The sequence below is a fragment of the Elgaria multicarinata genome, chromosome 7 (assembly GCF_023053635.1).
Source record: "Elgaria multicarinata webbii isolate HBS135686 ecotype San Diego chromosome 7, rElgMul1.1.pri, whole genome shotgun sequence".
Taxonomy (NCBI): Eukaryota; Metazoa; Chordata; class Lepidosauria; order Squamata; family Anguidae; genus Elgaria; species Elgaria multicarinata.
This window is the reverse complement of record NC_086177.1, coordinates 16912579-17056757: the sequence shown is the minus strand read 5'-3', so window position 1 is coordinate 17056757 and position 144179 is coordinate 16912579. Positions and strand designations below refer to the sequence as shown.

General features: G+C 43.3%; 1 protein-coding gene across 2 annotated transcripts; it reads right to left on the bottom strand.

Annotated features, from left to right (window-relative positions):
* Window positions 1–34923: 34923 nt before the first annotated feature.
* Window positions 34924–119457, bottom strand: BASP1 (brain abundant membrane attached signal protein 1). 2 transcript variants are annotated; one of them, XM_063129745.1, is made up of 2 exons: window positions 119240–119457; window positions 34924–35716 (listed from the first exon to the last, which is right to left on the bottom strand). In XM_063129745.1, exon 2 carries the CDS (start codon window positions 35705–35707, stop codon window positions 34967–34969), a length of 741 nt encoding a protein of 246 aa, XP_062985815.1. In that variant the 5' UTR covers window positions 35708–35716; window positions 119240–119457; the 3' UTR covers window positions 34924–34966. The 2 variants fall into 2 exon arrangements, with proteins under 2 accessions (XP_062985815.1, XP_062985816.1); XM_063129746.1 differs by lacking the exon at window positions 119240–119457 and adding an exon at window positions 42671–42854.
* Window positions 119458–144179: the final 24722 nt, after the last annotated feature.

Below are 144179 nucleotides of genomic sequence, written 5' to 3'. Positions count from 1 at the left end.
CAACACTCTAACCACTATACCACACTGGTAAATATGCACAGGATTACATTCATGCTGATCCTAATAGATTGGGTATGTACTGCCTTTGAGTTCGGGCAGGCGGTGGGGGGGGCGTACATACTGCCATGAGGTCAGGTCTGTGGCTCAGTGATAAAGCATCTGTTTTTCACGCGGAAGGTCCAGGTTCAATTCTGAGCATCTCCAGGTAGCAGCGGAGGCTGGTGGCTTCTATGTCAGTGGGGTGGATCCCACTCCGGGTTTCAGTCAGAACCAGTCAGGGCTCTGAAGGAGCTATCCCCAACATGGGACCAGCACCTTGGATAGCTCCTTTTAGAGCTCTGACTGTTTCCGACTAAAACCCAGAGCGGATTCACTGCCCCACTGACATAGGAGCCTCCAGCCTGAAAGCCCAGAGAACCAGTGCAAAGAACACTGGGCTAGATCGGCCAAGGACCACGGCAGCTTCCTTTGCTCCTGTGAGGAGCTCCGGCAGTTCAAACCTTAATTATACACCATTTCATTTAGTATTAGAGTGAATTAATTCAGAGTGCAGGTGACTGAGTCTCTGTATCTGGAGCATTTTTATTTTATTTTATTCATTTTTTGACTGTGAGGAAAAACTGTTCATTGTGACAGTTTTGCACTGCTAAAACCTGTTCCCCTATTGGACAGCAATAAATTCTTTGAAGCAATAAACTCACAGCCTTTTCTACACTGACCAATAATCTAATAATAGGAAATGCTGATGTGCCCTTTTATTTCTGCTCGTTTCAGCTCTTGCTCAACTGGATGGAAAATACTCCCATGCTTTAACATATTACAAAACGTGTAGCTATTTAAGTGCCAGAGTCTCAACTGCTGATGTGTCGATGTGAACTGACTGGAGCAAATCCAGCTTGATCGCAATACTACTACCTACTGCAATGGACTCAACTGTCTGATGTTACAAGTAGTTTGACTCACATAGTATCATACTTTTCTGGCTTTTTTGTGGCTGACCGGGAAAGCTGGGTGTGAGTCAGGCTGGGAGCTTCATCCCACATACCTGCTTCACTCAGATTATCCCTGTAGGGCTGACCTTTCGCCGTTTTTTTATTTTTTATTTTTGCTACCGGGCGACAGCGATCCTTTGCATATCAGGAAGTTAGTTTAAGGGGGGAAATGTAAAAATAATCATAAAAAAATCAACGGATGACCCGATTCAATTCAAATTGGGTATGCTTAAAGCTCTTCCTAATATCTATTACTGTGCCAATTTTGGTGTCTTTATCTTTAAAGCTTACACAGATGTAAGCATTTCTTTAAAATCCTGCTCCTGAGCCCCAGCGGCGGCTCGGAAGATACGCTTAAAAAGTAGGGGCTAAATACGGCGAATCTTTTGGCTTTAGAGCACAATTAAGGCAGGATGCATGGGAGTACTTCACAATCAAAGCAGATTATAAGGTGGAAAACTTCTGCACAGTATAACGCTGGTGTGATAAAGGTCAAAGAGTCCATTGGACTCTCCCCCTTCCAGCCACACCTCCTGCTCCCTTCCAGCTGCTCCTCCCTGCTCGCCTGCTCACCAACCCACAGAACTTACCTGAGTCCTCCACACACACCACCAAGCCACCTGCCCTCTTCTCTGGGTTCCCCCCTTACCAGCCACTCCCCCTGCTCACCCCCCCCCACTCGCCTGCCCACTGACCTGCAGGACTTACCTGAGGCCTCCACATGAACAGCTTTAGCAATGATATATTTCAATGCCACCAATCCCCCCTTGCTCATTCCCAGCTGCTGCCCCCTGCTTGCCTGCCTGCCTGCCTGCCTGCTACACCACACGACTTACCAGAGGCCTCCTCCTTGGACTCCCTCCACCCTGCTCTGAGCTGTGTTTATATATCTGTTGCATTTCTTCTCATAGCTCAGAACCTCCAGCATGTCATAGGTCAGAAGCTGCAGTCGTATTAAATCCATGTATCATACTCCTGACAAAGCCATACCCCTCACAACAGGTAGCATTCTTTTTAAAGAAAAACATATTGTTGGTTGCACAGTATTTATTATGATCCCAATATTAAAAGTAGGACGGAACTCAACAGTTTGGGGGAAGGAATTGCTGGGTTGTTCTGTTTCGTTTCTGGCAGATGCAAAGACAGATGCTTTTTTTTTCTGACACGGCATTTTCTTTTTAGATGCATTATTATGCTGTCAACCTGGGCAGGCATTGGCAGGCATCCTTAAACAAAAATCCATACCCAACACTCTCTAGCTTCCAATTAAAGTTGAAACGTCAGCCAACTTCAAAGAGAACGTTTTTGCCATCAGTACCGCAATACCCAGGCATGGCTCCACATTGGAATGCTGACATTATGCAAAGAAATGAAGATTGACCCGTATTCGACTTCCATCTACTATGACAGATACATTTTTTCATTAACTTCCCAAATCTCATGAAATTCCTTACACTTCACTTCTGATAATTGCCTACACGCGTGCATTCGTTCCGTATTTGACTGTAAGCCATTCTCAAAGTTGTACAATATAGTTTTGGGTAAGTGTGGGGGAGGGGTTGTCAAAGGTCACTTCCCCCAATTCTTCAGTGGCGAGTAAGAATGACCTGCAGGTGACAGACAGAAGCATTGTTGTTTTTCTAAATTGCAAAGTTGCTTTGGCAGTAGAGTTGGTAAGTTTTGATTTCAAAAATATTGCCCCCTTGTGTGGAGAATAGGGGGCAGAGTTTGTGGCTGGTCTGAAGAAACAGACCAGCCAGAAGCAAAACCAAAGCAGGATTTAATTGATCAAGGACAGAGTCCGGTAGGATATGGGTGAAACCTGAGAGAATGTGGAATTTGTCATCGGTTTTGCCCTGATACTGATTTCCTAGCACTCTCCAAGCAAGGAAAAATGCTATTACCTGCTAGTTTACTCCCTGTACAGAAGTACCTTTCTTTTCTCTCAAGGAAGAACATGAAAATCACTACTCAGCTGCTCTTACCTGAAGTTGCAAAGAGCAAGAAAAACAAGAGACAATAAGGAAGGAAACAATTGGGGCAGTGAGTTCCTGGCGTTGCTTAGCAAGGCCTTTGCTAGACCAAGCTATATCCCAGGGTGATCCCCGGGAACGTCCCAGTGCGCAGGGGATCCCGGGCTCAGGCAGGGATCCTTCCCTGGCCCCGGGATATAGCCCTACCCTTTGGCCCCGCTTTTTCCCATGGTCTTGGGCCCGAGACCGCAAGCGTGTGGCCCATTTCCACAGCTTTTCCCAGCTCTGCGCGATTACTCACGCAGAGCCAGGAGCTGCACCCATTGGGGGCAGCAGGGGAGCAGGCAAATCAATTTTTTAAACAAACAAACAAAAACCCTTACTGTTTGTCACTCGTCCGCTCGTGTGCAGCCAGCTCTTTAAAGGTTTTTTTTAAATGGCGGGTGCGACAGCTCTCTTGTTGAGGTCGCCTCGCCTGACATGTAAACGAGGGCGGGATCTCGTGTTATTCACAATGCGAGATCACCCTTCCTCCATCCTGGAATATGCAGTAGGTCTAGCAAAGGCCCAAGATCAAACAAGGCTGCCATCTTCATAAGGAGCAAAAAGTAGTGGCTCTCTCATTGCCCAGAACATGCAGTAAAGAGATGGCTGGAAGTTGGCTCTCCAGTCACAGATGTTTGCAGTGGCTGCCAGAAAGTCTGGCCACTAAAAACTCGCAGAGGCTTCTGCATATGTGATGCCTCTTTCTCCCATATGAACCTTCCCACCAGTTACAATTAAGAGGCACTTCCCTGGGTGCTCCCACCACCTGGGCTTATGTGAATGGCAACCAAAGACAGGACTTTTTCAGTGGTGGCACCCAAATTGTGAAATTCCTTTTCTAGACCCTTCCATCAAGTGCCTACTCTATTATCTGTCCTGTGCCAGGCAATGCCCTCCTGTTCTTCCACACCTTGAATGACTTTGAATAAGATTCAAGAGCCCTTTTAATCACCTGCTGCTGTTTTGATGTTTCAGTTGTGGTTATATTTTCCCCCAGCTGGTCTTCTTGTCCTGTATTGCTGATTTTATTATGGTAGTTTTATGATTCTTGCATTTAACTTTGTTAGCTTTTGATACTGTATTTTGTATTTGTGTTTTTAACCTGTTGGTAGTTTTATTATGGTTTTAATGTTTGTGAACCGCCCGGAGAGCTTCGGCTATCGCGTGGTATAAAAATGTAATTAATAAATAAATTTATTGTAAATCATCTTCAAGCTATATGCAATAAAAGATATAAATCTTATCAATGAATGAAAGAGGCTTCGATCCTATACGCACTCACATGAGAGTAAGCCCCACTTACTCCTGGGAGTGACTTCTGAGAAGACATGTCTAGGCTTGTGCCATTAGAATTGCTTAAAGCCATTTCTACACCTGCCTTTTCCCCCAGGATCATCCCAGAATCTTTCCTGTGCATGCAAATCATAGAATCATAGAATAGCAGAGTTGGAAGGGGCCTACAAGGCCATCAAGTCTAACCCCCTGCTCAATGCAGGAATCCGCCCTAAAGCATCCCTGTCCAGCTGCCTCTTGAATGCGTCTAGTGTGGGAGAGCCCACAACCTCCCTAGGTAACAGATTCCATTGTCGTACTGCTCTAACAGTCAGGACATTTTTCCTGATGTCCAGCTGGAATCTGGCTTCCTGTAACTTGAGCCCATTATTCCTTGTCCTGCTACTCTGGGAGGATCGAGAAGAGATCCTGGCCCTCCTCTGGGTGACAACCTTTTAAGTATTTGAAGAGTGCTATCATGTCTCCCCTCAATCTTCTCTTCTCCAGGCTAAACATGCCCAGTTCTTTCAGTCTCTCTTCATAGGGCTTTGTTTCCAGACCCCTGATCATCTTGGTTGCCCTCCTCTGAACACGCTCCAGCTTGTCTGCATCCTTCTTGAATTGTGGAGCCCAGAACCGGACGCAATACTCTAGATGAGGCCTAACCAGGGCCGAATAGAGAGGAACCAGTACCTCACGTGATTTGGAAGCTATACTTCTAATAATGCAGCCCAAAATAGCATTTGCCTTTCTTGCAGCCATATCACACTGTTGGCTCATATTCAGCTTGCAATCTACAACAATTCCAAGATCCTTCTCATTTGTAGTATTGCTGAGCCAAGTATCCCCCATCTTGTAACTGTGCATTTGGTTTCTATTTCCTAAATGTAGAACTTGGCATTTAGGAAATGACACACACGGGATCCCTGGAGCAGGGAGGGATGATCCCTCCATTTTCCTAGGATAACCCTTAGGTGTAGAAAGAGCCTAAGTCTAACCAAGAAATCTTGATAGCCAGACATCATCACCAGTTTGTGAGGAAAATGAAATATTTCTAGTGAATTGTTCCCTGTGAAGAAACCAAATGCGTTTGTTCAGTGAATCTGTTCAGCTAAGGACTAGCTGTGATTTGGGTGCCCAGATAAAATGTAGTGCTCCAAAGGCTGGAACTGGAAACGTTCGCAGTGGTGAGGAATAACTGAATGACTCTAACCCCCACTTGGGAACGGTAGCAAATGCTCAGAAGCTGAGCCACAGAAAAATGTGCCTCATGACTGGATTGGGCTGCTGTGACGTGTCACCTGACCTCACATGAGAGCCTGCCAAGGCTGGATTATTTTTTAAACAAAAAAGAGAGAAATCTGGCTTTATTGTTCCTCAGGTTTTACATTGCTGAGCTGCCATTCTAGAAAAGGACTATGTGACTGACAAACATTATCTTGGAGGGACATTGCCAATGGGCTCGTTCTGGGCACGGAGATAACATGGCACAAATGCTTTCTGTGGCTAAATAAGCAAGGCACCAATATGGTAACCATTGACAGAGCTTTTGTAACCAGCCGTTAGATGAATTGACAGCCTTTGTTTTCACACTTAATCCCTGAAACCACTTATTTTATCACGCACAGCAACTCGGTGGAAACCAGAGCGAATGAATCAATAACACGGAGCTGAATTATGACAGTAAAAATTCCATTGCTATCAGGATATGGCTTTGCTCCAGCCCAGCAGGTTATTAGCGGCAATGGATCACTTGCGTTAATGGGGCACTGTGCTATGGCACAACCTGGATGTTTCCCAAAGCTGTTTGAATTATGAGGAAGGCTCGGTTTGTCTTCCAGGAAAGGGACATGTTGGGGCACTGTCTGTCTATTGACACTAACTGAGACCTGCCATATGTTAAACAGGGGGCCACAAGTCTTCCAGAAGATCTTGAGATGGGAGCAGAGATATTATTTAAAGAGAGAGACAGAGAGAATCCTAACATATGAGGAAAACACATCATCTATTTACAGCAGTCTCATTTTGCTGAAGAATTCTCTACTCTTGAGCCAAATATCTGAACTATTAGGAAATTATTTCTTCAGTGCTATCACCAATATTATGAATATTGGAATTTGGAGCAAGTGTAGAGATGTCTAGTCACAGAGGCCTCTTGGGCATGCTGCAATTTGCATGAGGAATGATGCATAGGGTGGCCACATGTCCTCTTTTTCAGAGCGCAGTCCTCTGAAGCACTGTCAGAGGGTTGTCCCATTTTGAAGCATTTGAAGAGCTGTCTAATCCAAATCTGGTTTAAAGATAAAGAGCCATCAAAAGGATTTGCTGGGCCTTGAAGTTGCCCATCATCAGCACTTGGAAAGCAGATTGAACAAGGCAAACAAAGTCACCTGAGCAGAGTCTTCAACATTATGGATGATCTACGCTTGAGTATTGACAGGGGGAGTGTGGCTCTGCTGGTGCTTTTGGACCTCTCATCGGCTTTCGATACCATCGACCATGGTATCCTTCTGAAACACCTGGGAGAATTGGTAGAGCACATGCTTTGCATGCAGAAGATCCCAGGTTCAAGCCCTGGCATCAAGCCCAGCCCAAGGCAGGTTACTGCCTAAAGAGGGATCCGCCACACTGGTCCCTCCCCAGCTTCCTGTTTCTTCTTCTCCCCACCCCAACCATTGCCACCTCTTCTTCCCCCCTTCCTCAGCCTTCTAGTCTTCCTTCCCCCACCTCAGCCTCCTAATCCAGGCAGTGCGCTGGCCCGTACTAGGGAAAGTAAGTCAGCAGGCCAGCAGGGCTAGGAAGTGAGGTGGGGAGGGGAGGGGCAAGGCAGTGTGGTGTAGTGGCTAAGGTGTTGGCCTGGGAGTTGGGAGATCTGGGTTCTAGTCCCCACTTGGCCATGGAAACCCACTGGGTGACTCTCAGCCCAACCTACCTCACAGGGTTGCTGTTGTGAGGATAACATGGAGAGGAGGATTATGTATGCCACCTTGGGTTCCTTGGAGGAAAAAAGGCAGAATATAAATGAAATAAATAAATAAATAAATAAATAAATAAATAAGGTGGGGGTGAGTGGTTGGGTGAGTGATTGAGTGGCTGCTGCTTCTTGGTCTTGCCAGCTGCATGCAAGCAGCCATCAGGACCAAGTAGTGGCAGACCCTTTGGAGGGAGAGAACACCACTCTTCCCATCCTCCACCATCTGCTGTGCCTACTTCCTACGCTTCATGGTAGGGCTGGCCCTGCCTGGCATAGGATTTTCAGGTAGGGCTGGAAAATTTCCTGTCTGAAATCCTAGCCAGTACTGTCTTACAATGCTAAACTCACATAGATTCTGTTTGATGTCATTTTTAAGACCTCTTCCCCACTCCCCCTACAGACATGAGAGATGCTGAAGGACAAGGGAAGAGGGGGGAAATCCTGAATTTAATGCAGTTGTGATTTGGCAGCAATAACATACCAACTACAACACCCCCCAAAAAATTAATGAAGACAGCGGGGAAAAACATGAGTTCCTGCTATTTCTAACTCAGGTCTTTTTTTCACATGAGATCTGGGTTTGGGTTGAGCTTTCAGCTATTTAAACATGCAACGTGCCTGGGAAATTAAACAAGATTGAATTTTACTCCAGCCTAAGGGGTATTTCTGACTGGAAATCCAAACCTGTCTCAATCCTACCTCTAAGTAGCAGCAATATTAAGAGCAGGTTACATTGCCGCTCTGTCAGAAAGTTCTGTTTTCCTATCTCTATGAAGGAATGCAGACTTTAGAGCCGCAGCCATTTTAAAGAGGCTGTATTAAAGGAATTACAAAGTGTTAAGTAAAATCCCATTGTTAAATGCTCCAGCTGTTTGCTTGCCTCATTTATAAAGTTTGCAGCAGCGTGTATTTATAAAGCAACATAGACCATTTGCAGGCTTCACACATGTAAGAAAGCAAATCAAATTAAATGCAAGTTGTGGCTTCCCCATAAAACCAAGAATAAACCCTTTAGACTGTTGGGTGGTGTGTTTTTCCCCCCAGTCTTTTAAAATAGCCATCTTAACAACAAAGCAAATTTGAATATCCTCATATGGCATCTGGGGGCAGCCCCTTTGTTCACTGCATCACAAATCGCTTTTCTGTTCTTCTTGAATTTGATACCAAGCGCATTAACTGATGACATAGCCCGAAGGTGTTGCTCAATAGAGCTTAGATTAAGCAAGCTATTAATGTTTCTTGTTTGGAAAAGATAAAGTTTGTATGCTTTAGCCGAAGAGAGGCACAGCTACAATTACTCTTTTCTTATGCGCCCTACACAAATAACACAGCATTACAGATACCGTTTTTCAAATACCAGAAGGACTATCTTGTTCAGTCTTTGTAAAAATTTGTTTATCAGAATGGGCCAACACATACTATCAAAAATCCACCCTCAGCACACAGTGGCCTGAAGAGAACGTGGTGTGTATTGCAGTTAGCCATGCGCCAAAGAAAACATCTCATCACTCAAGTCATTTGAAGAAGTCTAAAACGCACGCACATGGGCACACACACACACACGGGCACACACCACTCCATCTGAGATCAGATCAGACTTGCCAGAGGCCAAAGGGGGCTGGTGACTCCAATGTCCCTGGACAGTGAATCCACTCTGGGTTTCAGTCATAACTCTAAAGGAATTATCCAAGGTGCTTCAGCAGATTCACCACCTTACTTATATCAGAGCCACCAGCCACCACTGCCAGAGACCCAATGAATGACTGCCCAAGGCCCTTGCATAACATTCCAGAGGTCCTCTCTGTCATTCCCTCTCATTGAGCCAAGTTGGTTTCAAGGAGGACTCCCAGGTGTACCACAGCAGGGACTGAGCACCCTCAAACCTGACATTTATCAATGCTTGGGGGATGGGGGGTACTTGGCTCAACAATACTACTAATGAGAAGGATCTTGGAATTTTTGTAGATCGCAAGCTGAATATGAGCCAACAGTGCGATATGGCTGCAAGAAAGGCCAATGCTATTTTGGGCTGCATTAATAGAAGTATAGCTTCCAAATCGCGTGAGGTACTGGTTCCTCTCTATTCGGCCCTGGTTAGGCCTCATCTAGAGTATTGCGTCCAGTTCTGGGCTCCACAATACAAGAAGGACGCAGACAAGCTGGAGCGTGTTCAGAGGAGGACAACCAGGATGATCAGGGGTCTGGAAACAAAGCCCTATGAAGAGAGACTGAAAGAACTGGGCATGTTTTGCCTTGAGAAGAGAAGACTGAGGGGAGACATGATAGCACTCTTCAAATACTTAAAAGGTTGTCACACAGAGGAGGGCCAGGATCTCTTCTCGATCCTCCCAGAGTGCAGGACACGGAACAATGGGCTCAAATTAAAGGAAGCCAGATTCCAGCTGGACATTAGGAAAAACGTCCTGACTGTTAGAGCAGTTTGGCTGCTTCATCGTCATTTGAAACTTAATATGGCAAAGACTGAACTGCTTGTTTTTCCTCCTAAACCTTCTCCTCATCTCTCATTCTCTCTTACTGTCAATGATATTACGCTTACTCCGGTCAAGGAAGCTCGTAGTCTCAGCTTTATATTTGATTCCTCACTCTCCTTTATTCCTCATATTGAGGCAGTAGCTAAATCCTGTCGTTTTTTCCTGTATAATATTGCCAGGATTCGATCATTTTTGTCTGTCTCTTCTGCCAAAATGCTTGTTCATGCATTGGTTATTTCTCGGTTGGACTACTGCAACCTTCTTCTCTCTGGCCTTCCTTCTTCTCACATCAGTCCGTTGGTTTCTGTCCACCACTCTGCCACTAAAATCATCTTCTTGGCTCGCCGCTCTGACCATGTTACTCCACTTCTGAAATCTCTTCATTGGCTTCCAATTCACTTCAGAATCCAATATAAACTTCTCCTGTTAACCTTCAAAGCTTTTCACGGTCTAGCTCCTTCCTATCTCTCCTCTCTCATCTCACACTATTGCCCCGCTCGTGCTCTTCGCTCCTCTGATGCCATGCTTCTCGCCTGCCCAAGGGTCTCTACTTCCCTTGCTCGGCTTCGCCCATTTTCTTCTGCTGCCCCTTACGCCTGGAACGCTCTTCCAGAACATCTGAGATCCACAAGTTCAATCGCAGCTTTTAAAGCTCAGCTAAAAACTTTTCTTTTTCCTAAAGCTTTCACTACTTGATGCTATTTGGACTTTATACTGTTATACTGTTAATTTTACCCTACCCTGCACCTGTTTACCCTACCCAGTGCCTGTTTGCATTCTCTTCCCCTCCTTATCGCTCTTCTATGATTTTAATAGAATGTAAGCCTATGCGGCAGGGTCTTGCTATTTACTGTTTTACACTGTACAGCACCATGTACATAGATGGTGCTATATAAATAAATAATAATAATAATAATAGCAGTACGACAATGGAATCCATTACCTAGGGAGGTTGTGGGGTCTCCCACACTAGACGCATTCAAGAGGCAGCTGGACAACCATCTGTGAGGGATGCTTTAGGGTGGATTCCTGCATTGAGCAGGGGGTTGGACTCGATGGCCTTGTAGGCCCCTTCCAACTCTGCTATTCTATGATTCTATGGCATCATTCCCACCCCAAACTCAATCTGGAGTTTTAATCAATTTTTACGATTTCCAGAAATATCTCAGAAATTAATCCTGTTGCAATTCTGATTGAGGCAGGGAACAACGGTAAGTATAAAATACATAAACTGAATTAAAACATAATAAACATTGTTGAAACATCCTAAAATCATTTTTAAAATATCCTAAAATTCCACTGGATAGGCCTACCAGCAGAGATCAGTCGTAATAGTTTTCTTAAATGCTGATAGACTGTTAAGTTGATGAGTCTCCTCTGGCAGGCCATTCCACAGTCTGGGAGCAGCAGAAGAGAAGGTCCTCTGGGTAATGGTTGTTAGCCTAGTTTTTACTGACTGAAGTAGATTCTTCCCAGAGAACCTGAGTGAACGGGGAGGATTGTAAAACAAATTTTACAAAGGCTGAACAAGATAGCCCTTTTGGTATTTGGGTTAATTATGGTGCAGATTGTTAGCCATGAGGCTAATAACTGTAACCCACAGCCCTCCTCATATGTTAAGAAAGGTTCAGGCCAGGATCAGACAGACAGGAAATTATCAGACACCACACCACAAAAACTGTGACCCCTTGTGCGAGTATCCTAACTTCTGCTAGAACGGACTTTCTGGTGCCACTGAGATGTTGTGTTCATCATAAAACAAAACAGGAAGAGGAAGCTGGCAGTTGGTTAAGGCTGATGACTCTTCCTCACTTGCCTAACATAAATTATTGTTTAACAACGAAAAATAGGTTGCCAAAGCCTGTGGGCCATATAAAATCACTTATGGATTGCCAACAGGGTTTTTTTGACAATTGAATTATACACTAAAATTTGCTTTAAAAAGCCTTAGATGGGGTGGGAGAGGAGCAATAAAGAGAAAAAAATATGCCTTTTGCCAAGAGGATTTTCACCTTCCAGAAGTTCCTCCAGCTGTTTCTTAAGCCATTCTTAAGCCCTGTAGTTTTCCTAACAAAAGATGTGCCAAGCACACTTTGTCACTGGCTATCAAGGAGGTTTCCAGGAGCCCAGATCTACACCCAGCAGGATATAACACTTTGAAAATGGTATATGGAGTGTGTCCTGGGCCTACACAGTTGTCAAAACCATTATAAACTGTTACAAAGCAGTAGCGTAGATCCTCCCTGGTCCCATGTAGAAATCCCCAGTCTTGCAACATTTCCCTTTCAGCCATGAGTAGAATTCCTTGGATGAAAGAACACGGAGACTTATGGTATGTTTATAATATTTGGTTTATATAGAAGCAGAGCATAAGTGGAAGCCAATAAGCACAACCACAAGGCAGATCCCTAGAGAGCAACTTGGGTCACTGCCAAAAGCTGCACCCAGTGCTGGCCCCAGGTTTTTGAGGGCCCCTGGGCAAGACGCCTTCAATGGGCCCTTTCCCTCAGTGAGCCTGCCTTCTCACCGCCATGGTCACCAGCTGCTGTTGCCCCTCCTCCTCCTCTTTTTCACAATTGCTACCACTTGCTTGCTTGCCGGGCAGAGAGCCAGTGAGCAAGTAGGCAGCGGCATCTTCTGCTGATCCTTCTCACCACCACATTGCCACCACCGTTGGCTGAGCCAGAGTGAGACGCAGGTGAACAAGCAGACTCAATGGTGAAGGAGGATGAGCAAGTCCAGGGGTCTCTTATCAGTGAACCCCTGCAAGGTTCTGTCTTTCTCTCACACACATACTCCATGTGTGTGTGCGTGCGTGTAATCTCAAGCATATCACACACACACACACACATACACACACATGTTTTTAAAATGCCAGTAGTTATTTCTCTCCCAGCCCCACAATTAAATTATGGAAGCCAAGTTTCTGTACCAAGCACCTACCTTAGACCCCACCCCTGAAGGGGGTCTTTGTCAAATCCCAGACTATAATCAGATGTCATTGTAAAGCAAAACCATGGTGAGAGACTGTGGCCATAGCTAGAACTAAGGTTTATCCCTGGATCGTCCAGGGGTCAAACCTGTTCATCTAGGTGACACACAGGGGATCCAGTGCTCAGGCAGGGGCGAACCCTGGAGGATCCCAGGATAAACCTTAGGTCTAGCTGTGGCCCCATTCACAGTAATTGGGCAGCTAACCCACAGCAGTGCACTTAACAGAAACTGACCTGGTTTGCCCATCAAACTAAGCTATGGTGAGTGATTATTGTGGGTGGTTCCAGGGTGGCTTAGCGTGACGTCCAAATCTCGATTTCTTATAGGATCCTCAAAAGAAAAGGCACCCATATTTAGGTTTAGCAAAATGAACATGTGTTTACTTTGAAACAATTAATAATTAAATCAGTTGAAAGCCAACTAATTGGCTAAACCTTTCTAATTCACTAATGGCTTCAGTTCAAAGCAGGGCCTGAAATGTGTGTGTGTGAGTGTGTGTAAGTTCTTATATACTGCAAATTAGAGTAGATAGGTTGCAGAGAAATAGCCAAACTAGACCAGTTCATGCAAGCAAGATTCATAACACCAGTGTAATACCATCAATGATAGCAGTAATAATCACAAGAAGACAGCACACATCATCCAAATAATCCTTAGCATATTCAGCTTCGGTTCTGTCGTTTGATCATGTTTGTATATGGTGGTCAGGTTCACCATTTCTAAAAGCCACCATTTCCAAGTCAGCTAATATTTTGGTGAATGCCCATAGCTCAGTCGAGCGCGCCCCAGGACTTGGGTTCAATCTCCAGCATTTCCAGCTGAAAAAAGAATCGCAGCTAGCAGGGCTAAGAAAGACCTCTGCCTGAGACCTCAAACACCAACTGCCAATCAATATTGTGGACCAATAAGTGAACCAATGGCAGTTTCATATGCTCATTTGGGTGGGGGGGATATCATTTCAAATGCCCCATGCATCCCTTCCATCCCTTCCCACTCCAATTGCCTTTTCTTCCCTCTGTCCTGCCATCTTGATATTTTGCATGTCAATAGTTCAATCCCGGGCTTCTCCGGGTAGGGCTGGAAAACCTCCTTCCTGAAAACCTGTACAGGACCTACACTACTGCTTTAAAACGGTTTATAAGAGTAGTGACAACTGTTAGGGCCCAGGACACACTCTGTATACAGTCCTCAAACTGTTTTCAAAGTGTCATATCCTACTTGGTGTAAAACTGGCCTTGGAGAGCTGTTGCCAGAGTCAACAATACTGGGCTAGATGGACCAATGGTTGGCTCCATATAAGGCAGCTTCCTATGTTCCTAGGATGTGATGGCAACTTGAGGGTGTGAATCACAAGCTTCCTCTCCTGATTCATTCTGTTCTTTCCCTTCCCTTTCATTTTCCAGGAAGTTGAGTGGGACAGGTGAGAGGGAATTGGGACACATTCATCTTCATGAAGGAAGACTCCTCCTCCTCTGTGTTTGCCCAACTCCTGTACAAGTATGGATGAAAGAACACCTTGCAGAGCTGATGACGTCTGTCCAGGAAGGAAATCTCTCAGGAGGGTAAGTATACAACAGTCTACTGTGAAGACAAGCTGTGTGGCTCTCAGTTTGTCTTTGTGTCGAGCATCTGTTGATGGAACGCTTATGTTGGGCACAGCATGAGGTTTGTGTGGCAGGCTGTACAACAACCTCAGAGAGAGGGAGGCTAAACAGCATGGCGTACATCGAGTTCAACTCTGTAAGACACAAATGCACCCTAGATTCTGTGATGCAGCCTTCCTTAACCTTTAAGGGGATGATGGGAGTTGGAGGGCACCAGGTTGTGGAAGGCAGATCTAATATAAAAGAGGAGGGGGAGGTTACATCCAGTCTACCAAAACTTTCCATCTAGCTCCTGAAGAAGAGTCTGCTTTTGTTCTCCACCATCTTGCAAGCTCTAAGGAATCAGGTAGGAGAAGGCTATCAATGGCAACTAGTCCTAATAGCTATGAGTTACCTCCAGTAGCAGGGCCAGAAAGCCTATGTACACCAGTTGCTGGGGAACATGGGTAAGAGGATTCTATTAAATTTGTGTCCTGGTTGTGGGTTCCTGGTCAACAGCTGGTTGGCCACTGTGTGAACAGAGTACTGGGCTAGATGGATCCTTGGTCTAATCCAGCATGGCACCTCTTCTGTTGTTTTGACTTAAAAATTGACCAGATGCCATCTGGTCTAATCCCAGAGATTATTTGTGTTGGTTTCTTCTGAAGGTCTTCTGGTTATTTAGGGATTTCCCCCTTACTTAATAAATCTATTCCTCTTTAAAATACAGAAATAGATTTGTGGTTATGGATGGTTCACTGCACACATAACGCTCAGAGAGAATGCCTGGACACCCAGTTTACATGTTCTTTAGTGAGTGTGGTGAGGCCAGCTGGCTGGAAGAAATCACCAAGAAGCATAAAGCATGTCCTAGGGAGCTAGCAAACCATAGAATCATAGAATAGTAGAGTTGGAAGGGACCTATAAGGCCATCGAGTCCAACACCCTGCTCAATGCAGGAATCCACCATAAAGCATACCTGACAAATAGCTGTCCAGCTGCCTCTTGAATGCTTCTAGTGTGGGAGAACCCACAACCTCCCTAGGTAACTGGTTCCACTTTGAGAACCACATATTTCAAATAAATTCCTCAATATAAAGAAGTCTCTGGTGACGGCAGTTGATTATCAGGGTGGATAAGTCACACCTGCAGTGTTGCCAGATTATTAGTTTGGAATTATTAGTTTGGAAGAGCCTCATCTTGAAGTTTGTTCAGGTCACTTGCATTGTGGGAAGAGAACAGTTGTCCTTAGCTTCACCTTACACCTCTCCTCTTTCTCTCCCACCAATTCCATAAGCCGCTTCACCTCAGGAAAGTGCCTAGGAGACACATGGCTGCCATCCATCTCCCATATGTCCCTTTCCAATGGCAAGGATCTTCTCTTTGTGCCACCACCGACAATGGGACAATGGGAGAGAGCCTTCTCTGTAGAGCTCCAAACCTATGGATTGCCTTCCCAGGGAGGTCTGCCTGGCATCTTCACAGAATACATTTAGACCTTCTTCTTCCAACAGGCTTTTATTCTTTTCTTAGTTGCTTTATTAACTTTACTGCTGGTTCTTTATTATAGTTTTTGGTGCCAGTCACAGACTCCTGTATTCCCAGGTGTTTGATGGCATGCCGCGGGCTGTTTAGTACATCAGTTGAATGGTTTATGGTTGTCACTGATGTTTTGACTTCATCTAGTTTTGAAGTGACCTCATCTTCAAATACTTTCAAAACTTCATTAAATATTTTTAAATTCAACAGCAAAGATTTTCTTAATATGTTCTACATTTAGAATCATATTCTCCATTTCCACAGCCTTTCTTTTATGCTGTCTTGTGGGCACACTTGAGATTATCTGTATTCTCTTAAGAGACCAACAAGTAGGTAATATTGAAGCGTTGGTCAAATCAAAAACAAGATAATTCATTCAAAGTTCATTAGAAATATGGGTTTCAGATTCAAAAAATTATGTAACAATTCATTAGACAGTTCTGAATTGTTAATGGGTATGCTCAGATTTCAGCTGGAATTCAAAACTCCCAAGTTCATTAGGGAAGGAGGGAAGGAAGACACTGCAACAGTCCAAATGAATTACAGGTTGATTGATTCTAAAGTGTGACAAATACTTAAAGAAAAGGGATACCTATAATTCAAGTAAATCTACTAGATTTCTCCAAGTTCTGAAAGAGAGAGAAAGAAAAATATTAAATCATCAGTTCATCAAAAAAATGCTAATGAGTATTTTCTGGCCTCAGGTGTTATTCAAGCTTAAGTGCATTAGCAGTATATCTGCAAAATCACAACTGTCATCCAGATTTACTTGAGATCTCAAATGCTGTGGGTTCTCCTGCTCAAGTTAAGTTTGTAGCTCTAAAGGAGAAGAGGGGGGAAAATGGGAAACAAAGAGAAAAAGGGGAAGGTAAAGGAAGAGGGGGGGGATGAGAAAGCCTAGCACTAGCCCAGTGCTTGCTTACCCAGTGCTTTCACAAATGCATTGCCAAGTGCCCACTTGATGTCACACTTGGCACGATGCCGTGGTTGTCACTGATGTTTTAGTTGTTTTATGGGATGGTTGCATTTTAATGGATAGTTGTTATAGCAGCTGTTTTAAATGTTGTATGTTTTAATTCTGTTGTAAATTACCATGAGTCATTTTGTAAAGAAGAAAAAAATGCCTAAGAAATTTAATTAACAACAACACCCACCCCCTGCTCAAGACTTGCTTGCCCCCACTTGAAATAGCTACTGCCCAAATTACTGTTGCACTGAGAAAACGTATTTGCATGAGACAGAGGCCAGCAACTTGTGGCTGTCTGGGTGTTTTTAGACTGCAACTGCCATCAGCCCTAGTCAGCATAGCCAGTGGTGAGGGATTATGGGAGTTGCGGTCCAACAACACCTAGAAGACCACCAGTTGTCCACCTCCAGCATAGGGAAATGCAAATGGTCTCATATCGAGTGCAGAGATTCTGATATATATTGATTCTCACATATATATCAGAATTCTTGTGAGCCAGGCAGCACTGAACACCTGCAGCCCAGGCAGCATAACCATGACAACACCTCATTTCCTACAACAACCCTGGCACTCCTGTCTCACTGGGCGAGTTGTCTCCACTTTTGTTATTTTTATCCTCAGACTTGGTCAGCTAACATCTCTTAGGGCTACCAATTGGAAAAGTAGAAATACGTGGTGCAAAATGTTCAACAAAAGGGAAAATGAACTGTGCACATCAATGTTTCCATTTACCACACACTGTTTCCTTTTACTACATTTACGTTGCGTGTCTTCTTCAGCTGGGGGTGGGGGGAGTTGCCACATCTCTGAGGGCAGGGGGGAGGCTATGATCATGTAAATATGCTGATTCAATTTTAAAATATAGATTGAGTGGCACTGAGGAGAAGCTTGTAGAAAGCCTTTCTCACATGCACATACTTCAAATACACAGCGCTGGCCCAAGACATTTTGCTGCCTAGAGCGGAGGCCAAATGGAACACCCCATCTTCTCTAGGGCCAACAGTTTATTCCATCAGTTCTGTCTGAAGCACGCCACTTCACTTTGGTGCCTGACTGGGGAATGCTGGAAGTTGTAGGACTTTTTTCCTGTGTAAACATGCAAAGGGTTATGCCTTAAAGTCAATTAAAACTGATTATGTGGCACCCTGCAAGTCAAAAGGCATACACTTTTTTTTCTGAACGACACTACAGGAAATGCCCCCCAAACCCATGGAGGAGAAGGCACAATGATTTGAAGAAATCAGGCCAGAGGTTGCCTTCCTCAACCTGGTGCCATCCAGATGTCTTGGAGTACAACTCCCAGCATCCCCTTGTCAGAATCTGGAGGGCACCAAGTCGGGGAAAGCTGTTCTAGAGACAAGTGAGAATGTTACCAAACCCTTGCCAGTCTACATAGGAACATAAGAAGAGCCATGCTGGATCAGACCAAGGGTCAATCTAGACTAGCATTCTATTCACACAGTGGCCAACCAGCTGCCCACAGGAAACCCACAAGCAGGACATTGTGCTACAGCAAACTGAGATGGGGAAGAGCAGAGCACAAGAACGTGAGCACGATTTGAGAGAACAGCCTTTGCTCCTATAGAGATAAAGGAACAGGAAGTATAGCTATCTTGGAACGGGTAAATCCAGCTGTGGACTGCTTGTTATTTCCTGAGATAATCCCCTTTTTCTTTTCTTTTTGAGAAATTCCCTTCTCACATAATTCCTCTATGCTGAGAAAAAATTACCTCAGTCTACAAACACTGATATGACAAAGCAAATACTTATTCGACCACCATACCATGGGGATTTTATATCCCTCCCACTTCCCCTCACTTATCTGCTGACACAATGGGGCTAAATCTGGTGTAAAAGGGGGGGGGAGAACCCTAGTCCTGCACTTCCTATCAGTCCTGATAGATTGACCATTACTACTTTGATTATGTCCATTTAGCACCACCTCTCAGATGTAACAAGATGTTACAGAAAGCAGGTTTGCCTCCAGACCCCCAATTCCCCCCTTCCTTTTGGGACTCTGAACATGCAGACATTGTGTCTTCATGGCCATTTTTTTCTCCCCATTCCCCACCCCACCCCAATCCTGCTTTTTGTAACATGTTACTTGAAGAAGAGATCTGGAGGTCTCAAAAACTTGCACAACTTTTGCGATCTTTTGGCTGGCTTAATAAAGTTATTACATTAATATCGATTTGAGGTTTTTCCTTACAGTCAACAAAGAGAGCTTTGTTTGAGTTCTGCATTCAAACACACATTGGAATGTGCATCCTATTTTAATAATACAATGTTTATGAACTACGTGTTCACACAGATTTTGAGCCTGTTCACACATAACGACAAACCATTGGTTAAACAACCCATGGGTTGTCATGCATGAGCAAGAGAGAGTAAGCATGCTGCCTCCCATGTGCCCACTACTTCCACTTTTACTCCACAACCCATGATTAGCTCCTTCATGGGTTGTTGAATGTGACACCCAAACCCATGGTTCATTGTTGGGCTAACAGCCTATGAAGAATTCCAATCATGGGTTGTGGTGTAAAAGCAGTGAACCTGATCATGAATGACAACCCATGGGTTGTTTAACCAATGGGTTGTTGTTACATGCAAACAAGGTCCTTCATTCAGATATGCCTCTGAATGTGTATCCAATTTATACCAGCAGGTCCGAATTCAGTAAGTGATACACTCAAGCGAACCTGTTCGTCTGCATGGATTTCTTAGCTGGATCACAGTGATCGGCTTTAGATGAGGATTTCAGTTTAAATGTTTGGTTTTTTCCCAAAGGAATTTTTTTAAAGAAGCTAAAGCTTTCACTATACTGCTGGAATTGCAGGGCTTCACCAACCCTTCATATATTCAATAATGTGGTGGTGAAATATATGACACTGATTGACCCTGTTCAGATGACACGCTAAGCCAGAGCTGATGTGATGACATGGAATGTTCTGTTGCTGAGGGAGCTAAACAATTTGAAGTCCAGCTTCTGTGTGAGAGAAAAAGCTGTCAGTTTGACAGGGATGAAATCCCACACAGGGGCAGGATGAAAGAAGATGTTCTGGACAAAACTACACATAGGACCAGAGACAGGAAGACTGTGTACTATTGGCAGGATGAAACTAGTCAAGGAAGTTAGGTTTGCAGGCTGTGGACTGTTGGCCAAAAAGCTAAAGGAGCATGGGGTTGTGTGAGCTCTTGAGCCTAGACCATGACAGGGGAATTTTGCCAGTTGTGGTTCTTATTCTCATGGCAGCGTTGTGATCTTGCAGTCCTAAGGCGATAGCAAGGGCAATGTGAAAAAGGCTGAATATCAGTTATTGATCTGAAGTTGCTAACCCCAGCAAATTCTTTGACTGCAGGCTTCTAGTCGGAGTTTATTTGGGCATTTTGTACATGTCTGTTATCACCAACTCAGCTAAACTACTTTAGGGTGAAATCCTATGCATGTTTAGATCGATTTCTCTCTCTCTCTCTCTCTCTCTCTCTCTCTCTCTCTCTCTCTCTCTCTCTCTCTCTCAACAAGTCTAGGACTGCACTCTTAATGATTTCTTGATTTAGTTATTTTTTTTTGCCTATAATGTCCTTTTACTCTCTAGAAAGTAATGATTGTTTACACATTTGTATTAAATATTGAACTGAATACATAACATGTAGGGCTTAGTCTATTTTTATATTTTTATATTTTTTTAAATGTGGGAATTTGAACTGTGTGCAGGGCATTTCTTTTCTGTGTGTCAACTCCTTTGCCCAGAAGAGCACAAAACAAATTGCACACGCAGCACAGATTGCTCAGTGGTCAGCAGTGTCCAGAAGATAGGGATTTTCTGGGGCATTTTTGCACAGTTCATCATGGCAAAGTTGGCAAGGGGCTGCCTGAGTCCTGTCCAATCAGCACATGCACGTCTTTTTTAAAAAAAGAGTCTCCCCCATTATTGCACAGGCTAGCATTGTAAAAGTTCACAGCTCCGTGCCAATGCGCATTATCCCGACGCTTGCTTTCTCCCTAGCAACTACTAATGGGTAAGTTAAAAATTGCCAATGGTAATTTAAAACAGTAATTATTCTGGGAAGACATGAAGGCAACTGCAGCAGCAAATGTGTTTTCTATACATGGCAGATGATCAGTGCAGGGTGCAAAGCCAAAATGTGGCGTTTTGATTCATGTAGTGTAAAGAAGAGAGGCAGCCCTTGAGATTTGCACTTTTTTCCCCTCATGTTTTGGATAATTTGGGAAACGATGTGGGGAAAGACTTCATTGGCAAGGAAGGGACTAAAGCGAGGGTGGGCAACTTGTGGCCCTCCAGATGTTTTGGCCCACAACTCCCATGAGCCCTCATAAATGGCTATGCTGGCTAGGGCTCATGGGAGTTGTGGGCCAAAACATCTGGAGTGCCACAAGTTGCCAACGCCCGGACAAAAGGAAACCGTTGCACACATTGCACATCCCTCTCTTGAGCGCTCAGCACTTGAGGCCTTTCAACTGGACATGTGAACTCTCTGCCCTGAAAAGTCTTGTGTTTGATTTGGCACCAAGGGATTTTATTTTTCGCATTTGAAACATCCTCCAACAAGCAGTGCATAGGGTAAGTGCATAGGGTAAGTTCCCAACAGCCTCTTAAAGGGCTTTTAGGGAGAGCCATTGGCTCAAGGCTGCCCATGCAGCTTGATCGCTGAGCAAAGACATGTAGCCAAGTCTCCCTGGTGTGAGTTCTACATTCGGTCAAAGGCACTGCATCGTTTTGTTATGAAAGTTTTGTCTGTAGGAATTAACCTTAGATGACGGCATGTCATCCCTTGATGCTAAACTCAGTGAATTATGATCGTGTATAAGTGAACCAGTCTAAAGAAATGGGGCCATACACAGCAATGAGGATTGGAGAAGGAAACTTTAGACCTGGGGAGTCATATGCAGCGATACAAGTGAAGCCATATCCAGGGACATCATGTCCAAGAATGCAAAGTCTGCTACCCTTTTCCGTTACCTGTTGCCTTTCATCCAAGCTCCTTATCCCATCTTGAACCACATCACAAGCCCTGTGCCCAGCTCATTGCTTTCTACTGGTGCCCAGAGCTCTTCAGATTTCACTTTGGCCATTTCTACGCCAGCCCGAAAATGTGGGTGTGGCCGCCCATCCCAGCTTCTTCCTTCCTCCCCGTGAGTAGAGGGAAGGAAGCAGGCCAGGAGGAAGCGGGGGAGTGGGAGCAGAGCTTTTATTTTTACTTATGTTTGAATTGGAACGCATGTGCACTCAGCACCTTTAAAAAAAATGGTGGGTGCGACACCCTCCTTCCTCCCAGGGTGTCACGCCCGCATGTGGACTAAGGGGAGGATCTTGCGATCAGGATATTGTGAGATCCTTTCCCCTCCCTCCCTCTACACCGGGCTGCTGCAGAAATGGCCTTTGTCAATACTGCTTCTGTTTTCTGACTTACCACCACTTGAAATGTACTGAGGATGTATGTATGATTAATTCTCTGACACAGGCTTTGCATACATGCGGCACTGACCTAGGGCTTTTCTACATGAGGCTTTATCCTGCACGTTTACTGAGGCTTCTGCTTCTGGATTCTTTGTGTGGTTAAGATTGGCTCCTTTAGATGTGTTTTTTTCCTTGGGTTTTCTTTCTCTACCTTTCTATATGTTCCATAATACAACCTCTAGATGGTGCTGTGGTATAGCAGAATTGTGGAAATATGCAGGGTTTCATGCCACCATTCACAGATATACCAGACTTTCTTGGTTAGGAGAGAGAGAGAAAATATGCTAAAATAGTTGCAAGCACAGAAGAGGTCATGAAGGAGGATGTTGTATAAAGCACCCATAAACTACCATGGGTGAGGTGTGTTTTCAAGATTTGATGTGATACAGATGTAAGAAAGCAATTAGTGCGATGCGAAGGGCAGAAAAGGAACGCTCTGATGATCAGCGGGCCATTTTTTGAGTCAGATACTGAGAGGTTTTAGCTAATGTGGAGGACGTATTTCCATGGGTTCAGGACTCTGTTTGTGGTGGCAGGATCATGAGAGTGAAGATGCCCACATGTTCTAAGACAGCCATTTTGCCCAGGATGTTCAGGCTTATGTGGGCTAGAGGAAGAGGCTTGTGCATCCAACAACTGGTCCATGATGGCAGCATAAAATTTAAGTTCTGAGAACTTATTTTTAATATTATGGCTGGTGGCAACTAGCTACTGTCAAACCCCTTCTACTCGGGCGGAGGTGGACTTGGCCCTAGCAAAGGAGACAGGCCTCTGACAACACAATTCTATCAGTGTCTGCTCAGAAGTCCAACTGAGTTCAATGGGACTTTGACCCAGGTATACATAGGATTGCAACCTGAATGTTGCAGCTGACAGGCAAAGACATGTCTTTGAGAGTTAGGAGGGATGCTAAGGTATATAGTTTCCTTCGGGGGGGGCACTGCTTTTTCATTAAAGACTCAACTGAACTGTCTATGGAGAGGCCACCAGCGAGGGAGGAAGCAGCAGCCAGGCACCTCTCCACCGTGCCTGGGTCCAGCTCCAGCTCAGAGCCCCCTCCCTCCTGCTGTCAACCGCAACTGCTGAACTTTCAACTAAGATTGTAGTGCCTGAGTTTGCTTTCCTTTCCCCCCTCCTCCTCCTCCCTCCCAATCCCCTTTCCTTTTGTGTCATGTCTTTTAGATTGTAAGCCTGTGGACAGGGACTGTCAAGAAATACTTTTGTAAGCCGCCGTGAGAGCCTTTTTTGGCTGAATGGCGGCATAAAAATCCTTAAATAAATAAATAAATAAATAAATAAACCCATCTGGGTACTTGCCTGATTACCCACGCTCAACATTGTAAATAGACTACCAACACCCCAAGTCTCCTCAAAAGGAAACAGACCCTATCAAAGGCTGCCCCCAACCCTTCCTAGAGTTCCAGAATATGGGGAACCAGAAAGCCTACTTTTCCATGCTCTACAAATTTGGTTTAAAATCCAATTGAGAAGCAGAAAGATCCTCAAACAAGTAGAGAATGGGTGCAGAACCTCTGGCCCATGGACTGGATCTAGTCCACTGGGCACCCTGATCTGGCCCATGGAGCCTTCTGGGCTTTCTCCAGGAGGCGGGGCTTAGCCTACAAGGCCCTCCCCCTGGAGGGCTTCCGCTGTGAAACACCCCCACTCTTATCTCAGGTCTATAGAGCATCCTCATTTTTATATAAAAAAAATGCCTTATCTGCATATTGATAATTTCCCATCAATGAACAATAATGATAAAATATTGAAATGGCCGGATTAGAATTCAAAATGCCATGAAAGGTTATTTGGGTTTCATGAGTGCTTAAATTGCTCTTTTATATTGACTGAGAGCTACTGTAGTTCATTTTTTTTCCAAACACGGGAATGCTAGCTTAGTAATATATCCTTTTATTTTAGAAAGAAAAAATGACACGCAGCTGACCAAGTTGGGATAATCCGATAGAGCAGCAGGGCTTAAAACAACAATGTGTTTAGCTCATAGACATGTGATATCTTTTGAAATCTCTTCTGTGACTTGTCAGTTTGTTATATGCTGTTTTGGAATCCAGGGTTCTCAGAAAATAAAAGCATCGCTCTTTTAAGCTCGTGCTGATATGCATCAGCAAAAGAGTCTTTAACCTCTGCCCCCAGGCACTGCAGTAATATTGGACTAGTGAGCAAAATATCTGTGGATCTTCTCCACAGCTGCTCTGAAGCTCAACCATATTGCAAAGGTAGGAAAGCAAGATCTAAATAATAGGAAGAGTCCACCCACTTTAGTGTTTTTCTTCCTTTGGAGCAACTTTTCCACATCATCAAGTCTGCTGAGGAACCTCTGCATGTTTCAGAAGATGGTCCTAGGCTGCATGTTGGCCAGGCCTGTTAGACCTCATAGTCACTGTGTATATGGACTGATGTGGCCTCCTAGAACGTAAATATCACTCCTATGCATTCCAGGGGAAGATTAACAGTGGTGGATAAGCGATCTTTCAGCTAAACTTGTGTGCCATTGCTGTTATTTTCACCGAGGAACCCCCTGTTTCCCAGGATCCTAGAGTTCCTTGGAAGTCAGTTTGAAAACAACATACATAGTTCAAAACCTTCCTTGTTATATTTTAATCAACTAGCTGGTCCATTAAAAGAAATAATTATATTTGTTGTATATGCTCAGTCTCTCAATGTAATTGTTCCATCGTTAAAATATCGCTTGTTCTGTATATTTTGATGCACTTGTAATGTATATGTGTCTTTTGCATGCTTCCTTCCCAACCCCCATTATTTTAGGAACCATTCGTACATGGGAGATGGCTGTGGCCATTGATGTGCTGTGGAAGAAGGAGGAGTAGATGATGGAGGAGGAGGAGGAGGAGGAGGAGGAGGAGGAGGAGAGAGAGAGAGAGAGAGAGAGAGGGAAATATATATATATATATATATATATATATATATATATATATATATATAGACAAAGAGAAACACACATACATATGCAAGTTTATATTATACTTCTGGTAATATTTCAGTTTTCTTTGTGTAATGCGGTAAGAACCTTGTCCCTGGAATCTGATGCTGAGAAATATATAGCCACTGAATATAGAGGTTCCATTTACTTTCATAGCTAAGAGCTCTACATTGTTATTAGAATGATGCACACCATCACCATGACCCCTGTAATTGGAAGGGGGCGAGGTGTCGATTGATTCTCATCTACCGAAATTAAAAGAGCTAAAAAAAATCATCTCAACTGTAGACTATCCTCACACTGGGCAGCATCCAACCGTATCATTTCGCTAGCGCAAATGAAGTTGCACTAATGAAAACACGGTTTTGAACTATGTGCAAGATGAGAATTGAATTAAAGTTAAGTTTACAAAAGTATGGTTACACAGGCGGTTGCACACCCTGTTGTGCCAGTGGTTGTGCATTGTGATTGTGCAACCGGTCGTACAAGCTGTTGTAGAAGTGGTTGCACAATGGGCTGCACAAGCATAATGCTCAACTGCCTGTTCAACAGAAGGATTCAGTGGCACTCCATTAGCACTATTTGAGTTTGCGGAATGACACCGTTGGATACTGCCCACTGTTACACACACACCAAGAAAAAACTCCCCAAAAATGTTACTATTACAATTCAGATGGTAAAAGTGTTGATATTACGAACCATTAATGTAGTACAGATGTAGCCTCAGATAAGATGGTCTGAGAGGCAGGGCCTACATTTTGAGGCACCTTAAGCATCCATGTTACAAGGTCATGGGAGCTATATTCATCCATTTAGGGAACTTGCCATGCATGGATGGCATATACTGTCAAGGAAATGCTGTAATGTTCCCTTTGCTATACTTTCACTGTGTCTGCAAGGCAGCAGTGTCTAGACTTATCAGTTTAGCACCTTTCAAATTACTAACTTCATATGAAGCAAGCCTTTAAAAAAAGAAGCTGATGATTCTAGATTGAGTAGCAGAACACTAACAGAATTAGTCCAAGTCCCCTAATTCTTCTTTCATTCTTTGTCGAAACTTTCTGGAACTCATCCCTTATGGTCCATTCTTGGTAAGCATGAACAATCATTTGGGGTGTTTCTGGATAGCTTAACATCCCACTTTTGAAGAAAGTAATGTATATTCAGGAAAACAAAATTGTATAGTAATTGAGCATCTGAACGAGCTTCCAAACTGGAATTTCCTGTCTTCCACCTTCATTGCTAGGTGTATTGGACCCAAAGGAGAGTTTTGTTCCCCCTTCCACAATTGAGAATGTTGCACACTGAGTGATTTCCCAGACAGTCATGTTGTCTGGAGGACCATGATGTCTGGAGCAATTAAATGCTCTTTCCTCAGTCAGGGGAAAATCTTGGTTAACCAGCAACCATACCTTTCAGTGTAGTTTCTGATAGCAATTCCTGGTCATAAATAAGAAGCTGCCTTATATTGAGTCAGGCCATTGGTCCATCTAGCCCAGTATTGTCAACGCAGATTGCCAACAGCTCTCCTGGGGGTTTCAGGCTTATTTTTTCCTGCCCTAGCTGGAGCTGTTGAGGATCAAACCCAAGACCTTCTGCAGGTGTTCTGTCACTGAGCTATGGCCCTTCCTTGCTCCAACCAGCACAACTGTCGCAGGTCCTTTAGTATGAGGGTGGTGGCTTTGCTAGGCTCATGGAACCTTAGTAGATGGTGTCCACATGACTATTAACACATTCCTCACTCTCTTACTCTCACCATTTTGTCCCATCCTACACCACCACCCCAAGCCTGACTTAAAGTGCTCCTAGTTCAAGCTATACAATCCCTCATATTCTCTGATCCTATCCCATGACACCTACAGTACATTATACTCTTTCTGACACCAGGTGAAGACCTTTTTATTTTCTCAGTATTTTTACATTTTACTATTTTAACTTGATGTTTTAAATCTGTATTTTAAATCTCTGCATTGCTGCTCAGTTTTATTCTGGTTGTACTTTTATGTTGTGGTTTTATATTGTGGTTTAAATTTGACACTTAAGTTGTATTTTATCGTTTTAATTTTTGTGACCCATCCAGAGAGCTTTGACTGTTGAGTGGTATAGGAATGCAGTAAATAAACAAATAAATGAATTAGTTGTTGTTGAATTTATAACAGTTCTACAACTGCTTCAGGCATGGCAACACTGAATATGTTCTTCATCTGAGACACTATCCAATATGTCAGAGGTTGCTTCCATTGAATCCCTGGGCACCTCTTCTGGCACCCACCAAGATGCCCAGTTCCTCTCAAGTCGTTTTGTTTTAAATTCTTACCGGCAGCTTTCTTTCTTACTAGCAGCTGGGATTGTTGTGTTATAGGTTTTTGTTAGTGCTGAAAACTGGGTTCAAAGAAATTTGTTCAGTGTGTTGGGGCTCAGTCCCCACCTCTGCTCTGTCTTTTGGGCAGGTTACTTGTCCTATACCACACCTCTCATAGCAGCCATTTTTTAATGGTGCTTAGGACAGTTGCTCAAATTATCAAATGGTGCCTATGTCTGTAATAGGGGTTTGTCACAGTCACACTGAAATAAACACTCACATCTATGCTGCAGTAGCAATGGTTCTGTATGTGTAGATTAGTTTGGCTTTTTGAGGATACTGCTTGAAATACTATGAACCCCCTCAACACTGTGTTGACCAGAGAGCTTTGTCTATTTGTTGGTTTAGAAATGCAATAAAATAAATAAATAAATAAATAAATAGGGCAATGGTAGTTCTTCAGTACCACATTCAAGTATCTGAAAAGCTATGGTTGGGACATAGGCCTAATCTACACCAAGCAGGTTATAGCACTATGAAAGTGGTATGAAAGCGGTATATAAAAGGCAGGAGCCACACTACTGCTTTATAGCAGTATTGAAGTGCACTGACAACTGTTTGGGCCCATTGACACATACCATATACTGCTTTCATAGTGCTATATCCTGCTTGGTGTGGCTCCTACCTCTTATATACCACTTTCATAACACTTTCATGGTGCAATATCCTGCTTGGTGTAGATTAGGCCCCAGTCACAGTATGTATCTTGTGAGGCAGCCTCCCAAAATCCACCCAACCCAGCAAGGTAGGGGTTAAAGCCATGACCCAAGCTCCAGGCAGGGGAGCCCAACACCCAGGTGCTAGAAAGAAAGTCACTTGACAAGCATCACCTGGCAGTTCCAGCAGAGAACGGAGCAGTCCGTGCTTGCCTGTGGTTTTTTCCATGATGTAAAGCCTGAGCCCCACTGACATGGAGTTTCCTGTGTGTTACACATTGATAAGGGTTTGCCAGTGGCAGCTGCTGGGCCAAATTCAACCCCTGGAGATATGCCATCTGGCCGTACAACTGCTAATCCCAGAGACAAAAGAGGGGTGCGGATGACTAGCACCTATACAACAGGAGTAACAGCAACAGGAGTAGCAACATGATTAGTTCCTACAGCAACAGGGTTTTGCCGTGGGCAAGAGATGGGATCACCACTCATTTCTCAAAGTGAGCTTCCACCAAAACTAGTTACTGTTCGGGGGTTCAAAACCTAACTTTGGTGAAAGCATATGTGGTCTCCGGGGATGTTCCAAGCTCGAACAAACAGAGCTGTTAAAAAGAATGTTACAGCACTTCATGCCCTGCTACATCCGACTCATTGTAACAAAAGCATGAACAGATCCAGTGCCAGCAACACAGGCCCGTGACATTCTCCAGAAGGTTGTTTAAAGAATTACATTGCGGCTGATCAGTGAAATACTCTTGGCAACTGCTTTAAACAAAACCCAAAGGAATAACAATTGATTCCCATTATTTAACCCCTTTCTACTTCTTTTGTGGGATGCTTCCTTAAAAGGTGTGGATTGTTCCCTGGGTGTTTATTCAAAAGGGTCATTGATGAATGAGTACCATGCTTGATAATTCTGTGCCATATTACTTTTCACGTCATCGCTGCAAATTGTTAGTGTTGAGCCTACCATTGCTACAGTGGTGAGCTTAGGAACAAGACACTGTAATATTTTAGCAACTGTAAATAGGCAGACTTCAGGCTTGCAGGATCTATTTTTTCCCTAGAACTTTATCAACCAGAGCCAAGTGCAAAATAGTGGCTCAGGGGCAAACACACCCTTGAAATTAAAGAACAGGGTGTTGCTGAGCACCTGCTCAGCCCAGAAATTTGTTTCCAGTACCTGAAGTGAGCTGACCGTCCCTTCAAACGAATTCCACCCAGTTATGGATCCAGTGATCAGCTAGGTCAATTATTAGCTCATGGGTGTTTTTTCCTGTCATCATGAAAGATGTGTCCCTTATTTGTCATGCATGAAGCCAGGGTGAGGCTATGCCAAAGACGTGGTGGGGCTAACGCAGAAAAGAGGGCTCCGTTCCCATGGATCTCATTACATTTGATGGGACAACTTAAATAAGCTGTAATCAGCACAACTATTGAGGGAAGGCTAAAATAATTTCCTAGAATGAAACTGCTATGATTCACAGGACTTCACAGGGTCATATTACCAGGATCAGGAAGTCTTGATGGGCTTTTATTTAGGATGGAACTCAGTAGTTCCCTGCCTTCCTATTCTCATCAGTTAGCTTGAGTGTGACTTACAAAGATCAAGTGAGTTCTGGAGCCATGCCAGATCTGGGCAACACAGAGAACTCAACATGTGGCTGGTTCCATCATTCACATTACTTGAACAAATAACAACTTTAACTATGAACTCCCACACCTTTTAAGGCAAACAGTGTACTGCATTGACTAGAACAGAACTACAAGTAAGCATTCTGTTGACAGGAGGGTCATATGTGTCCTTCATTTTAAATAAATCTCTTCTAAATTTACAGGTGCTGTGCTTGGGTATTCAGAGGTTGCACCCACCATCTTCCTCATCATGCAATTGATGAGTAAAGAGGCTGCTCAGTTAAACAGAGAAGGATCTGTAGAATCCCAGGTGGTGCAATCTGATATAATCTGGTGTAACGGTAGGTTATTCTTTCCATCATTAGATTTCAGGCTACCATGGGCCTTAAAACAAAATTTGGGTGGATTACCTCTTAGATCTTGCCAACAGATTCGGACCTTGTGCTGGTATGGACTTGGTATGTTTACTCCCAAGAGTGGTTCTTGCATCATTTGTAAACCAGCTTTCCACCACATGCAGCCATTCACTTGGATCATTGCTATGCATCTGTGCACAGAGTAGGTACGAATCTTGGAGACATTTGAGCCACCACAGATCTACTCAGCCCTTGTCCCTCCTGTCTAGTAACAGGTAGTCAGGATGGGCTGGCTTGGTTGGACAGCAGAATAGTCAGCACTTATTTGGGGGTTGGGTCAATATTCAGGGCCAGCCCTAAAATAGGCAGAGTGCTACCTCAGGCAGCAAATGCTGGGGGGCAGCTCCCAAGCCATTTCTCCTGAGCCTTCCCAACCATTCCTCTCTGTCAGGAGGAAGATCTGCATGTCCGGCCTCTCCTACACCCCCTAAACTACCCTGCTGCCTTCATGTGGTAGTTGCTGTCCCATTGCCGGTGTTGGTTCCATCATTCACATTACTTGAGCAAATTCAACTGCTGGTCCAGTCAGCTTCCATATGTGGGATTGGGGTGGGGGGTGGGCAACATCTCATCCTTTGCCTCAGGCAGCAAATGTCTTGGGCCAGCCCTGTCTACACCTGCCACCTAGAAAGAGGCAGTGATTCAGCCCCTATTAAAGAATTCAACTTTAGATCCTGCTGACATCAACATAGATCAGTCTCAAATTTACCATTAGTAGGCAACGGCCTCAAGGGAGCAGTGGCTGGATAATTCCAGATATTGTTGGATGCTGCTGTGTATCTAGATCCCTTTCAGTCTGGTTTTAGGGCTAGTTTGGGGACAGAGATTGTGTTGGTCACCCCGGTTGATGACCTAAGCTAGGAAAGAAACAGGGGGAGTGTGACACTTTGCTTCTCTTGGATTTATCAACTCCTCTCCACACCATCAACCACAGTATCTTTCTGGGCTACCTTTTTGGGTTCCGAGTTACACTCTTAGTAGCAGGCCCATTCCTGCCAGAAGAGTTCAGGTACCAGAAGATTCTGCTGGGAGACAGTTGTTAACTCTCCATGAGAATTATAATATGGGGGTCCATCAAGTTCAGTTTTCTCTCCCATGCTCTTGAACATCTATCTGAAATCAGTGAGAGAGGTCACCTGACCACTCAGAGTGACGTGTCAACGGTATATTGATGAACTTCTCCACTTCATCAGAGCCAGATATGGCAGTCTCTACCCTGGAGAGTTTGTGGAGACAGTAATGGGATAAATGGTGTGTGTGTGTGAAGAAACTGAAGTTCAGTCCAGAGAAGTCTGAGGGATGATACAGGAGGACTCATTGGCCTAGCTGGTTGGAGAAGTACCTGTTTTGGATGTGATCACCTGAAGGCCCATCATCTGCAGAAGCTCTTGGACTCAGCCTTGCTGCTAGATTCTCAGGTGGCAGCTGTGGCCCAGAGTGCCTTTGATAAGCTTCAGATGATTTTCAGAGACCTAGCAACTATCAGTCGTGTCCTTGCAACCTCTAGATTGGACTGCTGTAATCCACCCTATGTAGGACTGCCTTTGAAAATGATTCAGAATTTTCAACAGATATAGAATGCTGCAGCTGCTTGTTTAGGTGTATGCTGGAGAGAACGTATCTCCCCAGGTCTGAAACAAATGCACTGGTGACTTGTTTTTCTGAGCCCAGTAGAAAGTGCTGGTTTTGATCTTTTAAAGCCCTACATGGCCTGTGTCCATTATTTCAGGAAATTGCTTCTCTGATATGAGCCCTGCAGGGTTTAAGACAGTGGTGGGCTACTTGTGGCTCCCAGATGTTTTGGCTAAAGCTTCCATCATCCCTAGACAGCATAGCTAATGGGGAGGGAAAATGGGAGCTGTAGGACAAAACATCTGGAGGAACACAACTTGCACACCTCTGGTTTAAAGTCTGCTGATGAAGCTCTGCTCCAAAAGCAATCTTACCAAAAGCTGAGATTAGCTTCTACTAGGAGAAGTTCCTTTTTTGTCATGGCTCTGGAGCTGTGGGACACATCTCCTTCAAAAGGCCTGTGTTTTTTTGTTGGTCTCATTCTGGAGATGAATGAAAACACACTCACTCCATTAAGCATTTGAGGTTTAACTAAATGCCTTTGGATTGTTTTATTAAATGATCCTGTAGTTTTACGTAACACATCTTCCATTATATGAAAAGCATTTTGGGAGCATTTATGTTAAAAGACAGAGTAGAAATGTAGTAAATAATTAAAAATAAATGAATGAAAATACTTTGTCATTTTTAACTACGGGGAAAGATGAAAGGAAACTAGCATTTGTGTATTACACTTGATGCCCCCTTTATTTAACTATAAGGCTCACTTCCCCGTTGCTCCCTAAAAATCTAAGGACACACAGCAGTGAGTGATTATATCCAAAATCCATGACATTCCATAATGCATCTGCACAATGAGGAAACCGACTCCCTTATGCAATGACTCAGGAAAGCAGCTGGATTCATTTGTTTTGCCTCCAAGTTCTACACACAATCTCCTGGATGAGTTGGGTACTTTCAGGAAGTGACCTGGAGATAATCCAGGTAGAGCCCATCCATCAACACCCTATTCTCCACACCATGAAGGGAAGAGCTGGCAATGTGGGTCAGAGAAGCGGCCAACCTGAATACATATGCCATCTCACGACAGCAACCGTAGCTGGAATTGAAAGGTGGTCCTTTGCGGACCTGGGCTGGAGTACAGCTGCTAGAGCCATTGCATCTCCATGGAAAACCATAGGCCTCCTTGGGCAAATGTAGCTTCATGGAGCTCTTTGCCTTGCTCATGGTCGCTGCCTATTTTTCCTTTCCTAATAGTATTTTTCCTTTCCTCTTAGGCCTTAGCTAGACCTAAGGATTATCCCAGGCAAATGGAGGGGTCGTCCCTGCCTGCTCCCAGGATCCCCTGTGTGTCATTTGGATGCCCAGGGATGATCCCGGGATGATCTCGGGATATAGGCCTGGTCTAGCCATGGCCTCAGTAGACTGTGGCCATAGCTAGACCTAAGGTTTATCCCAGGATTTTCTTGGGGTCAAACCTGTTCATCTAAGTGCCACACAGGGCATCCAGCGCTCAGGCAGGGATGAACCCGGGATGATCCTGGGATAAACCTTAGGTCTAGCTACGGCCTGTGTCTGTGCAACAAAGCATCTACCAGGTGCAACTCAAACACAGCTCCTCAGCCTGCCCTGCCTGTTCTTGCTTTGCTTCCTGACTCTGCAAGTCTTTCCCAGTTTCCATGGCCCCACCAGTCCTATTGCCAACCTCTCTCCATGCCCATCTGGGGTTGCCTTTGGGGAACTGACCTCAGCTTGTCCCTTTGATTTTGCCTCGCCCCTTGTTAAGGAGACTCAGCCTGACAACATTCTGGAGGAAAGGCCTAAAACTGGGCAGGTCCAAATCCTTCTATTTTTCCTCTGAGAGGTTCTGTCCCTATAGAGGAACACCAAGCCCCTCTGGTTTATTATCTCCGGGGTGGGGGGTGGAGGGAAGGGACCACTAACAAATATTTTGCACTACACAAAAGCAAGAAGAGTTAATCTAAATAAATTTGTCACCACTAACACCTTAGATGTTTTTAAATTATTTAATTTTTATTACTGTTGCACCATTTATACAATTACATATAATTTCAATGCATCCATTGTACATTTTGCTTTTTCGTTTGTTTGATAGTTTGTTTGTTTTCCAATGAGTGGTGTATTGGTGTCTGTGACACAGAATGGAAGAGAATCTGGAACTGCAATGAACGCAGACTTTTTTTTTTTTTTCATTTTCACTGACCAATAAACAGAACTACAGGTGCACCCAACCACGGACATGCATTAAACTCGTCATGAGAAATCTAGGTAGGCTAAGTAGGATGAGAATGCTTTTTTAATTTTTTTTTTAACTCCCAAAAATATTTGGGGAGGAAGAAGAATCGGAGGATTGGCATTGAGAAAAAATGTGGACAGCTACGTGAGTTTTGTCTGAAAGTTGCCATTCATCCACTGCATAAAAAATACAAAATGATAAAGGCTGTAAATTAAAAAAAAAAAAAAGAGGAAATACTGCTTTCGTAAAGATCTGATTGGTGTGGCACTGGCCCAGAGGGCAGAATCAATTACATCATAACTCCCAAACCCCCATTAGAGAAAAAGAAGAAAGGAAAAGATCAAAAGATCAGTGGAGTGCATTTACAGCAGTTCAGGTACAAAAAAGAGGTACTGCACTTTCAGATGTCTGTGTTGTTTTCTTATTTTAATTACTGATTGAAATACAGGATTTTGCTTGTAAAGTTGGCAGAAAGTATATTAGAGATATTTCCCCCACAAAAATACTATTTGGATTTTCCCGCCAGAACAATCCCGCCCCCCCCAGGCCCCTCCCACCCCGCCCCCTCCCTCCCTCCCAAACTTAATGGGACAATCCATTTTTGTTTTTGTTTTAATTTCTTTCCTTTTTTTTATTTTTCCTGGGCAATACATATTGTTATTTCAGATCTGAAACGAGTTAGTAGAGCCGAAAAAAAGATAATTAAAAAAGAAAAAGAAAAAAAAGAAAGACACAGGTTGTTTTAAGTGGTTAATTTTTGTTTTGTTTTCTGTTTTGTTTCCCAACAGGCTGTCCAATTTAATCTTTCACTGCTATGGTTTGATCCGAATTCGCCGCCGGAGCTTCGGATGGTTTCGCTTCCTCTGGCGGGGCTGCAGGCTCTGAAGCCTTCGGAGTAGAACTAGGTGCTTCTGTTGTTGCCGGGGTCTCCTTGGAAGAAGGCGCAGCCTCGCTGCTGCTAGGTTTTGAGTCTGAAGCTGGGGCCACTTCGCTTTTAGTTTCTTGGGCTGCAGGTACTGCAGGAGCCTCAGTCTTTTTGGCCTCCCCTTCCTCTTTGCCCTTGTCATCCACTTTACTAGTAGCTGTGACTTCTGAAGGCTGGGAAGCTTTTGCATCGCTGCTGGGCTCACAGGGTTTAGGCGCGTCGCTGCCGGCTGGCGGAGGAGCGGCTGAGCTGGGCTCCTCCGGCTTGGCCGCCTGCTGCTCATTGTTCTTCGGAGGCTCCGCCTTTGCGTCGACGACGGCCTCCGGCTTCTCTGGGTCAGCTTTCTTGGGCTCTTCCTGGCTCCCGGCTTTCTCTTTCTCCCCTTCTTTTTCTTCGCCCTTGCTGGCATCTGCCGGGGCCTCCTTGTCGCCCGCCTCCTCTTTGTTGTTCTCCTTCACTTCCGTGGTCTCCGTTGTGGTCTGCTGGGTCTGCTCGTTCTCCGTCGGAGCCTCCCCCTCCTCTGCGCCTGCTCCCTCAGCCTTCTTGTCCTTGTCTTTCGCCTTTTCATCATTCACATTGTAGCCCTTCTTCTTCTTGCTCAGCTTGCCTCCCATGTTGGAGCCCTGGAAACAAGAAAGGAGAGAGGGTTACCCCCCAAAATAATGCCACCATGTATCAGCTAGGAAAACAAGCACTTCCGTGAGGCTGCTCTCCTCACACAACAGGAAGAGCAGTCCTGGAATAGTGAGGGGAACAGTGGGTTGGAACCAAGCAAACTTAGCCATGACTAAAGCATGACTAACTTAGTCTAGAGCCAACCCAGTGATTTCACAGTTGTAGACTGAGGATGTATCAACACTACAAGCATCAAGAGTTTTTTTGTACTTGTTTCTCCATCATAGCTTCCCTTAAAGAAGTTTGTATTTTAATGAGGGTGCGGAGACTTCTCTGTTAGAGATCCCTACTCACACACACCCTTAGGGGACTACAAGTTCCTTTGAAGAGAGGAACTCGGGGTTAAACCAGTTTAAATCATTATTTATTTATTTATTTATTACATTTATATCCCACCTATTTTCCCCCCCAAAGGAACCCAAGACGGCATACATAATCCTCCTCTTCTCTATTTTATCTTCACAACAACCTTGTGAGGTAGGTTAGGCTGAGAGTCTGTGACTAGCCCAAATGTCATCCAATGAGCTTCAGGGCCAAGTGGGGACTAGAACCCGGATCTCCTGACTCCCAGTCCAACACTAACCACTACACCGCACTGTCTCTTGAAATCTATAGGATACATGTCCATAACAAACTTGCACTATCTACTTGAAAGACAACAATCTGTCAGGAAGCCTACTCTGTTCAATACTGCTCTTTGCATGAGCTTCCTGTACATCTTCTTCCACATGCCATTCTAACCAACACTGTAACACTCGGGGAAACTGAGATTCCGCTTCAGAGTCCAGCAGGAGTAGTAAGAGGAAATACTTCCCCCTTCCACCAAGAATAATTGTATACAATTGGCATTTGGATAGAAATGGGCAACCTCCCCATTCCTGAGAAATTTAACTAATCTTATCCCCCTTCTTTTTAACTTCCCTCAAAATTCCTACGGGTGAGTAGAACCCTCCACATGCATCACAAAGTTCACTCCCGGGCAAACAAATTGCCTTCCCTTATTTCAGACATCACAACCTTCATTTTGAAAAGTCTAACCTGGTAAGCTTATGACCGCATTTGGACAATCAATGAAGGCATAAACATGCTTTATAAACCCATAGCTGAGTGCTGTGGGCTGTACATTCTTAGCACAGTGGTAGATCACATGCTTTTCATGTAAAAGATCCCAGGTGCAATCCACCAGCATCTCCAGAAAGGATTCCTGCCTGAAACCTGGGAGAGCCACTGTTGATCCGTATCAGCAATAAGTTCCCTTCCTCCCACCGCACGCCGGCTTGGGCACAAAGATCCTGAATTGCATTATGTTAGAGTCCCTTGTGGCATCTGAACCGGGGAACATTTACCTGATGTCCATTAACCAGCCAAGTATCAGTATCCAGGGTCAGAGGCAGTATACCTCTGTATGCCAGTTGCTGGGGAACATGAGAAGGAGAGTGCTGTTGTGTTCAAGTCCTGCTTGTGGGTTTCCTGTGGGCATATGGCTGACCATTATGTAAAGAGAATGCTGGACTAGATGGGCCTTTGGTCTGATCCAGCCAGGCTCTTCTAATATCCTTATGCAATTAAGCCAGGATGTGATGGAGAGAAGGGAGAGGGAATGACTTAACCTAACTTCTACTGTGAACCTGCTGCAACTGTAGACCTTGGGTGATCATCGCATCGTGGCCTGTGTATTCACCAGTGTGAGGGCTGGTTCATAGATACTTATTCTTCCCCACATACCCTGTAATATTAGAAAAGGAATTTGGAGGGTGGGATGTTAATAGGTTTTATTCAATCTTTAAGTTTTATATGGGCAACAGAACAAAGGGTGGGTGGGGTGGAGATGAGGTTTGAACTCAACAACGATACACATACATATTAGCATATGCAGCCCAAATATGTAGGTGACTGAGAGAAGTCAGGGCTGGTAAGATGCACACTGTAACATGGAAAGAGCAGCAAAGTCTTCATTCTGCTGGGAAATAGATGGTGGACATTTGTCTTTTCAGTGTTGAACAGTAGAAGAGGCACTGGACGCGCTCACCTGCGGTCAGATTTGTGAGCCCCAGTTGAGTTCAGGAGCTCACAGTTCTCACTGCAGGTACAAGGACGTGCATCCCTTTATTAAGCAGTAGATATTTTGATCAACGGCTCAATGTGGTGACCCTTCAATCCACTTAGGCCCACAACCATTCGTAGGCAGCCGCTTGGCTCCTCCGGAGAAAACGTTATGAGGGTAACGGCTTCCACAAAGGTTTCTGAACAGTGCTCCGCGCAAGCCACAAGAAAGGACACCAACCCCAGTTGGGTCAGGAGCACACAGTCGCTGACGCCTAATAACATTAGAGCCACCCCATTTCTCACAACCTGCCCATGTAGGTCACTGTGCGCTTATTATATAAAGAAAAGCAACGTTTCATTCATGCCCATCCAGTCACATCGCACTTCAGAGCAGTTTTGCAAATCAGCAGGAACAAAGATTTTAAACAATAGTGAGAGCTATATTTGCTTCCAGATAGCCAATCCCCAATTAAGCCTCTATTTGTTTGCCTGGCAATGCTTGGATAACACAAGCATGCTTTTGTTTAATGTTCCCCTTGCATTTTCCCAAGTTTTTTGCTTTTGACATGACCAGCAAAATGCCCGTCATTATGATTTGTGGGGGGAGGGAGAGAAAGGCCAAGTGTATCTTTCTCTGTTTCAAGAGGAAGGGACCCCCCAAAATATGTACTCTGCACACAAGAGTCCATATTATATTATGCCACCCCCATAAGGCCATAATTCAGTGAAGTCTGTCAGGTTGCCTAATGTCAGGGGAGAAGGCTTTACACCCAGTGGTGTGCCCCATAAAGTGTAGCCCTTTATTCTTGCCCATGTGTTTGATTAGGATAAAGTAAATGGGCAAGATGGGGAATAGCTGGAATGAGAGCGAAACCTGTCCCTGCTATTTTGGGGAGGGGGGGACGTTGTGTGGCCACAATGTTTAGGGTGAGGTTTTGCCTCCACCTGAACTTGTCCCTATTCTAGCCAATTTAACTTTTTGGATTTTATGCATTTATTCTCAAAATTATATCCTGCTAATCAGGACAGATGTAATTCTCATTGCTAGCAGCAGTTCCCCATGGAACTCAAAGGCTCTCTTTGAGAAAGCTGCATTTCAGAATCCATCGGAGGAAAAGGCCTTTAGCCTTCCCTAGCCTGGCACCCACCAGATGCTTTCGAGACCCCAACTGCTTGCCATGCTGGTTGGGGCTGATGGGAGTTGTAGTACAAAACATCTGGGAGGCACCAGGTTGGGGAAGGCTGACCCAAAGCCATTTCATGCCAGTAAGTGGGGAGGGAGAAATACTGATTCCTCTTTATTAGATTGTAAGCCTATGCGGCAGGGTCTTGCTATTTACTGTGTTATCTGTACAGCACCATGTACATTGATGGTGCTATATAAATAAATAATAATAATATAATAATAATAAATGGCATCTGGTAGCATTTCCTCAGGGAGCAATGCTGACCAAGGCAAAAGCAGCCACTGAAGTGCTACTTCTTATGTGACACACACACCCCAACCATTTTTTTTTTTAAAAAAAAGATGGGTATTTTGGAAAATGAGTCATTTCATCTCAGTGGCAAGAGTTCCTCAGGCTAGAAAGAGTCAGGATAACACACGCAGACAACCCTAATTTATGAGCAGCTTTCCCTCCTTCTGCAAGCGCCCACACATCTCCTGCGGTTAAGGGATGGTCCCGGGACCACAGAGAAACCGGGAAATCCCCGTTCTCCCTGGGTTTCCCCGAGGGTCATCTCCGGTTGACCCCGGAATCCCCTGTGCATCATTTGGATGCATAGGGACAACCCCGGGGTGACCCCGGGGAAAACAACAGTGCAGAAAGGATCTTAGTCTCCTCAAGAGATGGAGCAAGCTTGTGGAACCAGCCTCCAAAGCTCTGGTGAGCTCTAAGATTCTCAGGAACGAGGGCAAGTTTTTCTTCCCACCCTCCTTGCCTTCATAGCAGGGTGAGTGGCACGAACGGGCGACTGTTGTCCACAGCTAAGCTGCAATCATGCAGCTACTAGGCGGAGGGCTTTCTCCGCTGTGGCACCCCGGCTGTGGAATGAGCTCCCCAGAGAGGTCCGCCTGGCACCTACACTGTACTCATTTCATCGCCAGCTGAAGACCTTTTTATTCTCTCAGTATTTTAACACTTAATTTTAACTTAAATTTAAATTTTACTGTTCTAACTCTGTATTTTAATCTTATATCAATTTTGCTGCATGGTTTCATCCTGGTTGTGCTTTTTATACTGTATTTTGTATTTGTGTTTTTAACCTGTTGGTTGTTTTATTATGGTTTAATTTTTTGTGAACCGCCCAGAGAGCTTTGGTTATTGGGTGTTATAAAAATGTAATAAATAAATAACAGTGAAGGAAACTAGCTGTGGGGCGACATGGATTGGGGATTACAAAGGCTGGAGCAACACCACCCTACTTGTAGAAGTCCCAGCTCCTTCAAATGGCTTCCCAGGGCCTTGCTAGACCATGCCGGATAAGCCAGCATGGAGGCGGGGCGACGGCGCACTAACGTTAGCACGCGCCGCCCCACCTCCTAGACAGCCAACGCGCAGGGACTACGGAAGCCCTGCAGCATTGGCCATTTGTTGTTGTTGTTAAAGGGGCCACGTGCAGCCCGAAGACTCCAGAGAAGGTAAGAGTTTTTTAAAAAAATTAAGCCCCCCACCCTTTTTTAAAGTAAGCCCACTGCCCCCTGCCCACTCTTTCCCTGCCCTCCCTCCCCATCCCCGTCTCCCGTGTCGCCCTCCGCCATCCCCCTCCGTCTCCCGCAGCGCCCTCCAACATCCCCCTCCGTCTCCCGCGTTGCCCTCCGCCATCCCCCTCCGTTTCCCGCGTCGCCCGTGTCGCCCTCCGCCATCCCCCTTCGCCTCCCGTGTCGCCCTCCGCCATCCCCCTCCGTCTCCCGTGTCGCCCTCCGCCATCCCCCTCCGTCTCCCATGTCGCCCTCCGCCATCCCCCTCCGTCTCCCGTGTCGCCCTCCGCCATCCCCCTTTGTCTCCCGTGTTGCCCTCCGCCATCCCCCTCTCCTGCCGGTCCAGCCTTCCCCCCCATGTCCCCCCCTGGGATCCCCCCCTGGCCCGATGGGCACAGCGCTCGTATGACCGCTGTGCCCAGTCCGTGGCTTTTCCCGGCTACTCGCGCGAGTAGCCGCAAAAAGCCACGGACCTTGCTAGACGTTCTGCAGCCCCGGCCTCAGGCCAGGGCTGCAGAAAAGGCACGCCATAAGCGACTTCGCTTATGGCGCGCTAAGGGAGGCTTCAGTGTGCCTTGACCCCGGATTCCACTGTGCGTCATCTGGACGCACAGCAGGGAAACCGGGCCTCAAAGCGCGCTAAGGCCTCGTCTAGCAAGGCCCCCAGTGAAGTTCCCACGTTGTGGCCCAAAGGAATTTATATGAAGCTGATTAAAGCATCCAGAGATTAAGACCATGGAAAACAACACAAGGCATAGCTACCTTTGAACACCCTGGGAGGTCTACATTTCATTAGGCCCAGAACAAAGTTGCATTCATCTCGAAGGGACAGTGAAAGAAATGAGCTTCTTGAACATTCTCAAGTCACTACTGCTTCACGAATGTATTTGTAAAGTTAGTTTTCCATGCAGGGTTCTAGATGTATGGAATATTCAACCCATTCCCAGAAATACTAAAAACAAATTGCTGAAAATAAGTGAAAAGAATCCTTTAAATTAAACACTATGATCCCCAGACCAAAGCTCAATGGATAAAGCAACAGCAGCATAAAATCTTTCTTAGAACAACAACAAAGATGTCTCAAAGCAGTGAGCAAGTTTTCAAGTTCACCAGAGGGGGAGAGGGAGAAAAGCTTGCTGGACATGATGAAAGTACCTGCGGTTTGCTATAGTCAGGTACTATATGTTTTGCCCCATGGGGCAATTAGCATGGGGAAGATTTTCACCGGGAAAATGATGTGGGGAAAGGGTTAAGTCCATTCCCACAATGCGACGCTCCCAATCTGAACTGGGAAGCCCATGGCTGCTGGTGAACCTCTAAAATTCAGGATCATGCAACTCAGTGGGGCTTACTTTTGAGTAGATGTGTATGAGATTGAAATGCTCATTAGGGACCATGCTAGGTGCAAAAAAGGTCTGAGAAACAATGAAGAGATGGCTGCTCACACTTAGAAAATATAAATGCCAGCAGTTATTTAGATCTGCCTCTAGCATTAATCAGAAGACATGGATCCCTTGTAAGGTAGAAAGCAGAAGTAAAAAGGAAAAAAAGTTTTAGTTATTTACTTTAAATATATAATTTCCACCAAAAATGCACCCAAGATAGCTCATAATAATATGAAAATAGATAGAGATAAAACAAATTTTTAAAAATGTAGTTGTCCTAATAGTAGCAAAGCAACTAAAATATTATTATAAATAATAATAATAATTATGATCTGCTCTGCTTCGGCTATGGGGCGGTATATAAATGTAATTAAATAAATAAATATATATTTTTGGTATCCCACCTTTTCCCTCAATACTGGGACTCCAGGTGGCTTTACAGAATTAAAACATAAACCATTTAAACATAAAAACAGAAGTATACAGAAGTTAAAAAATACAATTAAACCATCTATAGTAGTAAAACACTTAAAAAATTAAAAAGCAAATGACAAACTTTTAAAAAATCTAGTGCATTAACAAAGGTCCAGACTATTCCCAAAGGCCGGAACAAGAAAGATTTTGCCCGCCTCCAGAAGCCTAGCAAGGAGGAAGGCAGGTCCTGCCTTAGGTTCGCAGTCAATAGAAGCCGAGCAGGTTGTTCAGATCAGAGGGCTGGAAATGAAGAACGTAAAGGAGGTGGCGATCTCTTAGTGGTGGTTAGGACTCACCTGACCACTCTCACTTTGCTTGTGAGGAAGCCATTAGATGTGGGACATTAGGCGGACACACACACACACCCTTATGTCTGCCTTTGTGGTGCAGAGCATGGAACTGCTTGGCACCTGTTGGACTGAGTGACAGCGGGCTGCAGTGTTTGCGACTATTCAGCCGCACAAACACAACTGAGTACAGAACTGGTGGGGAAGCAAGATTTGTTGTGCCAGTAAAAACAGAAGAGTCATCTAAACCTCCTGTCAGCAACTACTCTGCCCGAAACTGGAAAGTTAAGAAATGGTTTCTTCCCCTTGGCAATCCCCGACTTCCCTTTTTCTTTTCTGGTTCGTTCTCCCATAGTGGGTCTGTCACACCGCATTTCTCCATATCCGCTTCCACTGTTTCATTACACATTACTTTGACCTGCCTTCTCGGTTTCCTCCCGCTCATCTTTTTCATTTGCTTTCCAAAATAATCACAGTCAGCTTTTCTTGTTACACCCCCAACTTCTGCAGCTGCCAAAACAGAATATTTGACAGAGGAAAAGAGGTTTTCCTCATAAGTGACCAGAAGGTTCACAATGTGGTACAAAGCACAGGGTTAACATACCTTATCAAAGAAAATGTTTCTAATTAACTGTATACTCTCTGGTGAGTATTCAAGACATTTTGTTAGAGGGCCATTTTGAGAAGGGAGGATAGGATGTATGAGAAATTCATTTCAGTTTATTTATTTTTTTATCAGGGTTTACCCAGTTTGCAACTTCTAGACCCAACAATGACTAGGGCGCAATCTGGGGTCAAGGTCCATACATTTCTGAGCTTGTGATGTGATTCACAGACCCCCAAAATTTGTGCTTGACAGCATGTGTACATTTGAGAAAATGCCCACAAAAAAAGGTGCATTTTTGAAAAAATATGCACAAATGCACTTTAATCAATGGGAGAAAAATGCATACATTTCAAAGATGCGCACAACTGATGCATACATTTAGGAAATATGAACAAAAATACACATGGGGTTTCATGCAAAAAGGAAAAACAAAGGTTGCAATCTAATATGGACTCGAGTCAGAATAAGTTTCAAGACGTAATTCAGGGAACTTTGGTGATCTTGAGTTTTGCTGATGCGCATTTACCTAGCCAAGAGTGAGCAAAGGACTCAATACCTAAAATGGCTGCTGCCAAGTCACATTTATTCCTATTGAACCTCTGGAAGTGTAAGGCCAGACAGACTCCTTAGAGGGCTGGGGATCTACACAGCCAGTAAGTATCCTATCTAACTAGTATTGCTAGCATTAACCTGTGCAGCACGAGCACACCAGAATATCATACTCCCACTGCCATGGTTACCTTAGGTGGCAACACTGCAAACCAGTGTAGACGTAATAGCAGCTACACAGACCATGTTGTTCCCCGCCTCAATCCAGAGGGAGAGGTAGGTAAGAAATAAATAAATACTTATTATTATTTCTAGCATCACATTTAAACTGGGCCAAAACAGCATGGTGTAACGGATGCTACTGAATGTCTTGGGCCTTTCTGAGGTACCACTAGGCATAGCTCCCATGGATCATCAATGCCCCAGGGCCAGCATTCAATTTGCATGGACACTTTGGCCAGATCTACACCAAGCAGGATATAGAGCTATGAAAGCAGTATATAAGAGGCAGGAGCCACACCAAGCAGGATATAGCACTATGAAAGCAGTATGAAAGCGGTATATGGTATATGTCATGGGCCTCAACAGTTGTCAGCACACTTCAATACTGCTATAAAGCAGTAATGTGGCTCCTGCCTCTTTTATAGAGCTCCATCACACCTACTTTTTTTCCTGGTATGCACCCGCGATTTTGACCTCTGTTTCATTAGCGTGGCAAGCGCTGGTCCCTTTCACGATCCTAGCTATACCAAGGGGACTCTTTTCACTTGTTTGCTCTTCCATTATTGCACCTGCCCCACCCCACCCCTTCTCCTTCCCCCTCCATTTCATTGGTTCTTGTCGGGTAATGGACATGGGAGCATTTCACCAATTCAACATTTAATCGGCTGGGCACCATTTCTGCAGGCAAGGAAGCAAGGAGGGTGGGGTTGAGGCAGCAAAAGCCTATTGGACTGGCCCAGTACATTCGACACAGTGTGCTGAAGGAGGAGAACCACACCACCCATCTCTGTTGTCAGCAAGCACATGTTCAAAGCACACACACCCAACAAAAGGGGGGGGGAGTGAGGATGGCAATACACGGGGGTGGAAAGGCACTTTAATCCCGCAAAGAGGAAATAAACCAGACTTTCCCCGCTCCAAAATAAGGCAAAAAAGGGAGGGGAAGAGGTCACTTGAGTGCAGGACAGTGACAACGTCATGAGAGAACCGTGTTGCAAAACCACATACCAGGCACAATGAGAGTGCGATAAAATGCTGGCGTGATGGAGCTCATACTGCTTTCATAGTGCTATGATAGATCTGGCCTTTGTCTTCCCTATCTACTTTTATGTATTATTTTAATAATCCAATGTGAATATTGTAATATATTGAATATAGGAATAATGTAAACTCTTGCATTTCTAAGTTTATGTCTATCCATTTAAATTATTGAATTACGGACATGGGAAATGCTAAAAAAAATCTTTAAATATCACTTGTGAAAACAGACTTGTGGCCCGGGGCGTTGCTAGGCCTGGGATCACAGGATATTTCCACATATATTTCCTAGGGTCCCAGATCTAGTCCTAAAAGCCCTGAGTGTCCATTGGTGCCAATTGAAGATTTTTTTCTCAGCCATGTGGGGTGGAAGGATGATTTTCAATGGTAATTGCAGCTTGGGTGGGTGGGGGGAGAATTAACTCCCCCCTCCCCATATGCTGCAACACACAGACACACCCCACACCTCTGTGTAGCAACTAGGTTAGGGAAAAAAAACCTTTTTCATTGGTTGGGATGATCTGTTACATGGGACAAATTAATTGAAGAATATTTTGTTTGAGACTATTTGGATAAGAAACTAATTGCCTGGCATTGCCTCCTGTGAAATTTAAATAAATCCTAGTAATTATTTCTACATTTGCATACGTAAATGAACACATGTATACTCTATGAAGATTTGTGCCTTATGGGCCTCGGCTCTGAGCCTTTTAAGTACCTGCCAACATTCCTGCTTGTAGCCCAACCATACGTGTTTACTGGGAAACAAATTCCACTGAATTCAAACATTCCTATTCCCACATAAGGTCTGGTTTGCAGATAAAGCTAACCCATGGTTTATTTAATCCATGGTTAATCCATGCTTTGTTGCCTTATCCAGGGCCTATCTGGCTGATGATCTAACAAACAGTGGGTTGTTTTCCCAATCGCTGGGTTGTTTATTTCCATTCTCCTTCACTCACTCACTCCCTGTATCTCAAATAATAGTAATACTGTCATGTAGAGTAGCTGGGATTTTTTATTGCTCTTGCCCACCCCATCTGTAGCCCGGTGAAACAACCCACAGTTTTCAGTTCACATGTAATGACAACCCATGGTTTAAACAACCCAGAGATCACAGCCAAACAACAAACTGGATTGTTCATGGTTAACATTGTTTGTTTGTGTGGCCGGGTACACATAACAGCACAACCCAGAATTCAACAAACTATGGATTAAATAAACCACAGGTTAGTGTTATGTGCAAACCATGACACAGTTCTCATGTATTGACAACCCAAAGTATGGCTTGCTGTTGAATCGTGGGTTCTCGTTATGTGCAAATCTTGCACTATGGTTTAAGTATGGCTTGTTAACCTTGAACAACCCAGAGTTCACATCCCAACAACAAACCATGGATTCACAGTGCAAGATTCACATATAACCCACAATTCAACAACAACACGCAATTCAAGGACAACCCAACTCATACTCTTGAGTTCTCATTGCATGCAAACCAGGCCAGTGTGTTGAGTATTGCAGACCTGGGCAATACTCTCCAGTGGGACTTATGAGAGAATAAGTCCCACTGGAGACAGTGGAACTTACTTTCAAGTAAACATGCATAGGATCATGCCATTACCTACTGACTAGCTAGCCTGCCCCTCAGTTTATCTCACAACACAAGAGAGTTAACTTGATAGTAGAGCAGGCCAAATCCAACTCTTATTATACACCACAGCTGCTCACTCCGACACCCAAGCAAAGACACAGGGAAATAGTACTGAACAATCCCTACGAAAGCCTGTTATAGTTCACGTTAGAGGTGAGAGGAATAAGAGCCCTTTGCCTATGTTTCAGCTTGTTTCGGAGTGAGGCAATGGGCAGAGCTAATGTTGCAGGCTCTTCAGCTCTTGCTCAGTTGAAAATATGGCCCCTATCAAATATTAGATGCTGACTATGGGGTTTATGGGGTGAGCTCAACCAGCATGGTACAAGTTTGGCAAAAAAAAAAAAAAACACCCAAAAAACAACCTGAGAATTCCCTGCATCTTCAAGGTTACAAGTTAAGAGATTTCACCAACTTTGAAAAGCTCTGATGCTTTAGCTTTGAACCCCTTCTGTTGCAGAGACAGCTTTCTGTCCCGTCCCATCCATCCCCTCTTGATATCAGCATTTGCCTTTGGCTCTGGCAGTGTGTTCCTTGCCTTCTTGACAGTGAAAAGATTGATTAAGCAGCTTGGGTTATTAAGTGGTGTTATAGATTTATTTCTTTATTTACAGTTGCTCTTCTCCCCCACGGCCACACCTTGGTAGATATGTCCCTGCTGTTTCAGATACTTCTAGTGTGATGAGGTTATAAACCACACTCTATCTTTTTAAAGTAAAAATTACACATCCCTTAAACCAAACACTTGATACTACACCAGGTTGTCCACCAAGAATGACAGGTGGAAAGAAGATCAAGCCAATGAGAGAGTTCATCTTCTTCTGAGGGCCAAAACAGACATTACTTGAAATCCATATCTAGTAGGGTGACCATATTTGAGAAACCAAAAAAGAGGACACCTAGTGTGTGTGTGGGGAAGCAGCTTTCTGAGTCCTGCAGAAAGTACGTTATTCCCCCGCCACCTTAAAGAACCTGATTGGAGTGGAGGAGGGGAAAGGATTTCATTCTGCACTACCACCATCCACTCCAATTGGAGCCTTTTCTATAATGTCCACGAATGACCCACTTTCCCCTTTAAGACCTCAATTGGAGCTTGGGGTGGGGGAATGATGTGCCTCAAGAAAGCATGTCATTCCCTCCTGCCATGCTAATGGCAGCCTTAAAGGGGAAGGTGTGTCATTCCAGGACATTTTTGAAAATTATAGAAAATCCCCCCTGACACCATGGAAAGAACAAAAACCAGGACAAATCCGGGGAAATCCTGACAGTTGGTCACCCTAATATCTAGAAGCTACATTTTATTTTAGACTAGGTGTGTCTGGGGGGATTCTGGATCTTAAAAGCTCCCCAATCCCCAACTCCCACCCACTCCAGGATTCTGATCCAGATAGGGCTGTCTGCACCTACTCTTGAGTAAAAATGAATAAAAGATGTAGCCACTAGATATGGATTGAAAATAATGTCCGGGTTCACATGATCAATGCAACCCACTATTTAAGACACAGTAGGCTGCAACACATTCCGGTGCATGCCAGCTGGCTTTTGAATATTCAGGCCACAACCATGGCTTCTTGCGTCATTGGAAGCCGTCGAGAGTGGCTAATTGGAGCAGCTAACGAACCACCCAGAACCCATAGGCTGTTTTAGGGTTGTGAGTGATTCTTTAACCATACCAACAACCCACCCTCACTATGTTTGGACAACATGACAAGCCACTGTTGCAATTTGAATATTCAAAGTGGCTGTTCGCACATGCTGCAGCCCACCATGACTTAAATAAGCCATGGTGGGCTACTTGATTGCACAAACCATCGGTTTTTGTCCTGAAACTAAGGGAAAAACTGTATGCATTGTTAAATGTGTAAGCATGTAATATCCACTTTTTCTTTCTTTAAGTATCAGCTGCAGGGGTGGGGGCAGGATTGAGTCCACAGCACATGAAGAGTGGGGTTGACCTTTTCCCTGAGTGCCACAGCCCCACAAAAAAATCCCACCACAGGCACCAACAGAAACTTCCCTCCTTGGGCTTACTTTAGCTGGGTAGGGGAATTTTCAGTGGGATTATAGTGTAGAGGGAAAGATTTAAACTCTCCCTTCCTGTGCACCATTTAATGCCATGTGTAGGTTGGCCCCAAGCCTAAGTAAATGTGACTGCATTGGGGCATAATCTTTCTGTTAGCCTCACCTGACTTTTCTCCCCTCCCCTCCCTCTGTTATCATCCCTTCTCTCAAAATTCAGATTATAAACTCCTTTTGAAGCTGCTCTGTTTACCCTCGGTCACACATCAATAGATGTGCCCCTGTAAGCTCCCAGGGGCACAACCCTATCCATGTTATCTAACATCATAGGAGGGTTTAGAGTAAGGATAAACCAAATCCCACCCACCCCAAAAAGCTTTTGGTTCAATGTGCACTGTAAAGTATCATATATGTAATAGCAATAATAATAATAATAATAATAATAATAATAATAAGTAGTAGTAGTAGTAGTAGTAGTAGTAGTAGAAGAAGAAGAAGAAGAAGAAGAAGAAGAAGAAGAAGAAGAAGAAGAAGAAGAAGAAGAAGCAACACATGGAATAGATTGCTGTACTGCCTATGTAAGTCCATGCCATGATAAACAGGTTATTCTTTGATTATTTTTTTCCAGCTACAGCCCCAAAGGATAAGTTTTCTAGAACAAGCCATGATATTCTTTGAACACAACAGGTAAATGTACAATGCAAAAAAGAAAAGTCAACGAAGCTAGCACTTCTAAGTATTCTGGTGATAAACTTCATTGCTGACATAGTATTACTGGCATCTATACGTCATGCTAATCTCATCCAAGAGGAATTTGAAGCCCTTTGAACGGAACTAGAATGCCCGCAGTTTGCAAAGAATGACTCCAAGCAATAAGGGGTTTTACCAAAAGCCCTGAGCCTTTAACACAGAAAGTTTACAATTGCAGGATGTCCCCAGTGATTTCCTAATGAGATAAGGATTTGTTTCCCATAACTGTCTAGAACATGTGTTGCATTTTACGATCCAGATGCTGAACATAGTAAAGCTTTGCGCCAATGAATATTGCTCTTTGTGGGGCCACATTTCCCTAGTAAGCTGGGTAGTTTTCATCACAGCAGGTTGAAATATAAGAAAGGGGCATATAGTTCTACTGTATAGCAGCATAGATTGTTAAAAAGGGCAATGAGATAACTGTAGGTCTCTCCCTTTCGTCAAAGGTTTCAGTCATACAGTTACAGAACTGGGGAAACCATTTAATCCTAAAGGGTTCATTGGAATAGGAGACGTCATATATCAATCCATTCTGGCACTTGCCTGTGTAAACCATTAGACAGGGCTGTGCATATTCTACAACCACACCATGCAAATGCATAAATTGGTGCCACTGGGTGCTCAATCTCACATCTAAGAACCTCAGATAGCTTTGCCTTGTTTCCTTTTTTAAAAACGAAACGAAAACAAAGACATATTTCTAGCCCTTAAGGCTGCAAAGATGTACTTAGAAATGTGCGAACAATGCATGGTGAAATTGTAGAAAGAATAGGATTTCCACGGATCAGGCCAATGCAGGGTATTTAAGCCCTTTGACTTTCCTCATCAAACAGCTGAAATACAATTGTGTGTGTGTTTGAGTGCATATACAGAGAGTGAGAGAGACAGACAGACAGGCGGGAAGAGAAATATTTGTTTCATTTGCATAGTTCATCCATACTGCAAAAACACTTTGGCATCAAATTCTTATAGGACCAGATGATTCACTATGCCGATATTAGACAACAGAGGGTATGAATTTTAAAACTCTGGAAATTCATATTATAGCAGACTTATTATGACATCATTAAATGACTTCTTTTAGCTTGGTTCTTGTCCATATTTTAGAGCATGGTAACATGGCGAGATAAGAAAATGGTAGGATTTGAAATTGTGAAATTATGACTATGTGCTGAGGAGAGTAAGGTAATAAATAGCATTGCACTAGATAACTTAGTTAGACTGATGGTGGAGCAAAGTGGAGAATCTAATTCCAATAGTCCCATCCGGTCATTACACACCTGCAGTGGTGATCAACTATCCAAGCATAACAAGAGAACAGATGTAACAGCAGTCAAGTCGCCATCTGGAAATGGCAGTCAGGATTAAAATAAAAGAACTGTTGCAACCTAGCCAAAACCTCTCTTATTATTGATACATTGGTATTGGTATACATGGCATGCTACAGAGCGATATGTACAAAAAAGACCAGTCTCTGCCCCAAAGAACATACAATCTCCATTAAGATGGGTGGGTGGGGACAGATAACAGATCAAGGGCAGGGGCAGAGAGAGAAACTGGCAGCAATGAGAAGATGCTGTTACCCAGCCTTAGATAAGAACAGAAGAGCCATGCTGAATCGGGATGGCTTCACTAGTGTCAGGTCTGCATAACAGTACCTGGGGGCAGTTGGGGGGGAGATGAATTTTGGCAACACTATTTTGTTCCCTGTTGTAATGCAAAGTATTTGGGGATGGGTTGGTTTTTAATGGCCAATTAAGACCCATTAGTTTTATAAAAAGGGCTACTCCTAGAGGAGATGAAAACTGCTAGAACTGGTTTCCTGATATGGATCAACATGGTGCTGCCTGAATTTTTGGATTCTTCTATGAGGATTGTCATGATGAGCACCTGCACTTCAAAATTTCCTACTCAGGAATGTCACTCACAGATTCATGTTCTGACCCAAGTGAGTAAGAAGGCAAACTAATTTACTCAGAAGTCTCTCTTAAGTTCAATGTGCCTTATTCTCTAGGAAGTATGCTTAGGATTGCAGCCTTAACCTTTCAAATCCATAACCCTAATGTACTTACTAGAGGTGTTTTCTCATTCTATTTTTAAAAGACATGACCGTGCTGTTGGGAACAACATCCATAGTGTACGATGCATGGGGAAAAAATATCTCAAATGTATTTATTTGTGTTCTGCCAAGAATTCTACTTCAAGAGCCTTCTTTTGGTTTATTTGAACTTCAGGAAATTGGATTGGCTCCTAAAATAAGTTAATTTAGGGCACAATCCTATGCATGTTTGGACAGAACAAGGTCCTACAACTCTCAGCATTCCCAAGCCAGCCATTCCCTTTTGCTACCCTATTACAGCTCCCATTCTGTGAAGGTGATGCAACAAGCGGTCCTAAGTATTTTACTTTGGAGGTTTAGAAACAAATGCGATAACCAGTTGCTGGGGAACATGGGTGGCTGTTGCACCATGTCCTGCTTGTTCATCCCTGGCCGATGGCTGGTTGGCCAATGTGTGAACAGAGTGCTGGACTAGATGGACCCTCGGTCTGATCCATCATCAGGGCACTTCTCATGTTCTCTTTGTAGTTCCCCAAGCATTACCAATTTAAGTAACATTCATCTTGCATTTTTCTTCTGGTTTGGGTCCCCTGTGACTCCAATTTTGGGTAAATCTACAATTTTTACTACGATTGGCTTCCAGTTGTGCACTTAGAGCTTTCCCACTAAATAAAAGAGAGCTTTGGTGTATGAGTGAAACTTGTAAATGAAAATATTAGTATTAACTGAAATAATTTGGGAAAACATGACAAAATTATTTGAGCATGACTGAGCCCAGGTTCTTATTGATTTCAATGGAAAAGCTGAGCATGTGTATAACTGTCTCCCACTGAAACCAAACAGACTTTAAAGGGATTTATTTTGGCTGGATTGTGCTCAGTGTTTGGAAATAATGCATCCTCAAAAAAGTTGCTTTCCTTAGGATTTGGGGCTTAAATTCTCAATGTAGATCTCCAGCTGGGCTGTAAGAATGTTTATATGTCGACAAAGTAAATACTGTTTAAAAGATGCTTGTTTACGGAGAACATTTGAATAGGAGTGGTTGAGCAAGAGGAAGTTCAAACCAGCTTAAAGCATCCAGAGCGAGCGCAATGTTACACAAAGTTAGGAAATTCACAGCCAAGGTTCTACAGTAAACAGTCGCTTTTCTATATCACACATATGTAGGACCCTCCCTTTCCCTCTGTGGCATGCTGGTAAGTTTACCTCATGCTTGTTCTCAGAAAGAGTTTACTCTGAAACTCAAAAGTTTCAACTTCACAGTCTGAATTACTAGATTCTCAGCAGTTCAAAGTAATGTTGCTGTAAACATGCCATGGAGGATTTAGCTCTGTTTGAAGTTGCATTCCCGTCACAGCTGCAAAACAACAGACTTCTCCTGCAGCTTCAAGTAGCAGAATACAAGTATGTCTTCCCATACCTTCTTTCCTGAGACGATTTCATTTCAAGCACTTCTATCCATTATATCAATCATTGATCATATATATAATGCTTAGGTATGTTTCTGTACAGGCTTCAGCTGATACAGGTTGCCAAGCAACAGTAACAACGTGTAATGTCAGCTGATACAGGCTGCTAAGCTCCTCGCCCGACTCCTCCGGGCTTTCCAAGGTAATCCTACCCCCTTTTCTGCCTCTTTGCCCCCCCCCCCACGAAGGGGGCAGCACCACGGTCCGGAGCATGAGTGAGGCACAGCCAGGGCCCTTGGTGGCTGGGTGGGAGACCGCTCGCCTGCTGCGAGCCCAGGCCCCGGCCTAATCTCATGCGAGCTGGGCAGGTGGCCCAAGGCTGACAGGAACCCCGGGGAGAGGGGGACACCTACTCCCCCTCCCCCCGACCTCCCTGCCCTCCAGGTCTGCCAGACAGTGCTGTATCGGCAGCCTCCAAGCAGCCCATGCCCCTGTGATGATATTTAATTAGTAAACTTTAAGATATGCTACAACAGTGTATGTTACGCCGGGTACAGCTAGTTTAGTTTAATCGGGAAATGGGGTGTCCATTTATTAATTCCCTACTCCCCTGCCTCCTCAACTGCTTGCAATGGATTATGACTTCACAGTGGTATTCTAGTCAAGTAGCACCACTTTAGGGTTGGATTCCAGAGCCTATCCACGTTTACACAGTAGCAAATCCCACTGACTCCAATGGGACTGATACCCATGGAAATGTACACATGGTTGGAGCCTATCAGTATGACCCTGTACTCCAGTTATACCTGCTGGGCCAGACAAGATTATTCTCACACACCCTTTGCAGTGGCAGTTCACAACACTATGCTGACAAAGGAAAAATATTCATACCAGGGTAACAATATCCTTCTACCAGCAAGGAGACTATCACTGGTGTAACCCTTATACTGGCAGGACTCCACCAGGACAAGGAAAAAAATCTTGATGGACTGAGGTGGAGCCTGATGAGGTAAAAGTAGAACATAAGAACAGAACATAAGAAGAGCCCTGCTGGATCAGACCATGGATCCATCTAGTACAGCATTCTGTTCACACAATGAACAGATGGGAAATCCACAAGCAGGACACGGGAAATCCACAAGCAGGACACAAGTGCAAAAGCACCCTCCCTCCCATGTTCCCCAGCAACTGGTGTACAAATGTATTCTCCCTTAATAGTGGAGGTAGCATAGAGCCATCAGGACTAGTAGAAGTTAGTCAGAAATCTGTACCCACTCAGGGGTTAGTTCCATTCCCCTACTGCCAGCATAACGTTACATCTGCAACCTTGTCTACCTTGACAGGACTTTATTTTGCTTGATTTGGTCATCATTGGACAATATTGGCTTCCCCTACAAGCCCATGGTGCAAGACACTACCTCAAAGAGCAGGTATTTAAGGCAGGAAAAAATGGACAAGTGGACTGATCATATAATAACAAAGTAATCCTGACTTGGCAAGTAGATCATACAGAACTGGCCTGCCATCACTCCAAAGTTCATATAGGTCTCCCATCCAACTGGAATGCAGGGACTGGAACCAATTAGGGGGTCAGAAACTAAGGAAGATGGGATGGGTCTATTGCTTCCTAACCTTCCTGTGCTAGGTGAAGGGCTGATGCCTCTGCCTGAAAGGACTTGGGTTCTGGCCTAATGTGGGCTGTTAACTAGGGATGTGCTCCGCTCCGATTAGAAGCGGAAAATCAGAAGCGAATTGGCCTGCTCCGCCTTGCTCAGAGGCAGAGTAGAAGCGGACCGGGGACCTGTAGAAGCACAGCGAAGAGAAGCGCCCATACGCGGAGCGCTTCTCTTTTCGCGGACCGATCCGATCGCCATTTTAAAAAATTTCGCCCATAGGATTGCATTGCGGAAAAGAATAGGGGATAACTGTGTTGTTTTTAAAGCTATCTTTCTGAAAGTTTGTGTGCTTAGAGAGTCGTGGCTGGGGGTCATTTTGAGCCTACTCTCAGCTCTCTGTGTGCTGTGATTCGCTTGCTAGAATTTTATTTATTTATTTATTTATTTATTACATTTTTATACCGCCCAATAGCCGAAGCTCTCTGGGCAGTTCACAAAAATTAAAACCACAGTAAAACACCCAACAGGTTAAAACACAATTACGAAATACAATATAAAAAGCGCAACCAGGATAAAACCACACTGCAAAGTTGATATAAGATTAAAATACAGAGTTAAAACAGTAAAATTTAAATTTAAGTTAAAATTAAGTGTTAAAATACTGAGTGAATAAAAAGGTCTTCAGCTGGCGATGAAAGCAGTACAGTGTAGGCGCCAGGCGGACCTCTCTGGGGAGCTCATTCCACAACCGGGGTGCCACAGCAGAGAAAGCCCTCCTCCTAGTAGCCACCTGCCTCACTTCCTTTGGCAGGGGCTCACGGAGAAGGCCCCCTGTAAATGATCTTAAGGTCCGGGTAGGTACATATGGGAGGAGGCGTTCCTTCAGATAACCTGGCCCCAAACCGTTTAGGGCTTTAAATGTCAATACCAGCACTTTGAATTGGGCCCGGACCTGGACTGGCAGCCAATGAAGTTGTAAAAGGACTGGCGTAATGTGATCTCGCCGGCCAGTCCCTGTTAATAATTTTTGGAAAAATCGGGTAAAACAGCGGGAAAATGTACCTTTTTCGAAGGGCTGAGGGGCAGAGTCAACTCCCGGTCATGATCACATGATCCCAAAATTGGAGGAGGGGATAGGCAAAACAGGTAACTTGGGATTCTGGGAACTTCTCTTTCTTAGTCTGAACGGACTTTTCCCAGTGTTTTTTAAAACAGTAGCCCCACCAAATGCACAAACACAACCTGAAATCATATACTAAGCCAATAATAAGAGATAGAAAACACAGCACTGCTACACACCCTAACTTTGGGGAACAACTGAAAAGATGTGGTGCAAGGGGATGAGATCCCCTAGGGCATGTGGACATGCCCAGTGCACTCTCCTGACCTTGGAGGATCATCAGAGTCCTCCAAAGGTAAATCACTGGAGAGAATGCCTATCATGAGTTGAAGTGATCGTTTGCTTCTTAAAGACTGGTACCTAGACAGGATCAGTCAAATTGGCAGATGATTCCCCCTCCCTTTGGGCACGTCCACTCCCCTCTTACTGGTAAAAGACAGATATAGCCTTTTTAAAAAAATTCTTCTTGTTGTTTATTCAGCATCACTGCTGCTTTTAATTCCACCCCTCCTTTATTTATTTATTTATTTATTTATTCCATTTTATATGCATTATTGGCTTATCCTTGGCTCACTTCCTTATGCCCCCAGAAATGTCTGCTGCCTGCCTGCCTTCCCTCCCTCCTCCCCTGCCCACCTCGCAGGGATGGTTTTTGTGTGTCTTGCTTTGACTCAGGGGAGAAGTCCTTTCTGTGCTCAAGTTCCAAATCCATTTTTCAAGTGTGGAAGAAGATTCATATTTAGGTTTATCTCTACTCCCCAATTCATGGCATGTTGGGATTTCCTTTGAAATGGGCCCATTGAGCTGTCTGCAGCTTTAAATCCCTGAGATACTGGGGTGTCTGACTTTCATAAATTCCCCAAAAATCAGGGGATGATGGGATTGGCTTGAAACTTGGCATCCATGTGGACACATGGATAAGCTGTCATGAGACCGAAGGTGAGGTTTCTGACATGCAAATTGACGTAGTTGTAAAATGGGACTTGATTTGGGGTGAGTTAAAATGTTAGAGCCCCACCAAAAATCAGGGGATGATGGGATTGCCTTGAGTCTTGGCGTGCATGTGTATCCCTGGATAAGCTATCATGGTGCCGTGTTTGAGGTTTCTAACATGCAAATTGACGGAGCTATCAAAAGGGATGTGAATGGGGTGCCCGATTTTCAAAAATCCCCCTAACATCAGGGGATGATGGGATTGGCTTGAAACTTGGCGTCCATGTAGACACATGGATTAGCTGTCATGGTACTGAAGGTGAGGTTTCTGACGTGCAAATTGACGTAGTTGTAAAATGGGACTTGATTTGGGGTGAGTTAAAAGGCTTAAGCCCCGCCAAAAATCAAGGGATGATGGGATTGCCTTGAGTATTGGCGTGCATGTGTATCCCTGGATAAGCTATCATGGTGCTGAGTTTGAGGTTTCTAACGTGCAAATTGACGGATCTATCGAAAGGGGTGTGAATGGGGTGCCCGATTTTCAAAAATTCCCCAAAAATCAGGAGATGATGGGATTGGCTTGAAACTTGGCATGCATGTGTACACCTCCATGTGGTGTCATGGTGCCAAACTTGAGGTTTCTAACTTTAACAGAAAAAAAAGTTGTATACTTTTTTAGCTTTTAATGCAAGCCTATGGGGGGGGGGGGAAACGGAGCTCCGATCCGGATCCGGAGCTCCGCAGCGGAGCGGAGCGGACATAGGCGGAGTGGGGGCGGAGCGAAGCAGCCCGATCCACAAATCACGGATCTGGAAGAGAAGTGGAGCGGGGGATCCGTGCACACCCCTACTGTTAACTGTCAATCCTCTCCTTCCCCTATAACAGCAGATTTTATATATATATATATATATATATATATATATATATATATATATATGGGAGAAAATGTTGCTAAACCTAGGACTGAAAAAACAAAAAACAAAAGGAGGACTGTACATTGGCTAAACTCGATCACACCATTGACCTGGCAAGTTTTACCGGAATAATGCAAATGCACAACCAGGCAATTCCATCAAATACTATCATGACAAAGATTTGCTGGGAAGTCCCAAGGTTTTCCCTGCAGTTAAGCCCTGAATACTGGCCAGTGACTTGGAAACTAGGGGTGGGGGGGGGGGGTGTTTACTGCCAGCCAGTCCCAGCATAAAAAAAACCCCAGGGCTAGAGCATGCTTATGCTTGTTTTAACAGCACCTAGATAAGAGCAATATAAGAGTGTAATAGATCCCAAAAGGTGAGCGAGAAAGAAAAGAAGCACAGTTTTACATTCAAAAAGCCCAGAGTGAATCATACACCCTGGCTACCTGCCTATCCTTGAGCTAGGCTTATCATCTGTCTCTGCCTGATGTTTATCTCCTCACTTACCTAGTGTGAGAAGGGATAGCCACATCATGCAGATCAAAGCACCCCCCAGGACAGAACTGATGATAAAAGCGTTCTGCATTCCTGAAATCAGAGTAATCACATTCACAAATTACTCCCAGAGACTGATGGGCCACCTTGATGAAAGGGTGGTCTGGATGCACTGCTTTCCTTAGCCAAGGCCCCAGCAGTAAGGTCTGGCCATTCCTCGGTGAATCACCACAGAGGAGAGATAAAGTTTCAGATGCGCTGGAGTGTAGGCCCTGTGACTAATGAATGAATGCCTCAGCAACAGATTAATGGCTTGAACCTAAAGCTATGTCCGTACTTATCTTCTGATTACATTTCATTTCAGTCTCTCTGTCTGTAGCCTGGAAATAATCTTTGTATGTATCCCATGCTCATGCATTCCTGCATTCCAGAATCACACACTCAGACTCAATTACTGGGATTTTGGTTAGTTTTACCCAATCCTTCTCAGATTTACACTACTGCACCCTTCCACTCAGACAACCTCTGGCACATTTTGAGCTCTCTGAAAAAAAGAAAGAAAGGAGCTGGGAATTATAGTTTGACAAGGAAGGAAAGGAACCTCTCGTGCAAGCACTGAGTCATTACTGACTCTTGGAGGGACGCCAGCTTTCGTTGACGTTTTCTTGGCAGGCCTTATAGCGGGGTGGTTTGCCGTTGCCTTCCCCGGCCATTGTTACCTTTCCCCCAGCTAACTGGGTACTCATTTTACCGACTTCGGGAGGATGGAAGGCTGAGTCAACCCGAGCCGGCTGCCTGAAACCAGCTTCCGCTGGGATCGAACTCAGGCCGTGGGGAGAGTTTCAGCTGCAGAAACTGCTGCTTTACCGCTCTGCGCCAAGGTGCTAAGAAAACAAAGAACCTGAGGTCAAATAGTGATAGTCTGTGCGATGTGGAGCCTGCTCCTCAGATGAATATTAATCAGCAGATTTCAGGAGAAAATGCTGGGAAAGATACAGCCTGAGAGCTCTTCTTATGTTCATGGGTGACAGCTTCAGAAGCAGTGCAACACCAGGAGACATCTATTGCCTTCATGTGCTGCTTGTAGGCTTCATAGAGGTATCAGGTTGGCCTCTGAGGAATGCAGGACCTTGGACAAGATAGGCCTTTGGTCTGATCCAGAAATGGTTTTAATCTTAACAGGCCTGGGATGGGTTTCACCAACAGCCATGCCAGTTCAAAACCATAAAACATGATAACTAGAAGAACCATGCTCTCAAGTGAAACAGGACTTTTCTTAAGATGAAGTTTTTCAGAGTGAAAAGCATTTTTTTAAAAAGATGTCAAATATTCAGATAGACAGTAGCATAGGAAAGTTAAGTGTTGTTTAAACCAACAGAGCTGAGGCTTTTTAAATACAAACTATGATGACTGGGTTACAAAGTGTCTGGCCTTGCTGAAGAGATCAGGTTACACACTTACACACACACACACACACACACACACACACACTTTCACCAGGTAGCAAAATATTTCAACAAGGTGTGGGAAACGTTAATTCAGTAAGAGGTATCACTCTGTTTTGCTCTGTGAGACTAGTACAGCTGTAAATCCTTTCATCTACAAAACATGCTGTTCTTGCCAACAAGGAGAAATGATAGATTGGTGTGGTGAGTAAATGAAACAATGCCCATGTTTACAACTGGAGTCACAACCTTATACCACAACCACACATAAACCAAAATATTTGTCTTTAAGACAATTGAGCCTCAAAGTCTACAACCCAGAGAAATGTACGAGTACCCACAGAATCAACAGAATTTTTACACTGAATTATGCAGCTCGCTTTTTCTGCATTGTGCCTATTGACTCCAAAACAAACATTTTCCCATCCTGAACATCTCAGCAGGAAGTAAAGTCCAGTAAAGTCCATTGGACCTAATTATAAATAACAAGACAGTCTTATGCTTGTCTACTCAGAACTCCTACAGAGTTTGATGTGGCTTACTCTTAGGTTAGTACGCAAAGAATTGCACTCTAAGTATTCGTGATTAGGATGTTTGTCAGACTACATCTGAGTACTTGTGGGCAATTGTGTGTGGGGGGGTCCATGTTACTCCCTATGTGCTTTTTCATAAGCGGGGAAGGAGGATCATTTTGAAGTTGTGCCACCTAGGACAATAAAATAACCATTTTCTTTTGAAGACTCTTCACACTAGATTGGAATACAGACCAAAGACATTATTCCATGCAACGTATGGTTTAAAACAAGGATGGGGAACGTATGGCCCTCCGGATGTTGTTGGGACACTCAGCATTGGCCATGCTGGCTAGTAAGCCACACGTTCTCTAATCCTGACCAAAAAGAATGCATGGGTGTATGACTACCAGGCTTCCTTTTTAACTTCTATTAAGTACTAACTGCAAAATCAAAGTTTAAAATGATAGCCAAATCTCAGAAATATGAACTTCAGATATTTTTAGAATTCTGAACTCTGTCTGATCACTCCTCACGCATTCAGCCAGACAATACAGTTCAGTTCTCTAATATCTACGTCAGTTCTGAGAACACACATAAGCCAGATGTATCTGAAACTCCGAAGGCCCCTATTTACCATGAACACTCCCAGTTTCCTGATATTGGTCTCTCATAAATTATTGCACCTATTTTGGCAGAGATAGATAGATAGATAGATAATCAATGTGTTAGATCCCTGAGTGCAATTGGAGCCAGCTCTTCTCTAGTGACCACCAAGGCATCCTGCAGGGCATAACCTGCTATTTCACATGCTGAAGCTGATGAGGTTAACGCCGAACTGTTGTTAAAACATTACAGGCCGGAAAGGTTATAGTTATAGGCTATTATATCATTCAGCAAAAGGAACACCCTCCCTGCTTTTAAATCATTTCAGGACAGATTACTGCAGAGGAAGCGGGTACCACTTGCAGCGCATGGGGAAGGACCTTCAGCAATACACAAGAGTTAGAATCATCCAACCCTTGTGGGCAAGGGGCACTTCCTGCAAATGGCTTCTCTCACAACGTGTCCCATTTTATTTATTTTCATAGAATCATAGAATAGCAGAGTTGGAAGGGGCCTACAAGGCCATCGAGTCCAACCCTCTGCTCAATGCAGGAATCCACCCTAAAGCATCCCTGACAGGTGGTTGTCCAGCCGCCTCTTGAAGGCCTCTAGTGTGGGAGAGCCCACAACCTCCCTAGGTAACTGATTATTGTCATACTGCTCTAACAGTCAGGATGTTTTTCCTGATGTCCAGCTGGAATCTGACTTCCTTTAACTTGAGCCCATTATTCCATGTCCTTTTCAGTATTTACATCCTGCCTGCCTTCATACACACCCAAGCTGCTAACTATTTTTTGGTTTCTCATCAGCAGCTACGTCACCAATATAATGTAAGAATGCCACCCCCTAAAATAGACCCTCCATTTGCTTGGCTGCACCACTGAGGATGTTTGGCAATGGGATTGTCCACATAGTCCTAACTACAAAGTATTCTATAAAGGCATCGCTCCAAGGGACTGTCTTCATAGCACCAAGTTGGCACGCTTTCCCCCTAAACCCTGCAGTTTTACCTACCTGGGGTGATGCCAAGTAATCGCAACGCCAAGGAAGGTTTCTGCTGGTCATCCAGGTACTGGAGCTACCCCACCCTCTTCCTGGTTTCCAGCGACAAATCGCTGGTCACCTTCCACCAGGACTGCCCCCACCCCACCCCACCCCGTATAGCAGAAAAGCCATACTGACCTCACTCCCAATGAAAGAGTTGGGGTAAGTCCCCAACTTCTTTTCTGCACAGCTTCGTGGGAAAGCCCTGTGGTGGATGCATGTAGACCGCCCGCAAGAAACAGAAACAGAGGACAGTCACTCTGAAACATTTCCCAAGGTGTCTTAGCCCATCACTGCATTACTAAGGGGCCTTTCCACACAACTGTGTGTGCCTTTCCTCCAAACCTCTCCTCTCCTTCTCCACGACCCCACCCAGCAATTCTCTTGCTTCCCCCTGGCTGTTCTCTTGTTGCCACTCTTGCCTCCTTATTGCTCCCTTTTGCCAGGCTTGCTGCCTCTTCCCTTCGGTCCTTACTCCTTTTGCCGCCTCGTGGCTCTTAAAGGGCTTCACTGTAGTTCCACCACACAGAGCAATTTGAAGTCAGACTGCAGTGGTTTTACACTTCAGATCTGACCCATTGATCCTAGACATCTTTCTCATCACACTTTTGTTGCTAGGGCCATTTGTGGTCCCAGATAACAGTCTGTGGACAAATGATGCTGCTACTTTGTAAGCAGGCTTTGGCCTAGTCAGTGCCTCAATGGGAGACTAACTTTGAGCCCCCTGTCAGTCATTTCCTCACATATTTAAGTCATTTCCTTACATATATTTCACTGACACACCAACTTTTTACTCCATGCATTATTGGTAGTCTCTCTAATTTTCACGTCAAATATCTTCAGCGCAGTGATGAACCCCTATAATATGATGAGGTTCAATACTGCCACCTACAGTTTCTTGGATTTTGCACCCCTGCAGTGAAGCCAGAATAAATATATAACCTGAGTTTTCTCTCTGAATAAATATCCACTGTTGCCCTCTATTTTTGCGATACTTCAGCTAGTTCTTTTGACATGTAAGGTCAGAGGCATTAGGGAGGTGGATCTAGCTGCGAAATGTTTGTTTTGTTTTTTGTGGGTAGATCCCTGACATCAGAAATTAAAGTTCTCTCCCCAATGGACAAAACAACAGTCCATCTCTGCTACACAGCTGGCTTTGACTACACTCAAATTACCATAAATATGTGAGACCACTCTCAGGCCACAGCTAGACCTAAGGTTTATCCTGGGATCATCCAGGGTTCGCCCCTGCCTGAGCACTGGATCCCCTGTGTGTCACCTGTGATGAACAGGTTTGACCACTGGACGATCCAGGGATAAACCTTAGGTCTAGCTATGGCCTCAGTCTCCATCTTCCAGGAAGCATTTAGCAATCTAATTTTGCTCTCTTTCAGAACATCTGCAAGAAACTCTGCATTTGCTCTGAAACCCAAGTTTCTACTCAAGTAGGTAACATGTAACTAGCTAAGTTAGATTGTCCTTTTAAATTATTTTATTTTATTTTATTTTTAAACTTGACATTTCATTGCATTGTTTTAAAAGGGATTTTCTCTCTAAAACTTTCCCCATGAGTAAGATGGCCCAGATACTAAACTACCCCTTGTATTCTTAGGAAATTTCACAAAGTTTTGTTAAGTTGTGCGTCTTCTGGGCTTTCACCGTGTACAGCCGAAGCACCTTTCTTTTTTACTTTTCCTCTGAGCTGGGGTGAAGAGAGCGGTCCTTGGCAGAAGGACTTAAAAATTCCCCAAGCTGCTGGAAAGACTATGGTGTGTCAGCAAGTTTAACCTGACGAGTGGCAGTTCCCCTTCTTCTCAGATCTGTAACAAGCACAAACCTAGGTATTTTCCATTCATGTTGTGCTCTTGTGTGGACAGGAAAGCCACAACACTCCTAGTTTACTTTTGCATTTAAGTTTTCAGTTACGCCTGGTCTCCAGTTACAACTCATGCCTGGTTTTCTTCTGGGCTGTGGCTGAAATCAATGCCTTTTGCTTACATCAACGGAAGAAAAGAGCAAGTTCTTCTCCAGGTTAGGGAACCCAGCCAGAGTTCCATGCTTGCATTGAAACCAGGTGATTTTTTTTTCTTTTTGTCCAACTGCCACCAATAGCAGATCAAATTTTTCTATTCTTCTTTCCCACATTCGTGTATGTTAGATTAAGGTTCATAGTCATCAACTAGCTTGGATATTTGTGGCATCAGGTATTGAGTATCAAGCACATTAAACTGCTTACAAACACACCTGGGGAGTACAAGAGGACTTCGGATGCCTGGGAAAATGTGCATGTCAAAAGATTTGTGTGAAGAAATTAAGGTCGAATTGTAGAATATTGTCTACGTCGGCTTCAATACTAGGTCGAGCAGAAGGATTGTGGGTAGCAACAGCAATGCCATGCTTTTGTAAACCGCTCAGAAAGCTTCGGCTGTGGGGTGATATGAATGACATACTGTTTCCCCTTAGCAACCATACAGCATCACATTACTGCTGCTTAAGCACAGGGCTTTCCAGTCCAAACAAGTGTAGCATCCAAACCATTTCTGAAGCTCATACAATGCAGGGTGCTCTTGGCCAACACCTCTCAGGTTGCCACCTCTCCCCACTGCCAGTTCAAATAGTCTCTCTGACAGCTCATGTGCTCAACAAACCACTTGCATAAGTGGTCTACGTAGCGTAATGCAAGACAAGAGTACTTGTGGAAGTCTCCAGGGTGTATTGGAGATGTGGAAACCTCCATTTACAGAGATCTAAGTCACAAGTCATAACAAGCCACCATGGGTTAATTTGCACATGGGGCTTGTTACTGTGCACCAGCCAATGTTTGAAAATGAAAGCCTTGGTGGGAGTACACTACAGCTTGTCACAAGAACATGCTAGATCAGACCAAGGGTCCATTTAGACCAGCACTCTGTTCACACAGTGGCCAACCAGCTGTTGATCAAGATCCCACAAGTAGGACACAGTGCAACAACACCCTCCCACTCATGTTCCTCAGCTACTGGTGTATATAGGCTTACTACCTCTGATACTGGAGGTAGCACATAGCCATCAGGAATAGCCATTGATAGCCTTCTCGAGGAATTTATCCAACCCCCTTTTAAAACCATCCAAATTGGTGGCCATCACTACAACTTGTGGTAGTGAATTCCATAATTTAACTATGTGCTGTATAAAGAAGTGCTTCCTTTCATCTGTCCTGAATTTCCCACCAATCAGCTTCATAGGATGACCCCAAGTTCTAGTATTATGGAAGAGGGAGAAGAACGTCTCCCTATCCACATTCTCTACACCATGCATAATTTTGTACACCTCTATCAGGTCTCCCCTTAGCCTCCTTTTTTCCAAGCTAAACAATCCCAGTTGTTTCAAATTTCACTCATAGGGGAAATTCTCCAGTCCCTTGATAATTTTAGTTGCCCTTTTCTGCACATTTTCCAGTACTACAATATCTTCTCCTTTTGTAGGTGTGGTGACCACAACTGTACACAGTATTCCAAGTGTGGTAGCACCATAAATTTGTATAAACGCAGTATGATACTGGCAGTTTTATTCTCAATTCCTTTTCTAATAATGGCTAACCTGGAGTTTGCCTTCTTGACAGCAACTGCACACTAGGTTGACATTTATAATTCAGCTGTCCACCACAACCGCAAGATCTCTTACTTGGTTGGTAACTGCCAGCTCAAATCCCATCAGGTTATTCTTAAAGTTGGGATTTTTAATTTATTTTTGTCCCAACATCCAACACCTTACACTTGCTTACACTGAACCACACCTGCCTTTTGGATGCCCACTCTCCCAGCTTGGAGATATCCTTTTGGAGCTCCTCACAATTCCTTTTTGTTTTAATCACCTTAAATAATTTGGTATCATCAGCCAACTTCACTGCTCACTCCTAATTTCAGATCATTTATCAACAAGTTGAAAAGGATTGGTTCCAATTCAGATCCCTGTGGGACCCCCACTATTTACTTCCCTCTATTGGGAGAATTTACCATTTACTCCTACTCTCTACTTTCTGTATTTAACCTGTTACAGATCCAAAAGAGGACCTCTCCTCTTATTTATGTCATGTAAACCCACAGGCCATGGGGTAATGCTGCTGGGACTTTTGCAAGTATCATTGCTCGATATTACACCTAACACAAAAGTAAGCCACTCGTGTGAACATGTTGGCCTTGTCTACACCAGCCGTTTATTCCAGGATAATATCGGAATCATCCCTACCGGGCCACATGACACACAGCTGATCCTGCAGTGGTTATTAGATTGTAAGCCTATGCGGCAGGGTCTTGCTATTTACTGTTTTACTCTGTACAGCACCATGTACATTGATGGTGCTATATAAATAAATAAATAATAATAATAATAATAATAATAATAATAATAATAATAATAATAACCCCTCAGTTATTCAGGAATTTGTCACAGTTTTTTCGGCTCTCTCACTATGATCCCAAAGTCCACGGCTGGTGTGCACCCCCTTTTGCAAAGCTGTTGCTGTTTGGCGTGAATTCCTGGCTTGCTGAACAGCCAACCTGCTGTCAGGGGCGTGTCCAGCAGCTTCAGAGGTGTGCAGGAATGGACCCGTCTGCCATTTGGGGCACAGTGTTTGATTATCGTCATGTTGTGGTGCCGACCGTGTGTATTTTTTTTAACACAAGCATATATCTGTTCAGCATCACATATTCGCTGGATCTCCTATCCACCCCATGTGTAGCTGTGCATTTGCGTTCATGTGCATCCCTCCCGATTCATAAAAAAAGCCCCGTAGCCGCGTAATCTGCCTGTCCCCGTCCACTTCTCCTGATCCACATGCAGAAGCGCCTTAAGGGGACACACATCCCTCACGTGTGCCCCGTGAGCGGCAATCGCGGAAGCATGAAAACTCACAACCACCCCCTCCTCCCTTGCGAAAGGGCTGTAGGAGTTGGTTAGGCCGTTGTGTGCAAATAAGGTAAATGAAACCCAACCAGGCCTGCACCTACTCTAGAGTAAAACAGGAGAAAAAAAGAAAAAGATATAGCTCCTAGACACAGATTTAAAAGTAAGATCTCTTTTGGCCCAGAGTGTATACCAAGATCAGGGAGAAGGAGAATGACTTGAAGTGTAGAATATTAGAGTGTGAAGATGGCATGGAGCAAGTAAGATGATATGGACTGGGAATTGTATTATTTTATGTGCCCATTTGGGACACAGTCTTCCAAAAGATTGTTCTGTTGCAACCCTATTGAAATGAGAGGTGCTCATTTATTATTATTATTATTATTATTATTATTATTATTATTATTATTTATTTATATAGCACCATCTATGTACATGGTGCTGTACAGCGTAAAACAGTAAATAGCAAGACCCTGCCGCATTCTTTCCCAGCATTGGCATGGTGCATGTGCATTGGCTGCTTAATACCTGTAGATAATGTGTCAAAACTACATAAAGAAACCTGGGTATTCAGTCCCAGTAAATGTAGTTCTCCAGATGTTGTTTGACAGCAACACCCATCAACCACTGGCAATGTTAATGGGAACTGCATTCCTCTAACATCTGGAAGACCACAGATCCCCATCCCTATATTAAAGTGATTAGAAATTGGACATTAAAAAAAAAAAAAACCTCAGAAAGGGAATAATCTCAGTAATAACACTAAATGCACAGCTTTTAGAAAAGGAAATGAATTTATCAGACACAGCTCCATTGCTCTAGAATACGACACAAAAGATTTTTTTTTGTTTTCAGGTCACTTGAAGCTCTTTTCTTTCTGCTTAGCTTTCCAGTGGCATTCATCAGCAGTTCATGAATCGCAAATATTCAAAATGTGAATAGCAACCAGAGGGGATTTGTTATTTTTGGACTTTGGTTACAGTTTTCTTGGTGTGCTAAGGCATCACCACAGTACGAACCTGGATATGCTAGAAAAACTCATTCTATTGGCCCTATGTACAAGAGTCCCCATCCACTGTCACGAACACATCTGGAGAACTGTGATTAAGAAACAGCATTCAAAATTCATACATTTGTGGGGTCAGGCATATGTTTGCAAACATGTGCATCATGCACATCTATTCATTAAGGAAGCCAAGATGCGACTCCGACTTAACAAATACTGTTACCTTTACAAATACTATCTAGTCTACTGTGAGTCAAATATACAAAGTGTAGCATACCTGGGGTTTTCACTGTGCAATGTTAGAAAAGTCCCTTGGTTTATGCCCAAGACTCATTCCAGTACAACAAAAAAGAGGCATGTGAGCTCATTGTGCAATGACGTTTTTTTTTCTTTTTTCTTTCAAGGAGCTGTTTATTGGCTTGTTTCAATTTTATTGTTCATGTACTTTAGTCCTGAAAACCTTTAAAAACTGGATTTAGCCAGGCAGAGGGGGCAAAACAAAGGCAAGGCCAAGCCTTCTTCCCCTTAAGTCTCATGTGTGAAACCACCCTTACTGCTTTGGTTTGAATTCACCAGATTAACCCAGTCTATTTAGGTTAACTATCAGCCCAAGGAATGTGTTCTTACTCTACCAATTCTTTCATTCTGTTCTTGAAGGTATGAAGCTGCTTTCTACTGAGCCAAATCACTGGTCCCATCCAGCCTGCCTTGTGTTCTCTACTCTGACTTGGAGCTACAGAAGAAGAGCCATGATGGATCAGACCAAAAGTTAAATAAGTCCAATATTATTTTTTCACCGTAGGGTTCAACTCACTGCCCTTGGGAAGCCCAGAAGCAGGACATGAATGCAGTAGCACCCTCCTGCCATTGTTCCCCAGTGACTGATATTCAGAGGCCCTGGAGGTAGCATATAGCCATCATGGCTAGTAGTCACTGATAGGCTTATCCTCCATGAATTTATCTAATCTCCCTTCCAAAACTCCCCAAGGTCTCAGGCAAAGGTCCCTTTCCCAGCCCTGCTATCTGAGATTCTTTAACTGGAATCTGGGTCCTCCTATAAACAAACAAAGCATGGGCTCTTAAACTGAGTTATGGGCCCTTTTGTTTTGCTCTTGGCCTTTTTCCCCTATTCACAGAGCCAACCTTCAGAAATCACCGGAGGCACTTTCCTATGGCAAGCTAATGAATTTGCAAAAGAATTCCTATCTTTTCCCCATCCATCTTGACTTGCAGGGAGAAGAGGAGGAGGAGGAGTAAGAAAGAAATGGACCCTTCAGACTCTGGCCATAGCTAGACCTAAGGTCTAGCTATGAACCCTGTTCATCTAGGTGACACACAGGGGATCCAGTGCTCAGACAGGGGCGAACCCTGGAGGATCCCAGGAGAAACCTTAGGTCTAGCTGTGGCCTAGGTGACACACAGGGGATCCAGTGCTCAGGCAGGGGCGAACCCTGGAGGATCCCAGGAGAAACCTTAGGTCTAGCTGTGGCCTAGGTGACACACAGGGGATCCAGTGCTCAGGCAGGGGCGAACCCTGGAGGATCCCAGGAGAAACCTTAGGTCTAGCTGTGGCCTCTCACTCCCTTTCAGCATTCCCACTCATTTGAGTGAGGCCGACACTGTGCCCCAATCGGTCATGTTCAGAAACCACAAGAATGCCATTCCAACCTCAGTGCTTCCCTTCTCACTTCCTTATCTGATTTTTGTGGGCTTGCTTTAATGTGTTGACTGAGATTTCTAAGAGGAAAATATAAATCTTGTATTGGCATCAGTACAGTTCTTCTATGGACATTGAAAAAAGGCAGCCCATGATGGCCTGGCAAGATTAGAGGCCCATGCACTCCTGTTGTTTTTAATAAGACAATTTCAGCTGAAAGAGGATTAACTTCACATTTAGAAACCAGGCACAGCTTTGGGCTTCAAGGCAGAAGTTGTCAAAGGCCTTAGTTTTGGCCTGACTTTGCTGAAAGGAAAGTATAATTCTCCGACTGACTTCAACAAGTATATGAGAGGAGTTCATAGGACACAGAACTGAGCAACTTCTCCGACTATAATTTTGATATTATTAATCCTTTCTCTGACAGCTTTTAATCTCATTCATCTATGAAGCAGATCCTTAATGTTCCCATTTTATGATTCAGAGCTGAGGCTTAGGGTGCTTCCAGATAGCTTCTAGCAGTCAAGAGACATTGTACAACTGTTCTAGCTTTCGTTCTTTAACATATTTTCTATGGTTACAAAAAAGATGGAAGAAGTTGGTGGGAAAACATCGGAACGTTACAAATGACAATGTATGGACCTCTTAAAAAAAAAGGTGGTTTCGCATGCCTGGAGTCCACTCAGAGCAGAGCCTTTACTGTATTGGCTCCCTCTCTGTGGAACTCCCTGCCTGTTAATGTCAGGCAGGCACCAGCATTGCTTTGTCTCCAGTGCCTGCTGAAGACATTTTTATTTAAACAAACCTTCCCTGACTGACCACTCACATTTTTATTGACATAATCTGATTTTAAATATTTTAATTCTGCATTTTAATCCTTCCCCCCCTTCTTTTATTGTTCACTACTTGGGAATCTTCTGTGGTATAGACTGGCATATAAATCCTGTAAATTCATAAATGAACAGCACCAATGTCAGCACTGCAGCCTTAAACTGAGGGTGCTCTTGCCTTGGAAGTTTATGTATTATCCTGCTACACCACTCTTCCACCACAGAGATCAGAGCAGCTTACAACTGGCTCCTGTGGTCTCCCCGCTTGCCTGCTTAGCTTCGGGCAGTAATCCTGTCCTCGTCGTATTCGGAGCCTTGCATTCGGGAAGGGGAAAGGTGTTAACGCATTCACCCTGTTTCCTCAACCAATGTCATAAAGTAAAGATGTGCTTTGCTCTGGACCAAGAAAGCAAGAGTCGCTCAGCTTTAATGTATTTTAAAAAAAAACACTCGCATTTGCCCCATGAAGTGGAAATGGAGCAGAGAAGCAGAAGAATGGAACCGGCTCCTATCATCTGCTTGCTCTTGTTCTCTCTCTCTCCCCCTCTTGCAGTATTGTGAATGTCTTTGGAGGAAAGGGGGGATTTCTTGCATACTGACCTTTCACCTGGGTTTGGAAACTGTAGTAGGAAGGCAATAATGGTTTTCCTGCTCTGGCCATAAAATCAATGCCAGAAGACTGGAATGAATGGAATGTATTCCAAAACACAGCAAGCACCCTAGGGAGCAATCCCTAAAACGCAACCACTGGATAGTTAAGAGAAGCACCCACATTCCAAGCATTCTGATGACAGAGCATTAACTCACAGTCCGCCTAAAGGCCGCAGACCTTTTGAAGACTTCAAGGAGAATGTAATGGGGGTGGGGGGAGATCAAAAAGAGAGTAATAGCTACAAAATGGGGTTTATTGACAGGAAACCCTACGTTTATTGACAAAACAGGGAACCCTGTGCATTTGAAGCGCAGCCACAGAGAGTCCTTTATAGAAGGTGTGCTTTTGAATGGGAGCGCTTTTTTTTTTTTGGCACTAAATATGCCCCTGATGAAGAGCATATCCTAGATTCAAATATGTAGGGTTTCCTGCTTTGTGAATTTTGCACTTATTTTCTTCTGTTCTGAACTGATGGGGGGGGGGGGTTATTCACCTACCTGTGCTACAACCTAAGGACAAAAGAAATGAGAGGCCATCTCCACAACTTAATATTATCAAATGACTCCAGCTATTACCTAGGATGACCATCTTTAACAGTTGCATAGAAAAGGGAATTTCAGCAGGTGTCATTTGTATGCATGCAGCACCTGGCGAAATTCCCTCTTTGTCACAACAGTTAAAGCAGCATTAGCTATACTAGAGTGACCAGATATAAAAAGAGGGCAGGGCTCCTGCAGCTTTAACTATTGTAATGAAGAGGGAATTTCACCACTTGCTGCATATATACAAACGACACCTGCTGAAATTCCCTTATCTATACAACTGTTAGAGATACAGGAGATACATATGGTCACCCTATGTTACCATCTCTCCCTTTGGCCTCCAAAGCTATTTTAAATAATTATTATTATTATTATTATTTATTAATATAGCACCATCAGTGTACATGGTGCTGTACAGAGTAAAACAGTAAATAGCAAGACCCTGCCGCATAGGCTTACAATCTAATAAAATCATAGTAAAACAATAAGGAGGGGAAGAGAATGCAAACAGGTACAGGGTAGGGTAAGCAGGCACAGGGTAGGGTAAAACTAACAGTAGAAAGTAACAGTAGAAGTCTGCACAACAATAATGTGCTCAAATCTCTTCTCAGGGTACTGCTTGTCGCCTTTTTGAGAAGCAAGCAAAAGAGGCAGAGGAGGCAGTAAAACTTGTTTTCTACCTTATTCTTGAATATTCCATGACACCACAACCCACTTCTAAGAGCCAACCCAGACATGTGCACGTTGAATCTATGAAGCAGGGGTCAGTGGGCTCTACATTTTATATGGCAGTGAAGTGGCAAGGTAAGGCTGGGGAGAAGGTGGGTTTCATTACTCAACCCTGCGCTCCCATTTCAATATAAAAAAATAGACTCCTCACACCCATTTTATAGGTAAATAGGCAAGCATACGTGTAATAAAGGTGTGCACATCTGGCTTAGCCCATTAGGGCTAAATTAGATGGGACTTTACCATACAGTTTGGCATTGTGCCATTTGACTTTTGCACAAGCAGCAATGGTGGTGTTAGGGAAGTGTATCAGGAACACACCATGTGAGGAGAAGGGGGTGATTAACCTTTTGTCCCCACCCAGCCCTGACTAGAATCAACTGTTCACCATGCCTACTACTTTTAATGGGAGTAAAACTCCTACTTGCTTCCCTTCCATTGCAAGGAGCAGGCGTGGGTGGGGGGTGAGCAATTCCCAGCATGACCATGGCAGGGACCAAAGGGTAAAAGCCCTCCTCCCACCACCCAGTCCTGATCTACCTCAAGGCCCCCTCACTGGCTATTTCATTTTAATTTATTTTTTAAGTTTATAAACTCCCCTTCATCCACAAGGGATCCCATGGTGGTATACATAATTTCATTAAAAAAATGCCATGTAATAATAACAATAATAATAATAATGAATATGAGGCATAAAAAAGTATTCAACCAACCAACAAATTGATTCAACAACAACATAAAACTTAAAATGCCTGGGCAAAAAAGAACATTTTTACTGGGTGCCAAAAAGAAAGCAAGGTCAGTGACAATTGTCTCTCTCTTGGGAGGGCATTTTGTTTAACAAAAATCAGCTATGCAACTCCAAAGCATGTGTTAGATGTCATATCTAGTTTACTTTAGGAAAATATATGGGGAGCCAATGAATCAAAGCTTGAGAAACCATGAGAGATTTCCAGACTATAAACTGTTTTGTTGCTAAGTGCCCAGTGTTTCCATATGATAAGGAAATGCACATTTTCATTGAAACAACAACAGCTTCTTAAGCTATGCTTCTGTACATAGCTGCATGGCAGTAAATCCCAATGAACTCAATAGGACTAATTTCCTAGTAGACATGTTTGGAATGGTACTGTTAATATCTAATGTTGTACTGAACCGAACTGAACTGAATGGTATTTAGGATAGCCATGACTAACTTCAGTCCCATTCATTTCAATGCATCTAGCAGAAGTAGGACTAATATTTGATGCAATCCAAAGTATTTTCACTAACGGGTAATTTATGTTTGCTGATACTTATCTCAGTTTTAATCTTTTATATATCACTTATGCAATGAGGACTTTCATTCTTTTTCCAATTCATCTGAACAATAGCTCTGAAGTAGGTCATTACAATGGATTCAAGTCCTACTTCATGTACCCAATGCTAAAAATGAATAAATCAATTTTGGGGATGGCACATATAGACCAATGGGAGAGCACATGATTTGCATGCATAAGGTTTCTGATTCAATCCCTTTAATCTCCAGTTAAAGGATCTTGGGTATCTGTGCTGGAGGACAAAAAACCTGGAGAGCCACTATTTAGGGTGACCCTATGAAAAGGAGGACAGGGCTCCTGTATCTTAAACGGTTGTATTGAAAAGGGAATTTCAGCAGGTGTCATTTGTATATATGGAGAACCTGGTGAAATTTCCTCTTCATCACAACAGTTAAACCTGCAGGTGCTCTGCCCTCTTTTAAATCTGATCACTCTAGTATAGCTCCTGCACTTTAATTGTTGTAATGAAGAGGGAATTTCACCAGGTTCTCCATATATACAAATGACACTTGCTGAAATTCCCTTTTCTATGCAACTGTTAAAAATACAGGAGCCCTGTCCTCCTTTCCTTATGGTCACCCTACCACTCTCAGTCATTGCAGACAGATGAGAACAAATGAGAAATTGAATAATAGGACAGATGAATAATTGAAGATGAAAGCTAACAACATCTAGTGAGTCCATAATTAAGCTGGTGTTTGGATCCAGACCTTCCAAGGATTTTTCTTCTTGGAACATATTGTTTCACAATAAAAAGATTACTTCCAAACAATAAACACACACAACTCTACATTTAAGTACGATTAAGACTGCAATCCCATACTCACCATGTAGTAAATCTCATTAAATCCAATAATGCTTACTTCTGAGTAGACATATAGAAATGCATAATCAGCATCTTTATTTTCTAGGAAATTATATGATGCTTTCCAGTGGATTCCTGAGATTTCTAAAGCAGATTAAGGCTTTCACATTTCACATTAACAGTGCCTTTGAACCTCAGTCATGTGCTATGGATGAATGAATGGTTTCAATGTGGATCAAAAGCCAGTGAGAGACCCATCTTTAAATCTATACAGTCTAGCCATTGTGACTTTTATATTTCCATTACAAACTGACTTAAACAAAATTTGATGTAAACTTAATGCATGAAGATATTTTTTGACTCCGATTACAAACTTAAAACCCCCAAATAAACGATGCCGCGTTACTATGCACTTTTTCACAGTCTATAATATTCGCAATCACATTACAGACCAGGGTTTTCAAAAAAAAAACAACCACCGTCTTTATTTCGCCTTACCCCCAAATACTTTAACACTTTTTATTCTCTTCATAGAATACAGACATTAAGCGGGGGAAACTTACGTCATGAGCTGAATATTCACCTTGGTTCATCAAGACAGGATGTCAGCAAACTAAAATTAGGCATCTGAATTTGCCACACAAATTTACGACGACTGAAAAGTGCCAAACAGAACCCCAAAATGAGGAACTAAAAATGAAAGTGTCTCCCTTATAAACCACTGGACTGCCCATACATGTGCACTAAGGAGTGATGTTCAGCCCTAGCTCATTGTTTCAAGTTGCTGCAAAAAGTGGCACGGAGTTCATGTGTGTGTGCATCGGTGGGGGTGCCCCCCTGTAGGCTCTGTGAAGCCAAGGGCTGGTCCTAGCAGAACATCATGGTGATGCAGCAGCAGCAGCTGTGTGGTTCTTGCCCGTGCAGCTCCTGCACTGTGCGCTAGAGCCTGAGAGCTCACCATATTTGGCAACACTAGGAACAGTCAGAAGGTCTTTGCTGTCAGCCTTTCTCCTTCCAGAGTCTGCCAAGCTCTTCCCCCCAACCTATCCCTGGCACCTCGCCCCAGACCCACCAAGAGGCATACATGTTTGAAATCAAAAGCATAGCCCTAAGCGCTGACACTGCCATCTTTCTGAGATGCCCAAATTGAAAATGTACTCTAAATATTTGCATGGTGGATTTTAAATGATGGGAACTCAGCATAAGGGACATCAGCAACTGGAATACAGTACATCCGAAAACATCTGGCAGTGACTAGAAGGGACCCAACTAGAAGGATTTGTTGTTGTTGTTGTTTCCAGAGGATTAGATCTTAACTTCAAATTGTGCTCATTCTGGTCCATTTGTATTTTATCCAAAGCTATATACAGCACTTTATGCCTTAAATCAGAGAGTGTCCAATGTGGCACCCATGGGCACTGGCAAGCCCCTCCTCTGGTGTCCATGGAAAGACCCCAATATGTCCTGTTTAAAAAAACAGCCAACACTAACTTTTGCTCTCTCCTCTGTTTCCCTGTTCCTCCTGGGTCTCCCGTTCTCTGAACACACCACCTTTCCCCATTCATTTTTGATTGGAGGCCAGTATCCCTCCCCCCCCCGCCCTTGACTACATGCTACTGTCACCCAACCAGATTGTAGAAATAGTGGTAGCCAGTTGGGGTAAAAGGTAGATTCTGGACACCAAAGCAGAGAAAGGGGGCAAAAGGAAGCAAGACATTCATGGGCGAGGAAGGGAAAAGGTGTCTTTGTGTTCAATTTGCAGCTCTTTTCACACACGAGGGTGGGATTTTTTGTTTGCTGTCTGCAAACGTCCCTTCCCGTTTGCCTCATGGTGTTGGAAGAGGAGGAGGCAGGCCTGGGCTTAGCCATCTTTTTACCATAGGGGAGGGGATTGGTAGTGGTAATGGACACTGGGAGGGTTTCCTCTTTGCCCCCCTGCCTCCTTGGAAGCCTGCATTTCCGTCTGCCTCATGCTGGAAGTAGAGGCCGATGTGACTTTAAGCCCAACCAGCCCTTTTCATGGGGGGGGGGGCAGTATGGAGAAGTGGAGTATTCCCCACTTGTCCACTTCTCTCCTGCTACTCTTGCTGTAGGAGGAGAAGGCACTCGATCCAGGATTTGCTTTTTAGACACCTACAGAGGGGGATCAGGAGCAGCAGCAGTGCTGGGCCACACTCAGCAGGTCTTACTCTACTCCTCACTCGCTCCATCTGCAGCTCTTCAGTCATGTCTGCTTTTTCCACCACAGCTTTCCCATCCTCCTAAGCTTGCCTTCTGTGGGAAAAGATAGCCCTATGTCACCTCCCTCCCATCTAAAACCCATCCATGTTCTGGATGACTTCAGCCCCCTCCACCAGCAGATGGGTGGCCCTCTTCCTGGCATGTGTGTATTCCTTAACCACAGCCAGGAGCCTCATCTACACTCCTGCTCCTTTCTCTCTGTATGCGCGTGAAGTGGGGCAGGGGGACAAGATTTCATGGCTGGGGGAACAGTCCCCCTCCCCAAAGAAACCAGCAAGGCTGAAAGCCTCTCCCAGTCTAGCGGCTTCCCTCTGTTCTCTTTCTGATCCCCTTCTCCCCATCCTTAGTCATTACCTTCTCTTGAGAGGACACAGCTTTGGCAGCACTTGCTCAAACTCCCCTCCTTCCAGCTACTTCTACCAATTGCAAGGTCCTGGCTTAAGTGTGTATGTTTGGATACTAAAGACAGTGATCATCCTAGATATTTAGGATTCTTACAAGGAATTCCCTTCACAGCACTATCAACCGTACATTGAAGGGATATGTGTAGGGGGGGGGTGCATGTAGGTGTGTGAGAGAAGGAGGGGCTGGATGGGAGGGAAGAGTTCTGAATAGGCCTACATAAACTACTAAGTCCAAATGAATTCAATGGGAGTTACTCACAAGTGCGCACAGGACGGCTGCAGTGCCCATATCACTTTCTCAAAACTCACAAGTCCAAAAAGGTTGGAAACCCCTCCCTTAAATAATTCTCCCTTTTTGTTCATTTAATGACTGAATAACTTAACTTATCCAATGCAATTTCATGCAGAAGACTTAGATCTGAAATAAGCCACATATCTATCTTTATCTTTAGATATAGGTATCAACATACACACACACACACACACACACACACACACACACACTTGCATAGGTCATTGTGTAATGATTTGTCTTTGGTGTTACATTTCATGTCAAATTCATACAAGTGACTATTTACCAACATCTACTAAGTCCATTTTTACAGATCACATGTATCCACAAAACCCACTTTCTGTGTATTCTTGATACAGTGGAGTGACAAATCACTGTTTTACCACACTAAAGTCTTGTTTCTGGTAAACATTTAAACATCAGTTTGATCTTGCTCCAATTATCTTCCCATGTGAATAAGTAAATGTCTCACTTTGTAATTGTGGTGCCAAGGATGAATGCAAGTATTTTTGAGAGGCAAGGCCAGACCCACAACTTGGCCATCTGACCAGCATGCCAAAATTGTCAGAGTATCTGAGATAGTCCTGTTTCCTCTCTGACACATCCACACACCCCTCCAGATATTCTCCAACTGCCTGGAAGGGTCCTAGATGAAGTTTACCATTGTGCCTAACAAAGGCTCGCAATATACCACCTTCCCCTTTTTGCAAAATTACTGACTCTCAGAACTCTCTAGTAGGAGAAGAAAGGAAACGCTGCTCTTCTTGGAAGAGATTCCTGATCTTCCAAATGCAACAATTTGCAGGTCTAGAACAAGGCTTGGATTGCATGCAACTGTCCTCAACAACCCTGAAGCAAAGCACAATACTTCCTGTAAGGAATCCTGCCCGAACCTGAGGAGCAAGTGACACGGCCAGGGGGAGGCCCCATCCAAGTACTTGGAGCCCCATTGGAGCTATTACATTTTGAGCAACAAATGATACAAAGCTACAATGTTCTAGAAGTTGCCCTGGCAACCAGTCATGCTGATGTAGGCCACATCTAGTCCAAAGCAGCTTTGTTGTCCTGCAAGAAAATGGTGGGGTTATCACAGAGTCTGCCAGGGGGCATTTAAACCCAGCAAGGCACAGGTCAAGGGGCACTGCACTGCATCTCTCCAGAAGTACCTACACAAGGGTGACGAGAGGAAGAGAAAAGTGACATTAATCCCATCCCCTCAAAAGCCAGGACCCATGCCAGAGCACGAGTCAAGACCTGAAGGAGAGGTAATAAACTTTCCTCCCTCACTTTTCCCTCATGTTCTGCCCCACTCCAGGCTGACAGCAGGGGGGGCAATTAAGATTGGCAGAAGCTCACACAACAGGCAAGGTGCAACACATCCCAAGCACTGGTCTATTTTCATCTGTTTCCAATGACAGTGACTACAAAATGATGGCAACAAAGATAAAAGCCAAGGACAGAGAAGATAATGCAGGACAGTCTCAGTAGCTAGTTTTCTTCCTATCTCATTAAATGTTTCCATAGAGGAAAGTTCTTCATCTGCTTTTCCTCTCTCCCTTGGAGTACCTGAAGTCTCTGTACTTGGGCCCTCTGCTAGTCTCTCTCTAAACACACTGTACCCAGGTAGCCACATCCCATTCCATAGCTTACAATAACACCTATACGTTAATGTCATCCAGCTCTCTCTCCTCCAGATCTCTGTCCCTCCATCCAGTCCTACATACCCAAGTGCCTTTGACGTTTTCCACTTGGATGCTTCATCATCAACTCAAACTCATTATTCCCAAGACCACATTTCTTGCTTTTCCTCCCAAGCCCTACTCTCCTTGTTTGTTCTCCTGATCCTTTGGTCAGGCACAAAGCTTTGATTTTCTCTTTGACTTTTCTCTCTCCTTTACCCACCAACCAACCCCCCTCTATTCAGGACATCACCAAATCATGTTAGAAGTGCAAGGAAACGTGCAGTCATTGATCGTACCACAGCTCTGCACAACTTATCCACCACTAAGAAAGTCCATCAGCCTTGGATTTGTGGGTTGATCAGTGTTTTAGCCCCACCATTACCACCACCACACCATTTTTGCAGTTCCAAGCAGAAATGGGAAAAAAAACAGGGTTTAGAGCTGTGCTGAACATCTTCCCATTTCAATTTTCAGATCAGAAGTAGAGCTTCGGGTGTGGGCAGGAATCTCAAGCAGTACATGATCATGTAGAGAATATAATGGTTCCATAATGCTACTACATAGCCAATTAGATTTGATGACATATAATGCTAGCAATGCTTCCTGGATCAGTCACATGGATAATTCCAGAAAACTGGGGATCACATAGTTAATTGGATGACACCTATTACATAGCCAGTCACCATGCTGACATCATCAAGGGCAAACGGTCAATTCTGAATGGAGGCAATACTTCCTGAATAGGCAAACTTATTCAAAACAATTGCCGAACAAAAACCAAAACAAAAAACAAAAAACAAGCAAACAAAACCCAGAAGGGAGCACTTTTCAATACTGCTGAAAATGTTTTTGAAAAGGGTACTTTTGGTTGAGCCTTATGATGTTTATTAAGCTGCTGGTAGGCTGAATTCAACTTGGTGGGTCACAAGTCATGCAGGCATATTTTACACACCTTTAAACTACTAGTTTGCCTTGCAATATTTTATTTAACTGCCAAACACACTGCATTGTGTTTTGAATATTATCAGCAATTATTCCTTTTCTCCTATGGCAAAAGGATTATTAAATTATTATTATTATTATTATTATTATTATTATTATTATTATTATTATTTATTTATTTATTTATTTATTTATATAGCACCATCAATGTACATGGTGCTGTACAGAGTAAAACAGTAAATAGCAAGACTCTGCCGCATAGGCTTACAATCTAATAAAATCATAGTAAAACAATAAGGAGGGGAAGAGAATGCAAACAGGCACAGGGTAGGGTAAAAATAACAGTATAAAGTCTGCGCAACATCAAGTTTTAAAAGCTTTAGGAAAAAGAAAAGTTTTTAGTTGAGCTTTAAAAGCTGCGATTGAACTTGTAGTTCTCAAATGTTCTGGAAGAGCGTTCCAGGCGTAAGGGGCAGCAGAAGAAAATGGACGGAGCCGAGCAAGGGAAGTAGAGACCCTTGGGCAGGCGAGAAACATGGCATCAGAGGAGCGGAGAGCACGAGCGGGGCAATAGTGTGAGATGAGAGAGGAGAGATAAAAAAGCCACATTGATTTTTTAATACACAACTTCAGATCCTGACACACAGATGTACTTAGCAACTATAACAACAGTCACAGAGGAGCTGATACATTTAGAAACACACAAGACAGTGACACAAAACAGATCCTTACTGTTTGGAATTCTAGATTGTGTGCTACCGAATCTGCAGAGCAGGCCAATGAACCACAACTGGATGAACAAAGCGAACCACAAACAAACAGTGTCATGAGGAATGTGTGAACAATATAACCTAGCAATTAATCTCTTAATTAAAGAAGAAGTTGGCTGATCCAATGTGAGATAGCATCCTCAAAAGAAGTAACTCTTAATCAGCGTTGCTAGGCTCTGGGTAACCTGCGCAGTTTGAAAATGTCTGACATGATTGGTCCTTTTCAAAAGCTGACTTTCTTCCTAGTAAACTCTGAGCACAACCCACCAGGGCAGTTTTCTGCAGGAGGCCTATTGAGATGAATCGGAACTGTGCTGGTCGGACTAGCAGACCCTGGTTAAGATTGTGAAACCTGGGTAGTGTTTAATAAATTATTCATTAATAGAGATGCCAATATAACCATGGTTAAGAATGGCAGGAAGGATTCAAATGAGATCCCGTGTCCTGCTTTTGGGTTCCTGGTTGACCTCTGTGAGAACAGAGATCTGGACTAGATGGACCCTTGGTCTGATCCAGCATGGCTCTTCTTACATTCTTAAGAGAGAGAAAGGGCCAAGAAGGAGGTGTGTGTCTGAACTGGTAGCTCATTCTAGGTCCCTTAATCATGATTGATGATTACCCCTGCACTGGCCCTAAGAGTAATTGAATGTGATTAAAGGTCCTTCATGGCCGCTTTAATGATGCTAGGTCTACAAAAGCCTGTGCACTATTCTTCAGTTACGGACATTATCTGGCTTCATTCCACTGTAATATTTTATTTAAATAAATCACTTTAAATATCACAAACTGGTCAGACCAGGTAACTCTGTAGCCTCCTCCTCCCACCCGCCCCAAAAAGTCAACAACATTCTTCAGACAATGCTTCAACACAGCTTTAAAGGAAAGCTAAGCAACCCAAGTGAATCAAAGAGATTTACAGGGGGAAATGTCTCTTTATACCCCTCTAATTGGGTAGACACATCAGTCCTTGTTAGAGCACCTCATTGAATCATTTGTTGTTTACTGAGGCATGTGCTGGAAGATTTCACTGGCATGCTTTCAGGGATCGTGGAGGAACCTTTTCCCATTGAAATCAGAAATCAAGTTGTCTTTAAAAGGTTTGTTGATAAACACCATTTGCATTTATCCCACATTGAATGCAGTCTTTATCGAGACTTCTTGTTTTTCCTTCTAGACAGTGGAAGTTGGCTCTTCATAACTTTTAAAAGCAATTACGTTTTAGATTCGTGTTTACTTTGGATGAACATTTAATACAACTTGCTTACAGTTGCCATCTGTTTTCACTGCCCCTGATTATGTCTCTTTAACCACAGCTTGGTACACACATTTTAGCAGATGTTTTCTGCTATTTTGGCGCTGGGGTTCAGCACCCTGGATAGCTCCTTTAGAATTCTGGCTGGTTCTGACTGAAACCCGGAATGGATTCACAGCCCCACTGAAAGCAGAGCCACCAGCCTTTACTGTTTTCAAGCCCTGAATCACCTGCCTATGTATATGATCATTAAGGTTGTCCATCAATTGGGCTGGGTGGGGCATAGCCAAGTTTATTTTTAAAAACCCACCCCTGGGCCAGTTGCCAGATTTGTGGTGTGTGGAAGCTAGGGACCCAATCAGGAGCTTGCAGCAACCCTAGTGGAAGCCAGAAATTCAGGCTAGTTGCCAGACTATTTTGAGTAAAAGTTACCCACAGCATTTTCTCATAGGCAACATGCTTGAACTTAGTATTGACATGTGCATGAAGGTCACTGTAAGCTACAAGCAGAATAGCAATTGAACTTTCCACATTTTGGGAAGCATTGCACTTTTTTGGTGTGCACGTCCTACAACGGCTTGGGACCTCAGTACTTGAGAGAGCACCTCTCCCTGTATATGCCTGCCCAAGATTTGAGATCTGTTTGTGTCCCACCAACGTGCAACATACATTGTAGTGGGATGTGGGAGAGGGCTTTTTCTGTTGTGACACCCCAGTTGTGGAATGCCATCCCCTTGGAGGCCCGACTGGTGCTGACACTGGCTTCATTTCGGCACCAAGTTAAAACATGGCTTTTTATCAAAGCCTTCAAGGGCGAAATTCTCCAGGGTTACACAGAGTTTTAATTGTTTTATTGCTTAAAAAAAACTTCTACCAGTATTAATTTAACAATTTAATATATTTTTAGCTGTGTAAATTATTTACATTTATATTGTTCTGATTTTATCTGTACACTGCCCTAAAATCCCAGTGATAATAGGGCGGGATAAAAAATGTTAATAAATAAAATAATGAAATACACTCTGTCCAAGCTATTGGATATGACACAGAGGTGTGGGTGTAAATGCATCAATTCAGCAAAGAATGACATTTTGTTTTGTTTTTCATTTCTAAAATCCATTTTTAAATATCAGTTATTTAATTTGCAAACGCACTTATTCGTTCAAGGACAACTGTATGATTTCAAGGCTTTCACAAAATTGCTCTAAAACATTAGGAAGTGTTTCCCAGAAAATCTTCAGATTGAAAAGCAAAACAAGACATGGTGCTAAAGTGGCAGTAACGGAAAGGCAGTAGGGTGGGTGTATTTTTAAATCAAATTTTAATTCGTACTATAAAAATCTTTCATTTAGGCAATACTTTGCACAGTGCTTTGAGTCCGCCTGCTTTGCATGCAGAAGGAAACAGATTCAATCCCCGGCAGGTCCATGTATGGATGGAAAGACTCTGATCCCAAAATTCTAGAGAGCCACTGAGAGTCCGTGTGTGTGTAGACATACTGAACTACAAGCCTCATGTGCAAGAACCAAACGTAACGTGGCAGGAACAGGTGCAATAACTACTCTAACGTTCACTTGTCCCTGTGCAGCTCCTCCATCTGTCTTAAAACCTAAATATATGCTAAAACCACCATTCCTGCCTCCTATCCACAAGAGCAGAAAGAACACTTTTGCTGCCCTGTTAAACCCTGCAATCTGACTTTCCTGGGCCTTGCTCAGAAACCAGCATTTTTTTAAATCAAAAGTTGATAACTCTTAACTCGTTAACATGCTGAAATTCTAAAAGACCCTTATTTCCCACTGGATTCAAGCAAATTATTCTAGAATCATGTGTAAAGTCTGGTCAGTGTAATAAAGTTGATGATGATTCTAGAATCACTAGTATAAGGATCACAACTTTAATGGATATTGGGACCCCATGAAATGGTGTTGAAGTGACTTGAAGATTTTCAGTTGGATTTCCAAACTCATAATTCTGATTTTTTTTAAAAAAAAAAAATGTTGTACATATTCATGTTCTGCAGAGGAATTAGTTTTTGAGGCAGGAATGTTTAGATATAGGGCACCAAAATCCACTGCAACAGAATTACTGCAACTGTCACTTCTATTGCCATGAGTTAGGGTAAGAATTATTCTTGTTAGATCTCCATTTTTCCATACAATTAAACACTTTGGACTCTGTAAAATGAAGTGGAAGACTATTTCTCAAAGACTAAGCTAAGCATCTTAAATAAAGAGGCAGATGATGAAAAGTGTAGTTCTTGCCAGATGTTTACACTGCAATTACATCTGGATGCTGCATGTCTATATCCACACCCCTACACTCAGTTTCTTTCACTCTGAATTACACATTCAAACTGTGCAAGAGCCAGAACTGTTCAAAAATGTAAGTACTGATATTTTCATTGCCAAAAATATGGACAAAACTGAACAAGATGACGATGTTCAAACCGGTTGATCTTGTGTAGTTCACTGATTTTAATCAGACCTCTGATAAAAGAATAAGGGATCTAAAGACTTCTATCTAAACCACTAGGTTAAAGCTAGGTTCATAAGGTTATGAGATGATTGAAGTTTCACTCAGCCAAGGACCCAGAGTCATGAGCATTATATGATGTGGCATAAGGAAGAATATGGTTCTGAAATGCCTGCACATTCACTTGGAGGGTAGCTAGGGAGCAGATTTTACATTACAGGAGTGTTGTGGTTCCCCTACCCACATGGCCTAGTCCCATGCTGCAACATTTGAAAACCAGAGCGTATGTCAGAGAGCTATGAATGGGGTGATTCCACATATGACATTGCCGTGTGAACTCACCATGTTGTCAGTCCTCCTACATGATCTTTGTTGCTCAGATGTTATCCAGAGCTGCATGGGATAGAGCCACACAAACTTGGCTACTACACCAACACTGCACCTTAAGATCTAGCCCTCAGTGATGGCAGGTCCTGTGATAGGGCAGGGGGTTGTCCTACAAACCAGGTATATACTGAACAGCGTGATCACTATATACATTTCCTCCAGGACACAAAGCAAAGTTGGCTGCATGTAACATACAGAATAAATTTAAGGGGAATTGAAGACACATCTGGTTGGGGAGTGGAGAGAGCTGCTAATAAGAAGACATCCTAAAATAACTGCAATGAACAATGGGTTCAAGTTCTGCCTTTCCTATGAACTTTTTGGGTGGTCAAAGCTGCTATCTCTGAATTCCCCACCTGCAAAATGAGCATAATAGTAGCCTACATTCCTATGTAGACAAACTCATCGAACTATATGGCTACAACCTTATACACACTCACCCACTGAACTCAATAGGATTTAATTTTAAGTAGGCCCAAAAAAGATTGCTCTGTAAAGCACTCTGCAGATGAAACCAAGATATAGAAATGATATGTGTCCCTGGTGATTGACTTTCTAGTTTAAGATCAATCTAGAAATGAACTGAAGAGAGACTGAAACATAGAAGAGTTCACAGAAGTAGAGAGAATATACATAACTTTGGAACATGCATTGTGTATATGTGATTACTACAATGCCCAGTGGTATGCTTTCTGTCACCATTTGGACCAATTTTGAAAGTTTGATTCCAGAGCAAACCTGACTAGCCTACTGCCATCTTGCCCCTATGTTTTCAGAATTCATACAAGTTCATTAGGGCTATTGCCAAAACTGGCTCTCATTAAGTACATATTGAAATGAAGTGATTAAAATATTTAAAGTCTTTAAAACAGCCCAGTAAAACAGGTCAGTATCAATACCCCCCACAGTATTGTTGGGAATAATGATCATTGCCATTCTGAGAATAATGGCTAGTTTTCCGGCACTTCCTGAAAACTAATGTCCAGGGGAAAAGGAATCCAAACCCCTGTCAAAGGCTGGCTGCAGGGTCATTGGAGGCGGCAGAGGTGCCACTCTGCTGGTGGGACGGCACTTCCATCCCAAGCCCCCACCCACCCACCCTACCCCACTTTATACAGCTCCACAAAAGTAAAAGTATCACCCGCGTTGTTCCCACTGTCACATTGTGACATCATTCTATTCAGGGTGGGATCCTTGATTAAGTGGATTCACCTATGTGATTATTCAAGGGAAAAGTTAAAACCAACAGCCAGAGGACAAAATACTACAAATGGAAATCCACACGAAAGGGAAATCCACACAATCTAAGTATCTGGGAATAAAAAGCCCAGCCCTGCCAACATTGTTAATGGTTACCTGAAAAAACTAAACTAGGGAATATTCAGTGCAGCCAGCCTTCCCCAACCTGGTGCCCTCCCAGCATGCCCCAGTCCAACACATCTGGAGGACACCAAGTTGTGGGAGGCAGAGTGCAGCTACAATTTCAAGCACCCAGGCAAACAAAGAAACCAACCAACCATACCAGGTCATGCAATTCAGTGAATCAGGCCCAAAGTCCGGGAAAGCTTCTGTACTGACTGCACATTGCAAATTCCAATAAGAATGCAAAGGCAGGCTTGAAGGTTAAATAAATGCCACGTCTAAGTTCAAGGATGGACAAAAGGAATACAGGTTAAGCCTGTAATACTATATATCCTCAGAAGGGATTTCCCTGAAGCTGGAGAGCTACCATTTGAGCAGTCTGCCTGTACAGAAAGTGGACTAGGCAAAGGTGTTTGCATTGCCAGCCTATTCAAACAGCTGAAGAGCACGTGCATGCTTCCAAACTACCCCGTGACCCCTACAACAAGCCATGGGTTGCAGGATGGTTTGGAAGCCATCTCACTGGGTTCAGACAACACGGCAACCCACTCCACAGTGAGGGTAATTAGGGAAATGGTGGGCATGCAAGTGGCACAGCCAGGGTAGGGAAAAGAAGCCACGGTGGCTTCTTTTTGTCCACACCCAGGCAATAACAAAATACCCCCATGGTTTCTTTTCCCTGTGGATTGTCCAAACCCAGCCATTGTATGCTTTGTTAAGATGAAAGAGACTTACTATGTACACTTGATTTGCCCTGGCTAAACCTGGTAACCACTTGCCGTAGCTGACAATGGTGGGAGATGAAATGGATCTTCCTGTGGCAATTCAGACGGTTGCAAAGGAAATCCAGGCCACATCTTGGATTTCAGGAAACATCATGTATTTCCTCTCCCCCCCTCCCCCCCACATTCATCAATGCAATATGTGTGGCTGTCAAACCATTGGCACATTCCAATTGTTTTTTCACACGAGATTTTTCCTTCCCTGTTTCCCTCCTTCTGTGACGAGACCGCCAAACATATTGAAAGGCCAACATGACGCCAATCCCTTCCATTTTCTTTTGATTTACATACCCCAGAGGCTGAAGGTTGATTCACAGCATGTCATTTTACATGTGGTAAAATTCTCACCCTGCTAGATCAGACCAAAGGCCTATCTAGTCCAAAATCCATTTTCTACAGTGGCCAACCAGATGCCCATGGAAAACCCACAAGCAGAACATGAGGGCAACCACATCCTCCACAAATGATATTCAAAGGCATACTGCCTCTGCTCCTAGAGATAGCATATAGCCATCTTGACTAGCAGCCATTGATAGACTTATCCTCTCTCGAGCTCTGCATATGCATGGGACATTCTCTCCTGACTTTGACACCAATGAGAAGACCTCACCTCATGTGCTACAGCAGTGGATTGCAGAGTACATGTTGGAGGCTGCACAAAAGAATTACCATATACAGTTCCCGTTCATTTCATATGGGATCATGCAGGATAACTTTCCACTGGTTTGTGTCCTTTGCCTCCCTTTTCTAGATTTTCAGAAATTGATGGAATTTATGCCCTTTGTGCTAATTCTACTCCCCAGCAAAATTCCAGCACCACCCCATCAATATAAGTATTTACTAGAATTGAAGCCAATGCATTCTCTTTTTACAATAATGCCAGATGCTGAACCAATTCCTGCTTTTGAGAGCAGTCCAACTGCAGCAAATATGATTACATGCTTGCCCTTACCTGGGGACAAGATTTATCCCTCCCTTCCTTTGGTTTGTTTCACTCAATCCCTCAGAAGCAGAAAGGGAAACATTCACCATAAAATGGTCATTACGCTCTTGCCCCATCAACTGTGGAGGCTATATCCTAACTGGGCATGATGACAGTGTCAAGCAGTTCAAGAGAACCTGATGTAGGTGTGCTGCCTCCCGAAATTGTGCTATTAAAACCGAAGCCAGCAAAGAATCCAGAAAAGGACTTTAATGAATGTGCAGTCTTGCAAAACCATGGCTTGGCAGAGAAAGCCTCCTGGCTCTACCGTGATGGGTGCTTCTTGCTAGGCAGGCAGTTTGGGCAGTGTTTTGACAGCTCCTGTAGCATGGCTGATTTGCAATTGTTCTGTGATTGGGTTCACATACTACAAAAATTGCACAGGTGTGTATGGTTCTGGAATAAAACCTGCCCTTCTCTGCCAATGTCTATTGGACCAGGAGAGCTGCCCTGTCCATTAGGTAAGTTGGCAATTTGCTGTGTTCCTGGACACTAGTAACTGCAGTGTGCTTATTATCTTTTTTATTATTTATTTATTAAACATCTCTAGCCTGTCTCTAGATCTAAAATGGTGGTGTTGAACCACAGGCCTGTGGACTAAATCCATACCACTTGGGGTTCCAATCAGGCTTTCTGAGGTTCCCACCTTTCCCATTTCCTCGCTTTTGAGCAACCCCACCCCATTCTAAAAGGTTGAAATCCCTCTCCAAAGGCTTAGTTACTGGCAGTAAGTGCTTTAAGCTAAAAAAAATTGCTGGCATATTTGTATTTTGGTCTTCTCCCCTTTTGCTTTCAGTCCTGTTTAACGCTGGAATGCAGTCTTCAAAAGCTTTTGCAACACTGAATTTAGCACATGAAAGAGGTTCAACAACCCTGGTCAAACAAAACAAAAATCTACAATACCACTAGCAACATTTCTCTTTTCTACTTTGCAATCCCCCCCACCCCATGCCACATGAAAACTCCCTCTTCATTCAGGGAGCTTAGGGTGTTGTTGTCAGCAGAGTTCACTGTATGATTTAACATTAAACAGGAAGTGCAGAACGAAATTACACACGCACACGCACACCCCATAAAAAAGGCAGTGTGGGATTTTGTGCAGCAAGGCTGCATCTATCCCACATGTGGATAATGCTGGCCTTACTAATGCCCTGGGCCAGCAGTTTGGACTAACAAAAATCAACATATGGATCCTTGTATGACTTGAAGGGTGGGGTCACTTGTGCTGAATGAATGTGTATGACTCCTAAGAAAAATCCCCCATCTGGAAGTGACCTAAGAGTGGGATGAGTTATTCTGTTTATCATGACTAAAGCTTAAAGAAGGCTTTTAAGACTGCACAGCATCCATTCACTTCACACACTGAAACAACACCAACCTAAGAAGCTAGCATCCCCTTTTAACCTTAGCTTTCCTTCATTGAAGTTGGCTGGGCTTAAATGTGCTTAACATGGCTGAATTGTGCTTCTCCTGTTATAATAAAGAACTCAGGAGGATTCTACAACATAGGAAAGATAAAACCACACTGCCTATAATGCAATGGATTGAAGACTTAACAACATTGAAGGAGTAGTACACAGGCACCATTTACAAATGGATTCAGGCCAGGGCTGGGGCTACCATAGAGTAGGGTGACCATATGAAAAGGAGGACAGGGCTCCTGTATCTTTAACAGTTGTATTGAAAAGGGAATTTCAGCAGGTGTCATTTGTATATATGGGGAACCTGGCGAAATTTCCTCTTCATCACAACAGTTAAAGCTGCAGGTGTCCTGCCCACTTTTAAATCTGGTCACTCTAGTATAGTTTCTGCACCTTTAACTGTTGTGATGAAGAGGGAAATTCATCAGGTTCTCCATATATACAAATGACACCTGCTGAAATTCCCTTTTCTATGCAACTGTTAAAGATACAGGAGCCCTGTCCTCCTTTTCATATGGTCACCCTACCATAGAGGCCACTCAGACAGCTACCTAGAGCGCCAAGCTAAGAGGGGCGCCGCGCAGCGCAGCACTCACGCGTGTTGTTGGCTGTGAGCCGGCCCGGCCCGAGGATTCAGCTGGGCCTGGGTGGGCGAGATGGTGCCCCACACCCACCCAGCCAAAGCGAAGCCAGGGACACTGGGGGGTGGGGTGGCTCCACGTTCAGACTTTCACCCGGAAGCTGCCCTCCCAGAGCCACTCTAGCCACCCGGAAGCCGCCCTCCCAGAACTGGGAGGACGCTGCCAGAAGAAGAAAAAGCACATGGCGAGCTCAACTCTGGCTCAAGCCAGCCTCTGCCTTACTCCCGAGGAAAGGGCACCGGGTCGCCTCGCCTCTCTCCTCAAACAGGCCGCGATGTCCAGGCAGGCAGGCAAGCCAGACTCCCTCTCCCTTCCCCCAGGAAAGTTAGGGACTTGTGGTCTCCTCGCAAGGCAAACTCTCCTGCTTCCCAATCCTGCGCTCGTGGATCAACGGGACTTGCATCCGAGAAAGCGTTGCACCGGGAGGCACCAGTGTGGCCCCATCCGCCTATGCCTCTTTACTCAGAAGCCTTATTCCCCCGAGTAAACGTGCAGAGGGGATCGGGACGCCAGGATGCATAGTGGGTTGAGTTTGCACAGAAGTAAGTCCCAGTGAATTCCAGACAGCTGGGTCGAAATTGAAGTGAGCCAGTCCCAGCTCTCCGCTCAGCACACACGTTCGGACTTCCACGCAATTTGGGGGGGGGGGGTGTCTGCAAGTAGCTCACCTTGCCTAGCGCGCAAAATAGTCTGGCACCAGCCCTGATTCAGGCAGGATCTACACTACTGCTTTATAGTGGTATTGAAGTGCACTGACAACTGTTGGGGTCCATGATGCATGCCACATACCGCTTTTATACTGCTTTCATAGTGTTATATCCTGCTTGAATGTAGATCTGGCTTTGTCTGCCTTCACAGACGTTTATGTGTAATTGATGCTGTTTTTCCTTTTAGAAAGTTGTGATATTTGAAACTGAGGCTTTTGAAGTATGTAGTTGCATATGTTTTTTGTTTTTAATGTTTTCTTTTATGGGTTTTTTTTTCTTTTGTTAAAAATTCACAATTAAAAAATTGATTTAAAAAAAGGATTCATGATCGCCAAATTCAGTGAAAATCTTTTTTGAAATTCTTAGAAAGGTCACTTTTATTGTGGTGTTCCCAGATAAGAAGCAAGTGATGAGCTGTCTACCATGAAGATTTCAAACTGTATATTAAACCCATCCTTATCCTGCAGTTTGAAGTCTGTGGCTTTTACAAAATATTCTGATTAAATGGGCCATGTGCTAACCTTTAGGTCTACAATTTTATTCTGTTATTCTGCCCATGGGCACCCATGTGCCTACAGACTCTTCTCTTTGTGCCCACCAGACTCCGTGCCATTCCTGGTTTTTATTTTATTTTTAAGATGTTATAAATTATTGTTTTTAATTTAGAGGCTTGGCATCCTGCAAACCAAGCAGCTGCACCACCTTTATTTGGGTTCAGAAGTGTGGTTTTTGTGTTTTAGAGCTCAGACCCCATCTCTGCCTTGTATGTAGATTCTTTGAGTCTCACCAGTTTGCCTTCTGGGAAATGATTATTCTGTGCCCAGCCAGGCCCACCATGACAGCCATTTTATAAATGGGCAGCCATTTTGTGAGAGCATCCACTACGTTCTCTAAAAATTCAAATTGTGTCCATTGACCCAAAAAGGTTGGGGTCCCCTGTAAAAAACCATCAAGGGGGCTGGCTTTGCAAAATGTATACATACTCCATGAACACAACACAAGACAATGACCAAACTGTAAAGTTCATTCAGGATTCATGCAGAGTAAGCACTGCCATTTGCCCATCACTATTTCCCCATGAATATAGACAGCACAATAGCAGTCCTTGGCCAAAAGTTAATAAGCTGATCTGAGATATATTTCAGACAGAAGTGGGCCAAGATATTATTATGCCAGAGGCAAGTCTGCACCCCATAGAACTCTCCTCTGATGGCACCTCAGAATGGCAAAAATAAAATATGTTCATTACCAATTTGCTGCCTTTTAACTGTGCCCCCCCCAAATCTGCTACCTATCTTGCCTAACGGTAGACCAGTCCCTGTTTTCAGACATATGAGTGATTCAAACATTAATAACATAGTCAGGTGTCCAAAGTTCTCAGCCTTGTGTGCCTTACGAAGAACTGGGATCTATCCTTGCTTATGAAATAAAATTAGTCCATATGGAAATCCTGGCAATGTAGCTTGCTCAAGAAAATTTATGAGAGATAAAAATGATGGTTTATTTCGCTGGGGTTGGGTTTTTTCCCCATATAAAAACAAGGCAAAAACACAACAAACAACTTAACTACAGCTGCCTGGACCCACTTGGCAGTGTGGTGGTAGAGATGAAGCAGCTCCCAAAGGTGCTGATTGATTGGACACGAAGTAGCTGGCATGGCTAAAGACGCAAGATAAATGTATTTGCCTCGGCTTTGCCATTTATCACATGGATATTTCCCCTCGCAGATATTTATCATACTTTGGCACCACCGTACTACAGCCCAAACTAAAAAAATCTCAAAGGTGTTGATTGCATTTCTTTCCAGTATTGCTTAGCATTACATTTATCAGGTTCAATAAGACTTAAGAAAGAGTAAAATAGAATATTAATTCCCAGGTATCAAAATGGAGTTGAATGATTAACCGGATTTCCTATTTCTTAGGAAAGAGAATCCGTGCTAAACTGCCCTTGCCCCTATGTCCAACTAGCCTATTCAACAAGCATTATCCAGCCAATGAAGCACAATTAAGTCCTATTGATTTCAATGGACAGTTAAGCACATGTTTATCTCCTTTACACCAGATCTAGGCAAAGCTGTGGAAGTGCTGAATCAATGTCTGAAATCAGTAATGGACTGGACAGGGCTCAGCAAACTGAAGCTCAATCCAGACAAGACAGAGGTATTATTGATGAAGCCAGTTCTGGATGGAGTTGCAGGATTCCTAAAGGATGAGGTCCACAGTTTGGGGGTGCTACTGGATCTGGTTTTTGCATCCATGTCATGAAGCATCTTTCACCAGACATAACGCTTTTGGGTCATGATGCCATTACTCTCTGGAACCACCCTCCCCAAGGGGGGGGGGTCACTCAATGCCAAGTCTTGATGACTTTTCAGTATCAGGTGAAGATGTTTTTTATTTGGCCAGCCATTTTAAACCTTCTCTTTTTTATTTGAAACTCAATCCAGACAGGACTGCTAGTGGGTGGTTCTGATGACCAGATGATGGGTGTTCAACCTGTTCTGGATGGGGTTGCACTCCCCCTGAAGGAGCAGGTTCGTAGCTTGGGGGTTCTCCTAGAACCATCTCTGTCACTTGAGGCTCAGGTGGCCTCAGTGGCACAGAGTGCCTTCTACCAGCTTCGGTTGGTGGCCCAGCTACGCCCCTATCTGGACAGGGATAACCTGCTTCAGTTGTCTATGCTCTGGTAACCTCCAAGTTAGATTACTGCAATGTTCTCAATGTGGGGCTACCTTTGAAGATGGTTCAGAAGCTGCAGCTTGTGCAAAATGCAGCGGCCAGATTGATAACAGGGACCAGAAACTCCAAGCATATAAGGAGTTAACTCTGGCCTGCTTGTATTGGCTGCCTGTATGTTTCCGAGCCCGAATCAAGGGTTTAACCTCTAAAACCTTACGTGGCTTGGGACCACAATACCTGACGGAACGCCTTTCCCGCTATGAACCTACCCAAACAGTACATTCAACATCTAAGGCCCTCCTCCAGGTGCCTATTCCGAGGGAAGCTCAGAGGACGGCAACAAGAGAGAGGGCCTTCTCTGTGGTGGCCTTCCAACTGTGGAACAATCTCCCTGATTAGGCCTGCCTGGCACCGACATTATCTTTCGGCGCCAGGTCAAGACTTTTCTCTTCTTCCAGGCATTTAGCAATATGTGATGAGCCTGGGTCTGGGGGGCTTTAGGCTCATAGTTTTTTAAAGTTGTTGTAGCTGTTTTAAATGTATGTGTATATTCTATGTTTTTGTGGTTTTTAAATTTTGCATATTGTTTTTAGGTGTCTTACTCTTATGTAAACCGCCTGGGAGCTTCGGCTATGGGGCGGTATACAAATGCAATAAATAATAATTTAATTGGTACTGCTCTGTTGTGCTTTTGCTATGTTTTATATTGATTGTTATGTTTTATTCTTTTAACTTAACTTATTCCTAAGACATCCTGGGAACCCTTCAGGCTAAAGGCAAAAAACAGAAATACTTAAACCAAAGAAATAATCTCTCACCTACTGCAATCAATGGGGCTTAACTTTGGCTGGATTACACCCAATCTTGCCAATGTTAATATAGTTTTAAGCCCCATTTATTTTCTATGGGATTACTGAGATACATGTATACAAAGCGCCGTGAACACTTAAACGTGCTATGTGAATGCTAAGTATTATGGGACAGTGCCTTATACTCACAAACCATAAACCCCTAACTTTAAAGTAGTTCCAGTTGCTAGAAATGACTCAGACCTAGTCCAGATAACTTGATTTCAAGGCCATTCGCATTCTTTCAACAGGCCAATTTGAATGCTAAACTGATTTAGGAGTAGAAACAAGAGCCTTCCATGAGAGATAATAGTTGTGCAGTTTGCCTGGTCCAAGAGGCCTAGTAGGGGCTTGGAGCCACGTTAGTATGCTCTGAAGGCCATTTCCCTCTTTAGGAAGCTATCTGACAGCGATGGCTGAGCCCTGCTCTACAGTATTAAGAAACGTCCCACGCCTGTTAACTATTTAGACTTCCAACTGATAGGAGATGGATGGAACTCTCGGCAGCCATTACAGCTGTTTCTGAGCCAAGTTGCTCCATCTGTTTCCCCTGCAACAAATCATGCCTTTGGTTATCTTACCCACACCCGAGTTCCTTTTCTTCTCCCTAATTCCAATTATGTCGCTGCTTCCCTGGATCCAGGAATCTTTTGTTTCCCCAGAATTTATCCTGCCTTACTTCCTCTTGAGCATTCCTAAAACCAGTATACCTCAGTCAGCAGCTGTAACTAATTTTGGTAAAGTAGTTGGGATGGCAAGGCAAGGACAAAGACCCTCCCTTCTCAGAGAAGCCTGCTGCTAAATCCCATTACCATAGATGTATCTCATCCATCTCTTTTGCCTCTGGGGTGAAAATGCTTGGGGAGGGGAGCAAATGGATCGCACCCCTCGAAGTGTCAGAGTGCTCTGCCTCTCTGCCTTGTCACTTTCTGATCTTGATCCTGTGCATTTGACCCTCCCATTGAGAACAACAATGCTAACACCTCATTTGAGTTACTGGGGACCTACTCTGCCTAGCACTTGCTGCTGGACACGATCCTAAAGAGCTTACCCACACCTTGGTTTTTGACCAGTTCAGATTTTGAGATGATGAGCATGGGTATCAGCATATAAAGATATTTTATTTATTATTTTATATTAATACATTTATATCCTGCCTTTTTTCCCTCTTCCAATGAACCCAAAGCAGCTTACATAGTCCTCCTTTCCATTTTATCTTAACAACAACCCTGTCAAGGTAGGTTAGGTGGAGAATCAGTGACTGGCCCAACCCCACTCAGTGAGCTTCATGACTGAGTGGGGACTAGAACCTGAAACTCCTGAGACCCAGTCTAACCACTACTCCACACTGGCTATAAGACAGCTTCAGCTATTAGGAATTATAGAAATTTAATAAATAAATAATACTGTATATATTGGGTTATAACCAATGTTAGTCCTACTTAGAGTAGACCCCATTGAAATGAATGAGGCTTATGTTACTCATGACTGCTTAAGTCCCATTCATTTCAACGGGTCTACTCTAAGGACTAACATTCAATACAACCCATTGCCAGCACAAAGGCTACCACACAACACATTGTAAACTGAAATAATCAAAAGTTTCCAATCAAACATTCAGGCTCACTTTTGTAACTAGCTTGCATTGTTTTTATCATTCTTTTGAAAGAGGTGTCTGGCTCTTTTAGAATATGATATGTCAATTTCACATTTGGTTCCTTAACCTATACCAGGGGTTGGCAATGTGTGGCCGTCCAGATGTTTTGGTCTAAAACTCCCATCAGCCCTAGCCAGCTTAGGCAGTGTTGAGTGATCATGAGAACTGTCGGCCAAAACATCAAGAGGCCACAAGTTTTCACAAGTTACTCTGCGTCCTATAGCTACATGACCTGCTGCAGAGTAGCAGATTTATTCACAAATGACAATGATCTCCTCAGAACTGCAATGTTAGCAGCCAGGCCATACTCACATGGAAAAGTTTGCGTGCCTCCCTTCACATGGCTAGTGTATGCAAAACCACCAAGATGACCCTGGTTCCTCTGACTCTTTTTCAAGCTACTGCCATAGTGAGAAGCTCTGCAGGTGTACCTACACCACCAATATGGTGCTTTTACAGGAGCCTGGCTGGCTGCTAAATTGGCTGTAGCCAACACACTCCTGAGGCAACTGGGTGAATGACATTTTTATGTGTGAAATAACCCTCAGGGTTGCAGTGTAAATGTGTCATAAGCCACAGGCATTTACCTCCGTCTTTGAACAAGTTTTGTATGCTGGTTCTGCTTCAGAACTGAGTGGATAATTTGGGCCCAGTCAGCCTGAGGAACTGTTACGGAGCCTACATAACACAGAATGTATCAACATCCAAAGTTTTTTCTGCCATAATGAACAGTTTTGTTTGGCTATGACACCTAGGCAACAATGCTTTCAGAAAAGCTGCTGAAGGAAAGAAGTGTCAACGTTGCGCAGTCAAGTTCAAGCACTTTAAGACAATTACCGCCAACCACAGAGTACGGCCTTCAACACAACAGCCTCGAGATATGACTGAGAGGACAGTACGCTTTAATGGACTCCGTCAATACAGTGCATTGTTTTGGTCAAGTTCAGAGTCACCACAAGAAGCTCTGCAGTTCAGTTGCCATCACTATCAATAATTTGTTTAGAAATCAGTTTGTCAGAGAGACTGACTCATCTGGAGAAGTACATGACAGCTGAACTCCCAGTGACCTGGTAATTATTCAAATGCCTGTGAAAAGCTACTGTGCTTCACATATTCTGGAGACTCGCTGGAGTCTTTATTCAAGGTTCTATGAATAGAATTCCCAAAGCACATTTGAGTGAACCACAGCACATCACTGTCCCTGCCAGACACCACTGAATGTAGCTTCTAAAATCATGTTATGTTCATGCTAGGACAGAGCTTTGGAGACAAGGCAAGCACGTCGTATAATTCTTCTTAACGTTCCTTAATCCATTGGTCTACCACAATTGGGTTAGAGAGATCCACAAATGGGTCATTCCCTGACTTAAGGTGGATCATATCAGTGAGATCACTATTTTCTTTCCCCCAGGTGTTGTTGGGTTTTTTTGTGGAGGAGGGCAATAAGAACAAAAGAGAGAGCAGAAAAGATACATAGTAAAAGAAGAAGAAGAAGAAGTTGATCCCATATCGTAGGGTGGAGTTAAGTTGGTTCCAGGATCTGGAAAGGTTGAGGGATACTGCTCTAATCGGCTATCCCAACATTCTTCCACCTCCACCTCCTGAGAATGCAAAGGACTGGATTTTCAAGGGCACCATTCATCAGCTAGGGCCAATTCACACAGCCATTTTGGCTTATCAGGATGTGATTTTGGCTTATGTTTCAATTCCTCCTTTTGCCATTAACAAGGCAGCCATTTGGGTGCTCGGCCTTGCACACAGATTGCTAACACTCCTGTATTGTGTCCTGTGGGAAAAGGTCAGGCAGCTCTACGTTCCAATATTAAAATGTTTAAACACTTAAATTACATGTCAATTTTAAAAGTCCTAAGCACAGACCGAGGTCCAGATTATTCCCCAAAGGCCTGCCGAAATAAGAACGTTTTTGCCTGCCTCTGAAAATACATCAAGGAAGGAGCCAGTCTAACTTCCCTGGGAAGAGAGTTCCAAAGCACTGGAGCAGCCACCGAGAAGGCCCTATCCCGCGTTCCCACCATCCATGATGATGTCCTGTTAACGGATATCACAAAAACTCTTGTTTTGACACCCATGCTGCAGATTTACCATTAAACCATATTGTATCCCCCTTCTATAATAATGTTGAGCAGGTGTGTGCTGTTGCACATCAAAAGGAGCCCTTTTCACCATATTCCTGCCTTCTGCCTGAATAATGGCAAATATCCATTCACTACCAATGGTATTGTTCCAAAATCATGATGGTATTGCCCAGTGCAATCTGTTCTCAGAGTCAAGTAGAGACATGCATCCAAATGTTTTATCTTCCAAATTTTTATTATATTGGCTGCAGGCCATTGCAAATATACGTCAAAGCACCTGAATGTTGTAGCAGTTCAGTTTTTTTGTGGCATGCAATAACTTTTGAAAACCATGTGCATTTGTTGATTTTAAAAAAATCCATCAGGTTATGCTGTAGGAACACAATAGCAACAGACCTTCATAAATTGATGAAAATTAAAGTTCTAGTGCCATTCATACTGCAAATATTTTAGAAAATAATTGGACAGAGCTATACATCAAGAATTTTACTCTAGATTCATAAAATAAATGTGGTATATGGCTTTTCTGCTATCCTATGGCTTTGTGTTGCAATTGTTGGCGTTCCATTTGCAGTTTTGTCTTTATTTTGCACATTAAGCGAAAAAGCTGGTGGTGATATTGGCAGACTTTCCTCAGATGATAGAATTACTCCATGTAGAAAACACTATTTTTTGCTTGATCGGGTGAATGGAGATAAAGGTTATGAAGCAGTTGGGAGTGGCTAACAGAAAAGTCAAGCAACCCAAAAGGCTGAGGTTCAGCAGAACAGAGTAAGTGATTCCCTCCCTCAGGCAAGCTTATGCAACTTGTGACCTACTAAGGCCTGCATTCGACAAATCTTTGGAGAAAGGGGAAAGCATGCCCCCAAAATCAAATAGACTTGAAGAAGAAAGAGTGAGCAAGGATTGAAAGGAAATCCTGATCTGTTTCATATCTATCTATGCTTATGCCTATATTGGCCTGGTTCACATATAATGCTAGCCCATGGTATGGGTTGCTGTATTCTTTGTTCTTGTGATCTGTGAGCACAACCATACTAACAAACCATGGTTTGTTAACAATGAACATCCCAGAAAGATAACCCATGCTATGTTGCTATGTGGTGAATTTGGGGTTGTTTAAACCAGGGGCCCCCAACCCCCGGGCCAGTACCGGTCCATGGCCTGTTAGGAACCAGGCCGCACAGGTCAGCTGCTTTCACCCACCCACCCCCACGCCAGCGTACCTGGGCGCAGAGCGCCATCTCGCTTGCCCAGCTGAAGCGAAGCCAGGATGCTGGAGTGGGGGGGGGGGCGGGCATGGCAAACCCCACCCCCGATCCGTGGAAAAATTGTCTTCCACAAAACTGGTCCCTGGTGCCAAAAAGGTTGGGGACCGCTGGCTTAAACCATGGGTTGGCATTATGTGTGAAACCAGAATCACGGGCTGTTCATGGGTTATTTCACCAGGCTATAGAGGTGGTGGGCAAGAGTGGTGAAAATACTCAAGTTACTCTGCATACTAGTACTACAGTACCACAAAGGGATACTGAGAGGGAGCAGGCAAAAGAGGAGAAAAATGAACAACCATTGTCTGCCAGACAAATAGTGAGTAGGGCAACAAATCATTGGTTAGCATTATGTGCAAACCAAACCAATTTCTCTGTTCATGTAGCCTTTATTTATTATTTCCATGTAAGACAAAAACACAGTGATGAAACTAGTTCTTCTTTTAGGAACATGTTAATCGTTAGGATATCTGCTTAATGGATTTCAATATGGCATCCTTCCTGCCTGTGGTTTGATCATGGGGTCCTTTAAAAAAAAGCAAGCTGATAGGAATGTTCTCTCTCTCTCTCTCTCTCTCACACACACACACACACACACAAACACACTTTCTGTCTTCCAAATCAAAAGTTGGGCCAGGGAGTAATGGGAGTAATGGTTATCCATTTTACTAACAAGAACATTGAAACAAATGAATTACCAACCTTAATATAGTTTCCCTAGGAAAATGTCATAAAAAGAATACCTGAGACAGCACATATATACAAAATTATTTGCCTAAAACAGGTTCTATAGCCTTAAACTTCATCAATGTCTATTAGCATGATTGCATATATAAGAAAAACATAGCATAATACTAAATTACTTCCAACTAGTCATCTTTTTGTTATAACAACTCACTAAGAACTAGGGCAGAAAAAACCTGGCCAGGAGAAAAAGAAACCAGTGCACCTTAACTTGAGAATTGTCCCTGGTTACTGGTCCATCTAGCCTCCAGAATGTTCTGCCTCCTGAGAAGGTTATGCAAACCCCACCACTCATTCAGGCTTCTGCTGCAAAGTGCAACTGCCTCCTCCAGTTAACTCACATGGCTTGCTCATGCTGGGACTTGTGGCTCGCCTTTTAAAGACACATAACATATTATGCACCAACTTGTTATTATGGGTTAGAGCTCCAACTCCCATTTTTCCATTCTTGTTCCATTAACACAGGGTGGGAAACCTTTTTCAGCCCAAGAGCTAAATGCAGCGGCCACCTCGCAGCCATCCTGGGCCTTTCCAGTGAAGCTGCGAAGCAAAAAAAAGTCAGAGACTTACGCTGACTTTTTTCTCTGGCGCATCTGCCGTCTATTTTCGTTCCGGAGTCACAACGGAGGCATGGCCAGGCAAATGGTGTCCCCTGATTGGTCGCCGTCCACCCAGACAGAGGGTGGGCTCAGCTGCTGGAAACCCTGTGCTTTCACTGCTGCATCAGGGTTAGCTGACGCCACCCCGCAGCAGGAAAAGCATGGATTTTGCTTATCATGGTGGCAACCGGCCACCATATAGGCAGACTTTAAGGGACATAGGATTGTTCCTTTATTTATTTATCTATCTACTTAATTTATATCCCCACCTTTCCACCAAAAAAATGATATGGGGAATGAAAGTTAGGATCCAATCCCTTGTCTTTTGTATGTGGATATATAAATGTATGGAGCTGCATTATACTATGTTTACATCATTACTCCATCAAGTGCAGTGCTTTCAGCTCTGACTGGAAGAAGAGGTCTTTTTCTCAGCACTGCTCCCTGATGTCCTTTAAGCTGGGGATGCCATGAATTTAACCTGAAGTCTCCTGCATGCAAAGTATGTGCTGTACCACAGGTGCAGCAGATCTGAAGCACCTCAGTCTTTTGTGTTTTATTACCTCACGTTTGTTGATGATTAACTCATCTTTGGGTTTCTAAGTTGAAATGACTGATTATCTTTCTGCAAAAGGCAGAAAGATTCTACTTCTGTAAGCAGCCTAACTATTTTATAAATATTTCAGTCCTACCCAAGGCCTGTTGAAATGTTGGTCTGTTTTTCTTTGAACAGCAGATTTCCCCATGCTGTATCACAACCCCCTTATGAAACTCCTATTAGTTTCACAAAAGGCTTACCATGCAGCATGCATGGCTTCTGTTAAAAAAACCACAAGTCCAAACCTCCCTTGTGTAGGCGGAATAGCTTGTATGATTCTTTGGATCCAGGCCACTGACTTGTACTGCCACAACTACAGTAGGTCACAACCAGCTGTCCCATACACACACTATTGAATTTCCAGGGGAAAAACACTCTACTCTGGAAAAGAAAAAAGAGATCTCCAGGGAATTTCTTGCAATCCAACACATACCAGATTAAGTTCCCAGTAGGGCACGACAATCGGAATAAGGCGAGCTGAGAGAGATAACTGAAACACAGCAGAGGAGAATTTCAGAGCAGATCTCTACTACAAAATTATCCATTTTATGCCAAATCCACTGTCATGGCTTCCCCAGAAGAATCCTGGGAATTATAGTCTAGTGGGGATGCTGAGAACTTGCAGAGATCCCTAACTCATCTCTGAGAGCAAAAATTCCCAGGATTCCCTGGGGAGTGGAAATGAGTATTAAACCAGGTTCAGTAAGTAAGTAATGACAGAAGGCCAGCCAGGATGAGGCCATGCTAGTCATACAAAAGGTAGCCGAGACATGAGCAAGAAACCCAGCTATAGCACTAGAAATGAAAGGGCAGATTTTTTGGAGAAGTTGAGAAAGAAGGAGAAACAGCAGCATTTGTCAGGGGTCTGGAAGTGATTGAGATGGGGAGAGAGGAAATGCAAATAGCATCCATGTTTTGCTATGGGTGAAGCAGAACAAGGAAGAGGGGAGGAGGGATGGAGATCAGAACTTGAAATAAAAAGATAAGGAGCTCTCTGCTCACACTGTTGAATTTGGGATAGCAGCAAGACATCCACCAGGAAAACCAAGAGAAACAAGAGATTGATGGTAAAGAAAGAGCAGAATGAGAGAAGAGGATTTAAGTGTTCTTCATGCTAGACTGGGTCAGTTTTATCCCTGAATGAGCCAGAGATAAATAAGACGTTGAAGGGGGAGATTAAATGTCAATCAAAAAGGGGGAAAACATGATGTCAATAATTCAGTTCTTAAGAGGGCCTTGACTATGCACAGGGTTCAAGTGATTTAAGGCCATTTATTAGTACGGGGTTTCCTGGCGTAATGTAGCAGCTGAGCTGCAAAACAGGAAGCCCCCAGTTAAAATTCTAATGGCAGCCACCAATTCACTGGATGGCCTTAGAGAAGCCAACATCTCTCAGCCTCAGCATTCATCTGCAATAAGAGGATAATTATATATAGTTAACATTTGTTAAGATAATTGAATGAAATTCCATGAACATTTAAATGCTAAGTGTTATTACTATTACAGGAGAGGTATGTTGTGTTTTCAGTTGGACACCTTAAGCACATTGGGTTGTATCCAAGGTTAGTCCTACTTAGAGTAGACCCACTGATATAAACGGGGCTGACTAATTTAAGTCTCATTCATTTCAGTGGGTCATGACTAACTTTAGTCCCATTCATTTCAATGGTCTGTTCTAAGAATGACTAACATTGGATACAACCTATTGTTTTTTCAATGTTCTGTATGTGTTTCACTCACTTGGCATGTAGCACAGAGAATAATAGGTGAGTTACTAAGTTTCGACTGTAAATTGAAAGCAGCACCTAACTTTCCATTTATCATGTTGGTACCACGTGTTATTTTTAAAAATTGACTCCTCATCTGAAGAGGTCTCATAGGAGTTCCATCACAACAGCTTAGCTTGAACTAGTAGTCTACAACTGTACCTCAGTGGAGCATCAAACCACCTTGTACCCTTGGAAAGAGAAGAGCTGGTTATTTTTCAGCCTGACACATGACCAAAGTCTATTCTTTCCTCAGTTACCTGAAGGGTGAAAGATTGAAGAGAGGCATAGGACAAAACCTCATTGTGGTTTCAGAGTATTTATATAAAGCAGTGCTACTTGGCCTTGTGTAAAACCATGGGAAACCAATTAGTACTAAGGGTCAAACTACATAATTCATTAAATATGTAATGTGTAGCTGACCATCTGTGCTTTTTTTACTTACAGTAAGTGCAAGGGCACTGATCCAGACCGGGACCACCATACACATGCAGAAAAGGTTTATATCTTCCCGCACCCCAGATACTTATTTTCCTAAATCCCCCTACCCAACAATAAAATTGGCCTTAAAAAGAAAAAAAAAACCACCATTGATGCCAATGGCACACTCCCACACATACGAAGAGTCAGGTTGCATGTAGTTTGACCAAATAGACAGCAGGAAATATAGCATCTGATACAAAAATTATGAAGAACCTTCACACACCCCATCGTCCCCACACTCACCTTTTATTCACACACACACACACACACACACACACACACACACACACACCATACCTTTTATTCCAGGCCTTATGATTCTTGAGAAAGATATGAACAGATCTGGGTTCATAAATCACAGAGTACTTTGGCCAGTGTTTCTATATCCCACAGGATTTCTCCCAGGATGTAGAACGCATTACATTTTATTGTGTACACAAAATGTAATATTTTTATGGGTACATACTAAACTGTTTACTAGACAAACATGTATTCATATACCCATGTACTGTATAAGTACACTCACTACAGAACTGGCATTTGTGAACTGCCCAGAGAGCTCCGGCTATTGGGCGGTATAGAAATGTAATAAATAAATAAATAAATAAAATTTGACATGGGTCTCTGTTGAGTGTACACTAGGTGCAAGCCCAGATTTGCAAACACATACTAGGCCACCTCATCTCTGTCTGCCCATTGCTGCTTCTCCTCCTTCCACCATTTTGCTGCACCAGGGCTTCTCTCCCAAAGCAGGTTATGTGGCAACTCAACTCTTGCAGATACCACATTGCAACACATTAAACATATGCATACAACACAATATCACTGTGCAAACTCATTCTTTACTCTACCCAGCTTTTGTGAGTGCAAACTTTAGATGTGTATCTTTTCCATCTAAAGTACATTTAACCCTGTGCATGCTGCCAGAGTCAACATGTTTGCTAAAAACTTAGAAGACCATGCTAGAAGGAACATAAGCTATATTTCTTGTCTCTTGGTATACGTCTCAGTATAACTAATAGTCCATGAACTAGTCAAACAAAAGTCTATTCTTTCCTCAGCTAGAGAGGTGGAAGACTCTCCTTCCTTGTTGTTCAATAAAAGGCTAGGCAAGGATATTGGGGGGGGGGTGTTTGCAAGTATTGCACATGCCATACTAAGGCAGCTACCAGGGCCTCACAGCCCCAACTGGGCCCACCAGCACTAATGCCTACCCTGGAGGTGGGGTGGGGATATCAGGTGGCTGGATCTTCAAGCCTTCATTTAAATTTCCCAGAACACCGTGGAGTGACATTACATTGGGTGCTCTAAGGCACTGTGAAAAATTAAAATGCCAGCTTCTCACCACCGCTTGGAGCTCCACTTCTGCCACCACCACTGCTAGGTATACATGAGGAAGCCCATTGCATAAGAGGGGACCCACCAGAGCACACTTTGCCCAGGGCCCCTCCAAACCTAGAGACCGCCCTGATGCTTTGCAAGTTATATTTTCCACCACTCAAGCCACTACACCAAATCACTGTCTTTCCATCTAAACATGTGGCCAGTGAAACAGTCTTAGCTGACTGCCCATTATCTGACCATAGTTAAATGCTGCCAAATATTCCATGAAATCAAGCACAACCTCCTGTAAGTGACAGCCTATTTCTTTATTGCACCATGGTAGCAACTGAGGAGTGACAGGATGGCCATATGTCCTACTTGATGGTGCTATATAAATAAATAATAATAATAATAATAATAATAATAATAATAATAATACTTGACAGTCTTCTACTTAAAGGGCTGCCAAAGGATGGTCCTGTATTTGACGGGCTGTCCAGTCCTAATCCAATTTATAAAGATAATGAATGATCAGAAGGGAAAGCAGCAGGGGTCTTGAAATTTCCCATCCATAGTGAGCAGTAGACTGAGCTGCCATACACACAACCAGGCTGCAGTCTCCTGCGCATTGTATTTCTATTTAAATTATAACAATTATCAATAAATGTGCATCTCTCCATTTGAATCAGCATAGGCACAATTTATGGAGGTCTGTGTCCTCTCTTGCTCTACTTTTTGGACATGCATTTCCTCTCTTTCACTGATGCAGAACCATAAGTGGCCACCCTAAGGAATGAGGGCTCCTTTGCCACAGAAGAGTCAGCACTGCTCATCTAGGAACAGCACTCCCCTCCTCCACCCTCGGGCTCTCTCCAAAGAGTTTCTGCCCTATCCTCTCCCAATGAATCCACATAGCCTAATTTCTTCTACTGCCCACGTACTGACATCTCTCAACGCGGCCACAGGGTTCAGGAGGAAGCAAACACAAGCAGTTATCAAAGTTTATCTGTAGCTGTGGCAGAGAATGAAGCAAAACAGCAGAACCTATGGTTTACAATAAGCCACATTTGCTCTGCTGGGGGGTGGAGAGTGGGATAGAGTTCAGGAGCATTCTATGAGAAAAGCAAGTCATGAGGATCCAGGCAATTTTAGAAGGTGTTTAGAAGATATTTTAGACCATAGAATCATAGAATAGCAGAGTTGGAAGGGGCCTACAAGGCCATCGAGTCCAACCCCCTGCTCAATGCAGGAATCCACCCTAAAGCATCCCTGACAGATGGTTGTCCAGCTGCTTCTTGAAGGCCTCTAGTGTGGGAGAGCCCACAACCTCCCTAGGTAACTGGTTCCATTGTCATACTGCTCTAACAGTCAGGAAGTTTTTCCTGATGTTCAGCCAGAATCTGGCTTCCTTTAACTTGAGCCCATTATTCCACATCCTGCACTCTGGGAGGATCGATAAGAGATCCTGGCCCTCCTCTGTATGACAACCTTTTAAGTATTTGAAGAGTGCTATCATGTCTCCCCTCAATCTTCTCTTCTCCAGGCTAAACATGCCCAGTTCTTTCAGTCTCTCTTCATAGGGCTTTGTTTCCAGACCCCTGATCATCCTGGTTGCCCTCCTCTGAACACGCTCAGGCTTGTCTGCGTCCTTCTTGTATTGTGGAGCCCAGAACTGGACACAATACTTTAGATGAGGCCTAACCAGGGCCGAATAGAGAGGAACCAGTACCTCACGTGATTTGGAAGCTATACTTCTATTAATGCAGCCCAAAATAGCATTTGCCTTTCTTGCAGCCATATCACACTGTTGGCTCATATTCAGCCTCTGATCTACAACAATTCCAAGATCCTTCTCATTTGTAGTATTGCTGAGCCAAATATCCCCCATCTTGTAACTGTGCATTTGGTTTCTATTTCCTAAATGTAGAACTTGGCATTTATCCCTATTAAATTTCATTCTGTTGTTTTCAGCCCAGCACTCCAGCCTATCAAGATCACTTTGAAGTTTGTTTCTGTCTTCCAGGGTATTAGCTATCCCACCCAATTTTGTGTCATCTGCAAATTTGATAAGCATTCCCTGCACCTCCTCATCCAAATCATTAATAAAACTGGGCCCAGGACTGAGCCCTGCGGTACCCCACTCGTTGCCTCTCCCCAGTTTGAGAAGGTTCCATTGATAAGTACTCTTTGAGTCCGATTCTGTAGCCAACTGTGAATCCACCTAATAGTTGTTCCATCTAGCCCACTTTTAGCTGGTTTGTTAATCAGAATGTCATGCAGTACTTTGTCAAAAGATCCACAGATCTTTGCATTTATAGCCATCCTCTCTTTTGCAACTTTTATCCAAGCACTGCAAAACCTCTCCAAATTTTGCATTTCGTTACAGTGGGGTATTAAAGTTGTTGTGGCAACTGTCACAGTGGCACAACTCAAAAGGGCCCAGGAGCTGGGACAACCACCAAGGCCTTTGCATTTGCTATGGGAGGAGGAAGAGATGTCTCCATGTGATCTGGTATGGTGTTCTGTACAGCTTCTGGGAGTGACTGAAATCTGGAGTTGTCTAGCAAGCAGTAGCTATAATAGTCTCACTGAGGCAATAAACCCTAAGTTACTGATTGCAGCTAGGAGCTAACAAAATGGAATGGCCCAGTTTACAAAAAAAATAAAATAAAAATCCCTCCACATAGAAAACTAGATGTCAAGGAGAAGGGTGCAAGATCAGTCTTCTTTTCCCTGACATGGCTATTTTTCTATGTGAAGCGTTGCTTTTGTTTTTATTTTTTGGTGAAGGAGCTTTCCGTTATGTGAGCCCCCAGTACAGTCTGAATCCACATGGATTTTGTTTTTAAAATACTAGCCACAGTAGTGCATGTACTGGTAACTTCCAGATTAGACTACTGCAATGCACTCTACGTGGGGCTGCCCTTGAAGATGACTCTGAAGTTGCAGCTAGTGCAAAATACAGCAGCTAGACTGCTGACCAGTACATCTCATAGAGACCATAAAGGAATTGCACTGGCTGCTTATTCGCTTCCGGACAGAATTCAACATCTTGGTAATGACATTTAAAGGTCTAAATGGCTAGGGACCTCAATTCATATATAGGGACGCCTCTCCCTATATATGCCTGCCTGAGATATGAGATATGTTGGAGGAGCCCTCCTCCACATCCCACCAACACAAGACATCCCACAACACAACCATCTCACCCCCAGCTGCAACTTTTTTTGGGGACTGGGAGCTTAAGAGGCAGGCTCCTGCTACTCGGGATTGTGTCCATCTGATCCAGTCAGGAGAGGAAGCCTACAAAGCAAGGGGCCAATCAGGGGCTGCTGTTGTCGTGCCTTGGGGGTTTGCCTAGTCTGCGGAACCTCCCAACTGCCTCCTAGCAGACTCAGGCCCCCAGCACAGACCCATCTCACTCCCAGCTGCAACATCTTTTTGGGACTGGGAGCTTAAGAGGCAGGCTCCTTTGGGGGCGTGTCCGCCACCAGCGGGGTCACCACTGAAGGGGCTGACACCAAGGCGAGGGCCTCTCCCTTGTTTGTTTTGTTTTCTACCTCTACTGACGTATAATTTTGTTGTGTATTTTAAACTTTTTCTTTCTTTTTTTTTTACATTTCTTTTCCTCTGTTTTAAAATGTATGTTTTAAACTTTGTAATACCGCCTTGAGGCCCAGTATTGGGCAAAAGGCGGGATACTAATAATAATAATAATAATAATAATAATAATAATAATAAGCAATGGTAGGATGTGGGAGAGGGTTTTCTCTGTTGTGGCACCCCACTTGTGGAATACCCTCCCCTTGGAGGCCCAACTGGCACCAGCACTGGCTTCATTTCGGCACCAAGTTAAGACATGGCTTTTTAACAAAGCCTTTGACGGCTAAATTCACCAAGCCTGTACATAGTTTTAATTTAGGGTGACCATACGAAAAGGAGGACAGGGCTCCTGTATCTTTAACAGTTGCATAGCAAAGGGAATTTCAGCAGGTGTCATTTGTATATATGAAGAACTTGGTGAAATTCCCTCTTCACCACAACAGTTAAAGGTGCAGGAGCTATACTAGAGTGACCAGATTTAGAAGAGGGCAGGGCACCTGCAGCTTTAACTATTGTGAGGAAGAGAAAAATTCACCAGGTTCTCCATATATACAAATGACACCTGCTGAAATTCCCTTTCCCTTTTCACTGTTAAAGATACAGGAGCCCTCTCCTCCTTTTCATATGGTCACCCTATTTAATTGTTTTAATTGGTTTTACTGTTTTTAAATTCTATACTGGTTTTTAGCTTATTAATGGTTTAATTTGTTTTTAGCTGTGTATATTTATTGTTTTATATTGTTTGTATGATTTTATCTGTATGCTGCCTTGAGATCCTTGTGATATAGGGCGGGATACAAATGTTTAAATAAATAACTAAATCAAGCCAAAAGTCAGGAATGTTTAGTAACCTGATTTCAGTGGGAGAGATTTAAATAAACCTGTCCCCACTGAAATTAATGAAATTTAAATGTACTTAAATGTGTCTGGATTGTGGCCATTCATAGATATTAACTATGGACATTTGCATATTTTTGCTTATATGCTAACTGGCCATTTCGCATTTGTTGGTAACAACTAAATCTTCATTCTGTGTTCTTCCAAACTCTCAGGAAAGATTGTTTATTTTTCAAAAGTAGAAAAACCGCAGGATTAAACACATTGTACAAACAGGAACCATTCCATTTATTTGTTTCACTTGTCCTGCAAAATCAACAGATACAGTTTGAAACTATTCAAATGTATCTCACTCAGAATAAGATGTTGAGATGCTATCAGTATCTGGAAGACAGGAAAATTGCGGCATGTGCAATCTTAGGGCTCATCTACACCAAACAGGATATTCCACTATGAAAATGGTATGAAAGCAGTATATAAAAGGCAGGAGCCACACTACTGCTTTATAGTGGTAATGAAGTGCACTGACAACTGATGACAACTGATGGGGCCCATGACACATCTACACCAAGCAGGATATTCCACTATGAAAGTGGTATGAAAGCGGTATATGGTATGTGTCTATGGGCCCCAACAGCTGTCAGTGCACTTCAGTACCACTATAAAGCAGTAGTATGGCTCCTGCATTTTATATACCGCTTTCATGCCACTTTCATAGTGGAATATCTGCTTGGTGTAGATGAGCCCTTAAAATTCTTCGGGGGGGGGCGGAGATTAATCTTACAAGCACTTTCTATTCTCCATAGGCATCTTTTTCTTACTATATTATATTCTGAGACCATTTCTTAATGCATTAAGCCTCCATTACGTTGCAGATGGTTTCTGTTTTCAAATCTCAGATGCTTTTAGGAATTTGTTCCTTGACTTCAACCCTGGCTGCAGTTCGCATTTACAGGCAATACAAAGGCCAAACAGTTCTCTCTCCCACTCCCCAACACAGTTCTATCTCTCAAGAACTTAATCCAACACGTTCAGCCTTTGGAAGGGATTGCTATCTAGAAGGAAGACATCTGCTCTAGCTTTTTCCTGTTTTTCAAATGTTTTCCCCATAAGATGGAGACAAAATCAGAGAGAAAAAGAAGATATCAACAAGTACATGTGATGTCCCTAGGAAAAATATTTTTTTGTTGTTTCTTTTATTAGCTGATGGGACTCGATAGTTTAATAGGCTGAAAATCTATTGTTTGTTTTTGAGCATATAACGTTAAAGATTTCCATTAGTGTATGTTTTCTCATATTTTATTTGAAAAATAAACAGAGAAATTGCATTACTTCCAAGTGTTATGCAGTAAATTACACACACACACACACACACCAGAAAATCTAATATGGAAAGCAGCTAGGGACAGTATTACCAACAGCAGTAATTCACACACATTAGTATGCCACAAGAGAATTGCTGATGTGCCACAAGGAATAAATTAATTAAATAATTAAAGGCTCTGTGATCCCGAAGTACCTGCCAGGCCCAGCATCAACACCTGACTTCTTAGAGCATCTGTTGAGGCTTCATTGCCCCAGCAGGGCCACTAGCAATGACACCTGCTCTGGGCTGTTCTTGCCAGGAGAGCCTTCATTTTAATTTCGCACAATGCTCTAGAGTGACACTACATAAAGCACTGGGACATTCTGGGAAATTAAAATCGCAGCTCCCAGCCCCCCTTGGAATAATGCTGCTACTGCCAAATAAGCCCATGTCCAAGTTGAGGTTTAGACGCCCCCACCAGGCACTTTGCCTAGGGCGCCTCAAACCTGGAGCCAGCTCACAGGGGAGGCTGCCTGTTGCATCAGTGCATGATTCACTGTTCTGCCCTTATCACTTTCTAATTGGCCTCTGCTGGAACTAGGTAATTCTGCCTCTTCTATGCACGAGGTGGGACTGGACCATTCCACCATGACGAGACTGCTTCTAACAGGAGGCAAAATGGGTGGTCACCTAAGGCACCAAGTGATTTAGGGCACCAAACAAGCCCCAGGCAGGCAGCAGTAATGGTGGAAAGCACTGAATTGGTCAATCCAGCTGCAACTGTGCACCATTTTATATCACAGTATTTCCTCTAGTGTGTGAGGCAGCAAGCTGAACCAATTAGGTTGCTAATGTTGGAGGGGTGCACATCCAATGAAGGTATTGCGATGGATAGAGGCCTCATGAATCCATCTCATGCTGTTCAGGAACTAACAGTGAAAGTGTTGGAGTTCATGTGTCAAAACTGTACCTTGCCTAAGGCACCCAAATACGTTGAGATGGCCCTGCTTGTATGCAACAAGTGCCCAACGTCTGCTTTTCCTAGAGCTTTGGGAGAAGGTGGGTTTGAAACAGAGAAATAACAGGGGAAGGAAGAGGCGCTTGATCTTCTCCCATCAAGTTTCCTACCCCAATCCTCACAATGGCTTCTCCACCCCCAGGGGGTAATTCCATTCACAACTTAGAAAAGGTCTGGATTGGGCCCCCAGGCCTGAAGTTCTACAACTCAGATCCAGAGGGCCATAGATTCCCTGGCCCTGGTTTAAACACTCCATTTCTCCCCATCACTTTTCCACTCCTGATCTTTCTCCCAAAGTTGCTTTCTTCTAGGAAAAACAACTCTTCAGCTTTTGTTACATGCAATCACATGTAATGTGCAGTTTGAAACTATGGCCAAAGCTAGACCTAAGGTTTATCCTGGGATCACCCAGGGTTCGCCCCTGCCTGAGCTCTGGATCCCCTGTGTATCACCTAGATGAACAGGTTTGACCCCTGGACGATCCAGGGATAAACCTTAGGTCTAGCTATGGCCTAAGTCTCTACTACTGTTCACTCCATAATGTGAGTTAGAATTCTTTGCCTCTTTACCCTTTACAATAAGAACATCACCAATTCCTTTAGACTTCAAGTCTTCAGGCAGGGCTTGCTCTTTTTAACTTCATTACTGTGCAGTGCCTACTGATTTGATATGCTTTATAAAACAATAAATATGATTAGTACCACAGCCACCCAGTGAGATTCATGAGCCTGCAGCTCCTTTCTCCTATCCTACTGAGAAGGCTGCCTCCTACAGCTCAAGGCAACTTGTATCTAAATCAACTTGCCTGTCTTGCTGGCTTTGCTCCTTCTTCAAAACCATTTCATGACCTTACTCCTTACCTTACCATCCCTAATGCAATGGATGTACCTGTTTTTGCAAATAATGTTCCATGAAATCAGGTGTAATGTTCATCAGCTTTAGCCTCAGGTCAGGATTAGTGATCATCCTGTTTCTGTATTTGGTCAGGGCCTCCTTAGCTTCTTCAGTAATCCAGGTCTGGTCAAAATGGCCTCAATTTCCGTTGTCAGAGAAAATAAATCAAATGCAAGATCAAGAACAGATATTCTCAACTGTTTCACAACCTTTCCATAGACCACTTCAGTGGAGCTTATGGAATATTTGTGGTTCATGGACTGCTGTTTGAGAATCTCTGTTCTGAACTGTAAATGGAAAGGCTACCATCATAGCACATATCTGCACCTGATACATGGTAAAATCCTCCTCCCACTTGGCAGAATGATAGAGATGTCCAAGCTACCTTAGGGTGAGACTGCTCACCCCAGGTACCTTCATTACTTGAATGAGCTCACCATCATGTCATGGTGCCAGCACTGCCTAGGCTCCAGTCACACCTAGTTTGGCCTGGTCCCCAACCAAACACACTAGATTAGATAGGGATCCCCATTATCTACCTCTCTTAGGAATGTCTAGTTCTCCATTCCTGTGCTTTAACATATACGGGAATTTATCACACGCGGTCCAACAATCACACTGAGGGTCTCCATGCCACTGCTGGTAGTGTAAAGACTAGGTGCTTTATAGTGGCGCTCCATGTGATAAAGGACTTCTAAGTGTTATGGAAGCAGACTGGAGGCTATGCCACAAGAAGCCAGGTTTGCTATCATCCCCATGGCACCTGTAATGTGTCCACATGACACCTATAACATGTCTTGAGGCTAAATTTCTCCCCATTATCTCAAAAAATGGTTGTAGTATATGGGGCCCTAGTCATAGTGGGATTACAGAGAGAGATAACTAGACTAGAAATTTCATCACTAGCTTAAGGTCATAGTGGAGAATAAAGAACATGCAGAAGAAGGACTTCTAAATGCATAAAGCCTTACATAACAGGCAGGTATTGAATCAGTGATTTATTTCAAAAAAATGAAGGTGCAAGAGGAGAGATCAACCACCTCTGAAACTTCAGGTGTGTGCAGGCTAACCCTATTACTCAAGTAGTGGGATTTAAAAACAAACCAGCAAACAAAAAACACTTTTGCAAATGCCCAGATGTTAATTCACATTTTCTGAGATGAAGCATGAGCACTGGAAACCTAAGGCAGAACCCTGGTTTAGATTAAGGCATAAATGGAACCTGTTTTTCAAAGCTCAAACCTTTCTAAAGTCTAGTGGTTGCACTTATTCCAAAATCTTTGTGAAAATGTATGGTGCAATCCTGATGAAAGTGGGAGATTTGAGAGGGGCAGTAATAGCGATAGAATGACAGCCTTAGGTAGGGTAGCTGGATTGTAGTTCTTAAATTTTAACAGAAACTTAGTGTCCCCTTATTAGACCTTCAGAAGATATAACGGACTTCAGAGCAATTCAGTTACACTTTATCCATAGTGTTTGAAATTTTGATCTACAGATTCAGTTTGCAAATAAACGTATATAGCATTTGTATTTTTCAGTAGCTATTCAATCTCACCACTCTTCACGACAGAACCTGTTTCCTGCTAAGAATGGAAAGGCCTGCATTGTGTGTTGCATCCCAAAGCTATCTGTACATCATGATGGGGAGGTAATAGAGTTGTGCTTAAACATCACTTCCAGATGTTTAATTTACTAATTAGAAAAAGGAAAAGATATACCAACAATGGCCATATATCTGAACTAGCCAGCTACAAGGGTATAGTGAGTCTGTCAAGATTCACTAGTCAGCAGTCACTAGTCACTAGTCACTATTCTGCCTTCCCGGGAAATTTTACAAACCTTTCAACTGCCAAACATTTGCTTGATTTACACAATACTGTATATTCTGATCAAGTGCATTGATTCCAATCCAGAATATACTAATAGAATTTTAAACATTTTGTCACAAATGAGAGGGGCACAGAACAAGGAAGAACAAGGAAGAAAGGCAGACATGGCACATGGGACAGGCGCAAGGAGGGGGACTAGGGTCTAGAAGAACATAGAAAGTCCACCTAAGGCTCCATTTAATTTCTGAGTCACTTGCACAAACTCTCCTTGGAAGCCATATGGGCTAGAAACATGATATTTTCAAACAAAATCAGTAAAATCCTAGGCTTTCAGTAGGCGAAATTTTGCAAATCAAGATCAGGCCTATGGAATTAGAGATTTACTGGAGTATGACAAACAGTTAAATTCCAACCAAGTTTTCTTAGAAGGAACTCATGTTGATTTATATTGGATTTATACTGGAAGTGTTCCCTATGCACACTTATGTGAAAGTAAACCACTTTGAACTCAGTGGGGCTTAAATCTGAGTAAGCTTGCAGGATCAGGCTACATGACTTCTCCAAATCACACTTACCAGGAATTAACTCCCATTGAACTCAGGCCACAGCTAGACCTAAGGTTTATCCTGGGATCATCCAGGGTTCACCCCTGCCTGAGCACTGGATCCCCTGTGTGTCACCTAGAGGAACAGGTTTGACCCCTGGACGATCCAGGGATAAACCTTAAGTCTAGCTATGGCCTAAGTGGGAGCTACTTCCAAATAAGCATACTTAGACCTTGGCTGTTAGCTGTTAACAATTATGAGAGAACAGCTTCATCAGTCAACTCACACTACATCCTAAACATATTATGTGAAAGCAAGTTCCACTCATTACAATGAGATGTACTTCTGATTGTTATGTTGAGGATATGAGAGCCAGTCATTTAGCCAGGAGCGACATTACTAAAGAGGTAAAGAGAAGTTATGACGGGAGAGGAGGTTTCCATTTTATACTTTGGGTTTCAGCAAATATGAAGTTTTTAAAAAAGACTTCTGTTTTCTACATATAAGAACTTTTTTCTAAGTACAACTGCACACTGCAAAAATGCTTAGTTAACAGATCACAATGTCAACTGTAACAAGGAACTGCAAGAAAGACAGAAAACTACAGGACACTTTAAGAAATAATTTTTATTGGTAACTTCTAGTTGCAGTTACTACTGCTTCCATCTTGGTGGAGGGCGATGATTTCAGAAAGTACATGTCCTTGGTGTAATTTTGGAGGGGCTCTTAGAGCTTAATTGCTCTTATCTTAACAATCTCTTTTTAAACACATCACATTTAGAGAGGGTCGGGGAAACCAGCAAGAGTAGAAACACTCTTACATACAGAATGTTTGAGCAAGTTTAGACCATTTGAGCAAGATTTTAACAGCTTGCAATCGGGATATGTAGTCTCAGACAGCTCGGTTTTGCAGAGACCAATGTTGTGCACTTCCCCAACAGTTATTTCACTAACAAATTTCCTGTATTACCCAATCAGCTGTTTGTACATGTTAGCACATGTCAAAGTAAGTGAGGAAGAGGGAGAGCTCAATGGTAGGGAGACCACAGTGGTTTCCTGTTAGCCGTTTTAGACAGGAGAGTGTAGCCTTCTGCACCTGAAAGTAAAATCCTCAACATGTAGAGATGCAAATGTTTATTCTGGAATAAAACTGGGGGGGGGGTACTTAATTAATATGCAGAACCTCTAATAGAGGACCACAGCAAGTGGTGAGGCACTTACTTCCCTTCTATTCATGCTCCTTCTTCTTCCAAAACTACTGTTTCTATTTTCTTTTTCAGTATCCAAACCATGGGTGCTGATTCAGGAAGGTGGGACAATAACCCACCGCCCATATTTCATGTTAGAGCATGTGCAGTTGTTTCTCAGAAGGGCCTATATATTTGGCCAACTCCCTGATATACCGTATTGACCAAATACTGGGCCTAAGTATGCCAAAAACCTAAATCTTTCTGCTCTTTGAGTTGTTGATGTTTTTAAGATGATTGCTTGACCTGTGTTTTGCTATAGCTATTATGAGGTATTGGGGGGGGCGGTCAGAACAAATGCTCTCAAAACATATGACTTTTTATTTTGGAAATGTAATATTTCCAACAGTAGACTTTCCAACTTGGTGAGAATCTGGCCCCACCCTTGAGTAAAGTATCTTCCCCCTGGCCCAGACTGAAATCTGGTGGCTTTCAGCTACACTCTGTCAGTAGTTTGCTATGTCCTGTAGCCACGGCAATAAACTGTTGACTGATTGATTCTGAGGCCTGTGGACAGAGATTACCCAAACAGCATTCCAAGAGATAGTGTTCCATTGGCCCAACTACATCTGTATTTAATTGGGCCTAGAAGTGGTGATTTTCTTCAGAAGTGACAGTTTCTCTCTCTTAGTAAATCTTGGGTGATGCTTGAAAATTCAGTCAGTACACTCCTATTATTTCCTCTAGAAAACCAGATTTGTCCAGGGTGAGAATCGATATTTGTATGGGCTTCCCATATGGTAAGAAAAATATCACCACACAGAGAATTATGTTTAAACTGTCATCTCAATCCACCCACTGGGTGTAGAATTCATTTGTACATCTCAATCTGTCGTATCTAAGCAAATGTTACTTGTGCAAAACCTTCCCCTGGCCCTTATTAATTGAAAAAGGAAACTCCCATAACCTACTATATGTCAAAATTTTCACCAGGAACCAAACTGCAACCCTATTATAGATTACCAAAATACTCTGGAATAAACTCAATCATCTGTATCATCCTGCCAAGATGTAAAAGAGGTTTTTTTTACCACACGTCTCTTGCAGACGTGTGGGGAAATGGCAGCCTGCATCCACCCGGCATCTTGATAAATCACATTCGTCGAAATGAGTAGAGAGAAGAGAGGAAAGAAGAGAAACAGTGAACCAGATGTCAAGAGAAGACCACCCAAACAAGAGAGATTTTGAGTATCTCTTTTCATTTCCCCATCCCCGAGGAAAACATTATGAGAGAAAAAAACAGAAAAGGAGAAAGTGGAGAAATCTGGCAAGCAGCTCAAGTGCCTCCTATAGCAACAGCTTCTTCACAGTGACATTAAACGTGAAATTTAATTGCACTAGGTACACTCAAGTCACCTAATTGTCCTCTTCTAATGGATCCATCTAATTAGTGCTGTGTATCTAGTACCCTTAATGTTTGCAGACAAGATGGCCATCCTAGCAGATACTAGTCAGGGAGTGGAGGAACACAGTGAAATGGTTGCTCCTGTTCTCAGCACAATTGATTGAAGGCCATTTTGCAAGACACCAGAGAGTGAAAATTTATCAGAGCCTACACCCATTTTATTCATTTCTTTATCTTTATTTTTCATTATTCTAAGTTGCAGATATTGGAGGGGGGGAGGTACCACAGCAGAAAAGAAGTTGTGGTAGCAGTGTTACACTAATGACAATCTTAACAATTCTGCAATGCACAGGAATTTCCTCCTTTAATATTACACAATACTTCATTCCAGTGGGGCTGCACATTCGATGCAGGAGCTCAAATCCCCCAAACACGCATTTAAAACCAATGCAGCACTCAATAGTATGCTTATACAGGATGGATCTATTGGCAAATGGATTTCTTCCAATGCTGTCCTACAAGTCTTGAATGATCACTATCTCAAGACGCCTGCCTTTGTTTCACCAATTCTGATATGAGCCTGACTAACGATGGAGCGACTTGCCTCGGTCCTCTTCCACACCCTGCTCTCCCACGCATGCGCGAGATGAAGACAAAGGAATAGGTAATTACAGGAGACTTTCATTCATTTCCTCTGCAGTACCGCAAAAGAGAACCCAAACCGGGGATTTTTCTCACCTAACTAGACGATGTGGCAGACGGTGTGTGCCAGGGCTCCTCAGAAAGCATCCTTTAAAGAAACGGTGGGATCTGAGCACTGCGTTTCTAGAGCCACTCTTTAAACGCTCGTTTTATTTGTGGTGATCCTGTGGATACCCAGCAGGGGTGGAGAATGAAGCATAACTGCAGAATCTATGATTAACAAGGAGCCACATTTGCTTGGGAGTATAAGAGCTGTTGGGATGTCAGGAGGCGGTTTTGGGTTTTTTTTTAATGAACATTCGGGGGGTGGGGTGAATGGGGGGGCTACGGAGATCCATGCAATATTTCTAATCTTAATAAAGGTTTAGAAGATACAATGGATCTTTGCGGGTTTATTTATTTCAAGAACCTCTTGTTTTCCAGCTTTTGCCTGGGCTTTACTAATTTGCATGTTACCATGGTGAGAGATTAAAATTGTTGCAGCGACTGCTGTCATGTCCTTTCTTCTTTTTAAAATCACACCCGCGACTGCTAATAAAACCATAAGCTCTTTTCTTCAGGGTCGCCTAAGCAGGAACCATCACGCTGTTTCACACCAGAATGGTGAAAATGGGCAGACGTCTCACCCCCTAACCCACCCTCCACCCCGCCCGCCCTCTACTAAAAATAAGATTGGAGGGGTTAATTTCTCTGTTTGACCAATATGCACGCACAGATCCGTTCGGAGTTTTCTCCAAAGTGCTCCACAGGTAACACCGTGAAAACCATCCTTTCAAACCCAAGCTCAAGGCTGCCGTTCCATGTTATCCGGCTCTCCACTCTCCCTCCTCCCTGTTTCTCCCCACTCCTCTACATGATCTTAACATGGATGTATTCCCCCCCCTCCCCACCGCCTCCTTATGCCATTTCTTCATATCATGGTCTGTAATTTTTCAAAAGAAGTCTGAAACATTTCCCAGCCCAGAAAGAGGGGCGGTGTGAGAAATTGTTTTATATATTATATATATGATCTATGCAAAGCCCCTCCACCCCGATTTTCCCATGCTCGCTCTCCATCATACAATCTCGCCAAAGACGCCTCGAATCTAGTACAGATTTCCCTACATATCTTACTCGCATCAATTCAGAGCTTTTCTCCCACAGAAAGCCGTGCTGAAAGCATGTGGACTACGGTACATAGGAAGCGACGCCCCAAATGTGCTTCTCCCTCTACTATAGCTCTATTATGATGCTGTTGTTGGGTTTTTAAAAAAATGTAAATTGCACATTATTACAACCCCCCAACCCCCTTTAAATGTTTGAGATAACCATGTAGAAAAAGGTTTGCGGGGGGGGAGGTGCGGGGGGGGGGAGAGAAAAGAATCCGAATCGAATGGGGGTGTAAACCAACGTCTCAATCAAGGCTCCGATGGCGATGAAGCGGCGGCTCTTACCTTCTTCCTTCGCTCCTCTGTCCCCCTTTGTGTGGGTGCTTGTGTGGTCTGGGGTCACAAAGAGAGAGAGAGAGTCCCGGCTAGCCCTGTTGCCCACTGAGTCGCCGGAGATCTCCCTCGCTCGGCTGCTGGGAGTGGAGTGGAGTGGCTGGAGCTGGCTGATTGGAGCAACGCCGGCGCCGCCGCTACTGCTACTGCTGCCTCTGCACTTCTCCCTCCCTCCCGCTTCTCTGTGACAGTCTGTGGGCAGTTCAAAAGCCACACATGCGCGCGCGCACGCACGCACACACACATACGCACACGCAACGGGTTTGTTGGTCCCCCCCACCCTTCTTCTTTTATTTAATTATTTCTTTCTCTTCCCCACCCCTCCGTAGCACCCCACCCACCCCCTCCGATCCGCTGTAAAAGATGCTCTCGCTCGCCCTTAGGGGGCGTCCTGAAGCCAAGGTTTTAAATATTGGCTTTGCCGGTGCCAAGAGGAGTCTTGTTTTGGAAGGTGCATAAACATACCTTGTGAGCTTCAAACCCCCCACGTGAAGGGACAGACTGAAAATAATATATATATATATATATATATTTTAAAAAGGATCTCTCCTGCTGGATTTCTCCTCCTTTCTCAAGAGATCTTTCAGAGGTAGTTGGTACTTTTCCCCCCTTTCCATATTGAAAAGCCTGAGGATTATTACTATTATTTTATACGCGTGGTTATTATTGTTGATCTCCTGGCGCTAGCACCTTTTGCCACTGGTTTGGAAATGAGAGAGAGCAACAAAAGAACTTCCACGCTCCCTTGGCTTCTCTGCAGGAGCGACAGCTCACAGCCTGGACAACAAAAGCGGATCACAGAAGGGTGAAGAAGACCACCCGGGGAAGTCTCCATGCTGGAATGCGCACCGTGCTGATGGGCTTCGGTTGGCGGAGTGGCCAAGGCGGCTCTCCATTTACAAGCCGGCCGGGATGCCTGCCTTAAAAGTTCCATCTTTATGGGGAAATGTAAAGCATTCTTCCGCTGGGCATTGAGAAGACGAAACAGCATTAAACCATGGAGGCGACTCTTCTCCGAAGAGAATGGGCAGGATGCTAATGAACTGGAGGCTGAATGTTTCTAAGGTCTGACCGGGCTCTTTCTCATGCTCAAGGACTTTCATAGCCTGTCTGACAGAACAGCGCCCTACCCCTTACGTTTCTGCTTGTATTAAAATGCAATAAAGGTTCCAGATATTCTACAGCCTTGTGATTCTCCGCCCACTCCCATAATGTAAGGGCAACGATTTTATTTTTTCGAATACAGCAAGGACTGCATGTGTTTAGCACGCTGCCACATTAAAATAAAAAAGAGGGAGGGACGGAGGGAGAGAGAGAGAGAGAGATGTTGTGGGGTTTTATTTGTAGTTCTGTGGCGCCCTCTGCTCAGTAAAGGGCTGTATAGCAGACCATATTTTTAACGAATTAAAATAAAAGTTACAATATGTTTCCCCAAAAAATGTTGCTACGGTATTGGCGTTCTGCGTGTTTTATTCATTGAAGAAAATCACAATGCAAACTTATACCAGCATCTTAAAGAGCAGAGATACTGTGCAAACCTATTTAATTAACTTAAACATGATAAAGTAACTTGCACTAAGAATTTGATCTAAGATACTTGATTCAAATGGCGGGGGAGTATTAATTTCTATGCACTCAAACACATAACACCCGGAAAGTTTGCATTTCCTGCATCGGTAATGTGAATTTTTAATTAGCAAGAAAATGGCACTTTCACACATGTGCTTTTTACACATGTGTGTACAACTTTCACACATGCACATACAAATAGCATGAGGGGCACAAAAGTGGTTGTAGTTTTTTATTATTATTATTATTATTCAGCATGTTTAATCAGCAGGAAGGTCCACTTTATCTAAGAGGACTTATGCCCTAGTAAGTGTACCTAGGATCCCATTCATTTTCACGTAGAAGTCCCACTGTGTTCAGTAGGGCTTACTCTCAGGTAAATGTGTGTAGAGTTGCAGCCTCAGTGTCATGTGTGCAACACAGCCTAACATAGGCTCTACTGAAATCAATGGGACTTGTGTTAATGGCTTGTGTCAATGGGCCAGGATGAAAGTTAACTATTTTAGATACATATTCCACAAAAAGAAAATGAGGCATCTGGAAAGGAGACAAAATACTAGTCAGCACTCTCATAACAGAAGAGAGAGCAAATAGCAGATCTGGAACAAATTGGTCACTTCCAATAAACACAGACTTAATATTCATTTACTCAGAAATGTACTCAGGTTTATAATATGTACACATAAACATCAGATGATATGAAGTGTTCTGCAAGTATTTACTTAAGCTCTGATAAATAGTTCAGTGTAGAGAACTAACAGGTGTTCAAAAACACACATGCCTGTATCTCGTTCCAAAGTTTTGCTGCATAAAATCCATTATTCAATGTGTAACAGATTGCAGTAGCAGCAACCCTATTTGGCACAGTATTTCAATACTTTTTAAAGATGTGTTTACATGTAAATGCCATTCCATCACCAACAAGCATATTAGAACAAAAAGAAATGACTTATATTGTAAAGAGGGGTGGGGGGATACACTATAGCCAAAAGAATGCAGCTCCCTTTTCCAGGAGATTTTTTTATTTTTATTTTAGAAAGCCTTAATTTCTCATCTGCAATAAAGCATGCTGGAGTCCAGCAGCTAGACAAATGTCAGTTTTCAAGAGCTATGTCAATAAAGCCGTATACATCACAATTGTTGTTTATTAATTTATTCTGTAATTATGATCCACTGTTCTGAAGAAATGCGCACAGCCATCTTGCTAAATTGAAATATCCTAGTTCAAACATACTCTTTTATTCAATTAATCTGCCTCTTTATTTTCAAACCCATTATGCCACATCATTCCCCAAAATTCACACGTACTTAAGTAACTGGCTCTGCTCTCCTCATGGAGACAACAAGCCCAAGAGTCAGCGTGATTGGAATATAGATCCACTCATTGCTATGGAAACAAGAGACAAAGCCTGCATCAGGATTAAGAAATGCAAATCCACCAGAAACACATTCCTATTAAGCTGTCCCTACACAGGCTATAAAAGAGCCATAATATGTTTATGTGCGACTAAATGACTGGTATGAATTGATAAAACGTTAGCTCCAGTATTCAAATTATTGTAAATCAGTGCTTAATGTCATTTATTTGTTTCAGCTTGTCACCAATGTACAGTTAACTACCTTGTAAAATCTCTTCAGAAGTGTCCTAAGCATGAATAGCTAGCACACATAACCACTGGATATGTTTGTGAAAAGGTTTTTCTACAGCCATAACTACTGCATTTCCACCGAGCAAATACTACTTTTCCTTTTGAAAGCTACCTGCCTCCCACACACCCCAGTTTCCTGGGCTATGCTGTACCATTTCCCTCAAGTGTTTTGAGGAGTGTAGTCTAAAAATGGGAAATAGGATTCAGGTTTGCAGGGTTTTGTACAATTACCTACACATGACAACAAAATGTCCACATCGGTGGGAAAGTATACAACCATGGTCAGCAAATCATTTTTAGCAGAGGCCATATTTTCAAGGGCTCAGCAACACTGACTTCACCCACAGACTTCATAAAAGCCAAGAGACAGGCACTCTGCAGTTGGGACACCCAAACTGAAAGGGGTAGACATTGCAAGGAACCCCCTTTTCAGACATTAGCGGGCAGGCCTAGGGTGTGATCCCACTGTTCTCCAGGCAGAGTGAGACAGCAGCCTCTGGCAGCTAATTTTGTATGTCATAAAATGTAGCAAAATACTTAATATTTAGATGATGAGGATGATGATGATGATGATGATGATGATGATGATGATGATGAAGACGACGACAACTGAAAGGGACATGCAGGATTTTCTGTCTCAGGTGCCAAAATGTCTTGACCGGCTGTAGGTACTATTGTATGCACCCAGACTGGGGGGGAAAAAACTTTGGTTGGCCCTGGCTGGTTATTGGTAATCATTGTGTGCCCATGTTTTGACTCTTTAAGCATCTTCAGATGGGCGTTTTTTCATGCAGTCATCATCGGTTTGGTCATTGGTTTTCCCGTGTGCTTTACACGATGCCATTGCCATGCAGTTTTCATGTGTTATTTTTAGAGATGTGAAGGCCCAGAAAAAACCCAGAAAAATTCAGAAAAAAACATGGTTTCCCCCCCCTTTTTTTTTTTTTTTTTTTTTTTTTTTTTTTTTGAAGCCTTTTTGGGGGTGGTTTCCAAAAAATTGGAAAAATTGGAAAAAATGAAGAAAAACGGATTACAGGTTGTTTTATTTTAGCATGATGAATAAAATGTTTAAGACAAGGTGTTCAGATATTTACTTCTCCAAATGATTTCTAAAATACAGTATCAGATTATTACAATGTCTGTGCACCAAGGACAAGCAAGTCCTAGGTTGCAAACTGAGACTACAACTCTCAAATGCAAGAGGAAGAAGCATTTCTGCCTCTAGGGGGCACTTCCATGGAAGCAGAGACAGACACTAATACTCAGAAAATAAGTCTGATTAAATTTCACGCATATTCATTGAATCTTGGTGTGTGTGTCGTTTCCCCCCCCCCGCCCCATTTTTCTCAGTTCTTTTTATGGGAATGGGGGCTTTATGACTTGACACTGAAGGACTAGCGGAGACATAAATAATTTTCTTTGTTACTAATGTTGGTGGTTTCTTCAGTTGTTTTTTTAAAATTGTTTTTTGCCTGCTCCTCATAAACTGGCAGAACCAAAGAGGTTCCTTACAGTTCAGGTAAGTTCCTAACGGTTCAGGAGCTTGTAGCTCCATTTGTTACCAAAAAAAAGGTAAAAAGGTAAATTAAATTTGTAATAATTGTTTGAATACACTACTTTTAATATACCAAATGTAATAATTTTATGCCAAACCAACTTGGACATAATTACATTTTATGTTCCTAAAGTAACAAAGTGACTTTCAACCTGTAAAAAGTGCTAATATTGCATTATTTCAATTTTCCCGAAAATTTCCGTTTCTTTCTGGAAAAAAACATTTTTTTCCATGGCTTCAAAATTTCCAGAAATTTTACATCTCAAGTTATTTTGCTGTGGGGAAAATGCGGTAATTTTTGTGGTTCTGTGCTGAAACCGCCATCATCTCCCCATGTAAGCTTCTCATCAGGCTATGTCCCTGCTTTGTGTGGGCAGGTGTTGGACAGTGCAGCGTTGACGTCAGCATCAGTCGGGCATGTCTCCTCCCACGCCTCTGCCCCTCTCAACAGGCATGAGCACATGCAACCTATTTCCATTTAATCCCCTCTTCCAGTGTATACTCAAACAAGAAAAGTGTTACTGTTGCTTTTTCAGGGACAATACTGATTTGCATATGGGGTTGTGGGAGGCAGACCTCTGAAGATGCAGACTTCTGAACTTGTGAAGAATCAGCGCTTAAGAATGGATGGGGGCCGCTCTGCATGTGCTGCCCAGAAGACTTTTACCCCTTTCTATTCACATCCACGCACACAGGAGAGACATGTAACCCCCTTCCACTCAACCCCTTCTCCCAGCATATACACAAATGAGAAAAGTGTTACAGTTGCTTTTGCAGGGACAATACAGACTTGCATGGTGGGGGGCGGATCTCCAAAGAGACAGACTTCTGAACTTGTGAGGAAGCGTTTAATTTCATGCCGAGAGAGGGGAGGAGGCTACACCAGAGGGGTGGACAACCGATAACATCCTGCCAGGCTCCACCCTTGCAAATGGCGTATAGTGTTATGCATAAAAAGAAAAACTGGCTGTATAAAGACCCCATTTAAATTCCGAAAAGAATCCAGAACAGGAAGAAGCAGTAAATCATGGGGTGGGGGGTGAACACCTTTGTTCTAAGCCTATGAAGTGTGCGAATATAGGCATGTCTCAAGCAATAAGCGCCAAATTGAGGGGCCCCCACAATCCCCATTGAGTAGGGCTCTAGAGGGGGACCCAGACACAGTGGGAACAGTCCTCTGGCTGTGCTCTGGCCACTCAACCACCATGCAGAAGAACTGCTGCCTCTGAGAGAGCCCCTTTGCTCCTGGCAGCAGAAGAGAAAAAGAGCGCTTTGCTGGGAGCCTCTCTGCACTTCCAAGAGGCCAGGAGGAGGGCCCCAAAGGCTAATATCGCCTCATATGCCCCTCCTCTGGCCAATGTTATGACAAAGTCCCACCAATGCTGGGACTTGAGAAACAACTTCTCATTCCCCCACCCCTGCAATGGCCCTCCTGTGGTCAGGCAAGCTGAACAGGAGTAGGGCATCAGTGTCTCCAGTGTTTAATAAATAAATGAATGAAAATAATGTCCTTTATGATGGAGTATTCAATAAATGTTCGCCTTTGGGGGGGGGGGAATCCCTGGGTGCACACCCTAATGAAATGTGCTGTGCACGCCTATGCATGCTAATCTTCTATCTCCTTCCTTAGTGTGAGATGGGTTGGTTGTTGTTAGGCTTGTAAGAAGGTCTGATATGAAACCAATGGCTGGTAAAACTACTGTGGCTGAGCTGCATCACACCACGTTTTTTCCCCTGGGTTGTCCACGCACTATCCACCTCCATTTCAATAGCGCGTCAAGTGCTGATCACTTTCAGACATGTGCATTGTTGCACGATTTCAGAGTGTGCATCCTTTCACCTGTGCGGGCTCGCATCCCTAACATATCACACTGTCTCCTCCCTTTTACTTCCCCTTGCAGTTCATTGGTTGTTGTGGCTGGGAGGGACTTTGAGATGGACGTGGGTTCCTTCCCCCGCCCTAATTCTTATTTTCCCATATTTTATTTTTTTTATTTCTGCGCAAATGCAATTGAATGCAATCCTGGTGGACTGAAATGGTGTAACGATGCAATGGTGGACTTAAGGGTTTAAGGAATTAGGGAGAGTCAACCCCTTGCATGTTCACAGACTGGTTTACCTATCCTCATTTCAATGAAGTATTGTTGCACTGTAAAACATAGGAGAAAGGGAGGGGAGAAAAAGAACACACAATGCTTTCCCTAGGAGCCTTATAAACTGACTTAGAGGACCGAAAGTATAATGGACCAACTCAGTGAACTCCGTACCAATAATCCAGCAGGCGTTCCCAAGGAGAATGATGAGGAAAGGAAATTGAAGTAGTATGCTGGAGGAGAACCACCCCACCCTCTGCTTTCATCAGTGACACTACCCTACATATGCACCCTTCCACAGACACAGAAGAAAAATTGGGATGATCCAAAATAGCATTGAAAAGGAAATTACACAGGAATGGAACAGCAATGTTATCACACATGGCGAAAAGAACGGACTTTCCCTGTCCAAAAATAAAACGGAAGAGGAGGGAGAAACTGCATGATCACAGTGAGATCACAGCAGGATGGGTACTACGTCATGTGAGTGACGCACTGCAAAACTGGACACCAGACATATCAAGAGTGTGTTAAAATGCTGGAGTGATGGAGTTCGGTGTCACAAAGCCACTGCTGGTCCCCTCAAATGGGGAAAACAGTGCTATTCCTTTATACTATTCCTAGGGAGAAGGGTAATTTGTAGTTTGGGTGTGTGTCGCAGATGAAATTGTGCAATTTGTGGAATTGTGTGCGAAATTGTTTCCCAAACATTACTTCTATTACTTTCATCTTTCTGATGGTACCTCTCAAACCTAAACAAGCAAAATTGTTCAGGAGTATGAAGTAGAGAAACAGATTCACATAGATGTGGGGCAGGGCTATAGAACATTTTTAGAGACCATAGATTTAAGGAGTTTCCATGGAGGGTGTCGAGAGAGACACTTTTCCGAAAGCTCTTGTTCCCTGACATCCACAATTTCTCTGCTGCAGATCCATAATGCCATTTCCCATTTTTCTGTGGAAATTAAGGAGAAGGAACTTATTTCAGTGCAGCAAGAAGTCACATGCTATAACAGATTTGTGAAAATCCAAATATGTAATGGTATAAAGTTGGATTTGGGATCTCTGTTTAATCTTACTCATTGAACCACAAGCACCCCAAGTGGAATCTCATCAACATGTTAAACAAGACTCCTTCCCTTATTGGTCTATTCTTTATGTATTCCTCTTCTGAAAATACATGATAATAAAGGTAACTAGCCAGTTATCTCCGCTCCTGTTACTTCCAGGTAATGTGGTATGTCTAGGGCTGAGTTTAAAGAATGCTCAGAAACTGCTGTTAGTGCAAAATGCAGGTAAGTGTGATCAAGTGATGGGAACATATATTGACAGTGTTTAAAGAGCTTCACCGGCTCCTAGTTCATTTCCAGGCACAAATCCCTAAACAGCTGAAGACCTGGATACCTGAAGGATTACCTACTCCAACCTGAACCTTCCCATATACTGCAGTCATCGTCAGAGGCTCTCCTCTGGATCCCCCTGGCCATTGGAAGTGAGGCAGGTATTTATTACTGTGAAGAGGGCATTCTCAGTGGTGGCACCCTGCATGCTCTCTTCAGGAAGGCTCACTAGGCAAGGATGTTTTTATTTCTTCAGGACTTTTAATTTTTCCTGAGATCATTTTAATGCTGCATTTTATATTTGATTCCATTTTGCGTAGTGTTATTGCTTTATTGTTGTATTAGATTTTATTATTTATTTCAATTTTGTAAGGTGGCCCAGAAATATTTTGAGATGGACGTTATACGTGGGGCTGCCTTTGAAAACGGTCCGGAAGCTTCAGCTGGTACAAAACAGGGCAGCCCGTTTACTAACAGGGACTGGCTGGCGAGATCACATTACGCCAGTCCTTTTACAACTTCATTGGCTGCCAGTCCAGGTCCGGGCCCGATTCAAAGTGCTGGTATTGACATTTAAAGCCCTAAATGGTTTGGGGCCAGGTTATTTGAAGGAACGCCTCCTCCCATATGTACCTACCCAGACCTTAAGATCATCTACAGGGGCCCTTCTCCGTGAGCCCCTGCCAAAGGAAGTGAGGCAGGTGGCTACTAGGAGGAGGGCTTTCTCCGCTGTGGCACCCCGGTTGTGGAATGAGCTCCCCAGAGAGGTCCGCCTGGCACCTACACTGTACTCCTTTCGTCGCCAGCTGAAGACCTTTTTATTCACTCAGTATTTTAACACTTAATTTTAACTTAAATTTAAATTATACTGTTTTAACTCTGTATTTTAACCTTATATCAATTTTGCTGTGTGGTTTTATCCTGGTTGTGCTTTTTATATTGTATTTTGTATTTGTATTTTTAACTTGTTGGTTGTTTTATGATGGTTTTAATTTTTGTGAACCGCCCAGAGAGCTTCGGCTATTGGGCGGTATAAAAATGTAATAAATAAATAAATAAATAAATAAAATATTTATATTGACAAGTGTATACACACACACAACAGAGACACCATTTAGTGTGCATTTGTCCAGAATGTAATATTATTTTCTGTTTATGCTGATCTTTCCTCACAATCATGGGAAAACCCATTGCTGAAAATATGAACTATGGGTTGTATCCAGACTGAGTCATACTTAAAGTAGACCCACTTAAATCAATTACTTAACTTAGTCCTGACTAACTGGACACCCATTGATTACAATGGGTCTGCTCTGACTAAGTCTGAATCCAACCCCATATTCCCCATTGAAATGAAGGTGAAATAAGATTTCTGCCTATACATACTTTTAATTTTGCTGAATCTGTCTGTAGTTGTCTTCCTGTACACTAATGCTCACTTCCTTATGCAGAAGAGATGTGCAACCTTAATGGAGAAGGTGAGCTATCCCTAGTTGCAGGAAAGGCGTTAAGAGCTTATCCGCCAAATAAAGAATAAAACCTCTAGACTCCAGGGGCATGTCTAGACGAGGGTTTATCTCTGGGATTGCCCCGGGATCATCCCTATGCATCCATATGACACACAGGGGATCCCAGGTGCAGGGAGGGATGATTCCTCCCTTTCCCCAGGATAACCAGGACAGCTTTAATCCTGACTTTTCCTGCGGTGTCGGGATCGTCCCAAGACCGCGGGACATGTGGGCAGCCATCCCGGTTTCTTCCTAGCTCCTCGTGAGTAAACACTAGGAGCTGGGAACTGGGCATGGGGCACGGAGCTCTTCAGAAGCTCCATGACCTTCAGGCGTGGGAGGGGGAGCAGAGTCTTTTTTTAAAAAAACCAAAAAAAACACCTACCTTCAGTGATCAAGCGCTCATTTTCGATTAAAAAAACAAAACAAAATGGTGGGCACAATGTTCTCTTCCTCCCAGTCATCGCACACTGCATGTAGACTGAGAGGGAGGATCTCGCGATCACCTTATCGTGAGATCCTCCCCCTCCCCTCCCTAGGTCTAGACATGCCACAAGTCAACATCCCTTTTTTTCCCCTTCTATTGGAACAGTGAACCTTATTGAAATGCACTCAAGAGGACAAGCCGAGTTGATGTTTTTATGACTTCTGAGACACAGCTCAATATACTTCAGCACAAAATGTAACAGCATGAGAGACATTACGGCCGCATAATTCCTGTGTCCAAATGCAGGTCATGCCCACTGCTTTATCTGTTTATTTATTTTAAAACATTTATACCCTGCCTTGTCTCCTAGGAGTTCAAGGGGGTATAATAATAATAATAATAATAATAATAATAATAATAATAATAATAATAATAGTTGTTGTTGTTGTTGTTGTTGTTGTTGTTGCTGCTGCTGCTGCTGTTGTTTTAAAAAAATGGTTCTACCATTAAAGGTGGCCTAAAAATAACTTTAACTAAAAATAAAGTTAACATTATCAATTTAAAATTCCTTTCAATTTTCAACATAAACACTAAACGTTAAAACTCAAAAAGCTATAAAGTGGAGCAGGGGGAGATAAGTGTTGCTTGAGTGGGCAGGAAGGGAGGGCTCCCAACGTTAATACTATCCTCTGCTATTTTTCTCCTCATCGGGGTGCACGTGGGAGAATTGGTTTCAGGGGAGACTGTGCAGGTGGGGGAATAGCTCCTGCCCACTCACCCCTATCCCTGGCTTTAAAGGACATTTGTGGGAACCCATTTCTTATCTACGAATCTGCTGCTACTAGGTCTAGTTTGCTATAAAACATGAGAAATCTCACTTCATCATGTCCACCACCCCATTTTAATTTTAGTGGCTTAAAATACTAGTCTTCCCAGCAAAATCCAGAATTCAGTCAACATCAGTGTCTTTCCACAGAGGCCCTCAAGAGGGCACAGTCTGTTTACTATAATAAGGTTAAATGCTGAGGAGAGCTAAACGTAGGCCTCAGTATACAGAAAAGTAGAGATTTCTGACACAATAGAACATGCGATCATGAAGGCGGAGGGGAGTACGGTTGCCAACTCCTTCACTGTTCTTGTTCATTTAACTGCAGCTCCTTGGCATGCACACATTGAATAAGTGAAACTTCCTTTCTTGTGTCCCCAGCAGTTCTGGTCCATTAATAGATATACTGATCAATTCATTCACATAATTTATTAATTTATTATTTATTTATTTATTGCATTTCTATACCACCCAATAGCCAGAGCTCTCTGGGCAGTTCACAAAAATTAAAACCATTCAAAGTATAAAGCAACAGTATAGAGCCATAATATAAAATACAATTCAATAAACAAAAAACCTACGGTTTACAAAACAACGTTAAAGGCTCTACAGTTTTCAACCAAACTCCAAAAAGCAGGGAAATTGGGAGTTAAGGCTCAGAAGCCTTTAACACCACATCCTTCCTAAGGAGGCAGAAAGTGGCAGTGAAATTCTCATTCTCCCAAAGCAGATATAAACCATAAAGACAGGATGGAGAATAGGATATGCAGAGGTGACTGTGGGGTTGTGGAAAACTGATGACGAACAACTTAGGGCCACCTACTTCTCTTTTTTTGTTTAGAGCAGCTCTTCCCCAACCTGGTGCCCTCCGAAGGTGTTGGACTACAACTCCCATCATTGCAAGTCAGTATGTCCCGTGGTCAGGAAAGCTGGGACAGCAGGATAGGGAACACTGTTCTATATCCTTACCAAATACAGGGGCTGCGCAATATTTTTTTCTCACATACATCTCGCATAGAGCAGCACGATTGATAACAGAAGGGGCACTATTTGTTGGAGATGTAAAACCAGAGCAATGCTGGCACTTTCAGCTTTTGGTAAATACCCTGCCCTTCAAAGAACCAATGTTTTTTCTTAAAATGTGTTCATACAAAATATACTGTTCACTCCCCACAATCCCTCCACAATACATCATCTCATCAGAGTGACAGAGGAACAGAAAAGGATTAGTTTGGGTGTCTTGAACTCCTTTCAGATGAGATTAGTTTGCAATCCTATACCACTTTGGGGGAAGCCCTAGTAAACTCAGTGGCACTGGCTTCTGAGAAGACATGTATAGGATCCAAGTATAAACCATCGTTCTCCAGACTAGTATTCTCCAGATGTGCTGCGCTGCAACTCCCATGTTATGGAGAGGACAAAAATAATTTTCATCAATAGTTTTTAAAATAATCCTTCCTTACACATGAATCTATTAGGTGGTAGCTCTGCCTTTGATCTCACACTGCTGAACACATAAGAAAAATCCTCTGCGGTCACAGCATTCACAGCATTCTTGATCACTGTCCATGCTGACAGAGACTTTTATGAGTTGAATGCCAAAACATCTAGAGAGCTACATTTTGCCTGCCCTTGCTCTAGAACAGCATTCCCTGATGAGTTTTCCAGAACCCCACAGTCACCTCTCCACATGTTTGAGAGTACAAGTCGCAGCATTCCTGTCCATGGGACATACTGACTTGCAATGATGGGAGTTGTAGTCCAACACCTTTGGAGGGCACCAGGTTGGGGAAGGGCTGCTCTAAACTGCCCAGAGAGCTCCAGCTATTGGGCAGTATGCAAATGTAATAAATAAATAAATAAACAAAAAAAGAGAAGTAGGTGGCCCTAAGTTGTTCGTCATCAGTTTTCCACAACCCCACAGTCACCTCTGCATGTCCTATTCTCCATCCTGTCCTCATGGTTTATATCTGCTTTGGGAGAATGAGAATTTCACTGGCACTTTCTGCCTCCTTAGGGAGGATGTGGCGTTATAGGCCTGTGAGCCTTAACTCCCAATTTCCCTGCTTTTTGGAGTTTGATTGAAAACTGTAGAGCCTTAACGTTGTTTTGTAAACTGTAGGTTTTTTGTTTATTGAATTTCATGGTTTTGTGTAACAGATGACCACACAGGAAAGAAGCCATATAAATGTATGGGATGTGGGGAAAGCTTCAGCTGTAGTGGGACCTTGAGTAGACATCAAAGAACCCACACAGGGGAGATTTAAATAATTTCCCAATTTACAATATTTAAAAAATTTAAATTATGACACTATAGTGTAATTATTTTTAAAAAATACACTAAAATTTATAATTTTTTCTATATTGACATTTAAGAATCCACTTAAACCAAGGATCAGAGGATCTAGCATTTTTCATATAACTGCTTGATAACCCACATATCACATAAGTTCCAGATGAAAGGCATCACCAAATGTTGCTTCCTTGCTCGTATTTTCTTGCTATGTCAATAATGAGATCATTGTTAACAACACATTTAGGTATTTATTGCAGAGCTTTGGCTATGGGGCGGTATATCAATGACCACTCTTATCCTCTCTGAGCGATGCGCATGGCCCATAGGCTGACGGCAGAATGGGCCAAGATGTAGATGTCACTTGACCCCAAATTCTGGAGGTGCATATAGCACAGCTGTGCATCTAGGAAGAAAGAGAAAACGAAAGACCTACAGCAAGTGACACTAACAGATCAGTTACAGAAAACACTTCAAGGACTTCTTGTTCAACAGGACAGTGTGTCCTTATCATGTCTCGTATGTGCACTTCTACCTGCTTTTCTAGAAGGATAAGTAACAAGTACTTGCTTTTTTTAGATCTCTCCTACCTTAAAAAGATGCCTGTGACCCATAACTCTCATGTTTTCTACCTTCAGAACTTAATGGCTGCTATCCCCCTTTCATGGAAGGCTGCTCTTGAAGTCTGTTCCAAAGCCTCAGCTAATACAGAATGTAGTGACACAGCCAGGCCTGGCACCAATACATGTCATCTTTGGACAGATGATGGGGCATTGGGGCTCCAGCAGTGCCCACTCCTAGTCTGGGCCACCCTTCAATTTAATTTTGTATTAGCAGTGGGGAAACAGTGATCTTGTGTGTGTGTGTGTGTGTGTGTATGTGTGTGTGTGTGTGTGTGTAAGAGAGAGAGAGAATTCATGAGTGTGTGAGAAATGAATGGGAATTGTAGGTCTTACCCCACCCACCACTGCCATTCTCACCATCAACCCTGCTCACTCGTGCAGCCCTTGAACATTTCATCAAGGGCCAGTACAGCACAGAAACCCCAAAAGTTTGCCTAGCTATTCCATAAAATGGACAAGTTTGTTGGACTATCCCTGCAATTTAATTTTGTCACCATCAGAATGAGACAGCCCTGCCCCTGGATTCAATCTCAGGCAAAGTCTGAAACATGGCAATCCTAAATTGGTGAATGAATGGACAGGTGGGGCCCATTTGTGTCCTCTCTGGGCTTAGTGATTCTCTTCCTCAAAAAGCCTGACAAAACACAAAGGCTCCCTTACAACAACAGTGTCTCTTGGCATGTACAGACTCCCTCTGTTCCAAGAGGCAGAATTCAGTGGCTAATCTGCACTTGTAGCTGAATTTTGCAAGAGAAGTCTGGGGACCTCCTGGGATCTAGCCACGTTCTGGCACTTTCTGCAACACGATAGGCCTCACTTAGGCCTCATCTACACCAAGCAAGATATTCCACTATGAAAGTTGTATGAAAGTGGTATCTAAAAGGCAGGAGCCACAATACTGCTTTATAGTGGTATAGAAGTGCACTGACAACTGTTGGGGCCCATTGACACATACCCTATACTGCTTTCATACCACTATATCCTGCTTGGTGTGGCTCCTGCCTTTAAGATACCACTTTCATACTGATTTCATAGTGCTATATCCTGCTTGGTGTAGATGAGGCCCCAGAGTGAAGTCTCTGTATTAGCAATAGATGCTCAGAACCCCCTTGGCAGCAATGTTAGCTAAAACCTTAGGAAGCTTCCATTGATGGGCTTCTTCTCTGTCAAATACGTGGTCCTATACAATCAGTAGGAGAACCCCTTCCATTTCAATACAAAGAATTGAAGTATTAAACTATCACCATGATGATCACAGTGAGGATAAAATAAATTAGTGTCACGGTATGGATGTAGTTTTGAAGGCCTACAATTATAGCCAGGCCATGACTAAGTAACTTCCCTTGTATTGCTTGGAGTATGGCTGTAAAGGTGAATTTCATAACCATTTCAGCTGAAGTCTCGGAAAAGTCTTCCTTATATGATAATATAAAACAGAAAATGATATTATCCTGTGGGTCTGGCTTTCCAAGATCACAATGCATATTTAACCATATTTAAATCTTCAACATGGTTTTGTGGATCTCACAAAACCACTCTCATATAAGGTTGGCTCTTTGATGGGAAAAGTTTTTAAAATGTGTATTAATTGCCCTTAGCTTTGGTGGGTTACGAATTGGAAATCCAATCTGCAAACCAGCCCTATGGTAAAAGTTAATATAGCTCCAAAATAAACCTTTTTCAATACCTGTTACGAAGACCCATCTTTACTGCATTCAGACTCAGTCTGACTGTAAACTGTCTTACACTTTGCCAGAACTTAAAGTGTATCCTGATTGTGACATCATCCATGATATTCAAGCATAACATTTGAACTCACCAGGTTATCCCTGTGCCACATAATGCTCTGCAACTAAGTGGCACATAATGCTCTGCAACGAAGTAACCATCAGCCTGACTATCCAAGTGTGATGTTTAGTTTCAAACTCATAACCTACATCTGAAGAAGCATTTAACATAACCTGAAAGTCTGCTTCCAGTATTAAGTGAAGAAACATCCAAAAAAAGGTGCAATCTTACTTGCTGTGTGTATTAATGCTCAGATATTAGTCTACTTTAAGGAGAGAATCAGCTAGTGTAATATTATTTTTCGTTCAGATAAATCCTTGGCCTGATATCTTTCAGGCGCTAGGTCAAGACTTTCCTCGTCTCCCAGGCATTTAATGGCATTGAACGCAAAGTTTGTTTTTTAACGGACCCAAGAATTGTTGTTTTAAATGGATGCTGCTGTTTTTATGCTGTTGTTGTTACATCTCTGATGGTTTTTAAAGTGTGTGTGTATATATATATATATATATATATATATATATATATATATATATATAAATTTTACTGTTTTTAGCTTTTGTGAACCGCCCAGAGAGCTTCAGCTGTGGGGCGGTATATAAATGTAATAAAATAAAATAAATAAATAATAAACAATATCCTTGACTTGATATCTGCAGGTTTCCCCCCCCCCCCAAAAAAATCCTTTATTGGTCCCAATAATATGAAAGTTCAAATGCAATAATAATGTTTCCTAGACTTTAATCCAATCTCTTCCATGGAGCTTTTGGCTTAAGGTCTTAGTTCAAATCTGAAACAACAGAAACAAAGCTAATGTGCATGTGAGTACATTTGCCCTATATTACCCTGGTCTCTCTCTCCCTCTTGTCCAGTACTTGCTCCTCCACACACCCCACCCTGACCAAGCTTAGAATGAGTGTTTGGCCTGCTGTAGGGTTTTGGGTGGCTTGTTACCAATGGCAACAAGCCATCAGGTTCACACAACATGACAAGCCATGCTTTTGTTGTTTATTCGTTCAGTCGCTTCCGACTCTTCGTGACTTCATGGACCAGCCCACGCCAGAGCCACGCTGCCCAGGGGTAATTAGGCTAATCCTCCCACCATGAGACCGACACACACAGGGAGAAGAAATAAGCCATTGTGGCTTATTTGGCCTGCACATCAGTCCTCCCTTATGTGCAAACCTGGCCATTCTATCCAAGCCTGCTAGCCACGATGATGTAATAGAACCTCTAGGTTCCGAGGCAGTATGGGCCAGGGGAGGGGGAAAAAAGTCAGGAAAGGGCAGTTCCATTTATGGCCTGTTTGAGAACTTCTCAAAGGTATTGGCTGGCCACTGTTAAAAAATGATGATGGACTACATGGACCCTTGACCTGATCCAGCAGGGCTCTTCTTATGGAGGTACGACAGGGGCATGGAGAAAGAAAAAGGATGGATTATAGGGATTGTAGAGAAACAGGATCAATCACTGTGGGGTTCTCAGGGAAAAAGAAAGAGAGCTGCTTGTGAGAGGAAGCAGAAGCACAGAATAAAGACATGGACACAGGAGCTTGGGTTAAACTAGGACCTCTTTCTTAATAATTAGGTCGATTCATCCCTCCCTGGATCTGCATGTGAAAGTGCGGGAATTAAGTCCTTATCTCAGGCCACTTGCCTGGCTTATCAGCGAGCCATTCTCCAAAGCAAGGGGTCGGGAAATCCTGCTCCTTACTTATGTGACACTTCATAAGCGTGGGGACACCCTATGACACCCTCGCCCACTGCCATAACGACAGCGAGTAGGTGAAGATAGGAGGGTCTCCAAAGGCATACCATATCCTGCCATGGGAGCCACATAGACCCCGAGGAGCAGGTCCTCCGGCTATGCCAATCACCAAAAGGTGCCAGAGTGCTCACCGGCCCTACCTGATATAGCCAATTCCCGCACATCCCTGCCATGAATCAACCTCATTACTTACCCTGTCAAGTAAGACTTCCAGTATGAAGTAGGCAAAACCATCAAGAATGGGAAAATTCCTTCTCAGCCCCCCCACCAAAGGGAGCAACTAGCTAATCCCATACTAGAAGAAGGGTGGGAGCAAGAAATGAAAGAGGCCGATGCCTTGGGTGGGCTGCCTTTTATAGGCACAGTCCCTCCCTACCTCACATGGTCTACATTTTGCCATGAGGGGTGCCTCTATTCTGCTCCTCCCCCTCGCAACAGCCGGCTTCCCACCCAAGTGCGGCCTGGTCTTTCTGTTTGAGTCCTTGGGCTCAGTTGAAGCAGCTGCGGGACAGCGGACAGATACAGGTAAGGGGGAGGAGGGAGGGGGAGTTTACCTTGCCCTGCTGCCGCCGCCCATGCGGCGACAGCGGCAGAGCCAGGTAAGTGGGCAAGGGGGAGGGGGGGGTCTTACCTGCGTCTGTCGTGGCCCATCACCAGCTTCACTAGAGCCCGCGGCTCAACCTGGAAGTGTAGGCCGCAAGATGGGCCTACAGTTCCAGGTTGAGCTGCGGGCTCTAGTGAAGCTGGCGATGGACCAGGACAGACACAGGTAAGGGGGAGGAAGAAGGGGGCCTTACCTGGCGCCACCCCACAGTGCTGCGGAGCTCTGATTTGGAGCCGAAGCTCTGCAGCAGAGCGGAGCGGACCCTAGGCGGATCGAGGCGGAGCAGGCAGAATCCGCAATTTGCAGATCGGCAGCGGAGCGGAGTGGGGGGTCCGTGCACAGCCCTACTTGATTCTATAGTTACTCAAATTGTATCAGGTGCATATCAACAGCACCATTTTAATTATCCATTAAAATGGTTCTGCTAAGAGTTCATCTGTCGCTTAGACCTTCTCATTCATTCATAATCTATAATGGACAACTAATGTAATATCTTGTTTTCCATCAGGCTCAGTTCATGCAACCATGAACATGAACTAGTGCTGGGCAGAAAATATGGTTCATTCTTATTCCGAAGATACTTCTATGATACCATTCCATTGCTTGACTGAAACAGGTTTTCTGACGAATTTACTATTTCAATAATGTATGCAAGAATAGAAAATCCTGTTAAATCCTATTGCCCAACCCTAGTAATCTGAACTCCTTATAAATCTCCAATTAATTCTATGATCTATGCCTAATCATGATATGATCTTCATTTCTTATTCGAACGTATTCATAACTAAGGTGTCAAATTAAATCCATCTAAGAAATTTCACTCCTCAGATCTAAACTCCTAACACTTCTATCACATTCCTCAGAAAGCATCTATTCCAGTGCCTCCAAATTTCTCCTTTTCTCTTAGGTTGAATTCAGTGGCAAGTTGGCACCTTGAGAATGTCAATTTCCACAGCCCAGTTGGAGGATTTTGCTAGTTTTGTTGAAACTTTTGCACCTGGGATGTCTGGAGTTTTTACCTAAGGAGGAATATTTGTGAAGGTCTCCAAATCACGCCAACTTAGACAGCAGAATAAAGCTCTAATGTGACATTACTACATTCACATTTTGTAAATATAGCATTTACCTGCAACAGTCAAACAGCGACCTGTGTATTTCCTTATAGCCTTGTGTTATTATAATCAACAGCAAAACAAAGTTACTCCTCTTTAACTAATTAGTGTAATTGTGAACTCAGATTCATCATCATCATCATTTCACTGAGGTAATGTCTGAAGAACCCGTTACTTTCCCCCTCACATTAAATTGTGTGATCATTAATGTGTAATTGTCATGTCTACAGAAGCTTACACACTGAAAGTTCAATGTCTACTGATAACTAAGGTTAAGATTTTATGTAATTTTGTTGGCTTGCTGTTTGTCAGTGCAAACCTTCAGATGAATTTTGAGATATTACAACTTTTTTATTATCAGCCTTCTCCTGCAACAGAAGAAGAAACTTCAGGGCAATGTACATAAACAATTTGTGCATTGAAGCCAAACATTTCCCCCCTAGAAACATTGCTAGGCTGGCCAGATCACATTACGCCAGTCCTTTTACAATTTCATTGGCTGCCAGTCCAGATCCGGGCCCAATTCAAAGTGTTGGTATTCACATTTGAAGACCTAAACAGTTTGAGGCCAGGTTATTTGAAGGAACGCCTCCTCCTTTCGTCGCCAGCTGAAGACCTTTTTATTCTCTCAGTATTTTAACATTTAATTTTAACTTAGTTAATTTTACTGTTCTAACTCTGTATTTTAATCTTATATCAATTTTGCTACGTGGTTTTATCCTGGTTGTGCTTTTTATACTCTATTTTGTATTTGTGCTTTTAACCTGTTGGTTGTTTTATTATGGTTTTAATTTTTGTGAACTGCCCAGGGAGCTTCGGCTATTGGGCGGTATGAAAATGTAATCAAGAAATAAATTACCTCCATGTTGTTTCCACGAATTGCTTTATGCTTTTATCAACGGTTTTCAAGTCAACAGACCTTTTTTTTTAATCTTTGAGAAAGGTAATTAAGGGCCAAACTTTACTCTTGTTTACATTGGTGTAACTCCTGATCCATGCATAGCCGCAGAAAACTCACTCAGAAGAGATACCTGGCATACACCAATACAGGATAATATAGGCATTTAATCATCAGAAAAGCAAGCAACAATGAAACAATAAACACTAACATTTATGTGGCCCTTCTCCTAAGTAATGCAAATGCTTTGTGTACATTATCAGAACAATCCTCACCACAACCTTGTTTTGTAGGCCACTATTGTCATCACCAAACTGCACATTACAGTGAAGCAGTTGAGTGACTCATTAGATTATGTCTCAGTTGGTATTTGAACTAAAGATATTTTAACTCTCATCTTGTGCCCCTAACTGCTATTGCCAATGCCCTTTCTTTTAATCTGCATTCTTCTGCTTTCACCCGTTGTCTTTCTGCCTGCGTGCCTGGTCTTGTCTTGCCTTTCCCTTTTCCAAAGCACAATTTGACCATTTTTGTACTAATTCTATTTCAAGCACATTTGATGCAAAAACTTGTAACCAGAGGGAGACTTCAGCAGTGGCACATTTCTTCTGCAAGGTAAGCTTCTAGTCATCCACACTTTCCATCAACTCTGATCCAGAGCAAAAAACACCACCTTCTTCACCTAGGTTTGAATCTGGCATCCATCAGTCAGCGCTTTGTAACCCTAACGTTTCTCTATTATCGCAGTCCGACTTGAAGAGCAGCCTATGAACCAGCCACTACATGTTCAAAGTCTTGTATGTGATTAAAGGAGTCACTGCAAGAGACAATGGTCATTCTGGTTTCTTTGTGATACTAATATCAGCTTCTTTACACATGATTTTTTCCAGGTAGTTTCTTCCTCTGCCTTTCTACTACATTTCATTACACAACCACTAGATTCCACTATAGTAAAGCGGAATTGCACAATTACACAAGTCTCTCCTTCCAACATTTCTAAATAATACCAGGCTTTCTTGTTAGGACCCCACCCCACCCTCCTCGATAGTGGTTGCAAAGCGAGGGAAAGGCCCTGGAGGATGACAGCAGCATCATGTAAAGGATACACAAACTAATGTAAGTGATCAATCATGGGTGCCCAATGAACCCCTCATGTAAAAACTGAAGGAACAAGAATAAATCCCCTTCCAGCCCTACCACTGACCCAATCTTACATTTCAGTCACCGATGACGGCCCTCTAAAACACATCACCCTACTGAATTTGTTCTTAGAAAAGAACAGGGCATCTAAGCAGGATGACAGAGAGTTATCCGACAAGAAGTGAAAATCTTGGAGGCGTTTGGCTTTGCTGAACTCTGCCCTTAATGCAAGAGAAGGGACGTATGAGAATTTCATTTCAGTTTGCTAAACATCAGAATGTGCCCCATTCACACCCCCAAATGGGAACATGAGCACATTCTTTGGGCAAAGCTCATTCTCCCATCCCTAAGCCTGAGGTCACGCAGGAAGAAACACTGACGAATCCAAAATAAAAAAATAAACAAATACCATCTTGCCACTTTTCTGAGGATAGCACAGGACAGCATTGGGCATAGATAGCTTTCTCCATGAACGTTTGGTGGTCGTTTATGATTTGACCAGCAGAATCCATGTCCAGGAAGTGGACTTAACAGTGCAGTCCTACGCCTGTCCCTCCCAGGTAAGTCCTACTAGGTCTTATTCCCAGGTAAGAGCTCATAGGATTGAAATTTTAAGAACTGTTCTTCTGGCCTTAAGTCAGAAGAGCAGAGGAGCTTCTCCCACATGGTCATTTCCAACCCCGCTCCAGTAACATGAAAAAGCTTGCCTGGGAGAGGCTACTAATAAAGTTCCTTCCTAGAAAAGAGGGCTGCTTTGACGGCACCACATTGACACCATGTTGCTCCTAAAGCCCGCAGTTTTCCTCCTGCAGGGTTGCGCTTGGTAATCCTCACGCCAAGGAGGGAGCACAGAGTTTCCAGTGTCCTCCGCCTCCCCCACCCGTTTCTGGCTTGAGAACCAATCATCAGTCCAATAAAAGGGGGGCACCAGTTGAATTTGCAATTAAAAATAAATGCTAAAGAGCACACTACTCTACAAACAATATTATAATGCGCGACAAACCATAACATAGGAATGATGCAATTAAACAGAAAATAGTAAATTGAACGAGTCTACACAAAACATGCTAGACACTCAGTATGAAATGAAGATGTAAATAAAGTGCAAAAAGCAATGAGGTTTAACAGCTGGGTGACAGAGAGAACATCGAACACAGGTTTTCTACAAGATAGGCAAAGTATAACATGAACCCATTTCAGTCCTGTTTTGCCATGTTTTGGCTTCTTCAGAAAAGCAACATAATCTGTGAAAAACAAAAAACATACATAAGACAAAGTTATTGGCAAATAGCAACAGATAAGGCTCAGAGACTTTTCTGTTAGGACTCACTGCAATTCACAAGCAATGTGGTGGGAGTAAGGGAAAGTTGAAACACCTTAAATAATCTTTCTGTCCCAGAATCTTATTAATTCCCCACCCCAGGAAGTTTGGCTGCAAAACAAATACAAAGTTTCAGAAACATGATCAAATTAACAGCCAAATGTTAATTAAGGAGCTCAACCCTCAATCCCAAGCAACTCTATTGAACAGATTCAATGGTGGCCAGTTCTGCAGACAGGTGTGTTCCTTTAGCCTTTATCTACCTGTATCTTAAAGGTACAGGTAACACTCTAGTCCAGACTACAACAGAGGTAGTAACCCATCCTGCAGCTACTGAGGGAAGTAACAAACAGGAAGAGGTCACCTTCCAGGATTTCTCTAGCAAAACTCGAGCAACATGAGGTAGCCTTAACCCTGGTCTTAAACCAACACGTGTTTTGATAATGAAATAGTATGGTGTCTAAAGTTATATGGAAAGCACTGCAGAAAGTTATTTGATTTAATTCCCTCCTGCCCTCCCAAGTTAAGGGCATTTCCCCCCTTCTGCAGGGGACAAATGGTCCTGTGGAAGGGAAGGGCGTGATATTCAGCCCAGCTTAAATAAAAGCAACAGCTTCAAAGTAACTTAAGAGTTTAGGAGAACACAGAATTAAAATGGAAAATCAGCCGCAATAATTAAATTATTTTTTATGTTAAATGGGAAGGATCCCTCTTCCATATGCATGTGAAGTGGGCTGTTAAGCAAATTAAAGCAACTGTAGTTGCTGTTTCAATTCATTCCTGTGCAAATATAATGTATGCATCCCTTCATTCATTCTTTAGTTGTCAAGGTGGTTCAGAGCAAAAATAATAATAATTGCTAAAAAATATAAAACCAATAGGCATAGCAAACCAAAACAAAAAAATACAAAAAACAATATATGTAATTGTTGGGAAATCACACTCTGAACCAGAGTTGAGCAGAAGTAGCAGCGGCTCTCAGTTTAGGATGCAGCAAAGACTCGATGAGGCAAAGGATTCTTTGTAAGTTAAAAGCAAACCCTTTACTGACAGTTGAAATAATTTAGTTATGGCAGCATATATACAAATACTCACAGATGATCAATACACATCAGCATACATCAAGATGGGGTAAGATGAAGAATAAGAAACATGAAAAACACAGCTACTTATATAGGCAGTCCTGTACAGTGATGCAATCACTAATTGATTAATTGATGAAAATGCTTCCATACAATAATTCAATAACTGTCCAGCTGAGACCTTGGCATTTAAGGGAATTGCACGTTCTGCTGACTCCTCATTTTCTTCAAGATCCAACACCCGTTCTTTTGATTTTTACACAACAGTTTTTACAACACAACACTTGTACAGACGTTTACATTTCATCCTGCCTGAAACCTAGTGTTTCCCAAATCTCCCTGTGTTTTGTAGCTCCTAAAGGTTTTGTGAATATGTCAGCAAAGTTTTCTTGTGACTCACAATAACACAACTTCAGAGTTCCACTACTTATGTGTTCTTTCACATTTTGGTACTTAATAGCAATGTGTTTGGATTTTGACTTGAACATGTCTGTGTTTGCCAACGCAATACATGCCTGGGAGTCACAGAACACTGTGATTGGCGTTTCAATTTGGATTTTGAAATCCTTTATTAATTGCATTAGCCAAGTGATTTCTCCACACAACTCTGACCCATACTCTGCTTCGCAGGAAGATCTGGAGACAAAAGCCTGCTTTCTGGACTTACAAGAGATTAGTGCTTTTCCCAACATTAGCGCAATTCCAGACGTTGACTTCCGGTCTTCTATACAGCCTGCCCAATCCGAATCCACATAACTCAAGAGCTTTTTATCTGGCTCAGCAGATAACTTCAAACTGTAATTTAAGGTGCCTTTGAGGTACTTAACACTCTCTTGGTTGCATGCCAAGCAGGCACTGTTGGCTTGGCAATGAACCAGGGGGGGGATCCGCACGTCGCTCCCAGAGCGCTTCTATGCGACCCCAGTGCACCCCGAAAACGATAGTCTAACTTCCCTGTAAAAGAAACGAGGAAGAGCCGTCCATGCCGCCGAAGACGATGAGGACGAGGAGAGCTCTCCGCTGATGAGGAGAGCTCGGCAAAAGAAGGCGGGCTCTCCTCGCCGAGCTTTTGCCGAGAGGAGAGCTCTTTTGCCGAGCTCTCCTCGCTGGTGGAGAGCTCTCTGCGGCGGCGGCATGGACGGCTCTTCCTCGTTTCTTTTACAGGGAAGTCAGACTATCATTTTCGGGGTGCACTGGGGTCGCATAGAAGAGCTCTGGGAGTGACGTGTGGTTCCCCCCCTGCTTAAGATAGCAACCGCAGCAGACAGATCTGGCCTTGACCAGCTTACCAAATACAATA

What these genes read in the sequence shown, in the direction of transcription:
- BASP1 (XM_063129745.1), bottom strand. Translation starts at nt 35,707, where the DNA reads ATGGGAGGCAAGCTGAGCAAGAAGAAGAAGGGCTACAATGTGAATGAT.